The sequence below is a fragment of the Etheostoma spectabile genome, chromosome 18 (assembly GCF_008692095.1).
Source record: "Etheostoma spectabile isolate EspeVRDwgs_2016 chromosome 18, UIUC_Espe_1.0, whole genome shotgun sequence".
NCBI classification, from domain to species: domain Eukaryota; kingdom Metazoa; phylum Chordata; class Actinopteri; order Perciformes; family Percidae; genus Etheostoma; species Etheostoma spectabile.
Window position 1 is genome coordinate 3,934,740 of NC_045750.1, and position 144,179 is coordinate 4,078,918.

The window sequence follows — 144,179 nt, forward strand, 5'->3', positions numbered from 1 at the left end:
TGTCGCCCACAATAACCTTTTGGGGATTAGGCGCAACTAAAAATTTCTTCATTGTGGATTATTTTCCCGATTGTTTGATTAGTTTTTTGGTCTATAAAATGTTTTAAATTAATGGGATTAAATAAAATTTGTATAAGGTTGGGTCGAATCTTACTGTAAAGTGTCTTGAGATAATTTTTTTTTAAAATTTTTTGAACTGAAAATGGTGAAAGAGTGGACATTTTTTTTTCAAAGTTTTTGATTACTCCGAAAATGTCTCGTTTAGCCCAAAACTAAAAGTATTCTGTTTGCGTCCTTTTAAACCCCTTGGGCGGGGCGTCACGTCGACCTGAAACTTTTTGTTTTCGGGTAAAAATTTAAAACCTTTAAATTTTAACATTTTGGTATTTTTTTTAAAAACCAAAAATTTTTTTTTGTATTTTTTCCCAATTTTTCTTCCTTTTTCAAAAAGTTATTTTAAAAGCTATAACTGAATAAACTTAAAATTTAAAGAAATTGGGCTGACATTTATTTTACTTGGGAGGGTGTGCGGAACTCCACTTTATTTTTCTGAAGATTTTGGTTAAAGAAATCCACTTTCTTTTCTTTTTTAAAGAAATCTTTATTTAAAAACGTCCTCCACAGCGGTGCGGAGGAGGCCCACACGGTATTCTGGATGGGGAAAAACATGCCCTGGTTTATTGCATTTCTTTAAACCAATCACAATCGTCATTGGCAACGCAAAGCCCGGACGACCACGTGCCGCTGCTGAATAGTCTCGGGAGGAGCCTGTTAGTGGAACGTGTGTCTGGAAAAGTAGTTTCGTCGGCAACAGCAAACCAGATGGACAGATATCTACTGCTGTGGATTACCCTGCAGACTGAGGACCGTTAACCATAGTCACTCAATAGGACAGATAGTCTAGCTAGCTGTCTGGATTACCGCAGAGATCTGAGGACCAGGTACCATAGTCCTCAGATTGGACAGATAGTCTAGCTAGCGTCTGATTTACCTGCAGAGACCTGAGACAGGTAACCATAGTCCTCAGATGTGACAGATAGTCTAGCTAGCTGTCTGGATTTACCCTGCAGAGACCTGAGGACCAGGTAACCATAGTCCTCAATGGACAGATAGTCTAGCTAGCTGTCTGGATTTACCCTGCAGAGACCTGAGGACCAGGTAACCATAGTCCTCAGATGTGACAGATAGTCTAGCTAGCTGTCTGGATTTACCCTGCAGAGACCTGAGGACCAGGTAACCTCAGAAATCAGCCGGGGGTTAGAGCGCCAACACAGAGGAAGAGGAAGGGGACGGACATCCGGCTGAAAAAGAGTGACATCAGAGGGATTTCCGGCGGCAGCGGAGCAATCCTGGAGGTGGATCGTCGTGGATGTAGACTACTGCAGCGGGGAGAGAGTGGCGTGTTATTAATCGATGTGGGAGCCTCAGATATGACTGTTAACCCTTGTTTTGTCTTCCCATCCACCATGAATTTGATGGAATAGCGTAACCAATCATTTTAATTAGAGTAGACTGATTATTGTATGTGATCTGTGATTTTCTGATTTAGGAAGGCTCTTGAACCTTGGATGATTTGTGTTAAATGTTATTGTCTTTGTCCTGCAATAGGTCGTTTTTACGTGTAAAGTGTTTTTAACACCAAAGGACCATGTTGGACATAAGTGTTCACACTTTAACATGTTATCCTTTAGATTATGTTTTCTGTTAAAGCCAAAATAAATCAAATAAAATAAAAAAATATAATTTTTTAGTCAGGAAACTGTTTTGAAATCATTTAAATATTTTTTTCAAATGCTTTAAAATAGACTAAAACACAAAAGTAATCATTCCTTTTACCTGCTAAGACTCCATGCATCCATGTTATTTTTTGGGGTAATTTCTTTGAAACAAACCCTTATTTCTGATAGAGAAATTTGACCCACTCAAGGTTAAAATAAAACCCTCACATGGCCGATCCTTTATCCGCTGTATGAATCCGAGGATCACAAACAGATGTCTCGGATCAATATTTCACGTAACGTACCGGCTGCTCGTCCATCAGCTGCTCTTTTCTGTGAAAAGCTTTGTTCCTAAGGAGATTGAGGACCCGGGTACGTTAGTAAATCAATTACCGCAGATACACGCGGGCATTTGGGTGAAGTTTATCTGTTGTTATTTTTAAAAACGCAAATGGTTCAATACTGAAAACATATTGTTTTTTGTCCAACAGCGCTGTTAGGATGACTCATGACATAAAAAACAAGCAATCATTTCGTTCTGAGTGGGAGTCAATTTTGTGAAAATGGACGTTTGTAAAGTTCTCATTCGGGCTTTTTCTATAATTGTCATAAAATGTTTGTGATACTGTAAATTGTACAAAAATGTGCGAGGCAGTGATGAGGCTTTTGGTTGCCATGGCAGCTGACCATCAATTCAAGCTGAAATGAGACCTAACTCAACACGGCAGACATTTGTGCTCAGCATTTACGTCACATCAGATATTTATTCAGTAAAAAGAATATCTTAACTGAGAACATCTGACAACTATTTTAACTTTGCTAAGCAAACAATGTGATCATCTCCTCCAATTTGCTCCGGTTGTTTTCTGAAGTGAGTTTCAGAACAGCAACACAAATGTATAGGTTCAACATTGCGGCGGGGGTTGGAGGGGGGGGGGGTTTGAGATCTTCATTTTGAGCATATCCAACACTTGATTTCCTGCATTCTTGATTTCCTTTTGAGGACTTTGGGACATAGACAGTTAAAGAAATGGACCAACATGTCCCGTTACTCTGGATGGAGACCAGTGAAGGAAAATAGAAGCACTTTTCTGGTGATGGCTAGGCGTTACTGCGCAGCCTCAAACTGAGGTTGATGACGTAGATGGACATGGGCAACCTGTCTGAAAGTTGTCAGTCTTCTGGTAGCGGTGCTCAATCGTTCCCAGTCAGCAGAGACGGAGAGGTAGGTATATGTTAGGAGATAACATAGGCACAGGTTAATTACTACTTACTAACATGCTAGTTAACATTAGTAATTAAACCTAAACAGCTGATGTAAGTCCAAACTGTCTGCGTGCTTCTCCTTACAATACGGTGATTTGTCGACAATATGACAGTAAGTTGCGTGGTTATGACACAATCATTAGCCCATTTTTACAAAAACGTCTCCCACAGAGCCATAACGTGAGCTACAAGGTGACGGAGCCTTTTATACATTGTCGTGTTTCTTTACAAATTAACAACGGACAAATACAGTCTTTAAACACTTCAGATGCAAAGTTATTCACAGTCAAAGTGGCGTCAAGATGAATGGCAGTCAATGGAATGCTAACAGCGGGTGATGGCTTTGTAGCATTAAAATGGCGCCATTGCCAATGGCACTCTTATACTTTATCCACTTACTTCCTGCTTTGCTTCTGTCATAACTCCTACGGCCACTAGAGGGCACTGGCACTATGAACGAAAAGATGAGTCTAAATTGCTGCTTGAACAAACGACCTACGGTCTAAAAAAGTCAAATTTTTCCCATAAAGAAAGGATTTCAGGAGAGTATTTGGGTCATTAATGTTAAAGTGTCTTTCTGTCTGCTTTTGTCTGTTTGGTTTCTCTGCCACAGGACCTCTGGACCCCTCCCTCCTTCCAACCCCCGCCTCAGCTCAGGGCTCAGGTGTTGCGCCCAGGTTTCTTTCAGTCATTCGTTATGCCTCGGCCGGGCTGCTGCTGCTGGGCCGGCGCGTGCCAGCTCGCTGAGGAGGGCCGCGCCTGCTCGCCAGACCGCCTGCCGCTGTCAGCCAGGGGCCCTGTAGTCACCATCGGCCCTGGCAACCGGCCCCCTGCCCCGCCTCATCATCCAGGGACAAGAATAGGCAGTATGCACACGCACGCACACACACACACACACACACACACACACACACACACACACACACACACCACTTTGTGAGGACTCCTTCCTTAGCCCCTTACCCTAACCTTGACTAAACATTAACCCTAACCCTCACCCTAACCATAACCTAATTCTAACCAAGTCTCAACCCTCAAACAGCCCTTTAAAGTTGTGGTGTCCAGTATTTTGGCCCCACAAAGCTGTCGGGACCCACAAGTTTACTGGACTCCTGGTTTTGGACCCCACAAATTTAGGTAAACAAGAACACACACACACACACACACACACACACACACACACACACACACACACACACAACAACACTATAAATATAGTAAATATATGGTGTATATATATATAATAAAATAAAAATGATTTTAGCTATATAGTGAAAAAAAGGAGACAGCATGAATATCCGTCAACTGTCATCGTTAAAAGGACGTGACATGGGATGGCGCTGTTCTGTAATTGCTTCATTTCGGACAATAAGGTAGCACAAAGATTAAACATCATGGCTAACTAAAACTTAACCTTTCTGAAAAACTAGCAAACGCACACTGAAACCTAACTCCAGAGTGCTTGTCTGAGAGTAAATGTGCAATAAAAGCCATACGGATATCGTATTCTAACAATTCATTTGCATGACTATGCTCTGGCTTCATTCAGCGGTGAATGCGTCTTTCTTCGGCTGCTCTGGGACTCAAACACCTCCTCAAACCCGGACCAGAGGCCCGACAGGGCTGGACTACATGCTGCCTCCTTTCCTGTGAATGTGTCGTGAGTCCTGAGAGGGAGTGGAGGACCCGACTACTGCAGCTGCTGCTTCACATAAAAAACCAGGGACACGCAGGGCGGCTTTTATTGTGAAGAAGCCAGAGAAAATGAAATGTACATGTCCATGACCGACTTCTTTATATTATTATTATTATTATTATTTATTTATTCTTTATAAGACTCTGAGACACCACATTACTGCACCACAATACTGCACTAAGTGCAACTTGCACATTTGGTTTATCATACTATTTAAGCAGTTGCACATTTTTGTATTCGCAACTTGTATGTATTCAAATATTTGTTCTTGCATTTCTTGTATTATTGTTTAATGTATATTGCATGTATGTATATTGTATGCTAGTATTTCATTCATATTTATATTCTGTGCCGTGTGACTGATTTTGCTGCTGTAACACTGTAATTTCCCCTTTTAATGGGATCAATACATCTCTATCTATCTATCTATCTATCTATCTATCTATCTATCTATCTATCTATCTATCTATCTATCTATCTATCTTAAAATAACATGAGTTTGTTTGGTTGCACTGTAGTCTCGCTTTGCCAGACCGTCCTCCACAGCGCTACCGAGGAGGGTCTGGCTAGTCCAGGCAGAATTCCAGGATGGGATGAAAACGTACTTTTGTTTATTTCTTTAAACCAATCACAATCATCTTGGGCGGTGCTAAGTGCGGACGGAGCCACGGTTCCGCTGCTAAACAGCCTCGGGAAGGAACTTGTTTAGGTGGAACATGTGCACCCTGCAGAGATCTGAGGAGCAGTTAACCATAGTCCTCATAAATCCACCGGCGGTTAGAACAGCAACACAAAGAAAGAGGAAGGGGACGGACATCCGGCCGAAAAGCGTAACACCTTGCGCAATTTCAGAGCAATCCCGGAAGTGGAACGTCGTGGATATAAACTATCTGCACTGTAAACTGCTGTATTTCTTACAAAGCAGCTGCCCAACAAGTGTTTGCTGTAGTATTACATCAACACTTGGTGTTCCCATGGTAACCACAGGTTACATCAACCAGAAATTAATATTTAAACATGACTGCTGGAGCTTTGACCCCTGAAGTCCATATTTACAGTGATTTGGGAATTCTAAATCAAAAATATTCTGCACTCGTAGAAACTCCCTTTGTGCCGACAATCAACCAAATTAAAAAAGAAACTGAAGTCTGTGTGTTGTCACCTCTCAGATTCCTTTATAGGAAGGCCGTCCGTCTGTCTGTAGCTGTTGGGTGGTATGTACACATCTCTGCGTCGATGCTAAACAGGCGTTGGTTTCACGTCCGATTGTGTGAAGCAGGATTTCTGCAGAGACAGAGACAGAGAAGGAGAGACAGGCTTCAGTCTGCTCATTAGAAATTCATTCTGAACAGCTTGTTATTATCTTTGGCCTCTGGATGTGTGAATAGATTTACAAGCATTAGGGCCGGGGCATTGTGCGGGGCATGTGTGGAGGAGGTCCTGGCCCCCTTTGTGTTTGCCCTGGCTCTCAAATCAGCTGCATCCCTCCTCCGCATACCCTCCCCACGCCCCCCCACCCTCTCCTGCCCCACCCATTACCTCAACCCTCTGAACAAAAGCTTACAGAACACACTGTTTTGCAGGATTTTAAGAATTACAGAACAGACGTGTGCTTTCAACCCCGGCAGATGCAAGAAGCTGCTCCCTAATTTCCACAACAACATGGGCAGTATCAAACCTGTCAGTACAGACCCAGTTTAAACCTAATAACTTTGTAATAACAATAATACTCTAATATAAACCTAACTTTACTGTTTAAAGTCACTTTTCACTTAGCCGAAAGATTCTTTAGACAGATGACAGAGATTATTTCCACCACGTTCTCAAACCATACAATGATATAGTGATTCTCTAGCATGTCTGGCTATAGTGAGAGGCGGCTATCCTGAGTTTTTAAACCCTCTATCCAATTCATCAAATAAGTGGGATTTCTCTAATGTAGGTCTATGATAATACAGGTTCAATAGGATCTTATACGACCCACATCATAAATGATCTAAACCAGAGAGCTAAAGAAATTTCCTTATTACAGCAGCAGCATTTTCTTCAATAACAGCAAAAACAAAAACACACAAACAAGTAAACACAAGAAATAAAGGCAAACAATAGACAATGATAGACAATGATTATATGGTATTATATGGTCATATATTTTACTATGTTTTTACAACTGTATTCTACTATTCTTGTATGGATGTGATATTATTATATGATTGTTGCACGGTCTGGCTCAGGTTAAACTCTTTACTACTTTAAAGTAGATTTTCTTCAGGGCTAAATTACGTGGTATCAGATTGGTGATTGGTACTCCAGTACTTTCTGTTACTGATACCAGTAATTATGCAGTCTCTGAAGCTTTTTCGATACCGGTATCGGTATCAGAACGTCTCTACAGAGAGCGTACAGAGAGATTCAATCACATCGTTAACGCTGTGGAACAGTCGCAGTTTGGTTATGTTAAAGGACAATTTCGGGGCAAAATGAACATAGGGGTTAATAACACATCAGTACAGAGTCAACAGTTATGGGATATGTTCTGGGATATGTTCTCATGCTAATCGAATGTGACCAGTTTTTGTGCAAACCGCTAGCTTAGCTTATATCAGCTTACAACGCTAGTCGTCGGGGCACAACAAAGTAAATAGAAATCGCTATTTCTCTACCACTAACAAGGCTCTTAAGCAAACCGTACGACTCAATACTTTCCCATTCTAAGGAAAGCCTTTCTGGAAATGAACGAGGGTAAAACCTTTTTACGACGTGACTAAATGAAATTTAAGACCTCGGATGAAAATGTGGCTGTTTGTAAGACGTTTTAAGGCCTTAGATTTAAAGTTCAGACATTTTAAGACCCAGCGGAAACGCTGTGGAAGCTGGGTGTGAATCTGCTTTGTTTCTTGTCTTGTTTGCATTGTTTGCATATAGTTTGTGATTTAAGTTTTTGTTTTTGAAGTTAAAACAATCAAACAAGGATGCATTCAGGGAGTTTAAAGGTCCCATGGCATGAAAATTTAACTTTATGAGTTTTTTTTAACATTAACAAGAGTTCTCCCAGCTTGCCTATGGTCCCCCAGTGGCTAGAAATGATGATAGGTGTCAACCGAGCCCTGGGTATCCTGCTCTGCCTTTTGAGAAAATGAAAGCTCAGATGGGCCGATCTGGAATCTTGCACCTTATGAGATCATAAGAAAGAAATTCCAACATTTCACATTACGGCACTAATCTGAGGCGTCTCTGTGTAACTTAGAGTTTTTCCTGCTCACATGGTAGAGTCCATATACAATGGCCTCAAAATTCCACAACAAATCTTTAAAAAATATAAAATAAAGATTGTTCCTGCTCAATGTAGCCGCTGACACTCGAGTTAAGTTGTCTATAACTTCACTGAGACATATCTCTATACAACACAACGCACACATGAACCAAACTAATTCATGCTGTGTACAGGCAATCAGACAAACAGTTACACCTGTGTGTGTGTGTGTGTGTGTGTGGAGAGAAAACTGTTCCTCTAAATAAAGATACATTTACCAGATATGTGCATTTGCCAGATCTAATTAAAGAAAGGCTTTAAAATAAATCCAACTTTCAAAACTGTTTGTGTCTGAAGAAGGAAAAACGTTGACAATAAAATGTGTAGTTTTTGACACTTGAAACTAAAACAACTATGCTACATTTCATCAGCTGCAACTCCTGTACAGAAAGTCCTCTGTGTCTCTGTGCTGAGTTAATTAGCTTTCCCACTCAGAGATCCTTTCAAGTCAACAAGGCGATTAAGGTTTTACTTGAGCCCTGCTAATTAGCGGGGAGATGGGTATCACAACCAGCTGCATCCTGCTCTGTGGAGATCAGCTGCACACTCTGACCTTGGATGTGATGTCGCAGGTCCAGGATGGAGCTACACGATGCATTTTTGTTTACTTACTTGATAAATTCTCAAGCTTCGGTTTTGACAGAACAGTTGCTGTTGCAACATGAGATCCTGACTTCACGTAAACAAGTGGCGCGTTATCTGTGCGCATTTTGAGTGACTGTCTAAGCACCATTCAGCAGGTATAAACATACGTCCAACTTACCGTGTTATCACGAGAAAAAAGCAACGCTTGGGTTAAGGAAACGTGAAACGCGGGTTGGGTTCAGGAAAAGAAGAACGGGGTTGGCTTTAGTAAAAAAAACAAAAAAAACGACGAGTTGAGTTTAGGAAACGTGACACGTGGGACACAATCCCCGGTCTCCTAGGTAAAAGTCCAGAAAAACGTGCTCTGGTTTATTGGTAGCCAAGGAATCACCAAGGAGGACAAGAAGGATAAAAAAAAGCACAATGGACTCTTCAAACAGGTAGTTCTCCCCAATCGAGACTCTGCACGTTAAACGTTGCCAAACGATACCATTTCGTAAACATGGGGTTGGGGGTTGAAATTAACTTTTGGGCTCAACAGCACACATGACTAGTAGATATTTAAAGTTACCAGTAAGTCAGATCTTCCTCTAGCCAAATGGTTAGTAATTTAAACAAATGGTAAATAACTTTACTGCTTGATTTCAGCTCCTCTGGTTTGTTTCTCGCTGTTTGTTAATGAACGTCCGTTACATTAAGCCATCGCCAAATTAGTTTTTCCAACGCTATTTAAGACTATCAGCTCCACACACCTCTCTCTGGATTTCTCAGTATGACTATGTTTACAAAATTGTGACGTCTGGTGACTTTTCCAGAAATTCAAGTGAAGACAATGACCTCTTCTGAAGAGTCTATCATGTTTTCTTAATCCTCCATGTCTTCCATGGCTACTAGCAAATGCTTGGAAGAGGGATGGGATTGTTGCGTGACCAAGGAAGACTTGTATCATGTGGACGCGCCGACAATGTTGTTGTCAGTGCTTAGAATTCCTCATGGGGAAGACAGAAAACTACGCACTATAGCTTTAATATAAAAAAGTTACATATCAAAGCTTTAACTCCAGCACCCGCATGTCAAATGAACAAAGGTCACAACCACTCTACAAGTAGCAACAGCTAAAGCTTAATCTGCACTTAAACCACACTGTTCCTGTGTTTGTGTTGGCTTGTGTCACTTGTTGACTCTCGACGCCACGCTCGCCTGCCTCTGACACCAACACCTGCCGGCCTGGAAAATGCCCCCGAGGTTTGTTTAACTTCCCTCAGCCTTACGGAGCAAGGTCGGTGTTTACTCTGTCTGCTCATGCCTTTTTCTTCTTTTTCTTTTTTTGTCTCTTTTGTTTGAGCGTGTTGAAGATAAGAGGAGGCGCGTGCAGGGCGACAGCAGCTGGGAGAGAGAGAGAGAGAGAGAGAGAGAGAGAGAGAGAGAGAGAGAGAGAGAGAGAGAGAGAGAGAGAGGCCATGATGGAGGGCAGAGCGGAGGAGGAGGAGGTGAAAAGATGCAAGGATATGTTAGAGATGACTGAGATGAGGAAGCTGGTGTGATGTAACTAAGCCTCTACTCATCGCTAATTTATATTCTCCAAACAGTCTGGAAACTGTGTTGTATATTTTTAATGTGTCTTTATGGTTAAATAATGTGCTTATAAGACAATTGCATAATTACAATTGTTCAAAAACAGTCCATACCGGCCAGGTATGGACTGGGGCCCATTATTATTTTTTTACCTAATTGGATGTCCATATAATATCAATATATTGCCCGGCCCTAATTGGACAATTTCAATTTGAAATCTAGATGAATAAACAAGTCCTTCAAAACACAGAGCAAATTTAGGTTGTAAATTCCTAGCTCCACAGGAGCGTTTTCCATCCTCATATCTAAACCACAGCACGTAACGGTTTGGTTAGGTTTACACACAAAAAAGACTTTGTTAAGTTTAAAAAAAGATGGTGGTTTGGGTTTAAATGAGACGTGACTTCCCTCCCGGTTACACATGTGACGCTGAACGTGACGTAGCTCCGTTTGTTCCGTAAAGTAAAAAAATAATAATCGCTGTTTAATAATAATCTTTTATTTACAAAACAGGACACAAACCCCGGTCTCGCCACTATAAACGTAGTCTATATCCACGACCTTCCACTTTCAGTATTGCTCCAGTGCTGCGGGAAATTCTGCCTCATGTCTCAGATGAATGGATGAATAGTTTGTTGGTTGGTTATTTGTATAAATCAGTGGACTGATTGGTGATGAAAGAATTGGTGATGATTGGTGAATGATTGGACGGTTGGAAGGATGGAATGGTGAATGATTGGTTGGAGGGATAGGGAAAAAGAATGGATGGATGGGGCTGATGGGAAATGCAGTCTTAATGCTGAGAAACATGAGCATCGTTAAAGGCACTTTTCCATCCGAGTAACACTAAAAAACAAAAATAGAAGCTTTAAATTCAACAAATGATGCTGTTTATCTTGAATAAGTGCGTCCACACGCTGGAGGTAAACAAAAACAGAGTCATTTATCCACACAAACACACACACACACACACACACACACTCACACAAACACACACACAGTGTAATATGTCCTGGACTAACAGCATTAGAGAGCAGTGATTTCTGATTAAACCAGACAAATTGAATCACATTGTGTCGCTTTCATGTCTGATAACAAGTGAAGACAACACACAACAGCAGCAGAACGAAGCGAAACCGCCAACAACAGATCTGATGAGGTAACAGCAGAGCAGCTGTGATACGAGGACACATTAGAGGAATCATCTGTAACCCCTAATTTCCACACGACGCGTCTGCGCTGCGTTCCGGGTGCATCGTGTGCCCTGCGAGCAATCGCGGCTATTCAAGTCAATGCTTGATATTCCACCATCTAATATCTCTTAGCTCTTCTGCTAAACCGGACGTTGTTCGGTCCCTCCTGTGTGAAGGCCGTCTCAAAGCTCTTATTCCTGCCCTGAGGACGGAGGAGCAAGGATGGAGGAGGGAGGAGCGAGGATAGAGGAGCTAGGATAGAGGATGGAGGAGGGATCTCTGAGGAGCTATGATCGAGGACACATTAGAGCAGCCTTCCTGGAAGTTGTGCTGCTGAAAGCCATTTGCTAACTCCGCTCAAAAAGCTGACGAATTTCCACATTTCCATGTTTCCTCTCTCCTCGCATGATTTCATTGCTTCTGTAAAGGGAAAAGTGGGACGGTCTAAGATGTAAGGAAGGGAAGCAAGGGATGCAATTGAACACATTGGACGTACCCCTGGACTAGAGGCTAAACCTGCAACTCCTCCACAACTGGGCAACAGGTTCTATCGAACTAAAAGTCTTTCATCGCCGTGGAAAAGAACAATTTTGATTTTGATGTCCTGATAAAGAAACGGTTTCCCCAGTTTGGTGTGGAAGAGTTTGACATGTCTGCACAGAGCCCTGAACCTCAATCACATCCAACAGCTTTGGGAGAACAAGTCCTCCAAGCATACAAGGAACTGCTAATTAGCAGTAAATGCAAAGCACATAACAGCTGAGGCTGATGGGAATATCTTTAGTTTTGCAGGTATTTGGTTTTAAAATAAAGTATGAAACAAAATGTTTGACCTGATGATGGCGCCTGATGAAAATGTTGCAGGTTCACCAAAGTTGTTAAAGTTCAACCTGAGAGGTAGCCTAGAAATCTAGACGCAACCTAGCAGCAGCAAATATAATTTGCAGCTAGTGTCAGTCTAGTAACTCTCCGTTGGCTTGCGAGTTGGAAAAACCAAATTCTGGTCAGGCCAATCACATCGTGTATAGAGTCGGTGGGCGGGCTTAACATAATGACGGCAGAGTTGCGACGGTTCTGCGTGAATTCCCTGCTACTAAAGCAAAGAAGATGGCCGCTGCTGCTAGCGCACAGCAGTTTTTTGCATCGGCTTTGGTCGTGATTCTGGAAGACTTGGAGTTAAACTCTGAAGTCATTCTTAAAAACGGAAGATTTGTTCGGAGTTTTGCTGACAAAAGTTTGCATACAGCAAAAGTTTAATCTATCAGCGTTGGTCTGATTGGTTGTAGCGTGATTCTATTTGAAAGACAACTGTTTATCCCGCCCCTCGGATTGAGCCCTGCCAATGGTGAGGTTCTCAGACCCAACACCTTGAGGATGTGGGTCTGGCTTGTCAGGCTACCTGAGGGAGCATGAATGTGTCAATTCATCCGACAGTTGTTAAGATATTTCACTAAAAAAACGAAGTGTGAAACCTAATGGTGGTAAATCAGAGGAAAGTACTTTTTAGGATTCATCCTGTGGGAAACATGAATCTCTGAACAAAATGTCATGCCAATACGTCTAAAAAGACATAAGAAACATGTAATGTTGAATACTTAAACATTTACTGTTGTAGCTCGGCTGTTAAACATGTTCAGTTTAAAGCACTCCGACAGCTGCTGCTTTCAGCTCTGACTCTTTATTTCTGTGGAAACACTGCTGTGGTCCATTATAGAGACAGAGTGTGTGTGTGTGTGTGTGTGTGTGTGTGTGTGTGTGTGTGTGTGTTTTATCTATGCTCTTATCTGCAGTCTGCTGCCCAGCTGGCTTACACCTGCCAGAGCCACACAACGAGGGAGACACAGACTGATGGCCTGCCTCTGAGTGTTTGTGTGTGTGTGTGTGTGTGTGTGTGTGTGTGTGTGTGTGTGTGTGTTACGAGCTAGAGACGGGGAGAAAGTGAGTAGGGGTTAACGTGAAAGTGTGAGACAAAAGGTTTCCATCCAGATTTAAGAAAGATGAGATGTTTCAATCAACCTTCGTTCTGTCTCTAAATGTTTTACAACTTCTAACAAATTAATTAAATGCATTATTTATTTTATAATTGAACATCTACGTTTTCATGGTAAGTTGTCAAACTCCATCTGCTGCTAAAGCTCTCGATTCGAAGGAAGAATATTGGCATAAAAACGACAAGTGTTCATTGTCAGAGTTGGAAGTCCCCAAATGTTGCAGCGGGAGACGATCAGAGATTTGATCTGAGAGGTGACATTAGGAAATGGAACAGATAAAAGTAAAAAGCCTTTTAAGAGTCAGCGTAACAGGGGACCCCTTAAAAGCTCATTCATTTATTCAGGACAAAAAGATGAAATGGAATTATTAATTGACATTTAAAATTCATGTAAATGCAAATAATCAATTAACAATCTCAGAAGACGTTTTCAATTTAAATCAGCAAGCGATTAAATTAAAGGAAGGCCATGAAGTTTGTACTGAGTTTTGGGAAATTGCAGTTAATAATGTTCAGTGTCGTAGAACTGAAAATGTTTATTAGTGCTCAAAACTTGCACTTTCAATGTAAGTGAACGTTTCGATGTCGAGAGTCAAGGGTTGTTACTTACAAACCTGAACGGCTGAGTCAATTTCCTTCATGCTTGTTGCCATTTTTTGACACAGTCTTTAATAAATAGCCATTTTTTCGGGGTGTTTGGTGCAGCGCTGCCTGGAAGGCACTAGGATTAGGCAATGACTAGGGCTGGGTTAGGTGCCTTTATGTCAACTAAACATAGCGCTACTTGGAAGTCGGCACTAGGGACGTAAAACACCCGTGACATTTTCCTTAACCTAACTGGTTCAAAAGTGACGCCAATAGTCCCGACCAAGCGCGTTTAGATATGACGCTAAAGGAGACTTTTGGCGTCAATAACAACGCCAAATGCACCCGACCAAGTGTTTAACTTGCCTCGGGCCATTGGACAATCCTAAGTGTTGAACCCTACTCCATCAAACTGAGATTTTCTTTCACTGCAAAATAATGTTTTAAATTGACAAACGTGTAATCCATGGCTCAATTCAAACAGGATCAAAGATGATTTGTCTCTCACAGTTCCCTAACATATATAGTTTTTCCAAAACAGGGCCCCATGGGACTTTTCCTCTCTATGGAACCAACAACAGACCAGTTTGTATCAGTGAAGAAACCACCGATGTGGCGGTGAGTCAGGTTACTTACAAGTTCTTTCCAAGTTACTGGGGAAATTGAAGCCGAACACGATGGGCTGTGAAGTTGCCGCTACAGAAGAACATCTCTGATGAAGGCAGCCTTATATCTTTAGTTAGTTTTAGTTTTTTTTTACTTTTAGAAAGGCTGAAAGAGAGAGAGAAGAAAGAGGAACTGCAGGAATGTCTTTCAGATGCAGAAATGTGTGTGTTGAACCTCTGACCTGACTTCTGACCTCCGGTAAACACACCGCTCACTCTACAGTGTGTAGGAAACAAACTATCCTCTCTACATGTAACGTTTACACATAGCTACAAACACAACACGATGAGAAAACTAAACCAGTTCACTGTCACTTACCTCTGATGTCATGTTTAACTTATCCATACATACCTGCGTAGTTTTAGCTTATGTTAGCTACTCTTCCTCCAGTTAAGTTTCCGTGAGTCACAGAATGCCTCTTTACTTAGATACAGTTTACAATGTGATATTCTTCCACCACTGTGTACAGTATACAGTATGCATGTTTCATATTTATAAGCTTAACTCAATATATTTCCAATTCAAACATAAAAAATGGACGTGATGTGGGCGTGGAATGGACAAAACAGAATTAGTAAGTTAACAGTTAGTTGTGTTTTCTAGTTATGTTCATTATGTGCTGTAACGCTCTTAGTTTCTACTTTAATGTTGTATATTTTGCTCAATAAGCAAACGTTCCTCCGGGCTGCTGTGTGTTTCAACATGTTTTACTTGTCTTCTTATTTTTTTTACCAACATCACATTTGTTGGGGCATCAATACGGTATATGATGTAAAACGTGATATTGTACTTATCTTACGTTGTGTGGGATAACCAAGCGAGTCATCTATCAGAATAAACGGAAAGTCTTGGACATCAGAAACGTCTGGATGTAACGTTATCTGTCCAAATACCTTCACACGTGCTGCTTTCAGGGACCTAACTGTCATTCAGGACACCATGGGGTATTCGGTGGGAGTTCAGCAATTTAATAACCCTAAAACAGAACTTTACTCAAGTACAAGTTACCTACCACTCTGTAGAAATACTCTGTTACAAGTAAAAGCCCTGTTCTGTAAAAGTACACAAGTGTTATTAGCAAAAGGTTGTTGAAAAGTAAAAGTACTTTGCAGATAATGTGCGTGTGTTTTAGAGTAACTAGCAACTATCGATGAAATGGTGTAAAATGTAAAGTATTTCCTTCTGAGATGTTAAGATGAAGTACAGTATGAAGAGGCATACAATGGAAATACTCCTGTAAAGTACAAGTACTTTTGATTGGTAAAAGGACAATTCCAGCGCAAAATGAAAAAAGTAAAACGTTTAAAGCATCAAAAATGTAAAAATAAATATATAAAACCCTATTTCTTGATCAGGCAACGGCAAATGAGTTTATCAAAAAGATAGTTTATTAAGACATTGTCGTTCAGTATACAGGCAGACGCCATCTTGGGAAAACAGTTATGACCAGTTGAACTACGAACGCCGTGCTTGAGCTATGTTACTTGTTGCTCGGCGTTCTCAACGCTTCGGTTTACATGCAGGGACCCTCGTTATGCTACCGTGGAAGTGTGGTGCTATTTTGAGGCTTGTTAGTAGGTAGTATAGATATAGCGATTTCTTTTTACTTTTGCGTGCCCCAACGACTAGCGTTATAAGCTAATCAGCGATTTGTGTTAAAACCAGTCACATTGGATTAGCATGAGAACATATCCCAGAGAACGGTCGACTCGGCGGTACACGTGTTATTAACGCCTAGGTTCATTTGGTGCTGGAATTGTCCTTTAAGTCCAGTCCTTGAGTTACATTCCACCACTTGCAACACATTGTTTTAAATGCTTATTCTGATATTTTTAGACTATTTTAAGTTTCAGGCCCCCCCAAAAAATTCATTAATAAAGATAAAAAATAAAGGAGTTTTGTATAATCTGTACGGAGATGGAATATTTGGTTGTTTTTAAGAAGCCTTTAAGTGGATTTGGGGTTTTGAATCCAACTGTAAAATACATTTATGTATGTACATGTATGTTTAAAACCTGCAAAAGACAAATAAGACAGAACAAAAACTGTTTCTCAGTTTGGTTTTTATTATTTTTGGACATTTAGCAAAATACTGCAGAAACATCCAAAGCAGTATAAGAGCTACAAACAAACCAACAAAATAAATAAATAAAATCAATGATTGCAATTCAGTTATTTAGTCATTCAGGAGCGGCTGATAAAACTCGCTGATTGCTGAGATGTCACTTGAGCACACTGCCCTCCGTTTCTTTCTTCTTCCTTTTTTTTTTTTTAAAATATAAGTTAAAGAAAATAAATTTGGCTACATCATGAAAACACACGGCAACAGATCACAGAACACACAGAGCAATAATTTACACAAATAACTTAATAAATACATAAATAAATAGAAAGAAAGCAGTTAGATATACTGTATAGTGGTTATACAGAAGGCTTTGTAAAAAATAGGAATCATATCGTACCCAGCCAGTGATAAATAAGTGATCAAAAGACAATCAGATCAGTTTAAGGCAGTTTTACAGCAGGAGTTTCTAATCCAAAAGGCATTACTGGCTACACTAGTTTGTACTCTTTTTGTTTCCAGGCAACAGCTACTGATCCACGGATCCACAAGCTATGTTAAAGCTAATCAGAGTGATGAGATTTAAGGTCTTCTCCGGCCTGTGAGTTCTGTTTCGGCTACAGGTCGTCCCCTCTCTTAGGTCTAGAAGCTAATAGCACTTGTGCGGATGCTACAAAAATAAATTAACAGTCTAACGCTTTAAGTGTTTGTAGTAAAGGGGGGGTGGGAGGTGTGGGGGGGGGGGGGGGGGCTAAAGGCCAGGGTTCAAACACACACCCAGAACCTGCTGAAGTGTCCTTAAGCAAGGCACTGACTCCCTGCCAGCTGCAGGTGAGCGGCTGACCTCTAAACCTCTACAACTGTGGTGCATGTGAGTCACATAGTTTGCTGTAGGAGTTGCATTGCAAACAAATATCCTTTCAGTTCTTCTTCTACTTCAATGAGTTGTCAAAACATGCCTAAAAATGTGGATGCCAGGAACCATTCCTCTTTATCTTTTGTGATTTGTGCATTTGCTGGAATCAACGTCCCAAAAAGAAAACAAAAAACTGAATTTAGTGTTTTTTTCTTCTACCAAATAATTGAAACTAGAGAGAAAATAAATCACTCCCATCGACAGTGAAGTCAACCAGAGTTTCAGCTTCTCACCAAAGTGCCATGTATTTTTCCTTTGATTCAAAAAATAAATGAACAAAATTAGGATTTTAGGAGCCCAAGCTTTTTTTTTAAACGGATATGTTTGCAGTGTGACCCTAAAATCCTCTCAGGAACAAGGCTTTAATCTGACAGTGAAAGCAGCCTTTATTCCCGGATCAGCAGGCGGGGCGGAGCGGCATCTGCAGCAGGATCACCTGCCGGTTCTCGGACGGGTGGCATTTGTTGATGTGTCTGGTGAGTCCCGGGGAGCTGTAAAACACGGCAGGGCAGTATTTGCACGGGTAGACCTGCGAGGAGTGCAGCAGGCGGATGTGCCGCTCCTGGCTGCCTCTGTTGGAAAAGTTCTCCCCGCAGACCGGACACATGTGGCAGGCGGAGGCACTCAGGTTCAGCGGCGCCGCGCTCTGCTCGCAGGCGGACGCGTCCTCGTCCTCTGCCGGCTTGGGGGAGCCGTGCTGGGACGCAAGGTGCTTCCGCAGGTACGCTTGGCGCTTGAACTTTTTCCCACAGTGATTGCAATCATACAGCCCTTCTTCTGAGCCGGACTCGGACGGCCCGGGGCTGGGTGTGTCCCTGTCACTAGAATCCTTCGCATCATCCGGCGCTGTTTTACCGGAGGCAGCCGCCTTGTCGCTCTCCAAGTGTTGCCCACCGGAGGATGCGCTCTGCGGCTTCGGTTTGTGCCACCGCCGGTGCGAGGCGAGGTTAGCCGGGCAGCTGAACACCTTGTCACATTCAGGACACCTGTACTCAACCCGGACTATCCTGGAGCACTTGTGCTGGGCCAGAGCCAACGGGTCCGCGTACGCCTCGCGGCACAGCTGGCACACGAACTCCCCCAGCGGGACGTTGTCCCCTCCGAGCAGCTGCGGTCTGGGGGGCTTCTGGTCCACCGGAGCCTCTTTAATCTTGAGTCCGAGGACCGGAGACGTGGTGACATCATCCTCAAAGTGCAGTTTCCGGATAGCTTTGGTTTTCTTGGATGGCGGTTTGCCTTTGCGCTCGGTGTCGCTGGACGGACGTTTGGTACGGGCGGTGGGCAGCGTCGCGGTGGATGTGGCGCTGGCTTCAGTGCGGTTGCTGTTGCTGGAGCCAATTTTCAGGTCCACCGGGGCATAGAGGTGGTCCAATGCGGGGAGCGCCGCTGGTGCGGGGAAAGACTCCGCGGAAACCGGTGATCCGAGGTTGAAGCGTCTCTCAAAGTAGGAGCGGTCGTAGTCCTGGCTCACGGGGCGGGTGGGGCTGTAGAGCGCCTGGTACACCGCCTCCGGGTTCCCGAATTGCACCGGTCTAGCTACATGCTCCGGTGCCGTGGCAGCAGCCCCGCAGGTGGGCGTCGGCGTCTTTGCGCGCACCGGGATGGAGGCGAGAGGCGCGCAGGAGGGCGGCAGCGCCAGCGCATTAGCCGCTGTTTGCTGCGCTACCTCTTCGTCTGAGCGAACCCGGTAGGACACCGGGTTTGGTTTCTTGTTCCTTTTCACCAAAAATCCTCTCGGCATGATAACGCTGGACGGAGAGCTGAAGGCACTTGGGACGCTGCTGCGGGGAGAAGAAATCCACTTTCAGCCGCGCGCGGACAGAAACATCTGATGCGTCTTTTTGTTGTCGTTTCCTGCTGCTATTGATCCTCTGTTCTCCTCCCGAGGTGCTTTCACCACAACATAGCTGCACTCTTTTTAAAGCGACATGATGACATTGTTCCCGTCCCCCCTCGTTGACTCATCCCCGACCAATCAGGAGGAGCTGAGTTCTCCCAGTGGATTTGGGGAGTGGGTGTGGGAGGATGGAGAGGCTGATGCATGAGGAGTGGGGGTTTGCAGATTGCAAAGTAGATGTACCTGAGGGTTTTATTGTAGCGCATGCACACACACACGCACGCACACACACACACACACACACACACACACACACACACACACACACACACACACACACACACACACACACAAACACCTTCTCGACCAGGGCACACGCCAGAAGCCTCCTGCTTTTACGGTCTGATGCGTTTCTAAAGAAATCTACACGTGCCCCGGCTTTGTGGGTCTCTGTTGGGGTGGTGGGGGCTCTGATTTGTTCAAGAAGGAGACATCCGTCCACATAAACGATGTCAAGAAGAAGTGATTAGGAAAAACAATGAGCAAATGTGGAAAATGTAACTGCAAGTTGGAAATTCAGCTCCGGAGAGGGAATGCGCAGATAAAGTTACACCGAGCACCAATTTTCTAAATTAAAGTTAAAATGTATGAGTTCGGGTTTAAGACAGATTTTTAGAACACATAATTGAACCGTTTTAAGGACTGTGAAAGGACTTGGGACTCAGATTTGAGAATTTAAGACATTTAAAGACTTTACAGGACAACTATCCCCCAAAAAGATTTGAAACGCTCTTTTACGCACTGAACTAAATTCGACCAACTTCGTAATATATCTAAACGGCAAACCCCTGTGGCCCGGCAGCATGTGCGCTGGCGTGACAGTTAACTCCGGACATATGAATCGGTCATTTTGCGCATACATAATTAATAGCGAGAGGAGGGTTTCCTGCTTTGCATCACAATGGCTGCGCCTGGGCAATCTGTGGACCCGCCGTGATTGAAAAGGAAATTGCACAGTTGAGAAAAAAAGTAGAAGTAGTGGGGGCCCCCAAAAGCAATCTGGCCCCCAGACACCGTCGGCGCGTGCTGTGAGTAATCAGCGCGCTCTTTCTGTGTCACCAAATGGGGCAAACCGAGATTATCTGCGAGGTAAAACACAGCAAACCCAATTCCTGCAGGTCATATATGACCCGGTCAGCCGGATATGAGTCTGTCCTCCACCGTGAGGGATGATGGGATGTGACCAGGGTCGGTGCTGAGCTCTAAAGGATTTAAAATTAAGTAAAGATTTGTGCGCACACAGAAATCAGCGTGTTGATGGAAAGTAGGTTTCAGTTGATGTCTCACCGCTCAGGATCAGTTGGACTGTTAGGGTGTTCAAACTCGGTACCACCCAGATGCTACTGTTATCTCATGATAATTGGTTCAATTTCTTGTTTTTTCCTCCATTTTTCATGGCTTTGTGCTTTCAAATTTCCTCTGAAGTAAAAAACTCTTACCAGACACATTTTGTCCATTATTGAGTCCTTCAAGACATATTTTCTTTAAAAAAGTCAACAAAAAGCCGGTGTGGTGGGATAATTTCAACCTGTTTCCAATATATAATGTAAGAATTTTCCTGAATTTAATTCCTGAACAGTCATTTTATTTAGTTCTAGTGCAGCAACCTGCCATATTCTGTCTTGTTTTACAAGCTTAGGATACTAATTTACACCAAATTCCAGAGACAATTTAATCTTTGATCCGTTTTGACTTTTAGGACTCAATAAGAGATGCAAAAATGCTTTAAAATATTTATTTGGCAGTACGTTTTGCTTAACATTTAATTTTGTTTGTGAAAACTAAGTTTAAAACTATAATTATATAGTTTTAACATAATGCTCAATATACCTGTTTTTAAAACCACATATAACGCAATTTGAACAGATAAAGTACTCAAAAGGAAAACTATCAGGTAACTTGTGACTAAAAACTCAAAGCTAAACATCACTAATGATATGAGTCCATTTTATCTCATGTTGGATTTATATAGTATCTCAAAAAAGATTCTAAATCCTTACACATGAGGAATTCAGGATAATCTGGTTATTTTTATCCTATAATGTGTGACGTTATATGTGGACACCAGCAGTGTGTGTGTGTGTGTGTGTGTGTGTGTGTGTGTTTCTCTCAGCCTGGGGGTTGTTTGTAGGTGCAGACATATGTTGTTGTGTGTGCGGTTATTTTCCGGACAGGCTTCAGCTCAGCCTCATTAGCATACAGCTGTAGAGTGACACCATCCACCCTCCCCCCTCCTTCTCCTCCTCCTCCCCCCAAAAGCTTTCATCTCCAGCCGCTATACGAGCCATGATTGGTCACACTGCTGCAGAGTCATACTCACAGTTACAGTTGGCACATTATGGAGGAGAGGTCTGTGGAAATACAAAACAGAGTCAAATTTTCTCATTTTACTTGTATAAAACTATTTTCTGTGCATCATGAGTTAGTTCTCATACTCAGATAAACACCAGAGTAGAGTGCTAAGACAACAGTATGTGTACATGAGGAAAAAAAGTCCTTAATTTGATCAAATTAAGGAACAAATCGAAAGAACTTATATCAAAGAATCTTTCAGTGACTTTAACAGCAGTGGAAGAAATATTCAGATCCTTTTCTGCAGTAGAAGCATAAACCTTGCTTGAGTAAACGTATTTTCAGCAAAATGCAGTGAAAGGTTATCGGTCAGTGTTTTCCTCTTCTATCGCATGTTTCTGGATTCATACCACTGCTGCATTAGTTGTTGCATTTTCCTGCTGTATATCTTTAAGGTTGTGCTCGTTTTAACTCCTTTATATACTGTTGGCAAAGTTTAGTCTGCAGCAATGCATCATATTCCAATACGATCCTCGTGTTTGATGCATTGCTGTCCTGTGAGAGCCATGTATGAATATTTTGACAATCTTGGAAAATAACAATAATAATAACAACAACAAATAACAATTTCCTTTCACTACAAAAGTTGGAGAAGAAGGATGTCAATCTGATGTCTGCATTTAAAAAGTAACCTGCTGATTTATATTACACTCCTCTAACATTGTCAAACTCATGACAGACAAAAAAATGATTAAAAATGACAAAGCCGAGATTATTTCTTTTTGATTCCACACATCCTTTTTCCATGTCAAAACATTGCGCCTATATTAACCACAATGCAACTTGACTGCTGACTGTTCAGTCAGGAGATTGTGGTGTGTTATGCTAGCAGCTGCTATGGTATCCTGAAACCTCCAGCCTGCAGCAGAGATCAGCAGCGGGCTACAGAGCAATGTTTCTAAGATAAACCTTCCTGATGATCGACAGTTGGTGAACATAACTAGAAACGCAGCAATGTGCCAGCAAAGAACTGGAGGAAGCAAACATGGATGTGAACAATGCCGGATTGAAAACATTCAAAAAAGAATTGGCTTTGGAAAAGTTTTATGAGAAATGAAATACATTTAGCATTTTTGGTAGACACGCACAGTGTGTTTTTACAAACGTGAGCAGAGTATTCGGATGATAATAATGATTTTAAAAAGCATTTTTTTGGGGTTAAAAAGCTTCATTAACTTGGCGAGGTCACGTGTGATGTCACAGCTGTCCGGGGTAGGCGAACATGGGCAGCAGGTTTCGGTTGTAGGTCAGATATTTCACAGCGCTGCTTCTCAGAGCCGCTTGACTCTGAGCATCTTGGAATCTGTCCTGAGGGGGGACGTCTGAGTCCATGGCCTGCTGGCTCCACTCCTCGTCCTGCAGCAACACAGAGTTGGACACAGAGAGATTAAAGTTACGTGATTCTGTGGGTTAAAATAACTATTCTTCACAACTGTTTCCACCTTCTTAGACTGTAAGGCAGACCTGCCATTTTACATTTTACATTTGTTACATCAATGTACTTTTGTTCCAGACATACTGTACATTAGGCCTGCATGATTCAGGGAAAAATATGAATCACGATTTTTTAGCTTAGAATTTATATCACGATTCTCTGCCACAATTTTTGAGACCAAATTGGCAGTACCAAACACTGATATTGTTGGCATCTATAGCACATTGTGCATCACCACATGCCTGTATTACAGGCTTCACTGAAGAAAAGGGAGAGCATCACAGCCCTTGGTAGTGCTTTAAAACCTATTTTATGCAGTCTAAATACAGTCTATTTAAAATTCACAGAAGAAAGTAGTAGCGTTTGTGATGCAGTCGGCTTGTAAAATTAAATGAGAATCAAAGTCATAAAAAAATAATAATTTAAAAATCAAAGTTATTTGAAGATTAAATCGTAAACAGGGTTAATAGAGATCGCAATTTTATAACGATTAATCATGCAGGCCTACTGTACATGTTACATTTTTGGAAGAAAGAAAGACAGAAAGATCAGACAGATCAAGCTTGATGATTTGAGATCAAAATAAAAGTACTAACTGCAGTTGAGGAGATCTGCTGAAGCTCCTGCTCAAAGTCGGAGAATCTGTCGTGAAAAATGGCCGAACACCAGCTCTGTCTGAAGAAACTGCAGGAGAGACAAACATCCATTTTTTCCTATACTTTTTTAAGACTTCAGTAAACCACAATCCTCTGTAGAAAGAACCTCTAAACATAAGTACATTCAAGTTCTGTACTTAGACACAATTTTGAGGTACAACACTTTGGTTATTCATATTTTAGGCTACTTTATAATTGTAATTGACTGCATGCAGGAAAAATATTGACCGTTTTACTACAATACATTTATTTGGCACCTTTAGTTACTTTTCAGATTAAGATTTTACATTTAAAATCCATATAGTAAATTGGGGATTCCTGAACTGTTTTGCTTTTGATTTTTTACAAAAAAGCATTTTGGGCTCCGTGTCATGTTTCAGATGTCTAGGAGTCGTTAACAGCTCCTCCATGGAAACAATTACGCTCTTAACTTCTCACATTGTTTCATTTGAAATAATGTTCAAGGTCCAAAGAGGTCAAACTCTCAAATATTTCACAAAAAAACTTCTTTCACCACTGTCTGTTTGCATAGATAGACACCATAAGAGGTGAGAGAGAAGCTAGCTGTGTAATTTGGGTGAACTGACCCTTTAATAACAGCAAAGGAACCAAACAGAAGCCACACTAACTGTATTGGCTGAAAGACCCCCCGCTGCCACACGGTCAATCAATGATTTTAACGGCTCATGATGCTCCGTCAGCCTCCACAATGACTTTACGAGTCAGCTGAGTGAGCAGCGTGATGAGGAATATGTCTCTGCAGAGGGCAGGCTGCGGCTTTGTCTCGTCCCGGACCGGCCACAAAGACAGATTGGGGAGCTGCATAAACAGATTAGGAGGCGGGGGACAATAGACGTCCATATCTGGGGGTCATTTGTGCTGAAACCTCAAAAGCAGGTCACCCGCTGTCTCACACACACACACACACCACACACACACACACACACACACACACACACACACACACACACACACACACACACACACACACACACACACACGCGTCATTTTGAAGTGTGAGGTCATCAGTCAGCAGATGAATAATGGGAGTAAGATGACTACCTGCAGCTTTCAAAAAACATAACATTTCCTTTCTCAGGCTGAAATTTGCTTCAGAAACAGTGAAAATGGCTCGTTTTCATACAGAAGTTAGGTAGGAAAATAGCTATTTAAAAAACAAAATCCTTACCAAATGCCATCAGTTACTTTGTGTACCAAAATCAGAGGAAAAAAACGCAGCATGTATTGTGCATAAGTGAATAAATGGAATTGTACTACTACAGAGGGCGGAAGAACTAGCAAGCACCGGACAAAACCAAATAACAGTGCGGAGAATATCAATTTGGTGAAGCTGTGTTGACAACAAAACATACCAATCATTCCTGCAGGTCTGTTGTATTACAAGTTGTTTACCTCCTGAGTTATTGAAGCTAATAAAAGACTTCTGTAAAAACATTAAATTGTTTTTGTAGTTTGTTCCATTATTCCTTTTGGTAACACGTTGTAAACAAACCCCCCAGGTTGGTCAAACAGTAGAATTATGACCAACACTACCTGCTGCAAACATCCATCACAGTCTACAGACTCTCCAGTGCAAAGCTTATTTTTTTTATTTTTTATTTTTTAAGATTTTTTGGGGCTTTTCCCTTTATTTTGTAGTGACAGTGGCTAGACATGAATGGGGGAGAGAGATGGGGGGATGACATGCAGCAAAGGGCCACAGGTCGGATTCAAAGGTGTTGAGATGTTATATACATGCTGTGAAAGAGAAATGCACACAGCCAGTATTCAGAAACTGACTTTAAATGAGCCGTCAAGATTTTTGTACTGTTGTGATGTCACAACTTTACTACAGTGGTGCTCATAAGTTTATGAACCCATGCTAAAGTTGACTATCGTCTTTTGGAAATTAATCAACATTTCTTAATAAAAGAAAATAGGAAAAATCCAACCTTTGAGGACATCAATTTTCTTTGTGAATGAATAATATATTGTGATTAAAGGAATGTTCTTCCTTAAAATACAGGGGGCATAAGTATACACCCCCCTATTATAAACCCATTATATTATATTATAAATTCCCATAGAGGCAGGCTGAGTTTTATTATTAAAGGCCAGTTATTTCATGGATCCAGGATAATATGCATCCTGATAAAGTTCCCTTGGCCTTTGGAATTAAAATACCCCCCCCATATCATCACGTACCCTTCACCATACTCAGAGATTGGCATGGTTTTATTTCAGTTAGCCTAATAGCTGGTTTGATTTGCATTGAGAGAAGATTTTATGGAAAGTACCCCATGCCTATTTCTAGGTATGGTGAAGGTTGAGTGATGATGTGGGGCTATTTTAATCCCAAAGGCCAAGGGAACTTTATCAGGATAAAAAGGATTTAATAATAAAAATCTGCCTGCCTCTGTGGGAATTTAACAACGGGGTGTGTGTACTTATATCCCCCTGTATTTACAATACATTATTTGTTTCCAAAGAAAATTTAAGGCATTAAGATCAATGTCCAAAAGATGATTTTTTTATTCCTGTTTTTAGCCATCTTTATGCATTCATTAACATATGAGCCCCACTGTATATGTAAATATTTGTAAATGGATAGTGTCCACTCTCCCACCTGTACAGGTCTGGGATCAGGCCCTGGTGGTAGAGGTTGTACAGCTGGCCCAGCAGCTGCTGGTGTTTCCCGTACAGACTCAGGTAATTGGAGACAGGGAAGGGCTTCAGGGAGAAACAGGTGAGCGCCTCCACCACCTCGTTGCAGTCGAGATGTATACAGAAGTAGTTCCCCGTCTCCACTCGTCCGGTCGTGATGCCGCTGTCCTGTAACTGTGTTATTGAAAGAACGGATTTGACTTGTATTAATAACGTGATACTGCCTGGGTTAGTGCCTACACCCATTATAAGGATAAGGATGCAATGATCTATTTTGTTTTTATCCTCAAATCACATTAAAACACAAAAAAGAGTTGGTGGCTCTGGTTCTCACTGAAGACATGCATCTTCAAAACTGTGTCACAGATTAGAGCTGCGACAGCAGAAAGCAGCAGAAAGGCAAAACTGAGAACTCTTTAAAATCTGATTATTTATTGCAAGCAATATACAGGAGCTATAACGGTATGACATCTTTTGCAGACTTACCACAAATATATAGTTTCATAAAAAAAAGTCCCAGTATTCAAGCTCAAACAGGAGGAAAAAGGCAGATCAATCCACATTTGGGGAAGCAGGATTGAGATATGTGGAATAGAGTCAGACTGTGTAAACCAGAGAAAATCTTACACCGACAGATTTGTTGGACAGTAACTACTTACAATTTTAACAGCAGGACCTGTCAGGTTGGTGGCGGATGGTTTTGTAACGTGCAGGTAGTTATATCCTCCAGGCAGTTTCCCACCTGAGGAGAGAGGGACGCACATGATGAGGGTTAAGGTGTGATGGGGTTCATATAATTCATGCTTTAATAAGATACAGGAATCCATCAAGATGTCAGAGTGGCTTTCCTCTTTATATCATGTCAATAAATGGAGGATCTTTGAATTTGAACTGTTGGTTGCACAAAAGAATTTTAAGATGCCACCTAGTATTTTGAATAGTTATGACAGGCATTTTTTATTGTTTTCTGATATTGTGTAAACTAAATGGATGTCAAAGGTCCCATGGCCCTGAGTAGCCAGCTGTGCCTTTGAGAAAATGAAAGCTCAGATGGGCCGATCTGGAAAAGGTTACCTCCCCTTTCATGAGAAGCAGAGAGAGACATCATGGCTTTCAAACGAGCAAAGTGACAGTTGGTCAAGGCCACACCCCCCCCCTTCACCTGGCCACCCCCTCTCCTCCTCAATAGCAACAGACTCAGAAATGGCACATCCTAATATGAGGAAAGCTCATTGTGGGACTGTCTCTAGTGGCTATAATTCTGCACCAAGGCTGAATTTTGGGAAAGAGACTTCAGAGACAGTATTAGGCACCACTAAGGTCTATATAAAAGAGACTTCAGATACAGTATTAGGGGACCACTAAGGTCTATATAAAAGAGACTTTAAGAAATATAACTAATGGTTGCAGACCTACTTTACAAAAAGAAAAAAGTAAGCACTTGAAATGTGAAAATTCTGAAAATATCTTCCTCAACGTGGTGTCCGTGTTAAAAGATGAGTTTCAGTGGAGAAACATTCACTGGCTTCAAAACTGGGACAACAGCAGATACATCATAACATGCATCTCACTGTTAACATCCACCCACTGAGGAAAACAGAGCTGAGGCAATGAACTCTGATAGCGGGCAATGATACGGCATCTCCGCTCTCCCTGAAAAGTTCATGTGTGTTTTATCTCTGTGAAAAGGGCGAAGCAGAGTGGCTGCTGTGTTTATGTAACCTGCGGAGTGGCCTTGGTTACTCCGTGAATACACGGCAGCACAATGCGGCATTGTTACGCCTAGCTATGGTTTGAGTGTCTGCCACAATAACATCGGCAGTGAGTGGGTGAAAGATTGGAAAATGTTTCACAAAAACATAATGAAAAAAAATGGCAGTGCAAATTCTCACAGATAAAAGCAGAAAATAACATGCAGAGAAGAGTATTGAGCTAAAATGACACACCCTGAAAACTTACACAAACCTTCTCATCTGCTAATGAATGTGAAGGAATTTCTTTTTATGTGAACCTACTAAATATCTAGTAATAGTTAACATGCTTGTTGAACATTCAACAAAATGTCAAGAAGGTAAGAGAAGTGTTTTTCGGTTGTCCAGGGTTTGAGAAGCCCTATTCATTCTCATTCATTCTCCTGGTTAAATTATCAATTCAAAAGATAAATAAGTGTGTCATCCACTGTGTGGGCGACAGTCTACCCTCTGGCCTCAGGGGGGTTAATTAATGTCCAATGGGCTCTGCGTTAAAACTACGCCGTGGGGACGTGTGTAGTTACATGGAGATATGCAGGAACCTCTAAAAAAATGTAACTACACGTTGCGACAAGGCAGACCGCACTAACTGGGATTGGTCGGCCTGGACGTGGATTGGTATCACCGCATTCCCTCCTACTCATTTCTGGGGGTCTCCTTCTCCATAAACAACATGAAATCGAGGAGAAGGTTCGACCGTGGTCAGAATGCACAGGAGAGATACTTTGTTTCTCTGTCTCTACTGCCAAAATCAGTACCAATCCAAAGCTAATCACCGCCACTCTCTCACTCGCACACTTTCCATGCACACCTGTTCTTGTATTCTCTTAAAGAGATACGCTAGAACGACGTTGACACATCAACACACAAGTATAAATGTTTATAACGGCGTAGGTTTCTTTTTCTCAGTCTGAAATCACGATTTAGAGCACCACAAAGTGGCGAAAAAGACGCTGCATTGGCAAACGTATTTAGACAATGGTGAGATTTGTGCATTATTAAAAGTGTTTTCAATCAGTATTTTTTGGTTTTCACGTTAGAAAAGTCTTCAAGGACAAAGACTAACTAGTTGGTTTGCAAATGGACGTCTGTGTAATCGCCTAAGCTCCGTTAAAGAGCAGCATGCAGCCGCTTCTCTGAGTTTTTCTATAGAACTTTACGGGACTGTCTCAACCACTGCAAGGCTGCAAGCGTCTTCAAATAATATCTGGTTCCTCAATAAACTCAAAAGTACAATAACAGAAGGGCAGAAGTCAAATACACTGATTCCAGATTTAACATAAAAACTACTCAACCCTTAAAACTCTTTAAGTATATTTTTTCAGACTTGAACTCTGACCTTGAATCTTGGGCTTTTTGTACAGTGGAACGAGGCGATCCTGTTCAGGTGGAGGCTCAACCACAGGCTCCAGCGTTGGATCGAAGAGGGGCAGCAATGCAGCCGCCAGGTCCCGACCCACTTCCTTGGAGTTGTAGTTGGCGTGTGACCACTCATCTGCGTAGTAGCAGCGGGAGAATTTGGTGAGAGGTCCAGCACCACAAATTGCTGAATCGCTGGTGTGGAATGTGGCGTTTATGACGAGTCTGCTGTCAAAGACCATGAAAGAGTTGTTGATGCTCTTGAAGGCGTCGTAGTCAACGCCTTTATTGGAGAGATTAATGAACACCTGAAAGGAGGAAATGAAGAAATCATTATGCCTGCTGTTTGCTTGTGATTTCATGATAAGTAATCACATTTCCCGCAAACTTCCTGTTGTTACTGTTGGTGTTCATCCTTAAACAGCTGGCTGTCCTTGTTAAAGGAATAGATACTTATTGACTTTCTTGTTGAGAGTTAGTTGAAAAACTACATACCACTTTCATATCAAGCTGCAGCAGCCAGTTAGCTTAGCTTAGCATAAAGACTACTACTAATTATCATGTTAAATCTTGTTTGTTTAGTCCGTTGCATTGAAAATGTAGACTACTAATGTAAAGTTGCCAGTTAGATTATTTGTTAGCCTTCGTGGCAACTGGATTGCTGATGTTTTCTTTTCTGAAAATCCAGATGATGAAATATAACCTTCAGAACAGACAATATGCTGTTTGAGCAAACTGAATATATAGTTCCATTCTCAAAAAAAACCATGTGCTAAGCCAAATTCTTTACTGTTTTAGAACCTGCATGGTTTAACAGCTCACACAGTACTTGCATAATACAAATAATACAACAAGACCTCATCTGCAGCATGCCTTTATTTTAGCCTAAAATAAAAAACAAAAACACATAACCACACAATAGAAACCTCTACTGTCTGAAACAATGCAAATGGCAAACACACCAAAATCATTTTGTGCTTGACAAACACAGTCTGCTTCCAGGAGGGAAATTAACATCCAACCAACATCCACGCGCTGGTGAATTCAACCAGTTGTTTGTGAGCTTTTCAGCTCCACCAGACATCCTGGCCCAGTTACCCACCATTATTTGGAGAACGTGTTCTTTTGTAAGAAATAATGACAGACTGGATAAGCAGTGAAATCAGAAACTTTGACTTACTCCACACTGCAGATGGAGGGGCTCTGCTTCGGTGGTGAAAGATACAGATGTGAGGGGATCTGGGTGAGCTCCGTCGTTCATCTGGGCCAGCAGGCAGTTATGGTGGACCTGGACTTTGGCCTTATTCATGGCCATTGCCACAGCCTTCTCCAAGGCAGAGTCGCTGAAGCACGAGTCGCCGGGCTTGAGAGGTGGAAGGACTAGATGGATACGATTCCCCTGGATGCCGAGGCAAAGCAAAGTCTCAATTGTGGTGAAGACATCGATGCTGTTTCCATAGACAACGGCATTATCTGGAGAGACATAAGGAAGAAACTTAGGAATTAGCAGCTTTTTTTCATAATCTTTCAGAGTGTCTACAATGTTTTTCAGTCACAGAGACACAAACGTCAAGGAATTGGCCATTTTTGTCAAATAGTTATACAGCTCTCTCTTTGACAGAGTTCTCAAAGGTAACAAATAACAATGAAGATTCTGTAGAGAGAGCTAATAACCTCTTTAAAGCCCTCTGATAAAGAACCAACACTAATTTATGACTATGTAATGTATGACTTCAGTGCTCTGTCTGAATGTGATGCTTCATATCTATACCCCTCTAAACTCTAACTTTTCGAGACATAAAGAGGTTAAATTATCAAATATTTCACAAAACGCAATGATTATCATCAAGTATTTTGAATGCAGGAGTATTATTTGTGGTGGATTATTTTTACATATGCTGCATTGGTACTTTTACTTCAGTGAATGACGACTGCAGTTTGAGTATTAGAGTTTTCCTGGCTGCCGTTCAGTGTCTCTGTCCGTGGTGCTGAACCAGAGGAGCACTGCTGCTACTGAACCATCAAGGCCAGCAGAACACAAAGCTTCTCACTAATAAATCCCTATTCCACCACTCACTTTATACATTTACTCTAATACCACTAGAACTACACAAGAAAACATGTTTTTTATTTCTACAATAAAAAATGTATAGGCACAGTTTTGTTAACGTACCCAAGCTTGAAAGTAAAAAGATACTACGAAGATACCAACTGGTCTTGTTTTTAATCATGTACACACTAAATAAAAAACCTTGCACCTGAATAAACCAGTGTGCCATGACTTTTTGGGGAAATCATTTCTTGTTTTGGGGGACATTGGATGCATCAGGAGTACATGAACAAAAATCTTTTCACATTAAAGAATACATCTGGTGATGCACTATATTTTTCTTATTGCCAACAAATCCCATAAAAGGACCAACAACAGTGACTGTATCTGCTAACAAGTCTTGCGTGTATCACAGCTTGATATTTCTTCTTCCTCTGTGCCAGTAAAACACATAATTGAGCTACACTGTTGCACTGGGTGACATTTTTCTTCATCACCATGAACACACACACTGTAATTTATTTACACTCAATCCTGCACACACCGTCCTGCTGCCACAAAAACTCACTACAGCACCAAATGGGGATTACTCCGCCACTGAAAATAGTCCCCAAGAAATGGGGACAACTTGCTCCTGTTTGTTTGATAAATTTACTACAGTGAGCAACTGTACGAAATTACTTACACATTTTTTAAATTTCATATCTGAAATTAATTAATTCATTTAATTTTTTTTAATTATTGTTTGGCAATTGTGGGCCTTTAATGATAGGGCAGCTAAAGAAGTGAAAGGGGAGAGAGAGGGAATGACACGCAGCACAGGGCCGCAGGTCGGAGTCAAACCTGGGCTTTGCGCCGAGTAGTAAACCTCGCAGCCGCTCCACCAACTGAGCTATCTGGGTGCCTTTTAATTTAGTAGATTGACATCTTCAGTAGGAACCAAACAGGCAGACAGGAATTAGAGACTATTTAGACAGACAGACATGTCTACAGACAATTTTCATGGGATTTGTAAATAGGAAAAATATATTTTAAAGCTTGTGCCAAGATAGAAAAGCTACATCTGCTTTAGGCTAATGCAAAACAGTTTGCATTTACTCTGTTTCTTTTTGTTATTATTCTTAAAATATGGAAATAAACATGGTATCTGCTGGAGTCTGCCATGTCAATTTGCATTTTTTAATGGTTTTCCTTTATGACTAGGATCACCTAATTAGTACATATAAAAGCTTCACTCTAGATCACTGCACAATTCCTTCAGAGAGCAGATTAATTTTGCTTAATGACAGTGTTTATTTTTTTTCCTGCTCTGAAAAGCCTGGCTCTCAGAAAGTGATCTGATCATGGAAAAGGGATGGAAGAGGCTGACCTGATTCACAGAGATGAAAGATTTCTCTGCAGCTAATTAGCTGCTAATTACACCGGGGCACTTCAGTGCTGACTGGCTGAGTAATGACATAGTACTACAGATTCATTTTAGGTTCTCTGTGTGTATGTGTGTGTTCACTTACCCTCCAGCTCCACAAAGTTGGCACACAGCCAGCGGCGAGCAGCTATGCAGTCGCTGAGGTCGTTGAGGGTGAAGAGGTTAGATGGGACGGGCCCCGTGTATCTGGACTGAGGCTGCAGCTGCTTGATTGTGACGGGCTGGCTCAGATCCACACCAGTAGGACAGGGAACCTACAGCATTGCATAAAACAGACACACATTGAATAATTATGTCAATTTTGATGAATAACGTACATTTCAACACCTCAAAGCGACTTACAAACAGTTGACACAGCTCAGGCCCCAGAGATTAATCATCAATCATAGAAGATAAGTAGTATTGTGAAAGGACAGATGAATGAGATCATATAATGTTGGCATATTTTTGGCAAATGTTGGCAAACGGACGGCTAACTAGCTAGGCATCTGTCTCAGGAGCTTCTGCGTTTGTGACTTGTGCGTTTAGAAAACAAACCTTAAAGGTATGTAGTTCCCTCAAACTGGTTTGTAACAGAGAATGTGAGTGGAGTGGTAAAAATCTAATTTATGCTCCTTGCTCAACTCAGATTCAAATCTTTCACTTCTTGCTCCCAAAAATTAAAAAACTGTGTTGTATTTATTGGATGAACAGTGCCGACTCTCCTTTTCTGCCAGCAAAAAGTTAGCCAGACGGGCACTTGCACAATGGGAGGGAGGGCAGGCCCCATTCACCTGCAAGTTCTGTGCTGCAGTAATGCAGAGACGGGCTCGGGCATGCTTTGAACTCATGGTGTGAGTGGTACAGGAGCAAAAGGAGAAAAATGAGCAGGGGAGATAAAGCAATGCTTACATTTTAAAAACCGTAAGCGCCTATTGTCTCACCTGGTACTGCAGGCCCGTGCAGAGGACGAGGTGATCGTAGGGCACCTTCCTGCCCCCGGACACACGGATGTGTTTGGACTTCCTGTTGATGCCCAACATCTTCCCAGTCACCACACTGACGTATGAATGCAGAGGTAGCTGGGCCAAGTCTCTGCTGCTGTATGCATGACTGCAGGAAGTGAAGAAACCTCTTAATGTGGTTAACTAATGTAGTTGTGAATGCTAACTTAACCTTTAAACTATACATAAAATGAAGGGATAATGTTTTTGGAACGTTCTCATGGTATGTTGAGATCCAATATAATTCATTCATTCATTCATTCAATGTAAGTTGCCGAACATTGCCATGCCTGACATTACATTCACTCACCTTGTGGACAGAAACCCAACGTCCTCGTGGTTGTAGTCGCTGGGAAAGCCGTGAGTTGAGACAAGGCTCAGGTTGTTGAACCTCAGGTGAGGGCTGTGAGTGAACAAACAACACTGAATAGCACTGAATAGCATGAGTGCTTTTCCACAGGATACAGTGAATACATATAGGAAACAGGGCAACACAGATGTTATCTGGGCAAGGACAACTGTAATTCAGTAACAACTACCTTCTTTTTACAGTTATGGGCAACAGCATTTAGAAAGCCTGGCTAATGTAAGCCATGCTTAGATGAAAATAAAGAATATTACATGAACATTTTTTAAACTTTGAGTCAGATACAACAGGAAGGTCTGTGCCATACATGAACACAGAGGTACATGTGTTTGTACAAGATGTTTGACCCTGGCACTCTTTAAATATTAGCTGCTGCTGCTGCTAATACTATTTGTGTTGAAAATTAAGGAGCTCAGACATCAAGTTTCACTTACTAGTTCCTCTTCCACTCAAATATTGCTTCAGTAAAACTTAAAGTGCTTGAAGACAGACATCTAAAAATCCTGAGCAACATTAAACAAATGGAACATCTCATAGTTGAACTAATGGTGCTCAGGTGGGAGTTCTCCAGCCAACTGATGCATGTGTGGTTCCTAAGCATCCTGAAAAATCCTACACTTCCCTCCTTCCTTGTGTGCGTTTAGTGTCCACAATATACAACATCTCTTGTGATGCAAATTACTTCTTCTGTGGTGTCCTACAGGACATTACACCGCAGATAACGGCAGCACCAGCTCCTTTGTCCAGTGAAAAGCAGAGTGTGTACCTTGCATTGTTCAGCCTTATCACACTGACGCCTCTGATCACCTCCTGCTCTGTTCTTATCTCAGCTTCCTGCTAAAAAAGACGCCTAGCGGCACAGATCTACAGCACCAGACACCAAAATGCTGCCGAACTGGCTGTTGTGCTACATTACTCACGAGTAGTAAGACTGGCGATATACACTGTGAGGGAGATGATACAAATTTGTCAACCATCAGAGACTTGGCAAACTTAAACTCTCGTGTTTTATAAGATCATTAGTGATACTTTTGATTGCATATGTCGTAATAAAAGACTGTGCCCCTATTTCCCTCCTTCTCGCTCTAGTAGAGTGAGAAACAACTTAGAAAGTTTGCAATAAACAATAGTTTTCATTACCAATTAACCTGTTGATATTTATTGATTTATATGTTTTATTCGTTCATATAAAATGTCAGAAAATGAAGAAAATCCAAAACTGACGTCCTCAAACCTTTTGTTTTATTGTCCGACTAACAGTCTAAACCCACACATATATATATATATATAATATATATATATTATATATATATATATATATATATATAATCAATTAACTTGATTATTGATTTATTAAAGGCAATGATGCAAGATTTAAAGGTAAACAAGGTAGGTAAACAAACTCGTAGTAGGACAAATCATCCCATAATCATGCCCCTTATGACCTCATAAGGAGCATGATTCTAGATCGGCCCATCTCAGCTTTCATTTTCTCAAAGCCAGAGCAGGATACCCAGGGCTCGGTTTACACCTATCACCATTTCTAGCCACTGGGGGGGCCATAGGCAGGCTGGGGGAATTATTTTTAATGTTAAAAAAACAAAAAACATAAAAGTGTGAATTTTCATGACATGGGACCTTAAAGTTTATATTAGGTTACAGTGCTCACTTGTACAGTGAGCAGAATGCATGAAAATGAAAGCTCAGCAATCAAAGATGAGAAAAAGTGAAGAATCCTTGAGTATCATTTCAAAGCTCTGTGTCATTAGTGGTTTGACCTTTGATTTAGAGGCAAGCATGAAAATAATAATAATAATAATCAGCAATCAGACAATGAGTGCAGTCAAACTTTCCATGTTAATCTGTGCCAGAAGGTGGATTTATGTCCATTATTGGTGTCTGGGTGTGAGTGAATAAGAAGCCATGGATTTGCTCTGTTATCAGCCGGTGACAGACGGCCGTGGTAACCCTGCAGCCTGACCGCGACGAGCAGAGGGCCGAGCTGCCGCAGAGCTCTTTATCTGTCTGACCCCGTCCCAGCCAGTAATGAAGTTGCGGGGGGGTGGGGGTGCGCTGCTGGGCTGCATTCAATAAGCACATGGAAGCTGTGTAGAGGTGGGGGGGTGGAAAAGGGGAATGGACGTTTGGGCAGGGCTGATAAGAGGGGCCCCAGCAGGCCGAAACTGACCCATCATTCACCCTCTCAATGCGTCGCCGCCTCACCATTAGTTCAGCGGACACTAACTGCCTCATTAGTCAACTCATTAGTGACAGCAAACACAGATCGCTGCAGCAGATCCCTGATGGAGGGGAGGGGACAGTGGAGTGGCTAATTAAAGGGGGCCAGCGCTGGTCCTGCTGAATGCCAGGCCTCACACAGCTGCGTGCCCTGCCATCATCGGCGTGCCAGCCTCGCCAGCTCTGAGATCTCGCTCGCGCACAACAACAAGCACGGTTGCCTGGCAGCTATCGTCTGGTTCTGAATCAGCAGCCCTGCGCTTCTTATTATCTGCCGGTGCAGTTAATCTCACAAAATGAGGACAAAGGCAACATGTAAGAAGTCCAATCTGGAGTCAAGTGACATTTCCAGAGATTGGATTCCTGGAATAAAAGATGACAAAAAAAATATGAAAGAAGCTTTGGTGAGAGCCTGCTCTCCTTGGGTTCAGGAGTATTTCTCTATAAATGCATCAGAATTTGTGAGGAACATGATGTGAATGCTTTAGAATAACAGCTGCCAGTTATATCATAACTCTTACATTTACTGCTCGTCTGTGTTTACTGGCACTAGATAAAAGTGTTGTCCTTCTTTTACACAAACACACACTAACTGACAGATTCAGACAGTTTTTTTGTTGCTCATAGTTCTGTTTGAGTACAATTTTGGATTTTGAATGTGTGTCTTGTCCTAATCTGTTTCTACTGCGGGCTGCAGCATACAATCATTCCCATGTAGTATGGTGAAAGCACTTGCAGCATCTTATTAGAAGGCATCACCTCCTTTTTCTGTGTTTTTTATATATTATATTGAAAAAAAACTGTAGTATCACATCCCATGAAGCTTGATGAAGTCCCTCTATGGTGAAAGAAGAGTGAGGGACAACACTTACACATTATTTTACATTTATCTACACTGTTATTCACATATTATACTACTTTTGTGAACATAAGACTTTGGTGAACTTATTTCAAGCACCAAAACAATTAGTCCACATGAGTAAAGGTATGTTTTCAAAAGAGATTTGAAGAATTTCAAAAAAGGGAACTTCTACTTTTCAGCTTTAGGGCCAAGTTATCTCTTTACACAAAACAGATATGGATATCAGGTTATGCAAATACCCCTAAAAGGTGAATTTAAGATGATAATTTAAAAGAATTTAGAAAACACCCTTAGACTTCAAAGGGGTTAATCCACATGTTGGTGCTCTAGTGAGTATTTGTGGCAGCAGGACGGGGTGTGGGGGATTGAGTCATAAAATATACAGTGTGTGTTTATACATACTGACCCGGTGCAACAGCGTTGCTCACTGAAGAGTTTTTATAGCATAGACAAAGATGAAATATCAGGCTGGGGATCTTACGTCGAATTACCACAAACTAACGGACACAAAGAACATTTGGAAGCAGGTTGTTTTATCCCAGCATAGGAGCACTGGAAGTTGGAGATGACAGAGTACATACGCCATGCACAGATGGTGAGGTGTGTGTGTGTGTGTGTGTGTGTGTGGTGTATGTGTGTGTGTGTGTGTGTGTGTGTGTGTGTGTGTGTGTGTTTGTGTGTGAGGGTTAATAGGGGTCTGAGAGAAACTTATTGCCCCAGGGCCCCTTAAAAGGTTAATCCAGTCATGGTTACAGAGGAAGAATTCTGACGTTATTTGTCACTGCCGCTACTAATTCAAACAAAGGAAAGTCATGTCATGTAGTAATGTCACTGAGGATCTAGTTCTAAAGCAGACTCACCATGAACAAAGCACCTCTAGGAGAGATAAACCTGTGTCTGACGCCCCCACCACCACAATCCTGGCGTTAATGGTGACCTTTGGCTCCATGGTTAACTTTCTGCTGATGAGATAGAGACCAAACGCTGTCTGAGAGGTACAGAGAGAGAGAGAGAGAGAGAGAGAGAGAGAGAAAAAGAAGACAAGTCGGTGAGACAAAATCTATCAAAATGACTGGTGACATTTGCACCTTGGTGTACTTTCCCCCCTGCTGTCTACACCCGCTTGAGTATTAATGTTTGCTCTTCATTCAGATGTTCTAAAAATCAATAAACACAGTAAGAAAAATAGGAGAATTGCAGTAAATGCAGCTTTAGATTGTAATGAGAAACAGAGAAACATAGAGATCAAGCGGGCAACCTGACAGTTAAGGCCGACTTTTCCACAATCATTACAAAACACTCCCACGGGAATTAGTAGACCACTGCATTCTAATTTACCGATGTCTCCACCACCAAGTGTGTCTGGTCCTTGCACTGTGAGCTGAGGCAGCTAATGGCTCCTTCATCATCTGTAATTAGGCAGATTGGCCCCACAATGCACCTTGTTGGATGAAAACAGCATTGAGCAAATAGGTGGGGGAAACCCGAGGGTGAAATTAACCTTTGTGTAATATTCAAATAATTTCCATGAGGGCATGTGTGGCACATCTGTCACATACTGAGAGAGGTTATGGGGTTTGATTAGCAGGGAAAAGAGCTTGTGGTTATTTAGTATGATAAATGTATGTGTGCACGTGTTGGACAAATAAATTAAATATTTCTAATTGTAGCAAAAAAACGAATGATGGTGCCTACTAATACTTTACAACACTATTACCCAGTTTAAAATTTCTTCTTTATAATACTTTCATTCAACTATCATTGTCATCAGGTCAAAAGTTACTTGTAAAAGGCGAGTTTTTGGGGATACTTTGGGAAGATATTTTACCAAGTTGCTGCATTAGAGTTGTGACAATGGAGATATTTTGGGAGCACAGGGTTGTGGCTGTTACATTAATTTTCAGAAAATAAATCTGTCCTGCTTGATTCATAAAAACTGTGTTGAGAAGTATTTGATTTTTTTATAAAAAGTTTAACCTTGAAGCCTGTGGCCTGTGAAAAACAAAAGGAGGGACGTTAACTACGACTCCCAAGGAGCAGCAACATATTTCGTTGCCAAATGTAACAATGATTTATATTTCATATACAACATTAAGTGGACTGGATCACTGCTGAATGGTCTCACATTGCCGGACCTCCACAGCACTGTGGAGGAGGGCCTGTCTAGTCCACACAGCATTCTGGGATAAGAGAAAAATGTGCTCTGGTCGATTGGCATTTCTTTAAACCAACCACAATCATCTTGGGTGGTGGTAAGCCCCGGACAGAGCCACGATGCCTCTGCAAAAAAGCCTCGGGAAGAAACTTGTTTTGGTGGAACATTTCTACGTTGAAAAGTTTAACAGAAATCTCAGATTGGACAGATAGTCTAGCTAGCTGTCTGGATTTACCCTGCAGAGATCTGAGGAGCAGTTAGCCATAGTCCTTGGAAATCCACCGGAGGTTAGAACGCCAACACAAAGAAAGCACAAGATGACGGAGGCCCGGCCGAAAAGAAGGACATCAAGTCAGAGACCAGATTAAATATTCATAGGAAAATGTTGCTGGCTACAATTTCCTGTGAAGTTAATCCATTAAAACACTTAAGATATACAAAACGTATCAGATACACAATGATTTTTAAGCCCTGTGTCATGTAGACGCTGTATTTTGGCATTTACTAAAAATGAGTATCACTTTATATGCAAAACCCCTGTATTTGTTATTTGTCTACGTGCATCAACCTGAATACTGCAGGAATTAACCAGATGAGGTAATCAGATGAACAAAGCTCCCGTCTCATCTACATGTGCGCTGGAGCAGGTGCAGCTGCTCTTATCACGCCGGAGATGCCTCACCTTCCCAAAACACAATGACTGCGGCTCTGTGTAATACAATCCTGTGTTGACAGAGAGGGAACAGGTGCTTTAAATGTGATTAATCGTCCCGAGGCCGACATCAGGAGGCAGAGATTCAGCTCGGAGGTGAAGCTCTTATCTGCACGGCAGCCTGGAAATCATGACTGCTGTGTAACAGAGGAGAATTGGGTTTGATGGAGTGTAATGAACGTGTGAGTGTACACGGTGTCGCCGCGGGTCTAAAGACAGCAGCTGTTGCACATGTGGTAAATATTTGAAGTGCACAACGTTAAAATAAATCACAGCCACATTAAGATGAGCCAGGCTCGACAGAACTCAGGACTCACGGTAGAATTTAAACAGAAGGAGAGCTTGTGACCGGAGGGATTTTTGCAGTACTTAGAACAAAACGTTCATAGAATTTTATTTTTTTTGTCGTGTTTGACTGGAGCAATTTGGGGATTATTAAGTTCATCTGACTGCAGTTCCTGTAACTCTTTCTGCTCCTACTCCAGAGAAGGGTCTTTTCCCTTTTGACCTAGGTTTACATTGATTGGTCCAAATTATAAGTCACGCCCCCACAGGGCGCCATCTGTAGAAGCCATGCCATCTGTTTTAGCAAAACATTGACTACTTCAATAATTACTTGACTACGTGAAGTGCTACTAGAATGGATGAAATGCTGAACTCTGAAAAGTGGACTAATGCGGAGGATTTTATTACGCTGGAGCCCTCGTCTTCTGTGTTTTTTCTGTTAAGTACTCCAGCCTGGTTACTCTGTTATGAGGATCCCAGCAAACTACAACAAGAACATTCTGATGACCTCCTCCATGCTGGTTTGTTGTTGTATGTGGCGCTAAAGTCAAGTGTCAACGCTATATTCAAACCGAAACCAGTTTTGGGGGAGAGTAGTTAGTAGAACTGTTTAGAAGTGTACTGTTCCTATAACTACGTTCCTGTAACTACTTGGTCAGAAAGAGGCTATCCATTGGTACTAAAAACCACTTTGAGAGAAAATAAGTGTCTTTAACGCTGGGGTATGCTTCTCATTCAAGTACTTTGGTTGAAAGATACTGACACATTACGGCTCCTACACTGCTCCAAATTCAAAAGGCTTTATGTTTCCAAGAACTTGTTGTTTAATAACAAAAAATCTCCCAACTATCTCATTACATTTCACAGTGAATATGTAAAGACTCATATTTTTAAAGTTGTTTTTTGTGTCATTTTAGGACTTTATTTGATAGGACAGCTTAGACGTAAAAGTGGAATGAGAAGAGGAATGACATGCAGTAAAGGGCCGGAGGTCAGAACCAAACCCGTATTGAGGACTGAGCCTCTGTATATGGGCGCACGCTCTACCAGGTGAGCTACCCAGGCGCCTGTGAAGACTCATATCAGAATAGGTCAGACATCAGTGGTTTAACGCTAGAGATCTTCCAAATATTTTCAGATAATCCCTCAGATTTTTATGTCTGAAAACCACACTAATTTTCTACACATAACATAACATTGGTTTTAGTTTGCCTTTTAACACAGAAATTAAATTAGAAATGAAGTTAACTGTTCAGGGGCAACAAAAAAACAACTTAGATGTGGTTTGTGGATACACTTTTTGAATTTAAATATAATAGAAAATCAAAGCATAAATGGACATTCCATAATCCTGTGTTTTCTACCCGTCTCTACTGGAAGTTCCCATTCATCCCTTTCCGTGAAACACACTGGGTGCCACTCTGTTCCCTTTTGAAACAGCACCGCCTAGTGGTCACACCAACACACTGCTGTGTTCCCTCTGTTAGCTGCCCCCCAGCTAATCTACATTCCCAGGCAGGCTGCGGCCCTGTCAGCCAGCTGCCGCTGGGCCCACCTGGTTTTCGGTGATCTGCCTGGAAGGGGCGTTGATGCCAAGTTCCTCCAGCGGGTAGATGATCTGGCGTCGTGGGCGGACAGGGACCGCACAGTTGAGGACAAAATCCAGATGGTGGACGCAGGAATTCTGTGTGCAGAAGAAGAGGGCACAATGTCAGTGAGCTCAGAAAGAGAAACTCTCCTATGAGGTTAAACAGCATCAGTGTGGGGACTTGGGAGGCAACTGGAATCGATAATGAGCTCAGGTGAAGAGGTTTGATGATGCAAGGTTTACATCACTGTTGTGAACTCGGTGGAAAACATCACCGGCTGCCTGAACAGAGATAATTCTCTGGTTATCTTCTGCCATTATTCTATTTGCACATCATCATCTCCCCAATCTGTTACTTGTTTGTGGAAGGTAATTAGCAGAGGAAGTGGAGGCCTCTACATGTCGAGGAAATGTCTTATTATGGTGTGGAGAGGTGGAGCTGGCAGCACTGTTGGCACCTGCTGCCCGACCCCGGAGACAGCAGCCTGCTGGAGGGCACACTCTGCAAGAAATGGTCCGCTTTCAACATTTTACATGAACAAATCCATCTGTCAGATCAGCCTGAACGGCTACAGAAGACAACTTGTGGTATCCGAGATGCTGTAGATTTCTTGTCTTCGTCCAAATTAAATTCTAGTGCCTCAGACACTTTTTCACTTTTGTCTAAATTTAAATTTTTGGTTTTTGGTTTTTATGACTGGTATGTTTAATTTTAGCTGTGAAGCACTTGGTGTTTGACAGGTTCTCTATTAAGATTATGATTAGAAAATAGCTACAAGGTACTTTAGCTACTAAACTAGACTAATGTAATCGGTCGTGTTGTCAGTGGTGTTTTAATGTGGAACGAATGACAGGGCAACAATTACTTTGGACAGATGCAAAACCAGATACAATTTTAAATAATGTGCTATTTCACATTTCCCACCCAGTGTAACAGGTGATCATCTGAGAGCACACAGCTGTTTCACTTTGACATTAATTGATGTTAAACTGCTTAATTCCCCGTAAGAATGCAGTTTAGGTGACATTAGCTATGTTCTGTAGAAGATAATTTTACACAATTTTACCTTGTTCTCCTTATGCTTTCATGTTTGATGATCCAACCAGAAAGATGCTCGAGATCCTGTTAGCTTGTTCTTGACCCCTCAAAATAATAACACCGACTGGAAGCCTAAAATAAGTATCTTCTCTAACAAGCTAATGTTAGCAGTTAGTTAATGTCAAAGTACTTTTTTACTCCTGATTTCTTGCAGTGTATGATCTGAGGGTGATTACACTATCTGAGCAGACATGCACAGAGGCTGGAAGCAGCCCAGTGTTGAGGGTCCCTGTGTGCACCCACCTCCTGGCTGTGGTCTGAGGCGTAGATTCTGTGGAACAGGCAGGACTTGTGAGCCAGCCGGAGGACCTCCTTAAACACTTGTTTGGTGAAGTGCTGGAAGAAAGGTTTGAGGACAAAGTGGCGTATCTGAGCGTGCTCCTCGTAGCGGTGATGGCTGAAATAGATGAAGTTCTCGATGTTGTAGTGGGCACGGATGTACTCGATGTCCTGACAAAGACAGATAAAATAATGAAGTTTCCTGTAGATAAACTCCATCACAAAGGAACATTTCCAGAGCAAATATTTGCATTTGATATATTTCTATAGCTGTCTTTTGTTTAATACAGTTCCCTTGTTTTTGTACAATTTACGTAGATCAGGGATCTTCAACAGGGGGGCTGGGACCCTAGGGGGTCCTCAGAGGCAATGCAGGGGGGCCTCTAAATTATTGTACATTTTTGAAAGTTTTTCTTTTTTTAAATGTAAAAGTCTTAACATGAACCCTACATATTATTAGCAAATAGAAAAATCACTAAGGCTATCCACCACAGTTAATACTAAGTGGTCACCCTGCCACATGTATGTTTAACATTAAAACATGATTTATAAAATCATGCCAACAATTAGTAGGCTATTTGAATACGGAATATGGAGTACTTATTGATCGTGAGAGACAGACGCAGAATTGTACTTTAAATAACCCCCAACCCTAACCCAAACCTCATCTTATAAACTGCACCTACCTGCTCGTCTCTGACGATCAGAATCCCCACAACCTGACTCTGTGCCTGGGCCACGAAGGCCTGCAGCGCCACGCCGTCCTAAACAAAACACGAAGTCTGTTAAATATACATGTGTGTGTTGAACTGAATGTGCCCCTTCTTGTATCCGTCCAGTGCCATGAATTCACATGAAGTGGCCGCAAAAGTAATTATCAGTTTTGGAGCTGCGGAGGAGACAGCTGGGGTGTCAGTCAGAGAGGGAAATCCGTTCAACTGAATTCTCACCAATCTGTTCCCTGGCACAAATGCAATATTCCTCGTTATTCCAAGACCATCATTACCAGCTTGTGTCACACTTGATCGTCCAAAACAATCAGAACATAATTTTCAATGTTAAAGGGGAGCGAATCACAATTTCAACATTGCTATTTTCTCTATGTACTGTTTATGCTAATAAATGATCTCAAAACAATGACCAAATTACAGGACAGCTGGTTTCATGTTAGATACGTTTTTTTGTTGCATACTTTAGCAGTGGTAGCTATATTAGCTTGAGAGTTTAGCTCTAGCAGCAGACTGCTACTCCTGCTATGATGGGAAAACAAGTAAAAGTACCTAATAGGTATATTCAAAGAGAAGCAGGTAGGTTTGGTTTCAGAGGTGAGGATTTTTCTGCATTGAGTACTTTTACTTGTAATACTTTAAGTACATTTTCCTGATAATACTTACAGACATTTACTTTTAAGTAACATTTCAGTGTAGGACTTTTACTTAACAGAGTATTTTTACAGTGGGGTATTAGTGCTTTTACTCAACTAAAGGATTTGAATAAAGTAACACTTTATAATAACGGTACATGGATTATCGGGAATTCACACATGACTTCATGTATGAAAAAGCGTAAATTCATTCATGTACTTCATGAACTTTCAGTAATGTACGAGGCAGAAAAACGAATTGTAGTGTTGTAATCGTGTTTAAGTAAACCTTACTTCTTCATTACTGCATCATTTGTTTGTGGCCCTTCAAATAAAGTGCTGAACTGGTCTATCTCTAACATTGATAATTAAGATATGACCACCGATCATAACTGCAGTCTGAACGTAGAGTGGTGCTTTGATAGGAGTGTGTGTTGCCTGACCGGGTCTCTGCGGGTCTCATAGAAGCAGTCCAGGTCCTGCAGCAGCAACTCGTTGAGTCTCAGACCCTTCACCAGATCAGAGACAGCAGGCCGGTCTGCAGCCACAGCCGGCCTCACCTTCACATTTCTGCAACCACACCATGGAACAGGAAGACGTTGTTATTATATAGTTATTACAATAAATAAACAGGCACATCACCAAGCAGGCTTTCTAGCAGCCTGTGTGCTGTGTTGTATTCTTCCAGTGATGAACAAGAGATGACTACCTATTGTAGATTAAATAAAATTGCAAGAAAGAAAGAACTGCATCTCTCTATTTCATCTCTATTTAATTTGTGAAATTTAATTATAATATATAGCTGATATAAGTGTACAAGGTTTGCAGGGAAAACATCATCTTCCTTCTTAGAGTACTTCAATTTCAAAACTTCCAAAAATAAATGTGAGCAAATCCAACAAGCTGAGAGCCTTAAATATGGTTCTGTCCATTTCATTTTCATTTACAGGTGGTGCCACAAATGTATGGGACCTCCTCCCTGAGCACAAACAATCTCAAAGCTGTGGACTTGGCAGCCTTACCAAGACAGCAACAGGGTTCTGGCATGCTGATGTGGACTGAAAAGAAACAGATTACAGATACAGGCTGACCCACCTGAGCCCGGCGCGGTGGAAGACGTAGAGTTCAAGGGGCAGCAAGCTGGTGACTCGGGGCGGCACTCTGAGGAAGCTCTGCAGCAACAAGAACTCTGGGGACAACGCTGGTACGGTGATGATGCAGAAGTCCGCATCCTGACAGATGGACACAAGGACAACTAATACAGACATACTAACCTGAGCAGATATGTTTGATTCATCATTAAAAAAGGTAATTTTCTTTAAGTATTCTATATCTTAAACTTCATAAACTTTCCTGGAAATCAATGTGAATGTTTGTTTATGTATGCATCTTTCACCAAAGCAAATTTCCACATAAGTGTAACTTATTAACTTATTGTGGCAATAAAGCCTTTTCTGTTTCTGATTCTGATTATTTTCTGATAAAACATCGGCCACATGCAAAAACCATACTTACAGGGAAATGGTTGAATATATATGGAATAAAGTCCACTGATCTGGAATAGAAGAGGGGGATGTTAAGTGAAAATATGTGTGAGCGCCAGACTTCAGAATACAAGCCAAGCTGGTTATCACTGTGGTGGAACAACTGGCCGCCCGGTCTGCCCGCTGCTTCCAGCTCAACTTTTTGCCTCCAACTCTGTCACGCTGTCACTTTAAGCATAGCTCTCATTAATAACATGCTCACTCTCGGCAGGACGCTACTCGGCTCCATATTCAGTAACAGCTGGGAGATAAGGTGGCGGTGAGAGGAGCTCAGCAGGAGCCAACTAACAGTCACTCTCCCTGCTTTAACACAGCATATGACTGATGTAACTCTGGACGACTGCCATCACTACTGCCAATGAAAATGCCTCCGAAAAGTATAAAAGTGGGAAAATGCAAACGCAACTTAAAAATGTTGGAATATTTTAAAATAAAGTACATTTGTGGGGTATCTTCCTTTCGATATCACTGAATTACAGACACCTAATTCTGTAAACTTGGTTGTTGCATGTTACCCTTAAGTACATGTTACTTATTTCCAAAGAGTCCTCTTACTACTTTGATATAAAGGGTTACGATTTCTAGAAGTAGGATCAAGTCTGCAGCTAACATTTTATCAAGCTCAAGCTTTTTTTTACAGTCAACAAAAGCCATGGAAAGCATTGTCTCAGAAATGTATGAAAGAAAAAATGCAAATGCATGTCAAAATATCAAATCATATGAAAATAAAATTAATTTTTTGTGGGGTAACTTACTTTCAATATATTTGAATTACAGAAACTTGCATGTTACCCTTATTACTATAACTACTGTAACTCGTTTCCCAAGAGTTCTCTACTTTGATATAAAGAACATATTCGTCAAGTTCCTCACAACAAGAAGGATCAAGTCTTAAGCAAACATATTCTAGAGCTAAAGACTATAGCATTTAAATGATTTAAAGTAGCCATTATTCTACTTTTTTTTACAGTCAACAAATGCCATGAAAAGACCAAAACCAACAATGTGTTAGCTTGTCTCTCAGTACTTTCTGACTTCCTGTCTGTGGCTCTCCCCTTAAGCAGCTGGTCACTATAGTTTTTTTTTTAACAAACAGGAGGAAACAGTGCATTTGTTTGGGACTCTTCAGCGGCGGATTAATCCACATTTGGTGCTCTAGTGAGTGTTTGTGGCAGCAGGAGGATGTTTGTGGGATTGAGTCAGAATAAACTAAAGTGTGTGTGTTCATGGTGATGAAGGAACATATCAGCCAGTGCAACAGTGTGGCTCACTGATGTGTATTTATGATATGACAGGCTGTGATACACACACAACACTTGTTAGGCGATACATTTGTTGGTCTTTTCATGGGATTTGAGGCAAAGATGAAACAGAGATGACTGACAGCTTTATCCTCATTAATATCCTCACACAAACTTCATCCTGACCGTACCTCATTTCATAATTCTTGTCAATAATGAAGAACTGAATACAGACAGTTTGGATTTGTCAGGGGAACGTGCCGCTCCAGTTGGCTGTGTCTCCTCCTCCTGAGATGAAAGTGACAATATTTAAATTTTCGTTACCATGTCTTTACTACAAATTGTACCTGTAAGATCCAATCTTTTTTATGTGATCAACACTCGTAACATGAATCAGTGAGTTTACAGATGGATTTACCTGCTGTGAGTCCGAGGTTTGGGTTTTTCTTGGTTCTTCATGTTCTTCTTTTGAGTTGGACTGAGCAGCAGGTTGATCCTGTTTTATCTGCTGCGGTTCGAACAAACCGTCTATCCCACTCAACTCAAAGCTGTCGTGCAGTCTTTTCAAATCAACATCAGAAGTGACCCTGATAAAGCCCGTGGCGACTCCGTCACCCTGTAGAGGAAACCCACAGACATCTTTAATGATATTTCCCTTGAACATCCGTCTATAACCCAGCCTTTATGGAGGTCTTTAACGTTAAACGTCTTTTGATAGGACAGCTGAAGGCACGAAAGGGGTGAGAGAGGGAGGAATGACATGCAGCAAAGGGCTGCAGGTTGGAGTCAAACCCCGTCCCGCTGTGTTGAGGAATAAACCTCTATGTATGGGCCCGCTCTACCAACCGGGCTATCCGGGCGCCCAACATTTCCTGTTTTGAACACTTGCTGTCTGGTAGCTGCATGATTTTGGCAAAACATTTTTTTTTTTTCATTCATAAGTACTTTTTTTTCAAATGTGGTCATTAATTTATCTTTCTGATTAGTTGAAATTTGGTTAACAAACGTCTATTCACTCTCATGCTGGTTTGAGTTGGGACTGAAATAATGCCATGTCTGTAACAGATCATCTACCAGAATAAGAAAACCACCAAAGAAATATTCAAACAACATATTCTGTAGCGTCACAAAAAGGTTGTGGCATTCATCAGAGTGAACAGCCCAACCCTCTGCGGCAACGTTTGATCGACTGTTTCTCTGGGTGCTGAACATATTCACACAAAAAGCCCAAAATGCTTCAGATGTCTGGACACAATATGTTCAGTGAGAGCATGTCTTGGCCAAGTACCAGCTCGTATCTGCCATATGCTGATGCCATGAACACATGTCAGCCCGACTGGCGGGGAGGGGAAGGGAAAGAAGATCTGTCGTCCTGAGGGAACGGACCCCAGCAGGCTTTCTGACAATCAGTCAGAGCATCTGACTGGGATCAAATGAAAACCTGTTCTCACTCCCAACTCGTAAAATACTGATGCTTGGTCAGTCGTTCTCAGCGTCTGATACCAACGCAAAAATCACCCTTTAGCATCTGTACGGAGCGCACCAGGCAGAGCAGCAGCTCGACCGCGGCGCTGTAAGATGACTTAGTATTAAGAGAGACAATGGTAGTAGTATGACAGACCGGAAACCCACATAACGAGGTTGGTTGGTTGGGGGGGGAGACATTGCCAAATCACATAACTCACGTAAGGTCTGACAAACCAGGAGGGTTAAACTAGTTTCTCAATGTAATAGCTTCTAGGTGTGATGTTTCAAAAATGACCCTGAACTAAAAACAAAGATGTTATTCTGTGTGTTTAAGTGAGGAAAAGGCTAAAAGTTGGAACAAACCTCACAAACAGCGCTGTGATTTTTCTCGTCCTCTGCCTCAATGAGCTCTGCCAGGAAGTACGGCTGGTTGACGACCGACAGAAGGTTTGTCTGCTCGGCAAACAAACGCATGATGTCATCATGATCTTCAACCCTGTAATGTACATAAAAAGTAGTAGCCTACATCTTTAAGCTCACCCAACCAATATAATTTATACAACATGAAAAGGCAGACAGTGCTTAACCCACTAATAATTATCACCAACTCTGCAGATCTTTAAAATCTAAACTTTTAGCCTCTTTTGGATCATAGTTTTGGTTTTGTACCATGTTTGTCAGCTTGTCCGTCTGCCCCCAAGTCGCCTAAAAAGAAATCCAAAAAATCCAAAAAAGATCCACATCCGCGAATTCTGCTGCAAATTAACTGTGAAAGGGCAATCCAGCCAGGTCATGGCATGCTCAAGATGAAGGCAAATGTTCACATACATCCCCAGCACCTTGTTCTCTACACCTTTTTCACTGCACTCCATGTATTTTATACAAAGGTTTCACTGTTTTGTGGAAAGAAGCTTTGTTAGTTGGGAGGAATCCGCTGAAATCACCTGGCGGGGCGGATATGAAGCCGTGGACAGTGCTTTTCTCTGTGGCAGATGAACGCTAAGCACTGAGGCGTGGGGCCAGTCCGGCTCTGCAGCTGCTCAAACATCTCATCCAGTGCCGGCTCTGCACAAACACCAATCACAAGACTCGGTCTCCACAAAGTTCATTTTTAACCCTCCAGTTGTCCTTGGCTCCAATTTAACCCGTTAACAAAGTTTCCTTATCAGACATTTAGGTTTCTTTCGACCAAACTGCTGCAAAATAACATGGATGGGTCCATAAAACGCTCTTCACGAGTGAAATTAAGAATCAGATCTTTACTTTCATTGATTTGTGGGTTTTATTCAATTGTATAACCTAACTAAACCTTTGACAGATCTATCCATTACCTTCATTCCTCTGATCTTAACTTTTAGTCAAAATTATTCATAATTTCTGTTTTCTTCTAACAGAAATATAGATAATTTCCTATAATTGAGGTTTATTGGCCAGGAACTCTGTAAATAACTGTAAAACTAGTGTTATCAAGTTATAGTATAAGTATCCTTCTAGTGGTGAAAATACTGGTGGTAATGGAGGAACAAAGTGCCAAAAATGTGGAACAAGCACCAAAAGAAATTAATTAATTTTTTTTTTTATATAAATTTTGACCCGGAAGGACAACACAAGGGTTAAATAATTGATGATGAGCTTAACTATACATTTGAAGCAGTTCTTCACCTAAACTGCCAACGTTCGGGCTAACCAAGCAGATGTATTCAAGCTCTGCGACGGCGTTAAAGACAGCCCTGTGAAGAAGAAGCATAGCAACAAGGGAATAAGAATTTGGCAGGCATTGCATCTTTTTTATACGCATGAAATTTGGGAGTTGAACTCTGACAATGTAACATTCAGAACTTTACAGTACAGCTGTTTATAACCACACAAAACAGCAAATGAAGTGACATTTGGGATATGGCTATATGTTACTCTCTTATATTTACTTTTTTAAATACCTCATTATTTCCTTGACACTAGCTGTTGCAAACTCCGGCTCTGCCACGAAAAGGTGGAGGAAGAGTGTGTTCAAAGGCTGTGGAGGTGAGAAGACTAAGTCAGTTTTTCTCCAGGTGTCAGTTAACTTTCATTCCACCTCATTTGAGAAGCACTTTACTTCAAACTTTAAATTGTGAAAAAGCGTTATTATGAGCAAATAGACACAGTAGTTCTGTTGGGACCAGAGATAACTCAGATCCTACGCAATTAGAAACTACAGTATGTATGGAGGACGGAAAATGCCAAAATAAAAAACATAATTGACTCAGTAAATAAATGATTATGCCATTATATGTACCAATAATTAAACCAAAAAACAATTATAGGGACTACTTTATTGATAAAATGTGACATAAATTGAGATTTCTACTCAGATAGAGATTTTTACCATTTTATTGTACAAAATACATATGTGGAAATAAGATATATTGGATCTTATTCACAGAAAGTATAAAATATGTTACCAGTAAATTGTGGTGGAAAACTATTTATTTTTTTATATTTAAGGTTTTTTGAAAAAAAACAGAAATTTACAAATGCAAAGCTAAATTAAAAAAAACAGAAACACCAAGTTATGTCACATTTTATCAATTAATTATTGCTGACATTTAAAAAAAGATATGTTTTGTTACATTTAAAGACAACATATTATTTTCATTATTTATTGAGTCATCTATTTATTTTAGATTTTGGCAGCTCCCGTCCTCCACAGGTATGATCATCCAATGAAAAACAACTCTACATAAGCAACCCTTTGCATTGAATGATACCAACTGTGCATTTTCCAGCCTTGAAGTGTTTCTGCAGGAAAGGTTTCCAGAGAGTAGGATCCACCAAGTCTCCAACAGGGTGGTCAAGGAAGGAAGCGTGGGCCAGGATGTCGTCCTTTTCGTTGACCAGGGTCACGGCCAGATTGGCTTTCTCTCTGGAGGGTCCAGGGGGGGCAGAGTGGAAACAAGAACCACAGAATGACGTTCAGATAACAGTGCAACAATAACCCAGTGACTTACAAGTACGTCAGCAGTAATTTGATTACTCGCAAGGCACATTTTTTTTTCATTTTGTCTTACAGAAGATGAATTGCATTGACCCTTCCAAAAACTGCCAGGGCTGAGGGGCTGATGAGGCGGTCGATCCCCTGAGCATCCGCTGATTCGCTTCTTCTGACGCTCACAGTTTCCTCTTGGCCACCGGCTGAACTTATGGTCCTCATCTTCACTTGGACTGATTAAAGCTGTGGTAAAAGTTAAGTATTATAGGCTAAATGTATTGAGAGTCTGAAAAGTGAAAGTACTTATTGTGCAGTAAAATGTTCAGTGTCAGTGTTTTCTAACTCTATCTGATGTTTGTGGTATTTTTCAACTGGTCCAATATGCTTTTTAAAGAGTTTATTTAGCTTAAGAAGTAGGATAAATTAAAACACATAAAGGAACACTTCATCCTTCAGTTTGTTGTTCAACATCAACACTAATGGAGATACATGGTTTTCACTGGACAGGAAAAAAGATGAAAAACTGTTATCTAAAAGTAACTAACCTAAAGCTGTCAAAAAAGTGTGGAGTAAAAATTAAGATATAGCTACACCTCTGAAATGTAGCTAATGTTTGAGGAGTAGTCTACAAGCATGTTGCATAAAATAGAAAATAGTACTTTGAATTTGTATTGAAATACCATACTTGAGAAAATGTATTTAGTTGCATTCCACCACTGGACAATACCAACAACACCAACAACAGACGTCCTATATTATCTTAACAATAACGTTAGCTTAACTAGCTAACTAGTTGCAGTCCTAACATTAGCCAGCCCGGGACGAACAACTCTTAAGTTATTTAGCTAGCTACTCACCTGCTGTCACACATTTATTTCCCCCCTAAACAACAAGCTGGTCTATTTAAATTTAAATTGCTCGTGGGTTAAAATTAGAAACAAAAATTATACGTAGCTAGCTTCCTTGAAAAAAACTGTCCGTTTGCAGTTCGTTACCGTCCCAGCCGTTGGCTAACGCAAGCCATGTAACCATAGTAACAGAGCGATATTTTTGCTGCATTCATGTGGTGCCGAAATATTCGGGAAATTTAGTTCCTCACCGGGAAAATACAGGTGAGTCAGGACAACATTTCGGAAATTTTTGCTAAACGATTTTCCAAATTTGCATCCATGGCGGACTAAAGTAAATCATGGGTTAGTGATAAGAATTGTTTTTATTAATTCACGTGTTGTATATCTTTTTCTTTTTTTTGTTCTTCTCATGTAATTGGTAATTACCAATTACATGAGAACGTGATATTAACGTGATATTAGGTTGTTCTGTTAGTTGTTGTCCACAACATCATTAGATTATTAGAAAATTATTAGATTGTTAGAAAAGTTATTTATTATGATTCTATGACTATGGCATGAACAAGTCAGGTAAAACAATATTTTAGTGGTTTTAGGAAATACAGGCCAACAAGTCTGGGACAAAACCACTAATTTAAAGCTTCAAACAGAAAATAAATACTGGAAATATATATTTTTAAACGTTCCAAGCAATTAAAATACAACTCATCTTCTTTGTAGCGTTCATGCTTTCTCACACATTATAAAACATAGGCCATGTATTTAATTTAAAGCTTGTGACCACCGAACTCGGAAAAACGACTTTTAAACTCGGCAAAAGCGACCATCCGAGGAGCACGTGAATGCAGCATTTTCCTTCCAACGATGGGCAAGGCATGACCCTACTCCGCCTCTGATTGGCTTGTACTCGTTGCTCGCAAGGCCTTCTGGGTACTGTCATGGTGGCTGGCGCTTGATGTTGCCAAAACGTTTGGGTACCTGATTTTAGTTTAGTTGTTTCGTAAACGTTTGAAGTGCGTTTGGTAGCTTAATTGTTCAGTGTTGTGGGGTTAAACTTGCCGTTAGACATGGCTTCCACCGCGGCGGGCAAACAGCGGATACCGAAGGTGGCGAAGGTAAGAAAACAAAGCTCAATTCAACAGCCATGAGCTCTTGACTTCGGCTAAGCTAATGCTAACAAATAGTTAGCGCTAAACTTTGAGTGAGCAAAGCGCCAGATAGTGCACACGGTTGCTTCAAACCACGACCATATGTAGCTGTCACCTCGGCTAAGAATATACATGAACTTATGCAATATATAATATGTACTGTATGTTTTGGAGTGGTAACGTTAGCCTGACGGAAACCGCATGAACTCGACAACCGCTAATATTAAGTTGTCTAACTATATATATACAACACACCGTTTAAAGGTTTGGGTCACTTACATATTTCTATACCAGTTGACCTGGGGGGGCTGATCTTTAATGCAATATTTGCGTTTCCCATTATCAGCAACAATTCATCCAATGGTCCAAAGGCAAGGCAAGGCAGCTTTATTTGTATAGCACATTTCAGCAACAGGGCAATTCAAAGTGCTTTACACAAAATCATTAAAACAGATAAAACACAAGTACAAACAGTTAAAAGTCATAAGCATTAAAAATCAATAAGACACATGAATAGACAGTTAAAACAAAATAGAAACATTAGGACACATAAAACACAAATAAAAGTTACAGTGCAGCATAAGAAAGAAATGAGCATTCATTTAAAGAAAGGCAGCATCAAAAAGGAAGGTCTTCAGCCTTGATTTAAAAGAACTGAGAGTAGCAGCGGATCTACAGGTTTCTGGGAGTTTATTCCAGATATGAGGAGCATAGAAACTGAAAGCTGCTTCACCCTGTTTAGTTCTGACTCTGGGGACAGAAAGTAGACCTGTCCCAGATGACCTGAGAGGTCTGGGGGGGTCATAGTGTAGTAGCAGATCAGAAATGTATTTTGGACCTAAACCGTTAAGGGATTTATAAACTAGCAAGAGTACTTTGAAATCAATTCTTTGGGACACAGGAAGCCAGTGTAAAGACTTCAGAACTGGAGTGATGTGATCCAGTCTCCTGGTCTTAGTGAGGACTCGAGCAGCAGCGTTCTGAATCAGCTGCAGCTGTCTGATTGATTTTTTAGGGAGACCTGTAAAGACCCCGTTACAGTAGTCAAGTCTACTGAAGATGAAAGCATGGACCAGTTTTTCCAAGTCCTGTTGACACATAAGTCTTTTAACCCTTGATATATTCTTAAGGTGATAGTAGGCTGACTTTGTAATTGTCTTAATGTGGCTGTTAAAGTTCAGGTCTGAGTCCATGACTACACCAAGATTTCTGGCTTTGTCTGTTGTTTTTAACATTGTTGTTTGAAGCTGAGCGCAGACTTTTAATCGTTCCTCTTTTTTTCCAAAAACAACTACCTCAGTTTTTCCTTCATTAATTTCAGAAAGTTCTGGCACATCCAGTCGTTAATTTGTTTGATGCAGTTAGTCAGTTTTTGTATTTGACTATAGTCCCCTGGCGATAAGGTTATGTAATTTTTTTCATGTAAAAGGCTCATTCTGTTCACTAATCTGTTGTCATTTTTAAAACTAATTGAGATAACATTGGAGAGTCCTTTTGCATTTATGGAAGCACATGGTTAAAAAACAATGCACGTGATCTCAGCTGGTATTCTGTCTGTAATGGCCTGCAATAGAAATTTGTAAGTGACCCCAAATATATATATATACACACACACACACACACACACACACACACACACACACTAACAACTAATCAACAACTAAAAAGATACAGATCTAAGACTTTTGCCCCGTTACCTCTTAAATACTTCCAGTTTACTTAGTGGAACATTCTGTCAATTTCCTGTTTAGTGTTGACTTGAACTTTCAACCTGATAAGCTAGATGATTATGTCATGGGATGAAAGAAATAAGACAGTTTAACAGGTTACGGGTATTTAGCATTGAGACATGAACAACATTGGGACATTTTGCTCACAACTGCAGTCACGCCATTTTTAACAACTTCTCCTTGTGTTCCAGGTGAAGAATAAAGCCCCCGCAGAGGTTCAGATCACTGCTGAGCAGCTGCTGAGGGAAGCCAAAGAGAGGGAGCTCGAACTTCTGCCGCCGCCACCCAAACAGAAGATCACTGATGAGGAGGAGCTGAACGATTACAAACTCAGGAAGAGGAAGGTAAGTGCTCAGCTTTTTAGTCTCTCCACTGACACGGCATGTTCGGTGTGCGGCAAGTGTCAAATCTGCCCAAATAAGATGAGATTGGACATAGGAGTGGGCAATATGTCGATATTATATTGATATTGAGGTATGAGACTAGATATGGTCTTAGATTTTGGATATCGTAATATGAGTGTTTTCTTTTCTTGGTTTTAAAGGCTGCATTACAGTAAAGTGATGTCATTTTGTGAACTTACCAGACTGTTGTAACTGTTCTATTATTTGCCTTTACCCACTTAGTCATTATAGCCACATTACTGGTGATTATTTATCAAAAATCTCATTGTGTAAATATTTTGTGAAATCACCGATAGTCAACGCTACAATATCGTTGCCGTATTGATATTGAGGTATTAGGTCAAAAGTGTTGTGATATTCGATTTTCTCCATATCGGCCAGCCCTAATTAGACCTTTTTAAAATCCCTTTTTCAATGCAATATGTATTGCTCATTTAATAGTGTGAGATAACGTTGTTGTATGTCTGCTCAGACACCCACCAGAAAGACTATTGGACAACTTCATTGTATTTTTGACTGTTGTCAAACCACTGCCTGTTTCTTTCAGGGGTTTGAGGACAACATCAGAAAGAATCGCACTGTCATCAGTAACTGGATCAAATACGCACAATGGGAGGAAAGCCTGAAGGAGATCCAGAGGTAGTGTGCTGTAGCCATGAAAGTATCAGTCTTCCATTTTCCCCCTCAACAGTCCCACACATGTCTCTGCTGTACAGTTTTCCCTCACCGCTGCTTCCTCCGGTTTCAGGGCTCGGTCCATTTACGAGCGAGCGCTGGACGTCGACCACCGCAACATTACTCTGTGGCTGAAGTACGCCGAGATGGAGATGAAGAGCCGGCAGGTGAACCACGCCCGCAACATCTGGGACAGAGCCATCACCATCCTCCCGCGAGTCAGCCAGTTCTGGTACGAATGAAGTTTGTAGCTGACAGTTTGTTTTTGTTTGTGGAATGGACTCCTTAATTGTAGAGGTTCTTTTTCAATTGGATTGCTTTGCTAGGGAACAAGTGATTGGCTACTTCCATTAGAAAATCCAGGAAAAGAAACGCTTGAATCTATTTAGAATGTATGGTTGAAGCTCTGAAAAGCTTCATCTGCCTGTAAAATGCTGATGGAGAATCTCTGGTGTGTGTTTTACTTTTTGTTTTTCTACATGGCTTTCCAAACATGTACCTCTGCTTTAAATTCCCCTTGACGTTTTGTCCTGCCAAAGGTACAAGTACACCTACATGGAGGAGATGCTGGGGAACGTCGCCGGCTGCAGGCAGGTGTTTGAGCGCTGGATGGAGTGGGAGCCCGATGAGCAGGCCTGGCACTCCTACATCAACTTTGAGCTGCGCTACAAGGAAGTGGACAAAGCTCGCACCATTTATGAGAGATATATCCTTTCTGTTGGTGTTTCCTGTGTTGTGTTCTAAGTATTAATCTGCTGAGAGAAGGCTGTGTTATGCCAAATTTGAACTGAAGGGTTTTAAGCAGCAATGAGGACTTTACAGGAAGAGTGAGTGTTCAAAACAACGAGCACAAAAACTTTAAGATAAGAAAACTGAATATGCACGGAGGCAAATCATGGTCTTCCCCTCAAATAATGTTCAAAGATAAGTTATGTCACTCAGCCAAAAGCATAAACAAAGTTCAAGTTTATTATCATTAGGCTAGCTGTTATTTGAATATGACCATGTTTTTTACAGTGTGTTCAGGGGACAGGCAGCTAGCAGATAGTGAGAAGATGTTTTTGGTGGAGGGTGTGGATGTTTCCTTGACCAACTGCCACTTTGCTCATTTGAAAGCCATGATGTCTCTTTAATGGGTGGGCCAAATTCTCTGGGCAGGCAAAGCAGAGAAATGGGAGGTAACCTTTCCCTTTATGACCTCATAAGGAGCAAGATTCCAGATCGGCCCATCTTTCATTGTCTCAAAGGCAGAGCAGGATACCCAGGGCTCGGTTTACACCCATCACCATTTCTAGCCACTGGGGGACCACAGGCAGGCTGGGGGAACTCATATTATGTTAAAAAACCTCGAAGTGAAATCTTTATGCAATGGAACTTTTAACTTTATTAGTTTTCATGCAAATAAAACACTTATACAGAGATGGGCCGATAATCTGTCTATCCCTATTACAAACGCTAAAACCAGAGAAGATTTTGTGTTTTTGCCTGAAAAATGATTATAGAATTTGTAAGTTTGTGTAAAAACTCCTTCACTCCGCTGCACTCGTCATCGTTCATCCCGAAGTGAAGAACTGGATCAAGTATGGTCGTTTTGAAGAGAGGCACGGCTACATCGCCCACAGCCGGAAGGTGTACGAGAGGGCGGTGGAGTTCTTCGGTGAGGTTCATGTGGACGAAAACCTCTTCGTGGCCTTCGCCAAGTTCGAGGAGACACAGAAAGAGGTTTGTGGAGAACACAACCAACCTGTAGCAGACTCAATGAATTCAAATTAGAGCCTTTGGTTTCTTGTTATGCTGGAGACTCATTAAAACCGTTGCTATCCTTGTCTTTAGATTGTGGAACTAATTACTAACTAACTGTGTGTTGGCTGTCATTGCTTCTTACCTAATCTTGTTGAATGACTGATTGTGTGAAACGTCCCGTTGCTTTGACAGTTTGAACGCGTTCGGGTGATCTATAAGTACGCTCTGGACAGAATCCCCAAACACCAGGCCCAGGAGCTCTTCAAGTTCTACACGATGTTCGAGAAGAAGTTCGGAGACCGGAGGGGAATCGAGGACGTCATCGTCAACAAACGGCGGTTCCAGTATGAGGAGGAAGTCAAGGTAGTTACCATGGAAAATGAATGTTGCACGTTCAGGCACGTGCACGTTTAGGGTTGTTTCAATTCACATGTCAATTGAACATCTGAAGTTTCGCTAAAAACATATATAACAAATAAATGCGGTGAAAGTGTGTTTCCATCCAACAGTTTCAAAGCAAATAAAAAAATGTGTGCGTAATGACGTCACATGCTGTTTCGCAGTAAACCTGGTGTATCGAATAGATTTGAGATTTTAAGGTGTTTCCATTCATTTTCGCAGTGAATCGCACAACGTTCAAGCTTCCATTTGCGAACAAAGTCTGCGGGCCTAAAAGGATTGCGCCGTCTGCGTACAAATGATTCATATTGCACAAGTTGTAATATAAGTTGTAATAGTTGTGCTCATGTGCCAGCTGATTACGACAACGACGTCATCAAAACATCGCTATGATGATGCAGATGGACGTAAATGCCAGACGAGAACGCTAAAATAGCCGTTATATTTTTCTTGTAAATTAAATTTAAAAAATCTCTCGTCCACTTGTAAAAATGAATAATGAAATGAATAAAACTTTGAAAACACATTGATTCACATTTATGAATTGATTCAAGCTCTAATGAATCGATTTTGAATCGTTAAATTCCAAAAATCGATTCATATAATTTTTATTTTATACTATTGCATGGGAAAAGTAAAATAACCTGAATCCATTTTGAATCAAATTGTCAACCTAAAAATCAATATTGAATCGTGACATTTTCTGAACCGTGCACCCCTAGCGGCTTGAAACCATAAAACGTAAACAGCGTTTATTGATTAAGAGAAAATCTGGTGAGATTGAGCGTACAAACTTTGTGTCGATAGACATGGAATTTAATAAAATTTGACTGTTTCCATAAGAACTTAATCCGCATAAAAACGTAAACTTAAAAAAAACGCCAAAAAGGATTATGGAAGCAACATATTGAAAAAGTTACTTCCTGTTCTCATCACTGACATGTTTCCACCAGGCGAACCCACACAACTACGACGCGTGGTTCGACTACCTGCGTCTGGTGGAGAACGACGCCGACCCCGACACGGTGCGAGACGTTTATGAGAGGGCCATCGCCAACATCCCCCCCATCCAGGAGAAGAGACACTGGAAGCGCTACATCTACCTGTGGATCAACTACGCGCTGTACGAAGAGCTGGAGGTCAAGGTCCGTTAACACGCTTTTCTTCATCATCCACCTTCACTTTTACTTCAACAGACCACTGGGAAAGGACCCCTACATACAGAAAAAATCATAAGAAAAAGAAATTGAATGTTGACTGAATAGAAGTTTCCTAACAAGCTCTGTCCGTCAGTCAGCTTAAATTTCTAATTCATTAGGATTTCATCTCAGTAAACAACGGACCACAAGCTGAATATGCTGAAAACATACTACATACATTTTCTTTTTCATTTTCTAGGATCCTGAGAAAACGAGGCAGGTGTACCAGGCCTCTCTAGACCTCATCCCGCATAAAAAGGTAATTCAGATATTGGCTTTTACTTGTATGTCTCAGATCATCTGTTTTTTCTCTTATAATAAAGACAATAGTAGTCAGAATGCTGCCCTTAGTGTTGATATATACAGTCAAAGTCTCTCTACTGTTGTTACCAGGTTGGGATAACCTTATTTTTTGGTTTTAGTTCACGTTCGCTAAGATTTGGCTGCTCTACGCTCAGTTTGAGATCCGGCAGAAGAACCTGCAGGGAGCCCGAAAGGTTATGGTAAGATTTACTCATCAACTGATGAGTTTTTAAAATATATATTACTGTTGTTTAGATCAACATTAGGATACTGTACTGTTCACATTTAAACAGAAGCAGTCCCTTTTCCATTTTCTTTTCTCTGTAAAGGCAAAGCTGCGATTTCAGTTGTATGCAAGCGCAAGTTTATAATAGCTAGAGCACATATACAAATGCATCCAGACGCACGCACGCACGCACGCACGCACGCACGCACACACACACACACACACACACGCACACACACGCCACACACACACACACACACACACACACACACACACACACACACACACACACACACAAACTCACTAAGTTCACTCTCTTTCACTCACTCACTAACTTACTCATTCACCACCCGCCAAGATTCAGCTTCCTTGGGCAAAAAACTGTGTTCGCCAAACGGAGGGAGAATTTTTTGTCGACCGCCAAAGCCAGCTATAGCTAAGTCAAAACTTTTCAGTTTTAAAATTGCTTTTTATTTAGACCATTTCTCACCCAAAATAAAAATGAGGGCTGCATAAGAGATTGTTTTTTATTGTCATCGTGATAAACAGATTGTGAAAGGCTGCGATATATCGCTAGAAACACTCAGAGTTTTTTTGTGTTAGTTAGCAGCAGAACTGAGTACACTTTAATATCTGTTTATTTACCACAAGTAATGTAGATATCGCGGTATTTATTATTTTCGCATATTTTTTTCACATTCCTTTCATAAAAATATAACAAATAGCACACTCACACTAAGAAAACCGCATAATCGATAAAAACAAATATCTGATATGATGCACAAAAAAAATATCTAAAGTCAGGGAAAGCTAGGACATTTCAAAGCAAACACTCCACTTCTTTAACACTACTCTTTACCATCGCTACCCGCAGAGGAACTCAGTGTGACTGTATCTGTGATTGTCCTTCAGGGTACAGCGATCGGCAAATGCCCGAAGAACAAACTGCTGAAGGGCTACATCGAGCTGGAGCTGCAGCTGCGGGAGTTCGACCGCTGCAGGAAGCTGTACGAGAAATACCTGGAGTTCAGCCCGGAGAACTGCACCACCTGGATCAAGTTCTCCGAGCTGGAGACCATCCTGGGAGACGTCGAGAGAGCCCGCGCCATCTTTGAACTCGCCATCGGACAGCCGCGGCTGGACATGCCTGAGGTATTGCTTGCCGTTTTGTTTATCCATTTCTTCATCCTTTTTTTCATTTGTCAGAGCCGGGGAATGTGGATGACCTTGCACCAGGGCTGGGCAATTAGAAAATCAGATATCACGATAATCTTGATCCATTGGTACATTGATATCATATTGCGTTGACATTTTTGACAAGTGCTTTCACAGAACAGTTTAGAGCAGGGCTGGGCGATATGGAAAAAAACCAAATACCTTGATATCAATTCCACAACGATATTGTATTGTTGACTTTATGCTTTCACAAATATCACACATGAGTTTTGATAAATATCATCAGTAAGTGGCTGAATGACTAAGTGGGTAAAAGCAAATATACAACAGTTACAACAGCGGGCAGTCTGGTAATATATGCCGTTCTAGTTTCAAGTGCAATTATAGAGCAAACATTTTTTTGTTTTTAATCTAGTTACATACTGACTGTGCACATGCATGCACAAAAATAGTGTGGTTAAAACAAATCTGCAATTCCTTCAATGATATTCCAATAAAAATGTTTCACAACAGACTTTCTGAGAAAGTTGAGTATGTGCTTGTTATCATTTTTGACAAAATTGGCTATCATGATATCTCAATATATGATTTCATCACAATATCATTCCATTGGAAGATAAATTATGAAATTGAATTATTGCCATGCCTATCTTGCACGCCTCCTGTATTTTTGCAAGATTGTGTGAGAATCCGTCTCGTCTGACGTAATATAATGCGTTTGTATGTGAGGAGCTACTGGCAGCTGCGGGGGTGGTTTAGGTGTGTTTGTGAAGGATGCAATTGTTTGTTCAAAAAGGCTAAATTTGACAAGAAGTTCTTCATAAGGAAACCAAAACTACATCTAAAAATGACTAAACTATTTCCAATTTGTATTATATTACACTGACTCACTTTCCGTTTCCAGATGTTTGATATCAGGGCGATGAGCTGTAGAACGTTGCCCTGTAAATTGTAATGTGAGCAGCAGCCAACAGGGCGTGCATTGTGTCGGCAGGATCATTTAAAAGTCAGCCGCAACTACGTTGTGCGTCTTGCCCTATTTCTGATACTGTGCCGGCAGAAATTTTGCCGTGGAGGGCCGCCACTGCAAAATCAACATGGGAAACACTGCAATATCCATCCTTGCCTTTGTGACTAAAATGCATTCACTGCATGAGGGCCTTCAAAGCATCTGTCTGTTGTGTTTTCAGGTGCTGTGGAAGTCCTATATTGACTTTGAGATTGAGCAAGAGGAGTTTGGAAACACCCGGAACCTTTACAAAAGGCTGCTGCAGCGCACCCAGCACGTCAAGGTAAGAGCTGTATCGTAGCCTCCCATGCTCATTGAAGATCTGGATTCGGACTGATCCATTTGTCTTTCTTTTTTTCAACCAACCAACAACTCTGAGATGACTGACTCTGACTTATTTTTCTTCTTCTCCCGTGCAGGTTTGGATCAGCTACGCCAAGTTTGAGCTGTCGATCGACAGCAGCGATCGGCTCCAGAAGTGCCGGCAGATCTACGAGGAGGCCAACAAGGGCATGAGGAACTGCGAGGAGAAGGAGGAGCGGCTGATGCTGCTCGAGTCCTGGAGGGACTTTGAGAGGGAGTTTGGAGACGACAGCACCATGGACAGAGTCCGGAAGCTGCTGCCAGAGAAGGTGAAGAAGAGGAGGAAGCTGACGGCCGAGGATGGGGTAAGACCTTCACGTCAACCGCTGAACTGGTTTGGCTAACTTAGCTGTGGTGTTGTATTGAAGATAAGACAGCAGTGTGGAGTTCTTGTTCAACCAAAAGTTCCAAAATTGTATTTTTTTTTTAGCATTACAGACCTTCTGCTCCATATTATTAACAGTATATCTTTAGGGCTTTAAGACATTTCTGTTTTGCACTGGCAAATTCAAATGATGATGTTGAAATGTTGATTTTAAAATAATTCTTTGCAGCCAATCACAGGAATTAATCTCCATCTCTCGTCTCTGTTGGTTCTTTCAGTCGGACGCAGGCTGGGAGGAGTACTACGACTACATCTTCCCAGAGGACGCGGCCAACCAGCCCAACCTCAAGCTGCTGGCCATGGCAAAGATGTGGAAGAGGCAGCAGATTCAGGAGGATGATAATCAAGAAAAGTCTCCCGAAGCGGCTGAAGAGACATCGCCGCCCTCCGGCGAGCTTGCAGCTGCTCCCGAGAACCTGCCGGAAGACGACTCGGACAAAAACACAGCGACGGAAACGGAACAGGAGAAGACGTGCGATGACCGAGACGACAGCAGCAGCAGTAGTGAGAGTGACAGTAGTAATGATGATGATGATGATGATGATAAGGATGATGGGAAGAAAAAGGGGGAAGAGAATGGAAAGAAAGAGGATGGCGGAAATGAAGATAAAGAGTAAATTCATGTTCCCTCGCTCAAATGTCCAGGATGACGTTGTTCCTGGATTCATTTTTCTACTGAATGTTTTCAAAACCAGCTTGTGAGTAGTCTTTATTGTACGACCATGTTTTCTGCATTATACAAACGTCAAATCAATCCCACTTTGTTGTCTTATTTCTTAAGAAAATGTTCATTCAGAATTTACAGGAAATGGGAATTCGATCCTTTTGGGAAATTAAAAGGTGTACATTGTGGCTCTCTGACTATGACTGAAGTGGTAAGCAGCTTCTGGGACAGTTTAACTATGTACAACGTAACTGAGCGGGGTCAGTCATTACATATTATTCACATGTGATTATCAGGACAAAGAGGTAAAGATGCGTCAGAGAGCCACAGTCTGTTATTCGATGTCTTCTGGTCGGACTGGGTGTGGCAGCGGGATGATGGACTTCTTCTCCGTGTCTCTGGACAGCGCTTTCCTCATGTCTGCAACATGAAAGACCAAATATAAAATGTCAGTTTTTCAAACTTAAAGGTCTCTGCTTGTTCTATGGGAAACAGCTCCCTCTCCTGTTGGGTCGTATAAAGACAGATTTTCTTAACAGGAAAATGTGCAGAACAGAGGCTTTTTTGTTTCATACTACAGTTGGTGTGCTAATTGAAAGTCATTAAATAGGGCCAGGTCATCAAAAATACATGAAAAAGAATTGTTACTTCTAGTGGTATCCATCCACACAGATGGGTCTGGTGTCATTTCTCCAGGTTTTCAGGTGAATAAAATGTCAGCTGCTGCTCAAGACTTAAAAAATAAATGTGTCTTTCACAGATGTTTTGTTATAATCTGCAGAATACTGTTTCTTACCACTAAAAGTGAAATTTTATAATTTGAGTGAACTGACCCTTTAAATGGTAAATTTGTCATTTAAGATATCTATTTAAGGTGCTACAAGACTCATCCACTGTTTCCACTGTATGCATGCACACTAAGCCAGCCATATCCGAAAAGACAATTTATCATAGTTTTTACCTGCCTGCTTTTTTTACACATGAAAGCAAAGCCTGGAAATCCAGACCCAAATCTGAAAGATTAAGGGAAGTCGCCCATCTCGAGGGGCGGCACCAAGCGTGCATTTGAAAATCTCACTGCACGCAATTGGATAACACTACGACCAATCACAACCACACACAGGGTGACGTATCCAGAGTCCAATACGCTTAGCTACCAGCGGAGCTAACTGGTAGATTAAACTGTTCAGCTCGCCTCTGGCCCCGCCCACATCAGATACACAGATGTGATTGGTGCAGCTTGGCTACATGGGCATAGTTAATGAGCTGTATTACCCAATGCCAGAGTGACTCATAGTCTAGTGTGTCAGTCTGCAGTCAGCAGCTTTTTATTTTATTTTGAAAGATGCCATTCACTATTATATCTTTGGATTAGTTTTTGATCCTTTGGCTTTCGGTTTTGACAGTTACTGGATGCAACGCAGCTTTTGGTAGTTTTGCAGACAGGTGCTTACCTGAACTAAACACACCACAGTGGCAGAAGGCTCTCTATGTTACCACTCATAAGGTAAGTAAGGTTGTAAGATCTTTCAAAATAAAATCAAACTTAGCTCAGTGTTTTGACTAAATTGAGCCAGTCTCAGTGTACTGAAATAAATAAATGCAACAGCTGCCTGAAAAGGCCTTAAATGTACCTGTTGTGCCCCTTTCAAGTTTGTCTTTAAAAAGGGACTCATTTCATTTGCTTGACAAATCCTGTTAATTATCTGTTTGCAGTTTTGGTAACTCATCCTACCGTAGGCGTCTTCGTCCGGTTCTCCGTTGCTGGCTGAGTAATACTCGATCACCGTCCTGTAGACGCTGTAGCCCAGACGTTTGTACATGTTCACCGCCACCTGGTTGGAGACTCGCACAAAGAGATCCACGAAGAATCCGCCCTTCCTACAAGACAACGTTAAAAAGGTAACGCCATAGACCGTTAATATTAAAGGACACAGCATGTGGGACGTCACCCATTGGTTTGTGGAGAACTGCTATGAGTCATCAAGTTTGACGTGCCGATTTTAGACGTGGGGGAGGAGCCATCTAGACCGTTGGGCGGTATCTGACTTTTGACCTTAGCTGAGAGTTGGAAACGCTGCTTACACTCTACGTTATGTTACGTTACACACTTTCACTGGCAATCTGGATGCAACTGCTGCTGAAAGCTAGCCTACATAAGTCGTGATAATATTTAGCTTTGCTAGGTTTAAGATATATCTTTGTCCCATAGTTATTTAGATGTAAGACAGGCCGCAAACTGCCAATCGCATCATGTATCTCCTGTCAGCAGACACAGACTTCACTGTCCAGTACGCGTTGTGTACTTCAGGGTGAGACGCGTGTACAAACCTCTCCGAGATCTCCTCCAGCATCTCCATGAGTTTGGCTGCGAGGCCGAGTCTTCTGAACTCGGGGGCGACAGACAGAGCGGTGACGTGACCGTGCCACTCCTCCCGCGCCACAGATCCCTCCGCCTTCCCCATGACTGCACACGAGCGACAAGTCAGCCATGAGAAGAAGAGAGAGGAAAAAAAGGGTCACTGAGTTGAATTTACTACCAAAAACACAAAACTGTATGCATCTTAAACACAGCACACACTGTATAAATATTATATTATTAGGTTATTGACTGTATAAAAATGGGTTTTTTACTTTTTTTAAATGTTACAGAACAATTGATAAAAACAGAACCATATATTTCAAGGGCCAGATTGTTAAATGTTATTGGTAAAGTCCTTATGATGCGTTTGAGATACTACTTATTTTGAGGGGGTGTTTAGATATGTTTTCATTGATGCAAATGACTGTATAGGTACAGACGTGACATTTATTTTCCTTTCACAGACAACCAAGCCTCCCACACCAACAGACTACACAGATTGTCAGCCAAAATAAAAAATGAGGGAAATATTTTGAAAGCAGTAAATGTAATGTGATGAGACACTCTCTCTGTGTGTGTGTGTGTGTGTGTGTGTGTGTGTGTGTGTGTGTGTGTGTGTGTGTGTGTGTGTGTGTGTGCGCGCGCGCGCGCACTTACTGTAGCCCATCAGTTCACCACCAGGAGCCTCAGCAACGATAAAGTACTCCGGCCAGTGAGCCAGGTACTGGAGGTAAAACGGGATCCCATACTGAAGGTCAAAGGTTAAAGAAAACTACACACTTACACAAAAAAGTAAGTCTTTTGTTATGTATTACATGGTAATAACTACATGTGAAATGACAGATGGCTAATATTTCACCTAAAATAAAAGGATACTGTTTCTGTCAATGGGTCCAGGTTGCTGTTGAACAAAACACAAATAGTACGTCATGTAATCCATTTTAATTATCATTTATCTGTTTCAATAACAATTCGATTACGAGAATGTTAATGTTTTTGAATACACACATAAACCAAACTCAATCGAACAATTTGACATTTTAAAATTTGACTTAATTTATGGATATTAACCTAAATGACTAAAAGTTATGATATATTTTTTTTTTGTAAATACGGAATACCCGTGCACGGCTAAACGCCATGATTTTCATATTACGTTATTCGCTAACTTCATAGCTAGGCTAGCTAACAAACGTGAACGTCAGCTAGCGTAACTAGCAGAACAATTACATTTTTTACCGAAAAGGCAGACAGCTGACTGATTAAATGTTTGCCGATTCCTTCAGAAGACACTATTGATTTACAATATGTTTCAGTCAAGCAATAAAAAGTATCCATATTGCCGCTGACAGTGGGATTACTAATTTCTCGATTCTTTTGAACGGAGTTTGGCACAGCTTTCCCCCCTCCAGTCAGCAGTCCATCTGCTGTCACACGAGTTAGCCTGCTAAATCTGCTGAACTCCAAAAAACAGGCTGTGCAGATGACATAGCCACATGAACACAAGACAGCTGGATATTTGGAGAATCTGTATAATAAAACTGAGAAGACTTCACTCACATATTGTTAAATTTAAATAAATCATCGCAGGTAAACGGTCTTAATGTTGTCATCTTGACTTGCTGCTCTGTGTCCTTTCACCTCAGAACAAAACAGACATCGCCTTAAAAGGCATAAAGAAAAGTAGAAGCGCCCCCTATCGACACGGAGGTACAACATGCTAAAATCATTTTTAGGCACAAATACACTCAGTACAAACAGTATGTGTCTATTGATTTGGGCTTTTTTTGGTCATAAATCAAAGTATTGGACGATGACTAAGGTGCTGGAGAAAAAGTTTTAAAAAAATCACGAAAGTTATTACAAATCATCCTGAGGTGGAAATGGTGTAGCCTATGTATCTAATTTCATGGAAATCCATTCCACAATTGTTGAAATATTTCACCAAAACCCCTAAATGACACCTATATAATATAATATGTTATTGTATGGCCATGTAAGTATAAGCAGTAAGGCAAATGCAAAGCGCAGTATAGCCTGTAAAAATACCGTTTCCCCTGTTTTTCAAAAAAACAAATGTTTAGTATTCACCTCACATTGATCTATCTATTTATACCCTTTGTGGTTGAATATAATTGGATGCTTATACTTTTTTTAAGAAAAACATAAAAAGCGTTTTTTTCTCAGTTTGCCGTTTTTGCAGATACTCCTCTTTGGCTTTTTAGGGCAGTGCTGTCAGCTTCTGTTGAAATGTTAGAACACACACACACACACACACACACACACACACACACACACACACACACACACACACACACACACACACACACACACACAAGTTAATAATCAACATAACAATAAACTAACAGATGCCATGGATGGAAGAAGAATATTTCTTGAAATGTCAAATGTTTATTTGTACATTTTGAGTTTTATTCTTTCTCTGAGAAATAAAAATAAACAAAAAAGATGGGAAAATCTTTTATTCAAGTTTTTCATTTAATTGCACAATGATTCTGCACACAGATATTTTCCTGAGAAAGCCAAAATTCCCTTTCCCTTCGTTAAATATTCTGATTCGAGGTTTATTAACATTTCTGATTGACTAAGAGCAATGCAATATAATACAATAAAACCTTGCCTGATAATTTTGCACACAGTGTACTTCCGATCAATTTTCGATTCCCTTCAGTACTACGTCTTGGTTTGCGGTGTGTTCGCGGGTTTTCTCCAGCCAAATATTTGGCGATCCAATCAGCGAACACAGGCAAAACAGAGGAACATTGGGTAAGACATAGGCTACCAAATAAAGGCTGGTAAAAATGTACATCACCTATAACTCGACATGTGGCTAATGGCTCCATGAGGCAGGCCAGAATTTTTAAGAATACCAAAAATAAAGTCAGAGTGCTTGGCCTACACGACCTCATGTGAAAATACAGCTCAGTCATTTCAGTCCAACTTCACAAAAATGTAAGCTTGGCTATTGGACCCACTCACAAGGAAAATTGAAAGTAAAAAAAATAAAGTATAAATAGGAAACCTGTTAACTCCACAACAGAGGAAGCTGCAGCGAAACCATGCTAGTAAAAAAATAGAACTATGAAGACACTTAAGGACTAGACCTATGTGGCCTACTTATGATTGCATATGTAGCCTATTTGCCGACCCAGTTGACCAAAATATCTGTTGAAGCGCATCAGGAGAAGGTACTGAAGGCGTCCATTGTCAAGACGGTTGCGTTTTGGGGTGAGCATAAGACTCCTGAGACTGAAAGTATTTACTACTGGTGCACTGGATCTTTGTTTTAAGTAAATTCTTGGCCTACATTTTGAAATACATGCAGATATACATGCATGAGTAAATAAATGTTGTGTGTGTATATATATTTACATCCAATCATTTTGCTATAATCTTCATCCGTGGCTTGAGTCTTCTGTCATGATGAACTCAGCCGTTTTATAATGGTTACACACTGGCCCCTCCTTGGCCCTCCTTGTAACATTAGTCTCGAACCGCCACTGCTAAATGTCAACCTCATGGTGGCACTAAAAGGAAACGTTTGGCCATTAACAGAGTCAGTAGGATTTATCCTTTGGGGAATAAATGTTCAAAATGCAACACAATTGTTTCCCACCATGAAACTCTTGTATAGAAACTCTTTTGTCTTTGTCAAACTGACACTGGTCAGGCAGAGACATAACTGCTATATGTTATAGAAATAGATATATTATCCCATATTCTTTTGTGTAAACAGTGTTAATCTCATCAGGGTGGAAACACCCAGTCTCAGCCTCTTGACAAAGCCTCCCCGGGGGGTTCAGGTACACAGACACTGGTTCAGGTGATCGGAGGAGAAGGGAGGAGGAGGAGGAGGAGGAGGAGGAGGACACCACTATATGCAGGTATGAAGCCCATCGCAGACCTCCACCTGCTCCCAGCACTGAGTGAAGCCACTTGGAGTGAGGGTCATTCATGCAAATGGAGCGTCTCCAGGTGTGGCAATTCTTCGGTCTCATCGTCCTTGCCGGCGCCCAGAGCACCACGCACAGGTACGTATACACACACATACACACACACACACACACACACACACACACACACACACACACACACACACACACACACACACACACACACACACACACAACACAGGTAAACTTACAGGTGCAGAGCCAGGGAGATCTCTGGGATATCTGAGGTCTATTTTCTGTCAAAACCGATTTTTTTTCATATTATATAGAATGTTTACATGTTTAATGTATTTGTGGTAAACATTTTCTTAAAATATGAGTATAAGTGACAAAACATCACTCACATATTGTTTATTTGTGTGAATTTAGACAAGCCATCACATGTAAAATGTCCCGTCAATGTCAACAAAAAGGAGTTTGGTGTTAAATATGAACTAAAAGAGAAAGTAAATAACACCTTTTGATGCTTAGGATCTCAAAATTGTGCACAACAATATTCAACTACACAAGATCTAATAACAATCACAATGTATTTATTTCATGATTGTATCATTTAAAAGAAAAAGCAACAACTTATTTATAATTTCATAGAGGTTAGACACAGTCACAGTGTTTTTGGCACATGCTCTTGTCTGATTTAGAGTGGACTGTTGTGCACAAACATCCCTTGAGTCTTTTTTTGATGATTTTCCACTAAATATAATTTTTTGTAAGATGTAAGATGTTTATCATTAACATCTTTGGGCTCATCTTGACTTTTTTGACCATCTGTTTTTACTCAGCGTATCAGTGTTGTTCCTGTTCCAACCAAGAACCCTTTTTAATTAAACAGAAGGGAGGAAATTGTGCTTTTGTTTAGGACTATTTTTAGCATTAATGATTAATTAATGCATTAATCTGCATTTGGTGCTGTAGTGAGATCTTGTGGCAGCAGGACAGTGTGTGATTAAGTCAGAATAAACAGTTTTTTTTTGTTTTTTTATGACATTTTTTGGGAAGATGAAAAGATATACAATATCAGCAAACCTACACTCATAAGACAGTCCTTCAAGAAAAATGTGGAGTTTTTGTGATTGTTGCGTCATTGCATAAAATTGCATAAATATCCCGCAAATTCCATTGCATTTTTTAAGAAAACTTAGCCACATAAATCAAGGATTTTTGCCTGCAACAATCACAAAAAAACTGCATTTTTCTTGAAGGACTGTCTAATGAGTGTAGGTTTGCTAATATTGTATATTTTTTTCATCCTCCCAAAAAAATGTCATAAAAAAAAAAACGTTTTTTGTGACTTAATCACACACTGTCCTGCTGCCACAAGTTCTAGAGCACCAAATGTGGATTAATCCGCCGCTAAAAACAGTCCTAAACAAAAGCACAATTTCCTCCCATTTGTTTAATTAAAAAGGCTTCTTGGTTTGAACAACAGGTTTCTCTATAGAGCCCCTCTACAGGTTTCTCTATAAAGCCCCCCTACAGGTTTCTCTATAGAGCCCTCCTACAGATTTCTCTATAGAGCCCCCCTACAGGTTTCTCTATAGAGCCCTCCTACAGATTTCTCTATAGAGCCCTCCCTACAGGTTTCTCTATAGAGCCCCCCTACAGATTTCTTTACAGGTTTCTCTATAGCGCCTCCCCAACAGGTTTCTCTATAGAGCCCCCTTACAGGTTTTTCTATAGAGCCCCCTTACAAGTTTCTCTATAGCGCCCTCCTTGCAGGTTTCTCTATAGCGCCCTCCCAACATGTTTCTCTAAAGACCCCCCTACAGGTTTCTCTGTAGAGCCCCCTAACAGGTTTCTCTATAGACCCCCCTACAGGTTTCTCTATAGAGCCCCCTAACAGGTTTCTCTATAGCGCCCTCCCTGCAGGTTTCTCTATAGCGCCCTCCCAACAGGTTTCTCTATAGAGCCCCCCCTACAGGTTTCTCTATAGAGCCCCCCCTACAGGTTCTATGTTTACTTGTGTCTGACTCCTCCCTCGGTCAGTCTGCCGTTTTCTTGTTCTCTGTTCCTCCGACAATGCTTTCCTAGCTTTCTGCTTCTTTTTTTCCGGCTCAGCCATGACGACAGTGTGAAAACTTCCATTGCTACCCTGTTAGCCGGTTCCTGAATGTGTGTATGTGTGTAGTGCCGTGAAGCAATTCTTTACATTGTGAGACCTGATGTCGCGCCATACCTCACTTTGACGAGCCGGTGGCTCCCCGGCCCAAAGTTGCGGGGGTGGTGTTTCTGCTCACGGGCGCTAGGGGGGAGCGAGATCACCACCATTGAACTCTAAAAAAAGTAATATAACCATTCCATTGACTCAGAAGCTGTTCAGTTAAGGTATATTAAGCCAAAAAAAACTTTAATTAACAATTAAAAGCATTTATAAAAAGAAAAAAGGTCAAAATGTCTGCTGTGGAAAAGGGTCCATATCTCTGTTTGTTTTGCCCAGGGTTCTCTTAGTGTGGTTGTGTATTTAACCCAACGTGCTTGGTTTCCCAGCCCCGACCCTCAGCCCTCCTACCTGCTGCTGGCCCCCAGAGTCCTGCGCCCTGGAGTCCCAACATCAGTGTCCGTCACCATCCTGACCGCCTCCTCCGTCACTGTGTCCGCCCGCATCGTTCAGGGCAACCAGACTGTGGCCTCAGACTTCACCACTGTCCAAGGAGGTAAAACCTGTTTATGCATCATCAACCAAGGACTCTTCTGATATAAATTACAACCCCCCCCCACCCCCCAATTCAATAAAGTTGGGACATTGTGTAAATACCAACAGAATACAGTGATTTGAGAATCCTTTTCAACCTACATTCGATTGAATACACTACAAAGACAAGATATTCAATATCCAAACTGATAAACTTTATTGTTTTTTTTTGCTAACATTCACTCCTTTTGAATTTGATGCCTGTAACATGTTCCAAAAAAGCTGGGACATGGGCAACAAAAGACTGCGACTGTCGAGGAATGCTGAACACCTGTTTAGAGTATTCCACAGGTGAACTGGTTAATTGGTCATGATTGGGAATAAAAGTCGTTCACAAACAACGTTCACCTCTCTCTGAATTACTGCGTGAGTTAATAGTCCAACAGTGGTTTGTACTTTGCTATGTAATTCAAACTCTTTACTGTCAAACTCTTTTTTTCAAAGGTTCAACCAAGCTGCTGACTTTACCAGCTGTAAGTACAACATGTCTTTATATTTCCTTTATTAGCCTTGTTAGCGGTCAGTCATCAGTTTCAAACCAGGTATTTAGGAGTTGTCAATGTTCAAAAGATGATTGAGAAAGTGTAAGTAAATGATAACCAAATGTACATTTATGCATGTATTTACACCATGGATGGACGGACAGACAGACAGACAGACAGACAGGCAGACAGATAGATAGATAGATGGATAGTGGGACAGATCGATAGATATCTACATATATACATCGATAATATCAACATTGATGTATTGAGTCAAGAACAAAGCCCTTCAGCCCTAATTGAAGGAACTTTCTAAATAATCTGGTGATGTATTTTAAATCATCTATTGTTATTTATAAATATTTCAATATTTTATATTTATTTATATAGTTATTTATTGTCTGGCACTTTTACTTTTTTAAGCACTTTTAAACCTTAGCACTTAGTCCCTCACAATGCCCATCCCGGGTGTTTGTGTTGTAACCCAAATCTAACCCCTGCAGATCGGCGAGAGCGAGTCCAGCCACTGGCAGCCGTACTACCTGGAGGTTACAGGTCAAATGGGCAAGATCAAGGTATTCTCCAACTCAACACAGCTGCACTTTGATGCCAAAGGCCTGTCCACCTTCATTCAGACAGACAAACTGAACTACATGCCGGGGCAGGCGGTCAGGATCAGAGCGGTGTCCATTCACCCTGACGGGAAACCCTACGTCAGCCCTGTGAACATCATCATCAGAGTGGGTCAAACTTCAATACACAGCACAAAGTGACACACGTTAAAATGCTAGCTGCTAGCGTGGCACACCCTCATATTCTGCTTCTGACTGGCTAGTAGTCCTTACCTAGTTACTGTCAGGGCACGCCCTCATACCCTGCTTCTGACTGGCTAGTAGTCCTTACCTAGTTACTGTCAGGGCACGCCCTCATACTCTGCTTCTGACTGGCTAGTAGTCCTTACCTAGTTACTGTCAGGGCACGCCCTCATACTCTGCTTCTGACTGGCTAGTAGTCCTTACCTAGTTACTCTCAGGGCACGCCCTCATACTCTGCTTCTGACTGGCTAGTAGTCCTTACCTAGGTACTGCGCATGTGTGACTACAAATATGGAACAGAAGTGAGATGCCTCACTTTGTAGCTAAAACAGAGAGCTCAACACACAGGGTGAAAAGAGGAGCTGCAGTAATGTCTAGTACAACAAATATATGGTGTTTTTTGAAAATTAAACCATGTAAACCTATTCTAATATGACCTCTAAATATATTTATGAACCTGAAAATGAGCATAATATGAGCTCTTTAACTCAATTCAGTTTGTTAATGAAAGGTGACAGCATAAAGTAATAAAACACATGCTTTTACATGGGTTAAAATTGACAGAAAGGCCAAAAGGCTACTTTTCATCTGCAGTCCCCTGCCCTCGATTTTTAAAGGACAAAAACAAAAAGAAAGATGACATATGCAAAAAAGCAGATCAGCAACAAAACAAAGCAGAACGCAGAACTTAGCACAAAGCAAGACACAGCACCAAAGCAAAAAGACAAACAACAAAGCAAAGGATTTTTATTTAAAAGGATCTCCATAAGCTAATGCCTTAGCAGTCGGTTACCCTTCTTGGGGTCCACACTAGACACACAATACATACCCATTACATCACAAACAACCCATGACAAGAAAATATGTAAAATCCCATCAATAGGCAATACACACCCACATACAGTACATCAAATATACACGTACAAATGTACACACACGTACATTTCCCTTAAAGGTGCAGTAGGTAAGGATGCACCAATCAGGAACAGGGGGTGTGTCTAACTGCATGGGGGGAGGGTCATAGGAGACAGTATTGGGCTTTATCAGAAAGGGGGGAGGGACTGAGAAGTTCTCGATGTTCAAATATTTTGGCTAAGCCCTGGATCTTCACAATCCTACCTACAGCACCTTTAAAACGAGAGATCAAACTAACAGTCACTCAGTAACTATTACTTTACAAATAACCCACAAGCTAAAACCTTTTTGCATTAGACAAACATGTTCGTTTTAGATGAGCAAGTCCTGGGTACAACGATATGACCATCACTATCAAATGTTTTAGCGAATTATCAATGTTTTCATTTACTTGTTATTTAGGATCAAATTTCAGTTCCACTTTTGATAAGAGGACACATCTTTTGTTTTGCAGTTTATACGAATGAAGGAATATGTTTTCAGTCCTTTGTCTGCAGCTCATTCAGTTACAATACAAATCCTGAGAAAAACTTATCGTAAACTTAAAATCGTGAATGGTACGTTGAGCGTATCACTGACAGAACATCTTCCAACACAACATCGCAATGCAAAATGCTGAAATGATAAATGCTCGTTGCTTGTCTGCAGCTCTGTCCTCCAGGATAAAGCATCCTTTAATGTCTCTGTATTCATGTTGTACCTGATCCAGGATCCGAGGGGGGACTTGGTCAGACAGTGGCTGTCTCTGGACAGCGTCCTGGGGGTCGTGTCTCAAGAGTACCAGCTGTCTGAAAACCCGCCTCTGGGTGAATGGACCATCATTACTACAGTCGCTGTAAGTCTGCTACCTCTTACCCAGACCCAGCTGTTAGAAGGACTTCAGGGACTTGGCCTGTAACAACTATTACATAATTGTCTAATTGTGTTTTTTTATGTAATCCCGGTATCTTTGTTAAACCTCAAGTAATTGCTAACATTAGCTAAGGTCTTTAGGATGTGACGGCTGATGGTCGTTGATTTTAGGTATGCCAAATTAAGTGCATTAAGTGCATTAAGTCAGACTCATTGGTGAATAAAACCAAAGCAGAGGAACAGACACAGTGCTGTAGCTGAGCCAAGGTAGAACACGTTTTAATCCATTAACTTTATCGGTTATCAGGAAAATACAACATTGATACCAATCATCTGCAAACTGCTAAAAAAAAACAATAAATGCTAGGGTTGCTCACCAGGTACAGCACACGCCCATAAAGAGGTTTACTCCCCTGCGGGTTCGACTCCGACCTGCGGCCCTCTACTGCATGCCATTTCCTCTCTCTCTCTCTCTCTCTCTCTCTCGCTCGCCCCGTTTATGTATTCAACTGTCCTATAAAAAAAAAGCCCAAAATGCCCAAAAAACAATCTTTAAAAACCCACCCAATAATCAATATATCCCTAATTGTATTTATATAAGTGATTATTGGTTGGACTGTTGAGCTAAAGCTATGCTTTGGCACATGACCCTAAACACGTTCAAAACAAAAAAAATGTTTTATGATAACAAAGAGCCGTAGTTTACGTCATAGGCTGTGTGTTTGTGTTATTATAGTAAGCAGCTGTTCTGCACTCAGGCCCAGGAATATCATCTGGTGTGTGCCAGGTATGATATGGCCCCGAAAATACCCCTAATGGATATACCTTTAATCCTTTCAGGTACACGCAAAACATGGCGGCAAGTATATAAACAATGACGTTCGCGCGGCCGCCACTTGTCCAAACGTACGCAAGGTTAAAAAGCTAGGATATCTGGGCCTTTATGGTGACGCTCAAAAACCATCAAGACTGATCATGACTAAAAGTCTACAGATATATACAAATGCCCTTTTGAGAATGCTAACTCCGCACTAAAAAACAGATCTGTTAGATTAATGAAAGAAACTATATAAAGTTTGTCTTGGAGGGGGAACCAGAGCAACGGTCATGTTGTTACCTCTATGAAAAGGGTTTATTTTCTTTGTGTTTTGCAGAATTTTTCAACCGAGAAGCATTTCAACGTGGCTCGTTATGGTACGTACATTTTCTCTGACTTCACATCCTTATGTTAATATAACAAAATGTCTTGCAAAATACATTGCGATATTTGATTTTTTTTTTCATGCCTAAACCCCATTCATTGTGTGTGTTTGTTTGCAGTTCTGCCAAATTTTGAAGTTGTGATTAACGCTCCGGATGTCATGTATAAAGAGGACACTCTGTGGGGCTCCGTCACAGCAAAGTGAGAACCTTTGTTTCTAGGTTACATATTCTCAGTTTTAATACTTACTTCGTAATATTATAAATTTGTGTTTCTTGTTTGGAGAATTATTTAAGATTATTGTGTTTTCATCCTCAGGTACATGTACGGAAAGCCTGTTCAGGGACACATGAATATAACTTTCCTCCACAGTTTTTATGGTTATAACGAGGCATATAACGAAGATAGAGAGGTGTGTCATTTTTATTTAAAGCTCATAATGTGATTTGAAAGCAGACTGAGGAAAAAATGTATCCTAATCTGATTACAGCAAATATAAACATTATCTTGGGGTCATAGAACACAAACCTGGTAGATGAATAAAAGATTATCATATCATGGTAAATAGATGTTATATTATCACCTCACCTGCCCTTTTCTGTGTAAATACTTAAGGTTTTTGTCCAAAAGATTTGTAATCTACTGTATCTAGCGCTAACAAGTGTACATTTAAAGAAATTACAAATGTACAAAAAACTTTGCTGGTTATTTGACTATTTTGTTTTATCAAAAATACTTTGGAGTTTTTGGACTGTTAGACAAAAAAATAATTTTGAAGACTTGACATTTGAACTGGTTATTTATCATCACTGACTTTTTGCAGACCAATAATTAAACTAACAAATACTGTTCGGATAAAGAATGAATATGCTTAACGGCATCTGGCATCACTGTTGCTTTGATTTAGATCAGCGGCAGCACAGACTTCATGTTTGACATTCCCAGCTCCTACTTCCCCATGAGCAAACGAGCTCTCAAGATGTTCTCCTTGGACGGCTACATGGACGATCAGTATCTAATGATCGCTGTTAATGTGACTGAGCAGCTCACAGGTAATCCATTTCACCTCCAGGCTAAACTTATTCATGGCCCTTTGTATGGATAAATCGGCGAGGATAGGACACTGAGGTCCTGTCCTCAGTATTTTTTTTCTGGGAATTTTGGGTTGATTTCACACACAGAAACTTGAGTGAAAATAATTACAATCTTTTTTTTTTTCTTTCTTTTATCCTCCGTGTCCTCCTTGGCGACTAGTAGCTGTATGGAGGAAGGGTGGGGGTGGTACACATAGGGTGACACGGGAATCAATTGTCACTCAGATCCCATCCCAAGCCCACAAAAATACTCTTGGCATGTCTCGATCACGTGACTGCAAAATTAAACTGTGGATTGGACTGTGAATTTGAGCCGTTGACCAATAACACCCTATCATTGAATCTTTGAGGAAACCAGACCAAAATGAAGGAAGCTATCGAAACTTATCAGATGTGTTGCACCATCAGTTTTTATTTAACTTATTTTCTGAGTATAGACTGCTCTACAGATTAGTGATCTCATAGTTATGAGATGATGGAATCAATGTCCTTTGAATAAACAGTTTCAACAGTTCCACTGGTGACAGAGCTTGTTTATTAATGTGATAATACTGATGCTTCTCATATTTCAGGTCTCACATATAGCAGCACGGCAAAGGTGTTTTTGGCAAGGTACAGATATAAAGTTTCTTTTGATGGCTATTCCCAAATATTAAGGCCTTCTCTGAACTTCGTTGCCAGGGTAAGGAAAGCAAATATTTTTATAGTTTAATGTAATTTACGTATAATGTTTTTATGTGTTCATAATGTTTTTGTATCTTTTTTTTTTTTAATTACCGTTTTAAGTAAAATGTCTGTTTTTAGTTGTGTTGAGTGCAAATGACCTATTTGCTAACACCATCACATTAACATTACACATGAATGTAAATAACCAAACACATTTCTAACATTTATACAAACTGGTATTTCTGATAAAATGAGAAAAAATTGATTCACAATGACTAGTTCTATACAAAGTACAAAAAGTGTCATCAACATATTGAATATCGACATCTAAGGACAACGGCTTCTTATTTCAGATTCTGTACGCCACAGAATAGATTTTCCACACTGCTCTTTATTTTGACATAAGGTATTCAATTTAGAAAGCATCTTTTTAATAGTTTTCTTGTTTTTGTAGCTAAAAATATCTACATACAACGATAAGCCCCTGACACCAGAGGATCAACAGAAAACTGTTAAAGTGTCAGTGATGCAACAAAAGCAAACTCCGTGGAGTATGCAAAGGGATCAGGAGGAGGAAATGGGGCCTTGGCTGTTAAACATGTCGGACCCTTCGAAAGATGTGCATCCTGAGGAGATGCTTCCCAAAGAAATGGAATTTCTTGTCCCTGCAGATGGAGTCATACCCCTCAACATTCAGCTCATGAATGAAACAGAAACACTCACGATTGACGTAAGATGAGTTTTTTTTAATCTACTTAAAAACTTGCCCTATTCCAATTAACCAGACTGCAAACTATCTTCTGATTGCATAGTAAAAAATGACATGAGTAGGCTTAAACATGCAGAATTTAAGATAAAATTGTTAAATTTACAGCAGCGTGTCACAGTTTCATTGACATTTGTCGGTACATTTTGTAAATTTTCAATTGGTACAAACAGCAAAAGTACATTAATGTCTCGTGCAATAGTACACCACAGACATTACAATCTAGGGATGACTTTACTATTAATATTTAGCCTGGAATCTGAACACGTTAGTGTTTTTTTTTTGATAGGATTAATTTAAATGTAAAGTGGGGCATCAGCCACATAGAAGGATATTTCTGAAGCCTCCTGGAGCTAATTTTTAAATCCTCTCCAGGCATCAAAAAAGATATTCTGCTAGATTCTTTGGCACCAGGAGAGAAAACTATGGTCTTTTCACACATGTATGTTATTTCTTTTTTTCAGGCATATTTTGAGGACAGTCATAACACTCTACAAGTCTTTCGAAGCTACACATCCCCCAGTGACTCCTACCTGCAGATCCAGAAACCCTCCGAGCCTTTAGTGGTAAATATGAGGATCTTGGTTACATCTCTGTTATATTGTTCCATCTAGTAGCATTGTGGAAATACTTTTGGTCAACAGTATTAAAAACCAGATGTGCATTTACTCCATTTGTGTACTCACAATCATTTAACCTGTTATAACACAATCTTGTCTTCCTTCAGATAGGTTCACCCCTCCTGCTGCACATTGACAGGAATTTTAAAATGACTGAGATTCACTACATAGTGAGTACAATATTTTGACACTGAAAGATTCATTCATTTAATATACTGCATTTAATCAATCAATATTTGATTCAATTGTCTAATGCTTTAATTTAGAGGGACTTGCATGATGTGTAACTGTAGAATAAACTTAACTGTGTTTTTACAACTTAAGTAGCAGTTTAGCGGTATAAAACTAAAGTGCTTTATCAGTAGAGTTTGTTATTACACGTTAGTAAGTCACAATATGTCTGCCTGCTTGTTTTGGAGTTTGTCTGCCCCCTAGTGTCCAACATAAAACAAACAATAAATGCAGCTTTAAGTATACAATGTATAAAAACATTGAGAATACTTTTTTTTTTGTGTGTGAAGGTGAAGTCCAAAGGGCAGGTAGTTTCTTATGGGAAAAGCTCTGGTGTTGTAACTCTCGTCCCAGAAATCAGCTGGGCTCCTCTGGCCTGCGTCGTTGTCTACTGTGTATGTCCCCACGGAGAGATCGTCAACGACGCCATGCAGATACCCATCACCCAAACTTTAAAAAACCAGGTGATTTATTGTTTCACTTGTTTTCAATTTCTTTGCTTAATTAAAACAACAAAGTGATATTTTAATTTGAGTAATGCTGAGTATTGTGAGGATGATATGTTGCCAAGGTGGCAAAGCCAGCACACAGGAAGGTGGAGCTAATGCTAACTAGCTTTACAGTTGCAACTAGTTGATTTGCCTAAACCGTGACCCAATCAGAAGCCTGTGAAGGGTTTGGCTAGAGTGGAAGTTGGAGGTTATCTTTGAGTCTACTACCTGGACAGAGCAGGGACCGTTAGAGAGTCCATTCAATTTTATAATTATGAAATACACTTTTATCTGGTAACCAAACGTAATTCAACAAAAAAACATGCTATCAGAATCCGTCTGGGGTGAGATAGAAAAGTCACGTATGGGCAGCTGCAGTCCATAGTTGGAGTGTCCTTGGGCAAGACACGAAACCCCGAGTTGCGCCATCGGAGTGTAGATGTGTGTGAGTGTGTATCTGATGAGCAGGTGGCACCATGTACAGCAGCCTCAACCACAGTGTGTGGATGTGTGTGAATGGTTCCTGTACTATGTAAAAGTGCTTTGAGTAGTTGTTAAGATCAGAAAAGCGCTAAATACAAATATATAAAAAGAGTCCATTTACTTTAAGGTGGTTGGTAATTGACTTTTGAAGCGTTCCCATGCTTTTGTGTGGTTTTGCTGTTAGGTCTATCTAAACTTATTTGTCTTGAATAAAAAATGTATAGTTTGGACAAAAAATGAAATAATTCCAGAGACATAGAGACAGCATATTTATGTTAATCACCTGCAATCTTGTAACCAACTTCAATGCAAAAGAGATCATCCATCCATCCATCCATCCATGTTCATCCGCTTATCCGGTATTTGACAGCTCCTATGTTTACTTGTGTCTGATTCCTCGCCCAGTCAGTCTGCCGTTTCCTCTTTCTCTGTTCCCTTCGACAATGCTTTCCTAGCTTTCTGCTTCTTTTTTGCCGACTCAGCCATGCCGAGACAATAGCAACTCCATAGCTACCTTATTTTGGGCCAAAAATGAAACAATTCAATACTTGTGCAAGCCAGTTTCCTGTGAGAAAACCGGATGGCTACGTAGCTCAATTTAATGTCTCCTGGTGTACAGAGGTCTAAATTGATGTGATTTTGGTTCATGATTGGCAGGTGTCTCTGAGCTGGAGCGACACGACGCGGCGGCCAGCTGACGAGGTCACACTGAGGGTCGCAGTGTCGGAGCCCGCCTCTTTGGTCGGCATCCTGGTGGTCGACAAGGCGACCAAGTGGAAGAGCTCACACAATGACATCACCAAGGAAACGGTGAGAACAACGCCCGCGTCTTTGTTCACATCCTTCAACTTTTTCTCCTGTTTGATTTGATTTATCAATTTAACACATGTGAAACAACAACAGCCATAATACATACATTTACGAAACATAAGGCAAACAAATGTGCACAGGAAACCCAGAAAACCCTCAAAAGAGATTCATCTTCAAGCTTGTTTTCTACAGACAGTTAAGTGTCACATATTGGCTTTGTCATTTACACTCTATCGTGTGATGTATGAATAGGAAAAGCTCCCACATCTCCCCAGTGTCCTCTCCGGTTTAATCTTTTCCAACGGTTTTAAGGTTATATGTCCACCCATATTTTTCCCAACATCCTCAGCAGGTAATTCTATGAAACACAATCTGCTACCCCCGTCCCAGTATTGGTTTAATGCAAACTGAGGCGCTTATTTTTTTCTTTTCTTCTCTCGGTCAAACTGGTTTTAAACAATAAGTGCTCTTTTCTGTTTTGTCGCTCTGGGGATATGCTGGTGTTGCTTTCACAGGTGCTGAAAGAGATGATGGAGTATGACGTTTCCACAGCCGACGCCTACTCTCACACAATGACAATGGGAGATCCGTACTCCATCTTTGAGGTTAGCTTCCCCGGAGACACATCACATCTGACTATTCTATCACTAAATCATAATATCTGTCTGTTCGATCAGCAGAGCATTGTATTTACTCTAATCACACTCGATCATATTTCTGTCTCACCTAAAGTCAAACATTTTAAACTTCTTACCCTACTTTTATTTTGTCTTTTTGAGTACATTACCTTTAATCTTTAGTATATACATGCCCTGCCATACATGATTGTGTGTATGCTGGCACAGAGAAATGTTTGTAATGTCTTTGGGAATACAATACAATACAGACTTTATTCATTTAGCACTTTTCATACACATAAATATAGACACATAAAATTTTATATTCGGATGGTTTGTTCTTCAGTTGCATTAAATATTTTTTTAGTTTTACCTACCTGACCAGGGACTACCGGCGGAAAATAGCAATTGTACTACAACTGGTGCACTGCATCTCTCCTTGTTCCTATACAAGGTTAATGGTTAATTGTGCATTGTCCCTGTTTAAATAAAATGGCATTACATTACCACAGCACAGACTATAAATATGGCAATATGTCGATATTATATCAATATGGTGATATGAGACTAAATATTGTCTTAGATTTTGGATATTGTTATATCCTAATATTGCATGAGTGTCTTTTCCTGGTTTTAAAGGCTGCATTACAGTAAAGTGATGCCATTTTCTGAACTTACCAGACTGTTGAAACTGTGAGTCATTTATCCACATTACTGATGATTATTTATCAAAAATCTCATTGGGTAAATATTTTGGGAAAGCACTAATAGTCAACACTACAATATCGTAGCGATATTGAGGTATTTGGTCAAAAATATCATGATTTTTAATTTTTTCTCCCAGCCCAGCCCCTTGCCCAGCCCTAGATGGGGGTCGTGGTTAAAAATTGTAACCACCAGCTATCCCCAATATGTTCAAGAAAGTAATGATGATTTCATATGCACTTATCTCCACCATATTTACATGGCAATGAATCAAAAAACTCTAGTAGGTCAGAAAACGTGTTTAAGACAAACTATATTTTCCCCATCATCACACAAACCCTTGGTCTTATTGTGATAATATGGTTCATCATGTCAATTCTCTGCTGATGCATTTAATAAACTAATCTGGTATTTTTTTCTTGGTTTCTCCTACAATGTGGTGTGAAATTGGTATTTTTTTTGTGCAGAAATGCGATCTTGTTGTGCTGACTGACGCCAGTTTACACAGGATGAACCATCCCATGAGGCCTGAATTTTGTAAGTTTTAAAAATCAACAATAATCAAACGCTTGCCTTTTTCACTGTCACAGTTTTCACTATGTGATGCTAATACAGTTGACCCTTCTCTTGTTACACAGCAGGGGAGGGAATGCATCAATTGTTCCTGACAGACAAAATGGAGCAACAACAGGAGCCACGAGAGCGCTGGAACTTTCCAGAGACCTGGATATGGATGGACATGACCACAAGGTGAAGCCCCAGAAACATAGGTGTAATTTACTAGATGGATGGTGGAGGGGGTGGGGGGCTTAACCACCTCATTAATCAAAACTGGCAGGGTTAATGAAGTCAAAGCGTTTAAATGCTGTGGCAAATATTTGTTAAAATGGGATTCATCACTTAAGAAAACATCCCGAAACACGTATATAGTCTGCAGAAAGTTTTAAACAATGCATCAGATTAATTAATTAATAATATTGTCATAAAGAAAGACAATTACATGCAGGAAAGGGACAAAATGTTGCCGAAAAATTCCCCAGAATGCAGGAAATGAAGCGTCTGATGCTGAAAAAATCCAAGTGGACAACCCAGACACCCTGGTTAATGTTGGAACTAGTGTTTTTGCTACATAGGTGGAGAACATTTTGATATGGAACACATGGGGATCAGTTATATGTAAATACCCTTAAAGGGGAACTTAAGAAGAATCTAAAAAAAGGCCTTCCAACACACGATAGGCGTGAGGTAGGGCGCAGAACCAGGGAAAGTGGCGAGTAGGCCTGCACGATTAATCATCATAAAATCACGATCTCGATTCACCCTGTTCACCATTTAATTTTTGAATAACTTTGGTTATAAAAAAAGTATTAAATATACTGCAATTCTACATAATATGTAGATATATCTATATTTTTATGACTAGATTCTCATTTAATTTTTACAAACGCTGCTACTTTCTTCATTGAAGCCTTCTGTGTTTACAGGCTTGTGGTGATGTGCAATGTTCTACAGGACCCAAAAAAATCTGTTTGACAATGCCAATTTGTTCTGTTTTTGTTGGCAGAGAATCAGGATATCAATTCTAAGCTATAAAAGTCGTGATTCATATTTTCCCCAAACCGTGCAGGCCTGGTGGTGAGTGAAAGCGGAGCAGAGGGACAGACACAGAGCTGTAGCAGAGGCAAAGTAGCGCTCTTATAAAAAAAATGACCTTTTATCAGTTTTCTTTCAAATGAAACACTGATACAACTAATCGGCTAATTGCCAAATATCGGCGCCGATAATCGATTGGTTGGTTGATCCCTAGTTAATACAGTACTTGTTATTAATCATATTTTTTACCATTGTTTTTATTTTTAAATATTTTTTCTCTATCTTTTTTTTTGGCAGTAATTCAAAGTTATTGTCGATACCTCTGACTGTACCAGACAGCATCACAACCTGGACAGCCACCGCCTTCGTCATATCGGAGAACCTGGGCCTGGGCGTCGTAGAGAGGCCGGCAGAGGTATCAACCCTCACTTCAATAAGTTTTTCACCTGTAACATGCACAAAAAAAGATATATAACACAATAAAGGTAAGGAGAAAAGCATAATATGAGCATTGAGCAGTTAAAGTAAAAGTCTGTAAGTATCCTCAGGAACTAGAGTAAATGTACTTAGTTACAGTCCACCACTGCCCAAAAGCAAATGTAGTATTAGCATCCTAGAGTTTGGTCTAGATCTTGTTTGGTCTCTGTGAAGGGTCCTAAGGTACATTCTGTTAGGATTTGATGATTAATAATTTGAATGAAATTGACTTGTGCATGTTCTGTTAGTGAGTTAATGAGAAAGTATAAAGGGTCCGTGTAACCCCTCCTGCAGCTCACAGTGTTCCAGGATTTCTTCCTGTCCTTGAACCTGCCGGCCTACGTCATCCGAGGAGAGGAGCTGCTGCTGGAGATCATTCTGTTCAACTACCTCCCTCAGGACCTGGAGGTCAGTCTGCTGCTCCGTACCACCGTACACACTCTCGTTACAGGAACTCTCTTAAAGGACAACACAAAATGAACCTAGGGGTTAATAACACATGGGTACTGATGAGGCTGTCCTGTAAGCCTCTGCGTGGATGCCATGGTGTTCTCAATCCGCAGCAACAAGATTTTCCAGGCATTGATTGTCTCTCTTTGGGTGATGTTCCTGTTTATTATAAAAGTAGAAAAAATGGGTATTTCACATAAAATAGTACTTTACCCAGTGTGGCTGATTAATAATGTGCGGTGGCTTGCTGTCGGTGGAGTCGGCTACGGTAAGAACCGTGTGTTCCCCGCCATCCACACCTTCATTTCAGTGATTGCCACACCTGTAAATATACTGTACCTTATTCCCAGTGATGTGCCACACTTAGTGCAATACTCCCCCAGTGGCTAAATTAAATTATAACTAAATTAACCTAACTAAAAGGTGGCTACAAATGGCTCCTACAGGTACCAAGTCGACGTTCTCTGGGATATGTTCTCATGCTAATCAATGGGACCAGTTTTAGGGCAAACCCCTAATTAACTTATAACGCTAGTTGTCGGGGCACAAAAACTTAAAAATAAATCGCTATTTCTATACCACTAACAAAGCTCAAATTTCCACTGTAGCATAATGAGGGTCCCTACATGTAAAGTGAAGCACTGAGAACTTCGTAAGTGTACAGACAGTTTATTAAAGAGTACAGACAGTACCGTTCGGTATACAGGCAGGCGCCATCTTGGGAAAACAGTGGTGACCAGTTGAACTGCGTGCTTGTGCTATGTTACTGGTTACACGGCATTCACCGTGAATTATGTTAAAACTGTTTTTAAAGTAAACTTTTGAAGTATTTCAATTTTGACTTGTACAATTCAAAGATGTAAATATCTTAAACTCTAATTTACTACTAAGAATGTTATTGTGGATATCTTGAGTTACATTCTGACTAGTGAGGATATAATTTGAAGAGTTATTCATGTCTTGAATGTAGTTACAGATAGGAGTGTGGATTGATTAAATGTAATCACTCTGAGTCTGACCCTGGAGTATGTAGTTCACTCTGCACCATCAGTAGAATAGAGCAGGTGTTGGATTACAAGTGACTGTGGTTCCCAGGGTTGGTGCGGTTGTGTCGGATAATATAGCCAGGGTTGCTATAATCTCATATGGCATCAGTATCATCTTATCTGCAATCACGCCTGCAGACACATCAAAGACGGGACCCAGTTTCTCTTTAATCTGCAAATCCTACATCTTCTTTTGTTTGCTTGTTTTGCTCTCTGTTGTCAGGTCACGGTGATTGTTGCCGGGAGCAGCACCTTTGAGTTTGTCATCCCGGACATTGAGGGGATGTCCGTGGACATTGTTCGCGATGTGTCTGTGGGGAGTCAGAACGTAGCGTCCGTCCTCGTTCCCATCAAGCCACTGGTCCTCGGGATGATCCCCGTCTCTGTGAAAGCCAAATCGGCCGCGGCGTCCGATTTCATCCGCAGGATGGTGCTCGTCAAGGTGACAGTCATACCTGGGAAGTCATATCATTTAGAGCAATTGAAGTATTTGGTGGTACTATTACAGTATTAGAAAACATATGAAGATACATTTTTTTTCCAGAAAAAGGTCAGATTATTTTGTGTAGCAGTTATATGTTTCCTCTTCTTCTTTCCTAACCTGTTAATCTTCTAGAGCAGAATGTCCCTGGAAAAATAAATGTTGATGTTGATGAATACCGTACTTCTTGATATTCATCGTAGATAAAGCTTATGCATGTAATTTAATAGGGAAGTTTAACAGGAATTGTGCCTTGCATTGCGGAAAAAATCAGATGAACTACTTGTTGCACAAAATGGATGTTTCAGAGTCATCATGGTTAGTATTTTACAGCACTTTCAAAATAAGAGGAGGTTAAGCATGGGCCTGTCAAATACCATGGAGGGCCAAAACAAAACAAATGGGGCACAAATTTGGCCCCGCAGGCCCAAAATTGCCCAGCCTTGATCAAGAGACTCGTTAAGACTTATTTGGGGCGTAATGAAGTATGGAGTCAGAGGTTCAGCGTCAACAGAACATTATCGGCAGTGAGTGTTGAAGCTGTCATGTTGGGTTTGTACTTTTGTTTTATGTGTTGCTGTGTGCATCTGTTGCGCCACTGTAACCCACCAAAACCCTGAAGTGGTTTTACAGCTCGGCCTTTTCCCAGAAAAAGAACTCACCACGTTTGTTTGTGAGTTTATTTCTGACTGCTGTTGATTCTGCAGGCTGAAGGACTCGAGCAGTCGTTCTCCGCCTCGCTGCTGTTTGAGCATCCTCCATCGGGAAATTCATTTTCCAGTCAAGACGTCACGTTCAGCTTCCCGGCAGATGTCGTGGAGGGCAGCGAGAGAGCTTCAGTGGCGGTTGTCGGTATGTAAACACCCCCCCGAAAAACGTTGAGTCACGATCTTCCGTGAAACCCATTCAGACTCAGATCCCCTGATGTCTGATGCCTGTAAAACAGTCGATTCCTAACTAAGTTGGACAAAGCATCTCTGCAGAATCCAAATATTTATGTCACCACTCTGCTGCGACAGTGAAAAAAAATCTTCCTATTCACTGCCTGATGTGATATTTAGGCTCAGTACACACTAACCCTTCTCCCTCATCATGTCTGGTTTGTCCTGTTTCCATGGTGATGAAGGTGACATCCTGGGCCCGTCCATTAGCGGCCTGGGCTCTTTGATCCAGATGCCTTACGGCTGCGGGGAGCAGAACATGATCAACTTTGCACCAAACATCTACGTTCTGCAGTATCTGAGCGCTGTGGGACAAACGGACACAGAAACCACAGAAAGAGCAACAGGCTACATGAGGAACGGTAAACAGAGGACATTAAGTCACGTTGACATAATCATAGGCAGGGGAAATTCCAGGATTTTTTTTTTAAATGGGATGGCATAGGTAATTCTAGAAAATCTATTTAGAAATATAAGAAATGTTGGATTTTAGTCTGCTATGTTATACAAAAAACAGTTTCAGTGCTGGTTCCATGTATCAACATTTTGGATAGTGGTCATGGAAACATGAATTGGTCATGTGACAAGGTCTGGAAGCCAAGTGACAGTACTCCTTGGGCCCCTGTTCAAAGGGCTGGGTATCGTTCAAAACTTTTCGATACAGATAATAGTAGCAATACTACTAATTACAGAGTTCTTTTATCTTATAATTTGCTGCTAGAGCTAGGCAATATGGAGAAAATTTCACAATATTTTTGACCAAGTACATCAATGTTGATATTGTAGGTGCTTTCACAAAAATACACACAAACCACAAGAATGAGAGTTATGATAAATAATCATCAGTAATGTGGATATGACTTAGTGGGTAAAGGCGAACAATAGAATAGAAGTTCAGAAAATGACATCACTTTACTGTAATGCAGCCTTTAATACAAGAAAAAACAACACTGGTGTCATATCATATTACAATATCCAAAATGTAAGACTATATCTAGCCTCATATATCAATGTCAAAATATAATATTGATTTATTTCCCAGCCCTAATTTATACTGTAAAATTCTTTGATACTGGTTTCTAAATGATACCTTTTTTACACAAATTTGATAAAAATTCAATTTACTTGTAAAATGTAATGTCACTACCAAATGCAAGAAACATATATCCTCACCTGCAATTTTTTCCTTGTTTTTTCCCCTCCCTGTTAAAGGAGTTTCTGCCAATAATACGTGTGTTTCTACTTGCAAGAGTTAGCACGTCAAAAATGACACAGACTATCGCTGCACTCGTATCAAGTCTATTGAGTAAAATAATCAGCTTTCATGTTTATTTTCATTGTCTGTCTGTTTTTTATTTGACTTCTGTATCCATGTCTGGAACTTTTATGCACATACTTTGCGGATGACCTGACCGCTGTCTGTATAATCTTCGATGTTCTCGCCAGGTTATGAGCAGGAACTGTCCTTTCGGAGAGCAGACGGCTCCTTCAGTGCCTTCGGAGACCAGGACTCATCTGGAAGCACTTGGTGAGTTACCCATAGACAGTTAGGAGTTACCGGGCATTTACACCAAAAACAAAAAAAACAATCCGGCGATTTTCCGAAGGGTTGTGTGGTGTGTGGCGGCCCACTTGTGTGACATCCTGTTATGTTCCAGATCCTCCAACAAAGCACAAGTAGACTTTACATTTCTCAAGTACTGTTATCCGTCAGATCGTTTATAGATTTTGACGTTTCTGGCCACACTTGAGGGCATCTTCGTTTTACAGGAGAGAGAGAAAAGAGACAAGCGAGTGCTTTGTTGTTGCAGAAAACATTCCGCTATTAGACAAACTCCCGGGCAGTTTAAAACTTTGTTGTGACAGCGATAGAGGCAGTGATGTTTCCTGTACAGGACTCTCACACTCACCTCAAACCATAGCTCAAAACACACCATCAAGTCTATCTGGTTACATGATTGGCCACCGCAGGAAAAAAAAACGCTCTATATAAAAACAGTCCATTTACATTTACCCCCATTTAAATGAATGGAAAGACTTGCGTTTTTGCCGGACCGTTGGACGGCCGACGCAGGCTGTCCGAACGCGGCCTTATTGAGTAGTTCATTCTGTAAATGCAACAGGAACATGACTCCCCTTTAGAAACACTGACAAAAGAAATCTCTGCAGGCTCTCTGCGTTCGTGCTGAGGTGTTTCCTGCAGGCACGGCCGTTCATCAGCATCGACGACCAAGTGCTGCAGGGAGCGGCGGCCTGGTTAGGAGACCGGCAGGAGGCTGATGGGAGATACATGGAGCCCGGTCGCGTCATCCACACCGAGCTCCAGGGAGGCCTGGACGGCCCCGTCTCCCTCACGGCCTACGTCCTCATCGCCCTGCTGGAAGACAGCAACATCAGGGTGAGAGCAAGCGTCCAACTTCCGGGTGTGATAAGGGAAAGCCAATGAGGAAGCTCCTTAAACCTTTATTCTCTCTAATTTAACACAGGCGTGTATTTCAGGCCTGTGTGTAGTGATTACTAACAGAGTGTAAATTGTCATTTCCCCACTGGGGATCAATAAACGGTATATATAAAAAAAAAAGAAATTTAAAAAGAATTTCCAGCAGACGGCGACTCCACTGGCTCCAAAAGGAAGTCGGTTTCTCTAGAAGTCTATGAGAATATGAGCTTACGTCTCACTTGATTTGTTACCTCGGTAAACATTTTCACAATGAGGTCATGGTCTCAATCGCTAGTTTAAAAGTTTCTTCAATACAGCATGATGTTCATTTGATAAATGATGGTCCTATTTATTTTAAACAGACGATAAAGCAGGGGATGCTGTCAGGACAGAGACTTAGCGATGCTAACCATGCTAACGCTATGGACTTTAAAATAGACCTCAACTTGTTTTTTGCGGTTGTCTGTATTTTCATCTTTAAAAAACTCTGATCCTATCCACTGTGTGTTTTCATTTCAAAGATTTGGATGCTTAAAAATGTCTTGTTCAGCATAGTCAATCAACGCTAGCGTTAGCTGGTAACGTCAGGGATAATTTGCCGTTTATCAACAAGCTCTTTGTACTGCCATACTGCACAAGAACCCGGAGGTCTGTGTTCACCCGCCAGTAAAGCTCCGCTGCATGACTTACATCAGAAGGGTTGAAATTCGTCATTTTCCGCTCTTTAGCATTTAGCTTAGAGCAACGCCAGTGAAACCACAGAGACACTGGCTTGTCCAAATATGATCACTTCTGGCTCATAGCTCAAAAATGGCTCAAATAAAAGATTCAAACGTTAGCATGGATTCAAAACAGCAGTCCATAAACCAATGGGTGACATTTTTCTACAGTATGGGTTGAGTGAGAATCAATAAATCTCTAAATTAAAAACAAAAAATTGCGAGATGTGTCATCCTCCCCAGCTCCGCCCTTTTTCCCAAATAGGATCACTTCCGGCTCCCAAGTACCAAGATAGGAACCGCAAAAACAAATTACTGACTTAAAAATGGCAATCCACAAATCAATGGCTGACGTCACCGCTGCTACTTCCATCATGTTTACAGTCTATGGGTGTGAGTCAATGAATGTCTAAGTTCATGCTTCGTCTCGCTGCGTCTGTGTGAGACGCTGTTCCCCTCTGTCAGGCGAAGTACCACAGCCAGGTGTCTGCGGCCCTGATGTTCCTGGAGACCCGCCTGGCTCTCGGGGTGTCCAGTAACTATAGTCTCAGCCTAGTCACCTACGCTCTGGCTCTGTCCGGAAGCCCCAGCACCGACGCAGCAATCAGCCAGCTGATTGGACGAGCTGAGATGAGAGGTGCGATGGTGTGTGTGTGTGTGTGTGTGTGTGTGAACTGAGAAGATTTCTGAAATTTTCTGTAATGTACTTAAGTACAATTTTGAAATAATTTACTTTATTTTCCATTTTATGCTACTCCATACTTTACTGCACCATATGTATTTTCACATCTTTAGTTAATAGCTACTTTGAAGATTCACATTATTAAACAAAATATAATAAACTATAAATGTAATAAAGTACATTTTATGGATTAAGCTAGTCCAGCATTCAAAATTTAAAAAAAAGTATTAGCGTGAAAATGTACTTGAAGTACCAAAATTAAAAGTACTCTATATGCAATAGCAACCCATTTCAGAATAATATATATTAATGTATTTTAATTATTGATGCATTAATGTGTTGCTCACTATAATGTTGCAGCTGGCAAAGATCTAAGGAGCTAATTTATTACCTTTTATATTCAGTTGGGTAGCTTGTGGTCCCCCCCCCCCAGAAATCCCCAATAAATACTTAATAAATATTATTCCTAATTCATAAGTTATTGAATTAATGTAGTGGAGTAAAAACAACAGTATGTGCCTCTCTTTTTTTATATTCCATTAAAATCTCCTCGTACTCCTCTGCGAGTAGGTGGCGTGCCGATGTGGTCTTCCCCAGACGGTGGCCTGTCGTCGTCGTGGCAGCCGCGGTCTGCAGACATTGAGATGGTGTCGTACCTGCTGCTCGCCCAACACAAACGGGGCAACGTCACGCAGGCGCTCAGCCTCATGAAGTGGCTCAGCCAGCAGCGGAACCCAGACGGAGGATTCGGGAGCACTCAGGTGAGATTCTGATATTCAGATAAGCCCCATAAACAATGGGCCCATACAATGAATATTTCCACTAACAAAGTATTGTGTGTATCACAGTAAACCCATCAAGGAGCCACACTGTTGCACTGACCGTCATGTTCCAAATGTTATCGGACCAGAGGGATCAAATTCTGATAGTGGCACAACCCCCCCTCCTTTTGGAGGGGGGGTTGTGCCACTTGAAAAAATGTATCCACTGATTTACAGTTTTCACTGTATTAGTTAATGGGAAAAAGGATTTTTGGGCCTCATGGCATCACATTACGGACACAGAAGTTGTAATTTCACTGTTTGGATACTGTGTTCAGTTGCTCAAATTCAAAACCCAACCATTCACACATATAGCTATGAAAAGTAATGCACTGTAATTTGTATATATTCCACGTAATTATGACTGTTTGCACAACATTGACAGTTTCTGTGTAAGAGCATGAAGATCTGCGTAGGAAGGAGGTCGTGGTGGCTCACACAGGGCTTTCAAGCGGAATTTGCGTTGTAGAAGAAGTTATAAGACTTTCCCTCCTGAAACGGGTGTTTGTGTCCTGGGAATACTACTCAAACCTTGTGTTGTCTTCCCACCGACCTGGAAATTTAAAATTAAAAAACCTTTTATCAAGGTTATGGTCGTCTTTTTTGACACTTTTGTGGCTTTCCCCCAAAGACTTTGTCCACTTTTTTTTTAGCTTTTTGAAATTTTCTTGGGTTTTTCCCCAAATCTTAAAGCTTTTTTTTTTTTTTTTTTTTTTTTTGTCACTTTTTTGACCTTTTTGTTACTTTTTTCAACATCTTTTCCCATTTTTCTCTTTTTTTACACTTTTTTAAAAAGTTTTTTACCAATTGTTTTTTTTTTTCTGGTACCGGACTTATATTCACCTTCTGTCGGCTAAATCTTAACTGTAAAGACTGCTAAACTTAACTGTCACATGACTGGCCGGCAGTCACCTAATTCCGCATCACTTTTGGAACAATATTTTTTCTAGGGGAGAAACCACATTTCTCTTTTGGATCTTGAGCTGAAAATGTTGCTTTAAAGGCTTTAAGGCTCAGTCTGAAGTTGAAGACAATCATAAAGTGCATTAATGCAAAAAGAGAAATTCCCTTCAGCAGGAGTCTGTGGTTTGTGTCACATCGGCGGGAGACTGTGGCCGTCTGGGCATGTGGCGACGACAGGACAATTAACCCTGCAGCACGCATGGACACACACACACACACACACACACTGCATCAGTGGCTCCAAATACAGTATATTGAAAACAGCTTTTTCTCAGGCTTTGTCAGCCTCAGATGACTTTATTTGTTTACAAAAACAGATGTACAGACAGACATGAACACACTCGCAAAACGACACGTACACAGCTGTAAACAGGACGTCAGCGGCGACTATCAAAGCAAAAGTCTATCAGCAACAGGACTGTAACAGAATATTCCGGAGCAGATGTACAGTATGACTCCTGACTCGTGTTTCCTCTCTTAGGACACGGTCGTGGCTCTGCAGGCCTTGTCCACCTTCGCAGCCCACGGCGGCTCTCACGACTTCAACCTCACCATCAGAGTGAACGCCGACCCTTCGACCACCGTCGCCTTCTTCCACATCGTCCAGGACAACTACCTGCTGCACCAGAGCAAGCAGGTGCACAGAGACATGTCGCAATTATCAGAAACAAAAGCTGATTACAAGATGATCTGTTTTCAGTAATGATTCAGCACCCGTTGATTATCAGAAACTTTGAAGAACCAATGAGAGCTCAGGTCAAACAGAGGTGATGGAGAGCCCCTATTATACTCTTTTTTTTGTACTCCTAGAATAGGTTTACATGCTTTGATGTTCAAAAAACATGATGTTTCTCATACTGCCTATTGTTGTAGCGCCTCTGCCTGAAACACTTTAGCTGTGTTGGAAACCGTCCCCTCACTCACTCACTCACAATTCCCTATGTAATGTTTATTAAAGTGCTCATATTATGGGGGGAAAAAAATCATTTTTTTCTAGGATTTGGGGTGTTATTTTGTGTCTGTGGTGCTTCCACACGCATACATACTTGGGAAAAAAAACTACCCATGCCATTTTGGTACAAAGATTAAACAGAGCTCAACACACAGGGTGAAAAGAGGAGCTGCAGCAATGTGCAGTACAACAAAAAATATAGTGTTTTGGAAAATTAAACCTAAAATAAACTAAATACTATTATGAACCTAAAAATGAGCATAAAATGATCACTTTAAACTGTCCTTATTACTAAAAATAAGGACAGTTTAAAGTGATCATATTATTATATATATATCTATATATATATATAGATATATATATATTTATATATATATATATATATCTATATATATATCTATATATATAATAATATGATCACTGAAAGAAAGAAAGAAAGAAAGAAAGAAAGAAGAAAGAAGAAAGAAAGAAAAAGAGAAACATAACGGGGTCATTAAAATCAGTCAAACTTTTCACCCCTGCTCCGGTGTCATTTCACTTCATGTTGGAGCAGAAAATTAAACCCAAATTGATCTGCAGGTAATCTGTTGTATGTCGATCCGTTTCAGATTGAACCAAAGAAGGAGCTGAACCTGAGGGTGTCTGCAACCGGTCGTGGACTTGCCATGTTTCAGGTACCGCCACAGAAACAACAAGCAAACTTTATTCACATAAACAGCGGGGCTTCGAGTTGCCCACTCTTCAATTACATAAAGTTGAGTTTCAGGCTAATTTATGCAAATCAGGGGCGCGGCACTGCAGAGGAAGGTCTGGCTAGTCCACACAGCATTCCGGGATGGGAGAAATGTGCTCTGGTTTATCGGCATTTCTTTAAACCAATCACAAGCGTCATGGACGAAAACTCCATTGGACAGATAGTCTAGCTAGTTGTCTGGAGCTAACCTCCATTTTGTTTGACAATACAAGAACTGACGTCACCCAACGTCACTTAGAGTACCTTTAAGATGCTCAGTCCTTGTTGAAAACCATCAGATTTTTTTTTTCCTTCCGTGAACGCACCTCTTCCTCCGCCTCAGCTGAACGTGTTTTACAACATCAGGAACGAGGGGCTGATGAGGAGGCGCCGAGACGCCGGCGAGCGCGAGGCCTTTAATCTGGACGTCGAGCTGTTTGACACAGCGATGGTCTCACATCTGTACATCTGTAGCAGGTCAGCAGGTTTTTCTCTTCACATTACATCACAATAGCATGTCATACCATTTATTACGCCGCTTTACAAAACCATAAAACACAATGTGTCACATCTACTGCAGTCAGATTCATTGTGTTCACTCAGACGGCACATGGGTAGGCACTTTTAATGACATTTTGAACATGTTTAAAGTCTAAAAATAAGTTTAAAACTTGCCCTGTTTAGGCCTGTTGGGTGCTAACTCTAGCAGGAGGATAACTTGGTGTGGGCATCACCGATTGGTTTCATTTTTCTCTCTACTGGCAGGACTCCACATTTACAAACAGCAAAGCTACGTGTTGAAATTGACTTGAATTCTCCTTTAAATGTTCCTTATGTTGTTTTTTTTAACTGATGGAATTTGGTTTTGTAACGTTGTCCTGCAGTCTGTCAGAGGGTCTGGGTCTGACGGCGACGGGCATGGCCATCATGGAGGTGGGTCTGCTGAGCGGCTTCCACCTGCAGCCGAACGGCGTCCCGATCAACCAGGTCATCAAGAAAGTGGAGACGGTGCCGGGGAAAGTGGTCCTGTACCTGGACTCTGTAAGCTCGGCTGAAAACATCCTGGATCACAGACACACGGTCTGACCCGGGTCAAAGACTAAAACATGTGAATGTGTTTCCAGGTGACGACGGAGGAGATGTGTGTACGGATTCCTCTGGTCGTGGAGTTTAAAGTCGCCAAAGTCCAGGAGGCCAATGTTATCATCTATGATTATTATGAACCAAGTAAGAAGTTTCACAGTCATCTCCATTTGCACTTTTTACATGGTTTGATATACTACTAACAACACACACACACACACACACACACACACACACACACCACACACACACACACACACACACACACACACACACACACACACACACACACACACACACACACTACTACCACTTGTTTTTTAACTTCCATTTATTTACGTATGTAATACTACTACATAAAAAAACACAGCTTAGCTTTTTTTTCTTCTTCGTTTTGCAGCTTTTGTTTTATCACACACTTTTTTTAATTTTTTTTTAAGATATCTTTTGAGCATTTCGGCCTTTAATTAATAGGACAGATGTAGACAGGAAAGGGGGGGGGGAGACGGGGGTAAGAAATGCAGCAAAGGGGCACTGCGGGAAGGGATGAGGCTTAGTACATGGGGCGCACAGTCTACCAGGTGAGCCAGCAGTTAAGCATTGTCCAAAAGCTATTGTGCTTATTATAACAACCATTTCAAATTGTTTGTCATAGTATTTTTTTAATAACGATATTCAACAAATAACACCCGTAACACCATTGGTATGGTGTCGTAGAGTGAAGAAATGTTCAGATATGACACAAAGTGGTTATTAAGTGACAGGGACAAATCTAACAGAAAACGGAAGTTAAACGTAGAAAGACTCATGTTGAATGAATAAAGATATTTCATGTCAGATGCATCAAACGGGTGGTTCCATTTCAAATATAGGGGGGCCAGGTTGGGGCCACATGAGATTTTAGGGGTACCCAATATATTAGGCTTAGGTTTTACAAACCACAAACCCTTCGCAGGTTTGGATCTAAGACTAACTAACTACACACATAACAATAAACACAAGAACACTCATTCAGGGTTGACATATATATTGAAATATTAAAGTTTTATTGCCCCAGTAAGTATACTTAAATGTAAATTAAGAGACAGTGGGTGTCCGGGGCCTTGTTGGTGAGGCTGACTGCAGAGGGGAAGAAACAGTTTTATGGCGTGGGGGTTTTGGTCATGGTCCTGTATACACTTAATGATGTTGAACCGTTGACCTCTGACCTGTCCACCCTGTCTCGGTCAGGGCGGAGGACGGTGAGAACGTACACGTCGGAGTGGAGGAGCCAGATGTCCGCCTGCTCCTTCTGCGGCAGCGACTGCAGTCAGTGCAGACAAGTCGACTACGACTATTATGACACCAGCGTGATGTCACACAGCACCCAAAGCGTCCCAGTGCGTGGGTTAACCCCTGCTCTGTTCCTCCTCCTCATCATCATCGTTATGTAAATAAGTCCAACAGATGTTCAGCGTTTGCAGATGAAGTTTACATATATTGTGTGAAATGTTTTTTTTTTTCTTTTTCATATATCATTGTGTTGGTTGCATCAATTCTATAACTTGAATTATTCAGTGTGCATTTGAATACAGCTGCTAAATACTGCTGAGCTCAATGTTTTTGTCTCATGGGAACATTTATTATACATACATGCATATCAGGGAGATTCTCCTACATAAATAATCTTTTTATCATAAATGACATATATCTGGTTTTAACGGTTTATTCTGCCTGCCACCTTGCATTAATTAAAATAGGATGTGTGTTTTTAAGTGCACAACAATGTATTAAGAGATGTATAAAAGTAATTGGACACTTTAAGCAAACACTTTGTAGATTTCTGCCATAGATTAAATGGGACTGTTACATTTGTATATCCATAATCTTCTGTTAAGTTTCTTCTTTTTGTGTCTTCTGCCATGTTTTTAGGGAAAAAACAAGACAAAAAAAGTTGAAATTGGTTTAACGTTGGCTGCAACCCAATGCAACAACATCCAGCAATACACTGTGTTGGCCAATCAAATACGTGCAAGCATGCACTCCTGGTAGAGTATTCTGCAATGGGAAAGGGGGAAATCCAGAGTTGTATCGGCTGAGACCAAGTACCGATCCGATACCATTGTGTCATATTTTATTATGTTTTAACAGATGTGTACTACTGTATGGATGTGATATGATTTCTATCTTTGTTGTTCGGCCTAGCTCAGGATAAACCTTTTGTGAAACATGAACAAACAATAAATGCTGTAGAACTTTATTTTATTATCCAGTTTGACAGTCATAATGGTAAAAGAACATATAAATAAATTAAAATAGATTTTCTTTGGGGCTAAATTACGTGGTATCGGATCGTTGCATAAACTCCAGTACTTTCCGATACCGCTACCAGTATTTGAGGCAGTATAATCTTTTCTGATACTGGTATCGTAACATCTCTACTTCAAACTCCTAAATCTAATAATGACTCAAACAGGACTGCTTAAAAAACAAACAACACATGGAAACAGGACTGAAAACGTGACCTCCTTGGATTCAAAAGGCCTGTTTTTTGTGTATGCGACACATATTTCACGTAAATTCATCCTGTAATCCGCTTTGAGTCTCTCTGTGATCCTTGGCGGGGTCCTGACCCGGGAGGGGAACCAGCTGTGACGGAGAACAGTGGCCGCCTCACAGTGTAAAACATCCCCAAACAATCCATAGGAAAGATTTACTCAGTGTGTACAGTGACCTCGTAGTCACTTTACTCAAACTGTGACAAAATGAACGACCAAACATGAGCAGGAGATTCCGACAGGAACACCTCCTGTAAATCTTCACACTAAAGCAGGTATACTGCCTCGTGGTACCGAGGCCCAATAAATCCCTTTCGACAATCACAGCAATGCAGGCATTAACGCTAAAGACTACTTCAAAAGATCCCGCCATGATGGATAGCTTGAACTTTCCAGTTGAGAAAAACTGCAAGCTGAGACGAGAATATTTAACGCACATGTGGACGGGAGGAGCAGGTGGGATCGATACCGCCGGCATTTCTCTGCCTTCGGGCGTTTTACGGCCCTCAGATGTCTGCCTCATTACAGCTGACCTCCAGTTGTGGTGCACAACGCCCCGCAGCTTGCCTTTCACTCACAGTTCACACAGTTTGACATCATTCAACTGTATAACAGACTAGTAGATTGGAAATGGTGTGTACCTTTAACCCATGTTGTCCTCCCGGGTCAAAATAATTATTTTTGGCACTTGTTTCAAAATTGTCTGCACTTTTTTCCCATTACTACTAGTATAATCACCACTAGAACCAATGGATCAACACTAGTTTTTCAGGTATTTTTGGAATTCCTTGTCAATAAATCTCATTTATATGAAATTTTTGTGTTAAAAAAAGCAGATATTATGAAAGATTTTGACTAAAAGTTAAGATCAGAAGAATTACTCACAGATGTGTCAAAGTTTAGTTAGGATAATGCTATACAATTTAATAAAACACCTTAAATTCAGTGAAAGTATCCTTCATTTCACTTGTAAAGAGCCTTTTATGGAACCACCCACGTTATTTTGGGGCAACTTGATTGAAAGAAACCCCAAATGTCGGATTTAGAAACTTTTGAAAATGGGTCAAATTGGACTCGAGGACAACAGGAGGGTAAAAGCTGCATCTATTTTTTGTTTGCATTGTTCGAATCTTAAGCTCTTGGAGTTCTGAGGACTATGGTTAGCTGCTCCTCAGATCTCTGCAGGGTAAATCCAGACAGCCAGCTCTGTCCAATCTGAGTTTTCTGCACGACTAATTCCATCCTCCGCAGCGCGGTGAAGGAAGGTCTGGCAATGCGAGACTACACAGAACGTGACAAAGCATTTGTTTCGTTAATTTAAAGAAACAACTTGACCCATCCACCACTCCAACCTGCGTCCTAATTTGGCGTTTTTATATTTTTTTGCCTTACTTCCTGCTTTGCTCCCGTCATAATTACTACGGCCACGAGAGGGCGCCACCACTGTAAACATAAATATAGGTCATAATTGCTGCTTGAACAAACGTCTTATGTGGGCGTTTTTCGGAGGAGGAGTCACAGACTAACACAACCATCCGTATAGACCCAAACTGCAGCATGACAGGCTGCAAAAACAAAAATGTGAAACTCTCACTTGCTCTGTAAGAAAGAGTTTGGACTGCTTTGGATTCCAGAGGGAACAGAGATCAAAGCACCATGCCGGGGCAGCACGCTCATCATCGCTCAGCCCTGAGAGTGTATCAGATCCTGTCAGAATATGTACACAACCACAGAGGCAAAATATTTCCTCCACAGAGCTCCTAACTCCAAACACTGGCCCTTCAGTGCAGCATCTGTCAGCAGGCAAAGCTGCACCACATGTACAGTGCACTTAGTCAACACATGCACTACAGACAGCTCCACTCATTCTCATGGACATCAAACAGCGCATGCATGTCACAATTACACAACGCCGGCCGGGGCTACCATATTTCAAGACAAAGATGAGTCACTAGAATATGCAGCTGCCGACATCTGGGCTTAATCTGCAGCCGATTCTGGAACAGAGAGGTGGTTTCTATTGGATAAAAATCGGACAATAGACTCAAAAAACTCACATCCTCCTCCAAAGGACGTTTAGTCCCCAATCAGAGGAGAACAAAGGAAAGAAAGGTGGGAAGATGTGACTTTATTTTTTACTGATTGCATGATAGAAATGGGATGAGAAAATGGATGGATGGATGGATGATGTATGGATGGATGATAGGCGGATGGATGGACGGATGCATGGATGTATGGACGGATGGCTGTATGAATGGACAGATGGATGGATGGATGCCTGGATGTATGGACGGATGGCTGTATGAATGGACAGATGGATGGATGGATGGATGCCTGGATAAATGGATAGATGGATGATGCATGGATGTATGGATGGATGGTAGACGGATGGATTGACGGCGTGAAGGATGGACGGGTGGATGGATGATGCATGGGTGTATGGATGTGTGGATGTATTGATGGATAGTAGATGGATGGATTGACGGCGTGAAGGATGGACGGACGCATGGCTGCATGGATGGACGGATGGATGGATGGATGGACGCCTGGATGAATGGATGGACACATGGATGTATAGATGGATGGATGGATAGATGGATGGATAAAGGGACGGATGAATGGATGGACCGATGGACGCTTCAGAGGAAAGGACGTCTTATCCCTCTAAAAAACAAATGTCCTCTCATCTTGCATGATTTCCTCGCGTCTCTCCCATGCTCCTCGTTGGGACGGACTCATACTGTGTTCCAAACACAAGTAAATAACATAGTAGTACACAATTGTATGTGTATCGTTTTAATTACAATGTGCAGAATGACTTTACCTAGCCTATTCACCATTGTAGTTTATGTGTATGTGTGACGTCAAAAACTAGAACTGGGAATACAACAATCTGGTTCATGGGTGGTAAGTTATGGGTTTGACTGCCGTTCTAGGGCACTTTCATGGGTAGAAGGCTGTAAAAACACGGGTTACAAGTGTCCTGGATCGCAGCATAAGACGCGAGGAAGGGAAGTGCAGGAGCCGTGGAGGCAGTTTAAGTGAAGTGAGATGCTCCCAGAGACTCTTTGGTCATGTCTTGTTGGACTTCCTGCCTTGTGTGTTTTCCCGCCTTTGTGATTGTCTGATGTGTCTTGCCTGTTTTCAGTGACTAGTTTCCCACGTGGTTCAGTGTTCCTGCTTCTCTTTTGGATTTGCCTCAGTTCTCTGCCTGGATCTGGACTTTGTGCTAGTAAGTTTATTTTCTTAATCAAGTCATTTGAACTCCGCCTGCTTCATCCTATTCTGCATTTGGGTCCAAACCTGCATTCCTGAAATACTGACAGTTACGACATTAATAGTAGTTGTATTAAACATGAAAAAAATGTATAGGCTACAATACTAAACTAAACTATTAAAATAATTGCCAAAAAAGCTATACAATCGCATAATCTTTCAAATTATCCTCATTTAGAATGAAAGTAAGTAAATACTTGATATGCTTTTCCTAATTTCCTTTCCATCCTTTTAATGTGTGTTATTGATTTCCATATGTATTTCTTATTCAAAGTAAATAAACTAGACCCTCCTTTTCCCCCCCCCCAAAAAAAAACCACCTGCCATAACTTCATTTTCAAGCAGCAATTACAAGCCAAACTTACAATTTATAGTGTGCTCATTTCCAGTGGTGGAATGTAAGTACATGTAATCCAGTGAAGTACAAATATTGAGTTACTTGTACTTTCCCTGAGTTTTTCTTTTCATGCCACTTTCTACCTACTACTGCCACTTTACTCCACTACAGTCATCTGACAGTTTTAGTTACTAGAAACTTCTCACCCAAAACACATTTAGTTTATAAAATCTGTTTTATTATGAAGTAAACTAGCCAACAATGTACCGGCCTACAAGTCCAGCTGAAACGATTAGACCATTAACACACAACTGTTTGAATCCTCTACAATGGGAGGACATTTCTACACTGAGTACTTTACTTTTAATACTCAGTACATTTTCCAGATGATACTAACAGACTGTTACTTGTGTAACATTTTCAACGCAGTACTTTTACTTACAACAGAGCATTTTGTCAGTGTGGTATTAGTAATTTTACTGCACTAAAAGATCTGAATACTTCTTCCACCACTGTGGCGGCGGTTCCCAGCCCTGCCAGTAGGTGCCAGTCTTGCTCAGGGAAAGAAAATCCAGGACTCAACTCCTCCTAAGGAGAACTTTCCATGACACAAAGGTATCTACAGGAAACTTTTTATAGAGGCTGAGTAAGTTGAGTCTGAGAGAGTCGAGGCTCTCTGGCTGCCACTGTTAATGGGAGGCAGATGGACCTGGCCCGCACGCTGCAGACTAATGAGGGAAATCTGGAACCAGTGGAGGTTTCACACAAGCAGGCAGACTGGATGCTGATTGTATATTTTGCTCTGTCTCTGTCAAACTCAGAGGAGGAAGGTGGTGGTGGTGGGGGTACTCTTATTCTGCTCAGAGTAATGCAGTTTGACATCTAGAGACTATGAAAAAAGAAGCATTCATGTCGGATTATGACCCTTTAATATGTCCCAAAGCTACATCTCTAGAAATATTCCATCAGGTTTAAAGGTGATGATTGGATTATTAGATTATATTTTGTTAAAATATGTTTTATGATGCTTTCATTAAGCAGAATTTTCAAACGGGACACATGGAACATATTTTAGATGTTTTGCAGGTCAGTTTGACATATTTAATATCTCTGAGAACTTCTGGAAGCAAGATGTTGACTGTAAATCAAGCTGCTTTTTAACCTGCAGGAATTCCCAGATTTTGTTGGCCACTCATGGGCAGCAGAAACAAGTTGTGACAACCCTGTCACCTAAAAATGATTGTTCCGTGCAACTAAACTGCATTCTCAATTACGTTCCGAGGGAAACATATTTTGTACCGGATTACACTTGTCTTTGACGTAGGCTATCGTGCGTTCAATTTATCTCAGAATTTAGAAGCGTCACAACAGAGTTGAAGGGATTCCTGATTTCTTTTTTATTTTATTATGGGTATTGCTCTAGCCAGGTTAGCCACTATTAGCAATACCAGTTGATAACAACGTATTACACTGATTTAAAAAAAAAAAAAAATGATTATACAAACAGAGTAACAACCTGTCCACAGATAGAATATGGACCGGACTGTGTGTACGACTGATTTAGTCAGACACAAATAAGACCAAAGTGCTAAAAAAGTGTATGTTACTCTTGCATTCACTGTGGATACATGGGGCAGCCATGTTGGATTTTGAGCTTGGGTACTGTGAGGTTGTCAAACTTCCTAGTTTTGAAAGCTGAGGTCGGGGGGGGGCTTTCCGACTTTGTCCTCGGAAAAACCGACTTCTGAGTACAAATGGCATGCACTAGCATCCCAAACTTTAGTATCTTTATTAGTAGGCTCTGTGGGTTTAAACAGCTCTTGTCTGCACGGCACATGTTTGCGAAGAAGAAGCCGCAGGTTTCCTGCAGGAATGAAGACGTCAAATGACAGCCACTGGATGACTGATCAACACAGTGCTGCTGATTTTAAAAACTCATTTCTGTAATAAAACAGAACAAAAATGTAGGTTAACATTGACAATCAGTCCATTGGACAGTTTGGCATTTGAGTGTTGGCTTTAGGGTAAATTTGTAACCTCAGACCTCCCAAGTGGCTCTTTATTTTTAGTCTTGAACTCAGGCAGCCAACAGACACTGCAATCAGCCGGCTGTGATGTCATCTCTGAGGGACATCCAGGAGATCAGCGGTTTAAATCTGACCGTTGCGCTCAGATCATCTACACAGTTTGTTTTCTTTGGTCTCAATCAGACTGGAAAAGTTGGATTCTTTATATTTGGCTCTTTCAGCTTAGCACTGACCAACTAGGTGTGGACCATGGCTTTTAAATCAAAGTTATATTTTATTCATAGAGGAGAGAGTTTTGGGGTAATAAATCATCCTAAATGGTCGTGTTTTTAGTTGTTTTATGGAGTCCAAACCAATTTGTTTCCTGTCAAACTCAGGATGATCAGCCTGCATGTGTCCAGCGGAGAGTGTGAAGACACAGCTGGATGCTTTTGGTCTACTTGGCTTTCTAAGCATGATGAGCTGCCCTGTAAAATCCGTAGGGCCTTCATTTTGTTGAATCTGGATGGCTGGCTAAATGTAACGCCTACTTCTGGCTTTAAATGTAATACCCAATGGAAGTTCTGTGTTGGATTAACAAAGACAACCAATGTCAGGGAATTTCTCACATTTCGTGTTAGGAGTAGGTGATGTGAAAACCATTTCTGGCGAGGTTACTTAAAGTGCCCTTATTCTGCTCATTTTCAGGTTTGTAATTGTATTTTGAGGTTGTACCAGAATAGGTTTTCATTTTCTAAAAACACCATATTTTTGTTGTACTGCAGACACTGTTTCACCCTGTGTGTTGAGGTCTCTGTTTTAGCTCCAGAGTGAGACATCTCACTTCTATACTATCTTTTGTTGGGAGTTGCACATGCTCAGTAGCTAGGTAAGATCCCATCAGCTGATAACTCTTTCTCCACCTGGTCAGTCCAAGGCAGGATTAGCCGGGAGACTTCTTGTAGACGAGGGCCACTTGTGGAATACCTGCAGAACAGGGACAGGAAGTAGTTATTTTGGAGATTATGGTCAACTATTGTCTGTAGCAGTGTTTTGCCATTGGGAACAAGCTAACATGCTATGGTTAGCCAACTTGTCTCGGCTAGTGACGTAGAAAGCCGTGCAGATTTTGAACAGCTCACCCAGAGACTGAAGACAGAAGACATTGAGAAACCGTATAGCTCAAACAGCAGGTATAGTTGTTTTTTTCCCCCCCAAGTTTGTGTGTGTGTGGAAGCACCAGAGACACAATAACACCCCAAATCCCAGAAAGAGATATAGAAATAGCAGTTCTGCTTCAGGCTGTCCAGCAAATTAAATTCAAATCAGTGCACGTGAAATCCAGTCGACAGACACCAGGGTTATGGAAACTATAATCTCCATAACAGATGTCTGCATCAGAATGCAGACGCTGTAGGCAACAGGACAAGATGATTTCTTGTTTCTGTTTGTATTACTGACCGATTCTGTTGGCGCTTTGGTTGCATGCCGGTCAACAGTCCGTGTGGAGAGCAAAAGAGGCGGAACGCATTGGCTGAAATGCAATGTTGGAGCCAATCAGCTTTCATCTGACCAACAAGTCCTCAATACCCAAAATTTTTTGTTTATTCCTACCCTCTGATTTGACCCTAGGGAGAGTTTTTTTTTTTTTTTTAACGGCTTGTAGGTAACTTTATGAAATGGTTGCAGTTTATATAGGTTTAGGCACAAAAACTACTTGGTTTAGTTTTTTAAAACAATATCGATAAGTTTTTCCTCACGCACATAACTGGAATTGTTGGGACTTTATTAAATTTATAGAGTGTAGTCTAGACCTACTCTATCTGTAAAGTGTCTTGATAACTCTTATGATTTGATACTGAATCCTCGTGGTATAGATCTTTTTCACGGCAGACATGTTGACACGTCATAGTAGGAAGGTGGCTGCATTCCACGTAGAGGCCCTGGTGTTGTAAATGTTGACTCACTGAAATAGTTTACTGGGACACTTGATGGAATTAAACCATCATGAAAAAGGTCCATAGCTGCATGGCGGACGACAGAACAAAACCATAGCGCAGTTGGAACGCGGCGCATGCATGCCTGGTGGGATATAAGGGTCTGGGGTATGAGCTGATCAAATACTGGCAGGTGCCAAAGACGAGAAGAAGGATAATAAGCACTTTTGTTTTGTTCAATCATTTCAATGTTAGCTGTTTTTCTTGTAATAAATCTGATACAAAAGGTAAAAATAGGACAAAGATACTGATTCATTAGGGACAAGTGTTTGTGTGTGAACAGGACGGTTTGCGTAAATGAAAATTAACATAATTCTGGTTGAAGTAGTTTGTCAGACGTGAGTGATCATATGAACCTGGCTGATACCCGACAACACAGAAAACAGTCAGCATTACAGTAAATTACAGCTACATCTTAATCAACGCAGGCTTTCTGCTGTATGGTAGTTTGCACACACACACACACACACACACACACACACACACACACACACGTGTTAACTATTGGGAGGGATTTAATGATCAACACAAGTTTGCAGTGTGCAACTTTACAATTTTACAGTCCAGTGCTAGAGAGACCAAAATGAAGCTTTATCCCAAAATATAACTTGCAGGTAGCAGGCAGGCTGCATAGTCTTTTTATCTTTATGTATCCATGGAGCCTTTTGAAAGGATACAACCTTAAGAACAATGATGCAGCCTGCAGAAAGTCAACAGACCGAACCTCCGGTGGAGCAGCTGAGGAAAAAAGCAGCGTTGTGACTGTGCATTTCTGTTATGGGAGGGTCCACGAGTGTTGTTCAAAGACTTGCCTTAAAAAACAAACAAAAAAAAAAACAGCAAAAAACTTAAATATGACAATATTAATAATCAACTTTGCCTGCAAAAGAACAAAACATACTTCAAGTGTCAGATTATTACCAAATCCAAAGACTTGATATATAGCACTGCATGCTAACTGAAAACCATTTATCCTCTCGTGTGTAGTGCATGACAGGTTTCTTGGCATGTTAATGTTCATGAAGAAATTTTCCAAACCCAGATTGATATCAAACAATGGATCTTTATGTGTTACATGCCGTATTATTTTGTGTTGCAATCGTCTCCAGGTGCTCTGGAGACGTCCCTCCCGCTGCTGAAGCTCATCAGCGTTGGCGAGGGAGAAGCATCGAAGTTGTCAGTCCAAGCTAGAGAGTGTTTTTTTTTTTTTTATAGTATTAACCAAGGACAGTTACATTGCTAGTATGTAATGTATATATACAGAAAGCCTATACCAGAGGTGCATGTACAGAAGAAAAAACGTGCGGAAAATAAAGTAAAAAAAAAAAAAAAGTGTTGGGCAAAGGAAGTCAAATGTACCACCGGTGCATGAGAAATTTATCAAACCCAATTCCAGTCTTAATTGCCTTCTTATTCCTAATGTCTCTAATAGTGTTGCTGTATTGGTGCAGTTCTCGAAAAAAAAAATGTTCAAAGCATGGTTTGGAGTCCATCCATTTCTTCTTGTAAATGTGGAGTTGTCCCAATACCAACATTAATTGAATAAAATAAACATATTAATCCATCTCCTTTCCTAATATCTTTATCCTTACATTGAATTAATTGCCCAGCGTTCCGTCTGACAAGATGTTGAACCATCGATCCAAAATATTTTAGCATACATACAGTAAAAGAGCGAATGACAGATTGTTTCTTCGTCTAGGTCACAATGTGTACAAGAATAGTCAATATCAAGTTTGAATCTCTTTTAATGTCCATTTTGCTGGATATTTTTTTTTGTGCAAAATTTCAAAAGAAACCTCTTTTACTTTGTTATTAAGACAAAATTTGTCTCCAATTGACCAGATTTTCTTTGCCAGTTCGTTTCTTCAGAGATCGAAGTCCAAAAGAATCTACCTGAGGGCAGAGTTACCTTTTGTAAACAACTCCTGATGTGTTTATTTGAACATTTATTCTTGGTTATGTCAACTCCCCCAGGAATATACCACTACTGAGTGGATTAATCACTGTCATTACTGACCCTCTAACAAGTTGCAGCGCACATCTCGGCACAGCATCAACAACTAGTTCATTTTCTCTTGGCGTGACTGCTACCTGGAAGTTGGAGAGGAATTCATTATACGTAAGTAACTGCCCGACAGCATTAAGGAGTTGTTACCATTAGCAACTCATCTTCTATAATACAGAGATTTTTTTTTTTTTTAATCAAATATCCTTGTTATTCCAAATGTAGTAATTGGTTGGTGTAAAGTTATGCTTGCAAATTAATTTCCAGGCCAGCAGAGCTTGTTTCTGGAAATTTGATAGCTTTAAAGGTAATCTATCAATTTTATAATCACATGTTAACAGAAATTTTACTCTTCCAACTAATCCAAATACATATTTAGGTAAAGTATTCCAAATACAGTCCTTTTTCTTCAATCAAATAGGTTAACCAGTTCAGTTTGAAAGTATTAAGGTTTCAAAACCTAACCCTTCTAGACCACCCCTTCTTCTAATGTTGCGCAGGATGTCTTTTCTTAAATACTTGCATCTGTTCCTCCAAATGAAGTTGAATCAGATTTTTATCCAATTTTTTTGGGGACATTTCAGAAGGGACATTCAATGGTGATACATAGACAGACCTGGATATTCCTTCAGCTTTAGATGAAAAAACTCTACCATTCAACGACAGATCTCTCATCAACTGTGTATTGATTTTTTTTCGTTATTTGTTCAATTATAGAATTGAAATTTAGGTTATTGCAATGTTTTTCATTCTTGTCAATGATGACACCCAGGTTTGTAATTTTATTCTGCACAGAGATTCCCTTAACTTCGCATATGGTCACATTTCTCAAGTGGTAGTAAAACAGATCCATTCTCAAACCTGACACGTCAGAGAATTCCCTAATACAAATAATTGCTTTTATCACTTCATAACTGTTAGCTAGAAAAATTGTTGCATCATCTGCTAGTTGGGATAATTAAATTTCTCTACCTAAGGAAATTAAACCTTGGAAACTACCTTTTTTAAAGATGTATAGCCACAATTTGTCTAACAAGGAGGAAGAAGAATGGACAACCTTGTCTTATTTCAAAGTTCAATATCAAATCTAGGATTTGTACCATGAGCAAACTTAACTGAACTGTTGCAACCCTTACATAGCGTTCTGACAGCTTTCAAAAATTGGTTACCAAATCCAAGACACTTAACTTTAAACACACGGACGAACTAAGACCCAAGAAAGAGAAGCAAACGTGGATGCAACTTAAGAACCTGGGACGTACCCACAGTGATCTCGTACCATTAAACCTCCATGCCCTCACGCTGCAGGGTGAACAGTCAACATAACTACACCAACTTCCATTCCCCCGTTTAGACACAGTTACATCAGATCCTCCGCATCAGCAAAAAGCAGGACTGTGTTTATGACTCCACGTCAGGATGCATTATCTCTTCTATTTCTCAAAACATTGCTTGCAGCTCGACATCTGAAACGTCTGGAGAGCTCCGGTTTGAGCCAGATTCCCATGAGCGGAAGAGCTGGCGTTTGTATTCCATTTGAGCCCAGCATGGTGTTTATGTGTAGGCGGCTGCCATAGTCTTACTAGACTTACTAAATCACCAATTAGAGTAATGAGAAGCAGGCAGCGATGTTTATTCTCAGTCACGTGTCATCGGCGTACATGTTGAACGTGGAAACAAACTGGACAACGCGAAGGAATTGCAGTGAGCTCATCTCATCACGAGGAAAACGTAGAGATTTAAGAGAGTAAATCTCTTGTTGTCAGGGGGATTCAGCATCGGTACAAGCTGTACGGCTGCAGACAGGCCGGATTCAGAGGAAACATTAATAACCGGGACCAATAAACATGCAGGGTTTTGCCAAGTTGACACAATATTAGCTACTGGTTTCCCAGAATCAATGCTGAAAGATAATTGCTTCCATTTATCAGGACTGTCTCATGCAGCTCTATCAGTCACGTTGCATCATGTCGAACAAATGTCTGCACTCAAAGTGGATCGGTTTATTTCATATAACGAGTGACACAATGGGTAAATAAAGTGAAATAAAGATGTATCTTCAGCACAAATTACAGATCATGTATTTCTGACAGACTTAACCCTTGTTTTGTCTTTCTCTTGTCCATGCAATCTTCTATATCTGGGTCAAAATTTAACTTTTTTCTTTTTTCCAATGTTGTCACGTATTTTGATGTTTTGTCACTTTTCCACATTTTAAAAAAAAGCATAGTTTTTTTTTTTTTTTTGGAACGTAATTTCCCTTAAATTTCTTACGTAGTAATACAAACAAGTTCTTTTCAAGTAACATCGGTGCTGGGGTTTGCGTGAACATCCAATCCAAGGAATAGTTAAGTCAGTGCACATGAGATATCAGTTTTAATTCTATTCTTTTAGGTAAGTGAGCCCGCACGACCTCCAGACCGTCAGCAGCCAGGAACAGAAATCCACTCCTACTCGATGAGTTCACTCACTGTAAACAAGGTCAAGAGTTCTATAAATGTGGACACTAAATGATGAACCTAAGGCAATGATTGTTCTCCAAAACAAATACACATTGTTGTGGAAATGAGCTCCCCGTTTGAACAAACGAGCAGTAAAAACTTTCACTGGGTATGTGTGACCTTTTTAAAAAACTGTAATTGAAACAGAGCCGTCCACAAATGGAATCAATAAGCAGACACATGTTTCGGTTGTCGAGCGGAGGAGGAAGAAGAACCTCAAAACTTGTAAAGTATTTGCACCATGCAGGGTAGCAATACTCTATTACAAGTACAACACCTGCAGTATTTGTTTTTGAAGTAAAAGCACAGGGCTTTCATGCGGAGTTTGTTTCCCAGATGAAGCTTAAGGGAAAACACAAGACTTTCACCCAGGAAACGGGGGTTTGTGTCCTGAGAGTACTACTTAAAGGGGGCTGTTTTTTTGTTTTTTTAACCCAAGCCACAATCTTTTTTTTTCTAATCTGAAGTAGTTGTTTTGGTGCTTAAACTTGCAAATGTAAATCTTATTAATCTAATTATCAAAAGTCGATTTACAGCTCATTATTTGCCAGTGCTTGCTGTTGCTTTGGCGGATTCCAATGTCTACAAACCTCGCCGGCAGCAGGCGATTGGTTGACCAGTCCACAATTCATTTTATTTTTTATGTATTATTTTGATTTGAATTGTGCACTGTATTTTAACATGTATCATATGGTATGTTTCATGTAAAGCATTTAGTGATTTTTTTTTTTTTTTTTTTTTAAATCTGTGAAAACTTTACATTTTACTTTGCTTTGCGGATGATATCTGTATTTATGCTGAAATCCATCAGGTAGATCATGGTTTACTGAACTAGTGAAAGTGGTCTCCGGGTTGTGGTGAAGGAAAAGTCAGAATCATCAAAGCCAGTAGGATGAGGGGAACCTGAATGTCTGTAAGAAATGTCGTGTCAATCCATCCAATAGTTATTTCCATCTGGACTGACCAACCGTGCCATCCCTGAATATGCTTGTTGCTGGCGTGGCAATTTTTTTTTTTTAATATTTCCCCCCTTCCCCCGAAGTAGGGAAACTAGAAGGGGGGAAAAAATAGATTCCAAACATGGAAACAGTCAAACTGTACTGAAGTGCATCAGTGGAGGAAATCTGAAGTTACCTTGGCATTTTGTTCAGCTGTGAAAAGAGAAAAAACAATGCAGCGATGTGGATGTACCGCAAACATGTCGAGCCTTCTTCCGCCTCTGTTCCTTTTAAATTCAGAACATCTGTTGACTACATCTCACACTTCTCTGTCGATCTTTTAATCTGAGAGCACAGAGTTGCGAAATTACATCACTGCAGAGTTTCTCTTCTGTCTTTACTCAAACTGAAAAATGATCATCAGATCATCACAGTGCTGAGTGAGCTTCAGGACCGCTGGAGCCACGAAACTGCCCACATGCACGCTATGTGGAACAATCATATTACTTTAAACCTCTGAATATACTTGTCCTTTTCTTGAATATTTACCACCACCATCACTTCCAAGTATTCCTATTGGCTTTTGCATGAACTGGGGTAGATGCTCCATATTCATGCGCTATCGTAAAATACATTGTCCGCTAGGGGACATACTGCTCCACCTATCACGTTTTTGCTGTCGCATGATAAACTCCCAGGTGCGGCTAACGCTGCTAACGGGTAACATTGCTTCCCGGCCCCGGCAAGTTTGACGAAGGAAACGTGGAGGACCATACGTAATCAAAATCCAAATTTCAGGAACAGGACCTTTAGCTGTAATGCGTACTTTGAACTACATTGTGTGAGAGAGTTGATTGGGATATATGAACTCAACACTAGATGGGAGACATTCCCACACATTGGACCTTTTTTAAAGACCCCACGTTTAAATTTACAGATAGTAAAGTGACGTTCTCAGGCAGATTTACTGTATTTCACACAGGAGATGTGAGAATACAAATCCTTGTTTTGTTTTTTTCATCTTCATCATAAAGACGCTCATGTACTCTTCTCTGTCCGTGCAGCACAAGAAGCAAACCAGGAGAAATATGTCCTGTAAATCCAAAAAACAAATATCTTCATCTGTACGGCAGAAATAACTTTTCCTTTAGACACTTTTAGTTTTTCATTTGGTAAACTTGAAAGAGTTGCCCACATCTGTCCTGAGGTTATATTCAAACGTCTACAAATGTGAGCGAGGCGAGCAGTCAGGCTCACCTTGTATTTACTGGTGGTTCAGGATGATTTGTGACGTCTGGATGACTTCACGAACATCCTTTCAGCAGCTGGCCACTCAGACTCGGGGTGAGATTATCGTGTGTCAGAGATCTTTACAGACAGAAAATTGAACCCACTTATTTTCCGCGATGTTACATGAGGTGCCACATGGAGCCAGATGCCAGATTTGACAGAGTTATGTTGTCTGAGGAATTTACATTTGATGGCTTACTTCAAACATCTGAGCTCCATGTGAGAGCACTCTCTGCACAGATGAGACTGGGATTACAGTATCTTAATGCATGAAGCAAAAACTGAAGTATGGACAGTAACGGACAGAAGTGTCACATCCTGTCTCCCTGTGCCTCAAACTTCCCCGTCCCCTTTTAGTGACATTATCTTTGTTTGAGGTGAGCCAGATTGACGGGAACCTGCACAACTTCAATCGCTGTCTTGTGAGTGCATTGCATGGTTGGTAATTTTGTCTGAGTGTCGAGCTTGGATTACGTGATTTGTGAAAATCTAATGGGAGGAAGATGCCCTCAGTCTTAAGAGCAGGGATGTAGTGTTGCCGGAGCACACCGGAATGACGCTCTGCTATTTGTTTCTCCAAGTGAGGGAATAGAATATTCTCCGTTTGTATTAGCTGTTTTTTTTTTTTTTTAATAAATAAAAGAGCTTGAAGGTCAATTATACAACCAGACAATCTGATTGGTCAACTTGATATTAAGAGCATGCTCAAATCAACATAACACCCGGAGCCATCTGAGCACACCTGGTGCATGCTCATATTATGCTTTTTGGCTTTTTCCCTTTCCTTTTATTGTGTTTTATCTTATTTGTGCACGTTTATAGGTTTACAAAGTGAGGAAGCCCAAAGTACCCCCGCCCCCCCAACGGACTTACCATCTCCAACAGAAAACACCATTCACCAACTGCTCCAAACAGCTCTGTTGTAGTCCATCCTTTACTTCTGTGACATACGTGCGTCCCTTTGTAACACACGTTATAATGCTCGCCTAGCTGCTAGCGTGGCACGCCCTCATACTCTGCTGACAAGCAATACATACTTTTATAAAATAAAATTTACGAATCCTGCTATGGCCACGCCCAAGACCCGCCCTAAGAAGCAACTCGATCGGTTGGGGTTAGGCATTTGACCTTGAGTGGTTAAGATCAGGGTTAGGGGGTAAGTTGCTTCAGCTCACTGGAGACTTTTCTAACCTCCTACATGTCATTTTCTTTACAGAAAGACACACAATGCTGTTAAGTTACTAAAATGTCATTTTTTAAAAAACTAAATTAGACTTGTTGCATTCTGTTTCTTTTCTTTCACGCCGATGACTGAATCCTCGTTCTGTGGTTATGTTTAGTGGCTGTTGCATGTGTTCTGTAGATCCTGCTGTTTACACACAACACATGACTGTCAATGATCTACTCACGCATCAGTTATTCACAGATTACACAACCCAAATGTAGGTCTCTGGAAGGCTTCAATACCACCAGCCGATCCTGCAGCTCCCAGCTCTCCTCATTTCCTTGCTGGAGTGTAATGGTTGGGTGGATGTTTGTATGAAACATGCTATCCTTAAAATCTTTAAGACAAATACTACTAACCCTCATGTTTTCCATGGCACAAAAAATGGGCCGTCAAAATAAGCGCTGAAAATGTCAACATTAAAAATATCAAAAAACCTTGTCAAAAACATGAAAAAATGCACCCACAATATTGAAAAAGTGACAAAAATGTCGGAAGAAGCAACAATAATGTTGAAGAAAAAGTGACTCTTTTTTCATGGTTGACGTGAAGACAACAGAAGGGTTAACTAAGAGCAAGAAACATTCAGTGATGAAGACAGTGTGGGAAGGTGAAGAATACGTTAAAGAGGATGCTTTCAAAGTCTGGTGTGGTTTTAAGGTGATGGATGAGTCTACGTACTTTCCTCACTTTTATATAAACTGGTGTGCAAATTTCTCTTCTGACGTTTCATCTTTTTCCCCGCCAGGCAACTGAATCACCGATCTCACAGTCGGCTGAGACCAAAAATATATACACAAACCCCATAAAGTGCAGCGGGGACGTGATAAAGTATCGTCACCGTAACGGCAGAGGATGAAAAATCACAGGCCTGAGTTTTGAGATGGTTTGTGTAACCTCTCCTGTCAGCAGCAGACCTTGGAGCCACTGGCGGCTTTGCAGCTAATTTTAGTCTGCAGCAACTGTGCGTAAGGCCTCTGAACAAATGCAAAAAAGTGTCATCTCAAACTGTGAAGACCTGATGGTTATTAGAGGGAATCGGAACATTTTAGTACCCCAGGCATTGGTTTACTACATTTCTTCTCAGCAACCCATCAGGTGGAAAAGAGTAAATGTGATTGACTCCAAAGAGCGAGTAAGCCTGGTGACTGCAACAGCCTTTAAGTGTAGTTTAGTCAAGATTTCATCCAAATGTAGCACAAATTGTCACTGAACTTCCTAAGAATATTGGCAAAAAAGCATATTACTTGTTCTCTATCGTATCTAGACTATCTCTCCACTGTTACATTTTCCATATGTATGGGGGATGGTCCCCCTGAGGTCAGGTATTTGGATACTTGTTTAGGACACACCGGCTTCCTCGGCCACGCCCTATAAAGCACCTGTGCTTGCGTGGAATCACTGATTGTTTGATCGGGACCATCTTGGAGCGGCCTACAACTGGAGAGAGCCTCTTCACTCAGTTAAAACGTAACCAAGCGTTTCCATCCACTGCTACAAATATTAGGAGTTGGTTAATTCTCCAGTCACATTACAGCTTTAGTGCACAACATTTTGACATTGAATGTCTGTTACATTGACGCCATTGCCAAATGAGTTGCTACATCAGCTCCACACAACTCTCTCTCTGGATTTTCAGTATGACTACAGTATGTTCAGAAGATTGTGACTTTTGTGCCCAGAAACTCAAGTGAAGATTGTTTTTTAAATACTCCGTGTCATCCTTGGCTACTACTAACTGTGTAGAGGAGGGGTTGGGGTGGTGCGCATTCACGGAAGGCTTGTATCATGTAGATGCACAGACTGTTTTGTTATTACTTAGACTTTGTTATGGGGGAGACGGAAACTACGGACTTTAACTATAGCTATATACTATAAATTAATATCCTGGCAGTGAAGGTACGGTTAAAATTGTTTAACTGCAAACATAATAATTAGCTGGATACATGGTTAAACAGTGTTTGGTGTTATTTTTTATTTTTTATTTTTTGCCCCCAACGTCTCCTTCTAGGCAGCGCGGCAATGGTTATGTTAAGGGTTAAGGTTAGGGTTAACTGCCTGGAAGGCCACTTTGGAGGCAAAAAACACCACAGAGCTGGTTAATAAACGTAATTTGCTCTTACCATTGTATTGCCATGTGTACTTGTGCCACAGTTATCCAACCCAAAACGTCCCAGTTAGAGTAAATGCCATAAACACATTCTTTGTATATCATTCCCCGAAAGAACCAAGCAGGCCCACCTTGTTGCAGGATCCAAGTTTTCTTCAAAACTTGCCAAATTCAGCGTGGACGTTAGCTTGCAGCCTTGGAGGTTGTTCTTGTTATCCCCGTAGCAGGGATTTTGACAAAGAGATAGCAGCAGGGGAGGGGTAGAGTCTGGTTTATCCATTGAATCAAATCAAATTCAGGTATGCTGGAGATTTTGAACCTGTGGTCTTACAGGGTTAAATCCATGGATGTCATGCGGTTTTTAGATACTGCAAAACTCCAGGTTTCAAAGTTTGATAGAGTAATGAGATAATCCTCTATTTCCAACCGAGCAACAGAGATTACCTCATGCATCTGCCTGTTGAAAGGATTAAATGTGGTCATGTAGTCAGCCTGCCATGTGAACAGAGAATACCTGCTGCACATGTAAAACCAATCAATCATCATCATTTTAGTGTCATACTAGTCCATTTAGTTCAAACTCATTACAGACTGGCGGTTTGTGAACAGCGAGTAATACCACTCTGACATGAGGTCATTCATTTCATAAATGGATGTGAGTGATGGAGTCATTCTCTGAAATCTGTTCTCTGGACGTTCCTCACATAAATTCTTCACTTTATGGAGCGTCAACATGGAAAAATGTGTGAGAGAAGAATGACAAAAGCTTTTAGGAGAAAAGCCGCCTCCATCTCCCAACCCTGTCATTAGGACCGATGCAGCAACGTCGACACAGTGAAGCTCTGCGGAGACTACCAGACACTAGAAAAGAATAACACTGTTTTACATTGGTCATACTTACCAGTAGGGGTTGGTAGAAGTGGTGCCACTCTAGTTCTAAAGTAGTGGTGACTTTAATCTACAGAGCCCTAGTCTTGCATTGCCAGACCTTCCTCCACAGCGCTGCGGAGGAGGGTCTGGCTAGTCTACATAAAATTCCAGGATAGGAGAAAAACTCTGGTTTATTGGCATTTCTTTAAACCAAGCACAATCGTCTTGGGCTACGCTAAGCGCTGTACGGAGCCACGGTGCCTCTGCAAAATAGCCTCGGGAAAGAATGTTTTGTTGGAAGGTGTGTACGTTCAAAAGTTGTTTTAGTCAAGAAGAAATAATCACTCAATTGGCTACAGCCAACGTGACAGGGAGATTCAGTTTTATCCGCCAGTTTTATCACACTCATTTGGCACTGAGTCAGGTGTAGATTTCAGGCCCTGCCTCAGAACCTTTTTGTTTGACATGTTCTTGAACTCCACATTAAGGTTCTCTGATGAGCTCTCCCGGGTATTCTTACCCTAGTCTACATCGACAACTTTTTATTTCCAAGTTTGTTCAGCAGCCGCCGGATGTCCGTTTCCCTATCATTCCTATGTCTTGCCACTCTAACCTCCGGTGGATTTCTGAGGACTATGGTTACCTGGTCCTCAGATCTCTGCAGGGTAAATACAGAGAGCTAGCTAGACTATCTGTTCAATCTGAGTTTTCTGTTGCAGTCCAGCGCTTAGTGCTGCCCAAAACTATTGTGATTGGTTTAAAGAAATGCCAATAAACTACAGCCTGTTTTTGTCCCATTCCAAAAGACTGTGTGGACTAGCCAGTCCAAGGTCCGGCAATGCAAGACTATTCTCACCCTAACAATATTCAGTGTCACACCTCATGGATCTACTTATTATTACAATATTTTTGGTGCTTAAGAACCCGTATAGTAAAGTACTCTAGGCTCAATTGATCACCACAAAAGTGAACTCTTGGTACAGGTTTTTAAAGGCCCTTTCCTGCCGTGCGCATGTGGTACACATAGATCCTTCGTGATGCTGTAAAGAATCATTCAGGACTGCATGTTATTAGTAGAAATAATATAGAGCAGTTGGTCATTATATAATTATGGCATCAAAAACATCTGCATTCATGAGTCTTTTTGAACATTTCTTTTCGCAACATATTTTTGTCTCCCTACTCTCCTCGCAGTAAAATTCAAGTTATCACTTTGAAGTGAGTCGTACATCTCAATTACTGACTGAGAGACATGTCAGACATTCACTCCTCTGTGATCAGCACATCAACATGCGTGTTCACACACATACACGAGAGAGAGCAAATATTTATTTTGCTGCAACCCTGTTGAGTTTCGTGCCAGCTCTTTTTATGAAAACTGGGGTTTTTCCAATAGCCTGAGGTGTTGAAATACTTTCCAGTCGAGCTACATTAACCCTGTTCCTTTTTCGTTTAAAGGATTTGCACAAGTTAAATTTACTGTCACCTTTAATCCTCAGGTGACAAGCCTCTTCTGCTATTTAGGAATCACACTTACTTATACTGCATCACCTAATGTGAAGTTTAATGTCTTTACATTACCAAAAGAGGACATTCTTTTTAAATTACACATGTAATCAGTAACGAGCAGAACTGAGTGCCAAATTCCAAGGTTACATATCACAGATTGCTGATGTCCTGATGATGTTTTTCCATTGGTTCCTGTTGGTTTTTATATTTGTAACAGCTGTCAATTGAAGTTTTCAACAAATCTTAATCCTTTTTTGTAACACAGAAAAAACCCAGAACAACTTATAGGATGCCATATAACAAAGGGAAATGCTTATCTTCTCAGAATTTCATTTGTAAAGGACAACACACATTATGCGGTGGTGATGGAGCAGTGGATATGACACATGCCTTTGGTGTAGGAGACGTGGGTTCAATTTCCACATGCATACATTATCCAATGTGTCCCTGAGCAAGACGATTAACCCCTAGTGGCTCCAGAAGCATGTGACCTCTGACATAAATAGCAATTGTATGTTGCTTTGGATAAAAGTGTCAGCTAAATGACATGTATTTAATTGGCATTTCTGTAAATATGCCAGTGTTAGCCAGCTGGCTAATTTTCAACTGTAGTTTGTTGGTGAGATTTTTTTGAGAGCAGAGCAACAGAAACAGCAAGACATTGGTAATGGTTAAAATGTAAAGAGAGAAGTCAATTAAACACCATGAAGACAGCAAATGGTCTTTAAATGGTTGACATTTGTTTACATTCCTTTTTTATTTATTTTTTAAGTGAGAATTTAACTTTTTCCAATTGTAAAAGATTCATCACCTCTTAAAATAATGAGCCACAAAACGTATCATATTATATTGATTATTTAACAGAACTCTTGTGGTCTCTTTTACCCCAAACACAGCCCAAACTGGGTCTGGTTTGAGTAAGAATTTCAGACAGAGTTTGATGTTTTTATATTCTTAAACAAAAGAGAAAGCATGTGGAGAGCTTGCATGACACATCTTTGGGATAAGATGCAAACTGTCAACTACATAGTCGTATTTCCTGAACAACATAAACAACGAATGCCATAGAACTTTTTATCATCCACTTTGTCAGTCAGTCATAATGGAAAAAGAAAAAAGTGTTTTAAAGTAGATTTTCTTTGGTGCTTAATTATGAGGTATCGGATAGATACATCATTCCTACACTCACTGATGCAGACACCAGCATTATACTAGGGCAAGTATCAGAGTTTTTTTCCGATCGGAACATCTCTAGCTGTAACCAAGATGTCGTCATGGACTTCACAAATGTTGAAGTGCTTCTCAAGAAGCAAAAACACTTCTTTCTTGGCTCACAGATTTAATGCGGTCACCAACATTGTCCGTAATCCGGATTCATTTTAGCAGGAAACCATCCTTCATCATTCAGTCACGTCTGAGCCTGCAGTTGGTCTGACGCCTCCTCAACTCTCCGCACTCCGAATTCTCCTCGGAAAAGAGACTCCTACACATTTGGTAGCTGGATTCAAGTTGAGGTGAATTTATCTATGTCTCCTAATCCCTGATGAGTGTGTGCTTAACTGCAGTAATGACTTTTCAGTCTGCAAATCATACACACAAAGAACCATTCAGGCTGTGGATTCATATGTTGACATCATATTTTGAACAGGATGTGCACCTTTAATGCCACTTTGGGATTAGATCTAAGAAAACTTATACAAGTGAAATAATGTTCTGTCTTGTGAAACTTCTGCTGGACTCTGGGACTGTAAACGCCAGGGGAAGAAAAGAAAATATCGCTGCTTCAACATATTTGTCATGTTTTTGCAGATTTTATGGATTTGTGACTTCAGGGCTTGAAAGTTTGGTTCAAACTCCACGTTAGATAATGCAGCTGGAGGCTTTTTTTTTTTCTTCCTATATTTTGTCTAAAAACATTGAGGAGGAAGGCACTAAAGCTCCTATCTGTCCAAGACAAATTATATCTCACATTGATACAGCTGTCGAGTCACGCTGCAAAGAAATGCCAACGCGTCTTCCTAAAAAGGGAAAGTCCTGTAAAGAACAAGTACATTTTAGTTGTAATTATTGGGAACGTGGAAACTGTCTGCGTTTTAAATGGATCTCAAATAGTTTTTCCAGTTGTTAAGATTTTAAATGTTTTTCCTTTGGAAATCAACAGCTGCTTATGAACACATCTACCTTACTCAAATACCTGAAGAGCTTTATGTTCTCTGTCAGCCCTACATTGTTTTTTCCAGTTAAATTCCCAGGAAATTATGAGGAAATTACAGACTTGTAAATTAAAACTTTACCTTCCTCCTAAAGTATTTTTGTTTTGAATAGGAACCTTTTCTCCCCCACCCCCTGGTCTTCTCCTGCAAAATGTCACTCGAGAAGACACACTGCCCATAAAGAGATGCCAAACCACTGCAAAGGGACAAAAACTAACTTAAAGGGAAGAAACTACCAAGGACACTCAACGTGACTACAAAGAAACAGTACTACTGCAAAGAGACAAAAAAATGACCACAGAGACTGAAAAAGACCACAAAGAGACAAACAAATGACCACAGAGACTGAAAAAGACCACAAAGAGACAAACAAATGACCACAGAGACTGAAAAAGACCACAAAGAGACAAACAAATGACCACAGAGACTGAAAAAGACCACAAAGAGACAAAAACTACAGAGACAGAAAACAACAACAAAGAGACACAAAACAACAACCCCCAAAAAATGGGGCAAAAGCCTCACAAATAAGTGTCTTTCTCCTATGAAGGAAAGACCATGGGCCTTTCGAATGTCTTTGCCAAGGGAATCATGGTCTAGTAATCTGCCCATGGTCCTAATGTTGAACTGTTGAGGCAAGTAAATGGCAGTGAATTCAGATTGCCGTTGTCACAAACACACAATCTGTAGCAGCGGCGGTGGCTCAGGTGGTAGAGTGGTCGCCAACCAATCAGAAGGTTGGCGATTTCATTCCCTGGCCCTGCAGTCCCATGTCGAAGCGTCAAGACGCCAAACCCCGAATTGCTCCCAATCATTCCATCTGTGTGTGCTTGAGTGTGAGTGTTTATCTGATGAGCAGGTGTCACCTTTTGTGAGTGGTGAATTGTTCCTGATAAAGTCTGAGTTTGTGTATTTGAGAAATTCTGCCCTGCAGGCCTTTTACATAAGATAAATTAGAGCAGTTAAAGAGAATGGCTGAGAATGTCCTGCATCATTAATGAGCTGTATGTTGAAATATGTGGGGTCTCTGAGTGACATTTAAACCATTGAGGGCTCACAGTTTATTCACAGTGGGAGGTTTAAGTCTTAATTAACATAACCCTGATTTAGTTGTTTACTGGGAAAACCACAGCAGCTATTATGATGTTCCAAACTAGGAATATAAGAGTGCAAAAACATGTGCTTAACTAAGCTGTCGGGAAGTTGTTTAATTGAGGTGGTAAGCAACCGGCATCCAGATAAATCTCATCTTGTGACTAGTTCATGCAGCCACACAAAATATAATCATACATGTCTTGTGCAGGACAGAATACAAACCACAAACATGTGATGTCTGCAATATGACTGTATGTGAATTATCATCTCAATGCCGAGAAGTTTGATTCTGTGTCAGGTCTTATAGTAGTGTTACTCAAAACGTTTTCAGACCAAGGACTACTTATGAAAAAATAATCATGAACCACCTAACTGCAAAAATATTCCCCTAAACAACACAATTTTGTTTGAATATTTTTTTTTTTTAAACATAGCTTATTCATTCTTAGGGCCTATTTTAACGATCTAATTGCCCGGTGTGAAGCACCTGACACAGGTGTCAATGGCGCCATCCCTCAAGACAGCAATACGCCAAGAATGCACTTGAACACACCTCACTGTAAACCCCCTTCCCAGGTCCAATCATAGACACAGGTAACCTTCAAATGTAAAACATCAAAACTAAATGTTACTGACCGTTTCCTTTCAATCTTTAGGATTTGATATAAGTTTCTTTGTTTTATTCCTTTCTACAACAGTTTTATACTCCTATAGTTAAACAAATTCGTCCCCGTTTGCACCTGTTATTTCAAGAGTCTGTATCTGAATAAAATCCCGAGAAGATTTAAAACACATTTTATGGGATGCTTTGCCGATTTTAATCCAGCCCTGTGTCGTCTTTGTGTGGGCAGTGTTTGGCTTCCCCGCCAGTGCACGGAGGAGCGGAGGTCTGCTGTGATCCGGCGGATTACGCATCGCCCGGGGGGACCTCAGCAGACCTCCTCTGCTCTGCTCTGAAGGGAGCTCTGTGGACCGGTGCCAAGGAGGGAAGCCAAACCACATTCATCTGCACCCAATGCCATGACACAGAGCTGGATTTAAATCAGCGAAATATCTCTTTAAGTCGTCAGTGACCTTAGGAGACCCGCCCACCAGTAGATGTTCTCTCAGGGTAACGCAAACCCACTGAACCTGATAAGGAGGGGATTCCCCAATCGTCAACCTCATATTACAGTAGTGAGGAGGTCAAAGGGCGGAATCATTCTGCTCATAGAGATGATGATGATGATGATGATGATGATGATGATGATGATATGAAGGCAATTATGAAAAAAACATAAAAAAGAAAAGAGGTTTGGGAGGGTTTTCATTTGAGGCTGATGGGAACCGTTTGGTTTGTGGTTTTGTGATAAACTCAGCTGAGACTGATTCAGCAACGTGGCAAAGGAGAGATTTTACACACACACACACACACACACACACACACACACACACACACACACACACACACACACACACACACACACACACACAGGAATGTGGGGAATGCTGGGAAACAAAACTTTGAAATGAACTGGTGTTGTGAGTGCAGAGAGCAGCAGAGTGGAGGGAAACCTGTAGGCGAGATAACACATCTCTGTTTGTTAGAGCTCTGCGCCCTTTTAGGGTTTTGTTTTGGTGGAACAATTAAATTCTTCTCTTGTGTACATTTTCCCATGGCTTTGAAATAAGAGCAAGTGATGCGTTTTTTCTTTTCTTCCACCAACTGCTGTTCAGTTCAGCAATTTTTCAGTTGACTTGTATTCAACCTGCTAGTTTAAAAACATTTCTTAGCCCTTTGTAGCAAAGTTAAACTAAAAAGTTAATCTTTAACTCATGATGCAACTCCTTGTGCATCTGTCCACCTTGTTTATTCAGTTTCCTTTTTTAATGTGAGAAAAGGTTTGGGTAGAAGAGGCTTAAAAGCAAAGGAGCAGAGCCACATTGACTCAGGAAAAAGGGTGTGGGCAGATAAAGGTGGGAGTCAGGTAAAGGGACAGGTGGGAAAGTCTGAGAGAACCAGGTGGACGGATGGAGAATGACAGCAAAGCTTTATAGAGATGCAGGGTTCTGGGTAGAGTGGGAATGTGGCTGAATTTGTACTTTTCGTATGATTTCACTGTAAAAGTCAACAAACTTCTCCAACTCCACATTTGATTGTCTCAACATGTCTTCAGGGTCAAAGGTCAAAGTACTTTGTCAATACCTGGAGGTCACACAGATGCCTGAAACGTGTGTCTGGAGTTAAACACAAGGTGAAAGGTCCCTGATGCCAGTAACAGCCGTGCTGAGGAGCCTTTAGGCCACATAAGTGAAATCCAATACTAAAGCTTCTTAAACCTTCATTCTCTCTAATTTCTAGCCGGGGGCGACTCCACTGACTCCAAAAAGAAGTCTGTTTCTAAAGAAGTCTATGGGGAAAATGAGCCTATGTCTCACTTGATTTATTACCTCGGTAAACTATTTCATAATGAGGTCATGGTCTCCATCGCTAGTTTAAAGTCTTCATCATACAGCATGATGTTCATTAGGTAAATAACGGTCTTGTTTATTTTAAAATAGATGATAAAGCAGGGGATGTTTTAGGATCTGTCAATCAGTGCTGAGGGTTAGCGATGCTAACCATGCTAACACTTGACATTAAAATAACTGATAAACTGGTTTTTGGCTGTTGTCTGTTATCATCTTAATCTTTGACCCTCCCACTTTTTGTTTTAACTTTATTAAAGTTAATTTGAAAATTTTGGTCACCTAATAATGTCTTGTTTAGCGTTCTGCCAACCAAGCTAGCTAGCTAGCGGGGGACGGTTAAGGACACACGCGGTACATGAATCAATTCAAACAAACCTAGATGGCCAAATTTGAAGCTTTAAAATGGAAGTCCTCAAACCAATGGGTGATGTCACAGATGCTATGTTCGACTATTTTTACAGTCTGTGCTCTGTACTAGAGTGGAAAACTTGTTTACACTGTTTACGGCCTGTAATCCAGAGATGTTGGTAGTGTGTTGTATTGTTGCAACTATTTACATTTTTGACAATTTATCTGGAGGGTTGTATTGTACGTTTTTATTGTATATTTGTATTTGATTGTTTGCACGTGTATAGTTGCCCTATTAAGACCCTGAAACGTAGCCTTTTTAAGATCAGTACAGTTTGTGTGTAGCTACTACATTTTTTTTTTTTTTCCTCGAATGTAAAGACACCTCTTTCAAATTTTAAGTATTTGCTGTTTTGTTGTTTTGAATCATGTTGCACGAAATGAAGTTACTTTGTTAACTCAGGTTCGGGAGCAGGGCCACGCCTAAACCACACCTCTAATCACCAGATTAGCCTACAGAAACCGTGCTGCGCAGCCTGCCTTGTGTATCTCTGATTGCTAGACCCCCCCCCCCCCCCCTCATCCATCCATCTTCCCCTCATCCCTTCCTGTTCATACCAGTGCACACCTCTCCTGTTTCATCTAGGTACTGCCCGGGGGTCTGTAAACTATTTGGGTCAAATCTGCTTCCGAGACGTAACCCCCACTCTGAGTCTCCTCCACCCGGTCATCATCCGTCCTCCCAGACCAGCCATCAGGCGACATCCACAGCTATTCATCTATCTGCACATTCATGTTGTTCATTAAATCTTTAACACATGGTCCTTGCTAGTGAAGCAGCGTCAACATGGGTTGTTTTTTTTTTAGAAGAAAACTCCACAAAACATTTACCGTTATGTATGTTTTTTGCACTTTGTACAAAATCAATCAACTTGAAGTTCAAATGAACTTTTTTATGTAGAAATAAAGAGGTAATTATAAAATATGTGCACAATGAGACATCATTAAACTGTAACAACTTATACATATAGACATCAAAATGTTTTTCTTCTTGTAGAGCACGTGTCAAACTCAAGGTCAATTTGGGTTCTTAATACATCTTGGCCTCGCCTAGTTGTGCGCCGAACCAAAAAGACGGGAAACTGTTTTTCAAACTGTAATTGTGCGACACTCAAAGCAAAATTTTAGCAGATTTGCTGACTCCCAAAACTTTGCGTATTCAGGCTGTGAAACGGGTTGCTGTGTGGCAGCGTCTCTTAATAAATAAAAATGTAATCATTGTTTTGCTTGATTGCTAAGATGGCTAATGAACTTTTTTAGGGCTTTACGTCGACCAAACCGTAAGTGAGAAGACTGTACTAAACATCCAATAAGGTCACAAATAGGTAAATTCTTTTATTAAATAAAAGCTTAGTTATTGAACTATACACGTCTGGCCCTTGATGTGATTCTCAGTGGCTCTTAGTGAAGTTGAGTTTGACGCCCCTTTATCAGGGTTGGCCCGGGGTCTTATAACGTCTAACATTTCAAAATTAAGTCTAACATCAGCTGAAGTATTGTGTTCTAGGTCTTAAATTGTTTGAAACGGGTCTTAATTTCCCTATGTCCATGCAATGATACCTCTACTGCTTTTTTTTTGCTTAAAAAAAAAAAAAAAAATGATTCTGTTGTGTTTTAGTTCTTTCTTTTGTTAGTCCAAATATAATTTTGCTGTTTTTCGACTACAAATGAGACAAGCATGCAACTTATATTGCAGCCAACTAGCTTTAGCTTTGTCAAAGTCTCTTTCGGATTGTACCACAGACAACTGAATATAGGGCTTAGTTGATGTTGTGAACAAGGTCATGAATTTCAATCATAATGGTCTTATAGAGTCTTAAATTTCACTTAGTGAAACCTGCAGAAACTGGTTATAGAGACATAACTCTTTAATTCTACATTTACTGTTTCTTGCTCCTCCAGCTGCCTTTAGGGGTCAGCAGAGCTCTCTACGGAGCCTCCCCATGTGCAGAGGGGGAGTGGGGGGCAGTCAGTGTGTCGCTGGTGGTGGTGGTAATGGAGGGGCTGATGGGTAGTGGTCCACGGTGATATCATTTTCCATCAGTTCCTCTACCTCCTTGTTGCTCCGACAGGCAGCAGCAGAACAGATGAGGTGAGGTGGAGGAGGAGGTGGGGGAGGAGATTTTTCCACTACTACATTTCACCTCCGGGCGACCGCGTCTGGAAAGATAATATCTCCAGAAAGGAGGTCATCAGTCAGAGTGAGCAACATTTAACCCAACGACAGAGTGCAGTGAATCCTGTCTGAAGGAGGCTTACAGCATGCCGGGAGACGTTAAAGTGAAACTCATAAGCAGAAATTGTTGATGGGTGACGAAACTGTCGGCGACGTCCAAACATCTTTAAAGAAAAAACAACTTTCCATTTCCCCTAAAGGATAAATGTTTCTCCTGGTTGTCAGGATGAAGATTTAACTGCGTCACCGGTCTGTGGCTCAGAGCAGAACTGCCAAGCAGACGTCCCAACATTCACATCATCGGCACTGAGCTGCTGTAGGAGAGCTTAACGAAACGCTACAGTCTTCCATCATGACAAACATGACACTGAGGCAGATGTTATGTAACTGACAGGTGCAGAGGTTGGACATGTTGAAGCTTTAGGATCCTCCAGTAACATTTCACTTCAAGTTACTTTTACTGTTTAATATATGGGGTCTATACTTGTAAAAGACAAGGAACTGAATATGCTCTCTCAATCATATCTTCGACGACATTTATAGATATCTACTGAAGCTATTAAAACGAAGGTTAACAAGACCACGCCCCAAAAGACACTCCCATAGGTTGTTTGTGCCAGCAGTAGTCTGGATCAGCGGAAGTACATTTCCAAGATAAGAGCTTGTCATCGCTCTCTTTCCGTTCTCTGTGTGTTGCTGTTCTCAAATTCCCTTAGTTTGAATCGTGCAACAAGGCAGCCCTGCTTGGTTCTTTCAGTGAATGACTGTAAAAAAATTTCAAAGAACATTTTTACGGCATATCCATTCTAACTGTTGGACCTTTTGGGACTGATTGGTGGGATTGCTGTGGACAAAGTACACACAGATGCACTGGTAAGAGCTAATGAGATTTAACCATGTAGCCATCTCATTTAAATAGCTCACGTTACTGTATTGTGTCAATTAACCCCCGTGTTGTCCTCGGGTCAAGTTTGACCTGTTTTCAGAAATGCATGTAAATTAGGTTTGTTGACCATAAATTCCAAAAAGAAGTGTAACACTAGTGGTAATAATTATGAAGTTGGCTAAGAAGATGTATTGGTTGATAATTTGTAGGATACTTTATGCATTGTCAACAGGCAAACCAAATCAGAGGACAACAAGTGCATGGTTGACAGGAAGAATACGTGAGGGTTAATTTAAATTAATATTGCATGTGGCTTTTTCTTCTGCGGGGTGCAAATTTTACACCAAAACAAGTTCCTGAGACTATTTAGCAGAGCCCCCATCGCTGCGTCCAGAGCTTAGCCCAGCCCAAGACGATTCTGATTGGTTTAAAGAAATGCAAACAACCCTATCCCAGAATGCATCCTTGGTGTAGCCAGCCAAATTGTACTAGCAATGCGAAACAAGTGGACAACAAAAACAGCTAAGAAAAGAGAGAATATTGGACTGACGTTCATCAGGCGGACAGAGAGACAAAGACTGCTAATGAATCATTATGTCAGTCTCTGTAACTCTTCTGTCTTCTAAAACCATTCTTTGTAATTATTAGTATAGGCTGTATGGATTATCAGAATTAAGTGGTGTGTCAACACACTCATTCTTTATCAAAAACCAACATCTGTGCAACATGCACTTGTATTGTGTTGCATTACAACATCTTACAAGTTTATAATAAATCATGCGCCAAAATGAAAACAATAGTGCAACAAATGAAAGACATTCCAGCCGCTTATAATCAAGTGTTAATGATAAGTGAAGGACTCAGTATGACTCATAAAGTGTCTCTTTATATTCTACATATGCGTTGAATAATTTTTAACGTCAATTGTTACCACAAATAATTTATTTCGGTCTATGTGTGTCCCTGCTGGTCCTGTCCCCAAATCATTTGAATGTCTGTGCTTCCTGCATAGACATAGTATGTGTGGCCTGTTCTGAGGGTTTTTCCTCATCTTGTTTGTTTTGAATTAATAGAACAAAGGCAGATTAATGTCGATTGACAGATCATTCGCGGATGTAGTGTATGATATTTGTCTGCATCTTCATTTCGTTGTTGTTGTTTGATACTACCAACGATCATAACAACTTAAAGGGTAACTATGGTATTTTATAGTGGTGGGTGGCTCGATCCAAATATCGATTTAATATTCAACATTGGTATTGATCAATATCACTGTAATGAGATGGATACTTTCAGTTTCTCTCCAGTATGCACTGCTGCGGTTTCATCAAAGAGGCGACCTGGCTGTCTGTGTCTGTGTAAGTCCTGTCACAGCGCGGAGCAGGCCCACACTGCTCCTCAACCCCCCCTCATGTGATTTGATGTTGTATCGTTAGGTGACACACACATACACAAGCAGGACAGGTCCAGTATTTAGTAAGATCACTGCAGTCGGAAGCAGCAAAACAAGCGAAAACGTAATTTTAACGGGCAATTGTGCCCCTTCAATTTCCATCCACGAAAAGTGTTTTTTTTGCAGCTGACACGCCCAGATTATGGATTTTGTGGCGGTTTCATGTTGAACAAAAAGGATCTTACTTTTTAACCAAAAGCTCTATCTCGGTAGTGATCATTTCCAGAATATACAATTACGTAACAGAGTTAGAAAACCCATGAGGAAATGAAATGGGGGAGATCAAGGGGGAATGACACGCAGCGAAGGGCCACAGGTCTGATCCGAACCCGGGGCCCGATGCGCCGAAGAGCAAACCCATATGTGCACCCGCTCTACCAACTGAGCTTGCCGAGCGCCGAAACCTGTGAGTTTTTATTCCTAGTGACATGTCTCTGCTTAGGTCCCGCTCTCTATATATCAGAGGTGACGTCATTATTTCACTGCAGCTCGCTGCTCTGAGCCCCGCAGCAGTGGAAAACGAAGATAACAAGTTTCATTTGAGAACGCAGGTTAAACGGCAGCAGCCAACACTGATGGAGAGTTTGGAAGTCACAATGAATACAGTGAAGCACTCTGAGGTCAGAGCAGATGTGAGGTGTGTAGTGTCGGAAATTAAAACATAACACAGCTGAAGCATCTGTTAAGCAGTGAGTGGAAGAGATAAAGCATGAAACACTTCATATCGATCAACTTCATTTGACAGAATGTCAGCAGCCATTTTGCGAAAGTTATTGGAAGAGATTTTCTTTTGGGTGACAATGAACACATACACTAGTTATTTTGACTCAGTCCCACACACACACTGTCCTGCTGCCACAAATACTCACTAGGCAACCAAATGTGGATTATTATGCTGCTGATAGTCCCCAACAAATGCACTTCCTGTTTGATCAAAAAGCAGCTATTTTAGCAAATTATTGAGACTTTTAAAAATGAAACTACATACTTGCGTTTGAGAATGATCCAATGGGCTTGGAGCTCAGAGCCAGGCTAGCTGTTTCCAGACTTTATGCTAAGCTAACTGTCTTTAGAGTGGTACCAATCTTCTTATCTAACTCTGGGTCACCAGAGGGTGCTGCTACTTTAAACGTAAATATGAGTTGTAATTGTTGCTTCAATAGTCTTTTGCCGTCTTTTGCCGAGGACGGGGTACCGCGGTCGAACCAAGGCGAGTCGAGCAGGTACCATTAATAGAAAAATGCCATTTGTTGTTGTTGTTGTGTTGTTGTCTTGCGAAGCAAACAGAGTTTAAGAAGGCAACACACACAGAGCAGAAGGCAAAGTGAAGTCCTCCAAACCATACTACGGTAGGATTGTTCATTCCTCTACTCTATTACGACCGACAGGAGTGGTTCATAAATTGGAGCAGGAAATACAACCTCATATCTCAACCAGAGGACGTAGCAGTCACAGTTTTAAACACTTCGTAAATGTTGTGAAACGTCACAGTTTGGTTAGGTTTAGGTACCAAATCTACATAGTTAAGTTCAGAAAAATATCGTGGTTTGGGTTCAAATCAGACGTTACTTCACTTTTGGTTACGCATGTGGCGCAGAACGCGACGTAGCTCCATTTTTCTCCATAAGAAAAAAAACAAAAAACAACTTGCTGTTTACAATTACATTTGAACGGGACATGAAAGTCCTGTGTCTGTTTGACCCATGTACCACCTTCCCTAACCCCAGTAATCCTTAAGCCACCACCCTAACCTGCCTCCTTGTACTTCCTGCTTTGCTTCCATCATAACGGCCACTTGTAGTAAATAAGGTTGTAATTGCTGCTTGAACAAACAACTTATGTGGGTGTGTTTTTTTTAGGGGGGTAGGACAGTCTCTTTCGGAAAATTTATCAGACTTGAAAGACACTTTACGTTGCAGTGACGTGCGACAAAACTTGCAGTCTGAGCCGGTACAGACAGCCGTGCATGTTAAAATGAAAACTTATGTTTCAAAAGACATAGTCCGAGGACATTTTTGGGTCCCATTTTAGTTGAGACAAAGCTTCAGTCCTTTTGTGTTCAACCTCTAATTTCCTTTCAGTGGAATTCGAGGAATATTTTCTGCCCTAAAGGGTCTCTGGGGCAGCCTGATGTGGTGTCGGCCATGTTACGAAAGGCTTCGTGGTTGGAGTGTCTGGTGCAGAGAGACCTCCGCTGTGAATTCCCCACCAGGGGCTGTGTTCTCTGAAACAGCTGAGGCTTTATATCTTCCACCTTTTTCTTCACAAAATGTTCCTGCAGGCTGTTTTCTTCGCCCAGTCTGACTCCACTCCAAAACCTTCTTATCATCTCTTCCTGTTTCTCAGCCTTTACTGGAGCTGGCTACTGGGCTGTAATCGAAGCCGTAACTTTTGGGTTCAACATGGGGAGGGGGGGTGGGATCGGTGTTGAGATCTCCACTATTGAGCAAAATTGAAATTTTTAATGCCAAACACTTCATTTTCTGCATTCTGGTGAATTCCAATGCAACAATTTGTGCCTTTACTGCATCAATTTATGGTGCAAATGTCTTTGTTTACAAGTTTTTATGGTGGGTTGCACCGACCAGTTTTGTATTACCCCCCCCTCCTCCCTGTGAACTACACCTATGGCTGCAATAACCACCAAATTTGCCCTATATGACACCAAGGAATGCACTAAAGGAAAGCCAACCAACCCTAGCAAATAGGACTCTCTCTAGAAAAACATAATTTTATCATTATTAGCTCCCCAAATAGACTCTCCGCTGCTACTGTACCAGGGTACCCCTAACCCCACTCAAAACCTAACAGCTGCAGAAACATCTGCAGGTCGTAGCTGTTATTTGGATGATTATTCTACAGTAAAATACTTTAGGGAGAGCCTTTACTGAGCCCTGCTACAGCCCTATGCTATCTGATCAGGGCTCAAACTAACCATGATGGATCGGCTGACATAAGTACAAATTAGGGACGGGGCTCAGAACATTGCTATTGAATCCTTTTAAAAATCCCTTATTGAATGTGACAGATCGAATCAGGTGTGCTACAGCTGCAGAAGTCACAGAAGCTAAAGTAATAACAAAACAGTGGAAATATTATCATATGTAATTTAAACTAGGCAAGGCAGTCTTATTTGTATAGCACAGCAAAAACGCAATTTAAAGTGCTTTATATATAAAACATGAAAAACTGTTAAAAACTGTTTAAAAACATCCATTATGGAGAAACAGTAGTGTTGGTAAGTTTACTCATCTCTTTATAAAAAACGTATAGTGTAAGGTCTTTGATAAGCGGCAACTGGTAAGGGCACAAATGTTATGATTAGGACATGAAAAAAGTGAAGCAGACATAGTACAACATAGTACAATTATGTCACTATTACATCAACATCCATGAATGCAATTGTGACCAAAATGTGCATATTTTTCTGCCAATTTTCAAAGAACCCCACTCAATGAACTTTACAAAGTGCCATTACTATTTCGTTTTTTTTACTTTTCTCTTAGTGAAGCAGACATGGTAACAAAACGCATGCAAGCGCAACGTGATGTCACTATTTGGCATGTCATGTGCAAAATAGGCCCTTGCAGTTTGGTGTGTAGTTCATTCATTAGTGCAGTCACATCAACAGCAAAAGATCAGCCACCCAGTTTACATCTGAGAGCTCTGGGATGTCTTTGCCTTTCATATCACAAAACTCTGGAATCCCTGCTCTCAGGTCCCTTACTCTTTAGAGCACCTTGCCCAGGCTGAGCCACATCTCTGGTCTTGCTTTGCCAGACCCTCCTCCAAAGCGCGCTGAAGGTAATTCTGGCTATTCCACATGGAATACGGGGATGGGAGGAAAACCTCTCTGGTTTAATGGCATTTCTTTAAACCAATCACAATCGTCTTGGGCGGTGCTACACTCCGCACAGAGCCACTATGAAACAGTCATGTGAGAGAAAAGTCAGATTGGACAGATAGTCTAGCTAGCTGTCTGGATTTACCCTGCAGAGATCTGAGGACCAGGTAACCATAGTCCTCAGAAATCCACCGGAGGTTAGAACGCCAGCACAAAGTAAGAGGAAGGTAACACAAAATGCATGCAACTGGCGGAATTACCTGCAGCACCGGGGCAATCCCGGAAGTGTAACGTCGAGGATGTAGACTAAAACCTCTCCAGGAACATCGTGGCTGATGAATTCACCGCTGCATCGTATAATCAACACAACAAATAACGATGTTCTGAAGAAAATATGAAGGTTTGTCTCGCCCAAGTTAAGATGCAATTATCTCTCTTATACTGGTTTAGGAAGAAGTGATTTCATGTGCAATTTTGTTTATTTTAGACTTAAACGGCTCTTGTGAAAGTTTATGACGGCAGTATTTATTTTGATGATGCTGGGTTTAGTGTGTGCATCAGTTTTTTTTTTCAACAGGAAAAAATACTTTAGATGTTAAATTTTGATCCACTCCATCATTTATTTGTGTTTTTGTGCTTCGTTTGTTGCTTGTGTAAAACACATTGTGACAAACCAGCTGGATTAAATGTTCCTTTATGAATAGGATCTGTCAGTTATTATAAAAACTCATGCTTAGTTTGGGGAAAGATTACATCAAAACAACAGTTTGTAATTCAATTTTGTCTTGACAGAAGTCCTGAAGCAAAGCTCAGAAAATAGAAAATATCGAAAGGATGAGTTTCTTATTAAGAACAATAGACAAAAGTGTGTTTTGACTGTCTGTTGTTCAGATTGAACTCTCTGAAGAAGGGATACGGTCTGTTGGCGCTGTATATCTGTTATTCTAAAGTGCTCCTGCTCTCCTAAATAACTGAAATATTGGGTCCTCCTAAAGGTTCCCTGTGGAGGTTTGGACCATTAACAGCACAATGGTGCAATATTTTTTACAAGTGGATCCCTGTTGGGTTTGTGTTGTGCAGCCATTACAGTCCTGCTGATGGCTTCAAGCTGTTTAAAAAGCTAAAGTCAAGCTAAAGTTTCTTCCTCAGTGCCAAACTACATAAAAGTCTTTTTGCCGTCGGAAATTCCTCCGGATGTCCGTCCCCTTCCTCTGTCTTTATGTTGGCGTTCTAACCTCCGGTGGATTTCTGAGGACTATGGCTAACTGCTCCTCAGGTCTCTGCAGGGTAAATCCAGACAGCTAGCTAGACTATCTGTCCTATCTCAGTTTTCAGTCAAACATACACCACATGTTGCATGACTTGCACTTTACAGTTAAAACAACAAGCTCAGTTTTATGAATAATGTAATCCTGAGTGAGGTGAAGGTTTGGAGTGTGGTTCAATCCCTGGCCCTGCAGTCCCAAGTCGAAGTGACAAGACACTGAGCCTTGAGTGTAGAAGACTGTGAGATCTGATGAGCAGGTGGCACCATGTACGGCAGCCTCGGCCACACTGTATGAATGTGTGTGAATGGCAAATGGTTTCTGTACTATAAAAAAGCACTTTGAGTCGTTGTTAAGACTAGAAAAGATCTGTATGAATACAGTCCATTTAGTCCACCAAAACAAGTTCCTTCCCGAGGCTATTTTGCAGAGGCACCGTGGCTCTGTCTGTCTGTTAACGCCGCTCAAGACGATAAGGATTGGTTTAAAGAACTGCCAACAACCTAGAGCATGTTATTCTCCCATCCCGGAACGCGGTGTGGACCAGTCGGACCCTAATTTTATTTCAATGACAGTTGTGAACTGATCATTTATTTTCACTTGTGAAGAGCTTTGTATGGAACCATCCACGTTATTTTGCTGGACAATGTGTTGAAAGAAATTTCTGATATAGAAACTAGTTGAAAATGGGTCAAATTTGACCCAAGAACAACAGGAGTGTTGAGCGTTCGAGTGAGAATATATAAATTTATACTGTGTGTAAAAACAACAACAACAAAAACACTAAATTTCCAGTATGTTTTACACTATAGGAGGAAACCGCTTTTTTAACAGCCTTGAAATTCCCCAAATCCCGACATGAATACAGAAACAATCACTTCTATAAATGTTCCTTCTCTGATGTTCTCAGATCCAGACTGTCATCAACAGTAAGCCATTCCTCTGCTGAAGAAAGTCTGGCGAATGAGCACCTGAAAGCAGATGAGGGTGGAAGAGTTCACTCAGATAATAAATTATCCAATTTGGGAATTCCTTTCTTTCAGACAGAAGCACAGAGAAGTAAGTCCAACGTCACCGTATATTATCACGCCGGGAGAAAACAAAAGAGATTAATTGAGGCTTTTATGTTGGCCCTAGGGGAAGCCAGATAAAGTCCAAATACAAACTTAATGGAAGGTAATTATCCTGACAACTACCTCATTTCTCCTTTTATTATATTCCCCATATTCGTGGATCTTTGCCCAGATGAAACTGAATATCGCTGCACTGATCTTCAGGGATCTTTTGTGTTATTTCCTGTGTTAGTCAGTCAAATTATCTTAAAGGTTAATGATTGAAAGTTAAGTTCCTCACATACTTTGTAATATTATCTCTCCTTTTTAGACACGAAGCAGAACTTAAATAGAGACACAAGTTTCCCTTCATCAATCAAACCATTCTCATTACAATTATTTTGTTAAATTTACACTGGATAGCAGTTGGTTCAGAACTCTGTTAGAACAGTAGATGGCTCAATTTACCCAAAACTGTGAGTTGTGTGAGTGTGTCTCAAAGTGCAGCTGGGGAGATCCATCCTGCAAGATGTCGTCCTCAAAACCCTATCTTGTCTGAAAAAAAGAAAAAAAGACCTCTTGTGAAAACATTTATCATCGGGGTTGTCAGAAGTTTGGACGCGTCAGGTTAGATTTGTTGCAGTTTATGAAGCTGTCAGCTGTCAAGAACCGAGAGCAACAAGACGGAGGACTGTTTTTACAGGAGGTGAAGAAACCAACGACAAACACATACGTGACGTTACAAAAAACACTGAAACACCAGGAAACGGAGGAGCTCCTCACATCTGATGAGAATTTTAACTCAGCAACAGTGTCCAACCGCTGGCTGTGTGTAACTCTATGAACATCCTGGAAAACAAAAGAACTGAAATCCATTTTTGTTTAAGTCAAGAAGAATACAATGTTAAAAAGTTGGAAAAAAAGACATTTTAACAAGTTTTAACAGTCCATCCATCCATCCATCCATCCATCTTTGTCCGCTTATCCGGTATCGGGTCGGGGGGGCATCAGCTGCAGCAGGGGACCCCAAACTTCCCTTTCCCAAGCCCCATCAACCAGACCCGACTGGGGGATCCCAAGGCGTTCCCAGGCCAGGTTGGAGATATAATCTCTCCACCTAGTCCTGGGTCTTCCCCGAGGCCTCCTCCCAGCTGGACGTCCCTGGAACACCTCCCCAGGGGGCATTTTTTACATTTTTTATCAGATGTCCAAACCACCTCAACTGCAAAGGAGCAGCACCTCTACTCTGAGTTCTTCATGGATGACTGAGCTTCTCCCCCTTTCTCTAAGGGAGACGCCAGCCCCCCCTCCAGAGGAAACCCATTTTGGCTGCTTGTAACCTGGAATGATTCCATGGTCCATCGGTGGATGGCTTTTACACATTACACATTACATTACACTGTAAAATACCGTAGATTTACAACAATAAACTGGCTGCAGCTTCACCAGTAAACTACTGTTTACTCTGTTTGTTTTTAAAGTTTAAGATGTTTTACTGTAAATAGACATTTTTTATCTTTATTATTTGAATTCACAATAAGATACTAACTGCAGTGTAATTCCTGCCTTTTCCTTTATTTTCCCAAGATGCATTGGTATTAACAGTAAATACCTGTAATCTGTAACACTTGCAGGTAGTGGTGTAATATTAATTTCTCCCAGACTGCATTGCCCTTTACTGTATGATCCAGTATAACATTAAAACGGTAAGATACTGTGATGTTTAGCAGTAAGTTTACATCAAAGCTTTACAGTGAACATTAAAGCATACATATTCTTCAATATGCATCACTGTCAGCTAATCTCAATGTATTAGCCTTGAAATGCCAACTCAGACGCAGATTTGTGCAGTGTCTCTGATTCTGTTCCTCATTACGGTCTAAACAATATGCCATCAACTAAGGTGTAATAAACAGACTGTACTACCCGCTGAAAAGCACACAAACACAGTTGGAGAGCTGGTGAACATAGTGGAGCATTTAGAAGATAATGAGACAGATATTTCCCTCAGTGGTTAGAAGAGACTAAAAACACCCTCTAATCACTTCCCACATGCTTGAATAATCGACCAAACCAAAAGATTTATTATAGCATCTAATATTTGAGTGGTCACAGAACATTTCAATAATTAAAGGGTAACTTTGTTTTGTTTTTTAACCTTGTGTCTGTGACTAATGCGAACGCCAATCTTTGACATTGGTCCGGTATTAAGCAAGACCGCTGCAGTTGGGAGTCAACAAAACAAGCTAAGTTTACAAAAGTGCTTTATTATGCCACTGACAGGCTCAGATTATCATTCTAAGTGTCTGACAACATTATGGAAAAGATTTCTAAAGGAGGTCGACCTTTGACATCTGCGAAATTGCCACCAGACTCCATTTACATAAACAGTAATTTTAGGATCAGAAAATACACTTCATTCAAAGTCAACATAAACTATATTAAACTATCACAAGCTGTTTTGGGTTGTCTTTCCACTTTTCCAACAATCACAACTCTAGTTTTGGTTGAAATGAACACATAGTTGACCAATTTACAAATGAAAATATGTTGGCTCTGTACACACTAAAAGTATTATTTTAAATGGAGTCTGGTGGGTTTAGTGCTGGCGACGTCAGAGCTGTTTCTGGTTAAACCGAAAAGTCTTGAAGAGGTTTTTAAAAGATCTATCTCTGAGGGGATGTTGTCAGACACTTAAAACAACAATCTGAGCCTGTCAGGGGCCAAAAAAACAATGTACATTTGCCCCATATGGTTACATTGCAGCCAACATTTTCCTTCTATCCTGGTGTGTATTTGTACATTTATTTTGTGTCTGGACCTCCTGTTGCACTTTTAAGATGTTGTGCAGAGCAGATGCAATACGTACCAGGATGCAAAGTTGCTCAGTGTTAAAGAACAGATGGATGCAGCTCTCGACTGAGTTCGATTCATCTCCTGCCAAGTTGGCCATTAACCTCACAGTGTGACCTGTCAAGGTTGGTTTCTGCCCACATTTGGTTGGTGTGTTGGCAATTGTGCATTTAGACACTGCACACACACACATACACACAGATAGGTATACTGATGGCAGGAGGCCACATTATTTCATCTGAAATGCTATAGAAACACAATAGTTTACCATTAGCATGGAATGCTAAGATATCCTTAAACTTCAAGAACAGTAGGCTATGAGCATGCATAGTTTAAGTCCTGAATTAACCAATGAAGATAGAGTCTGAACATGTAGGAGAAATCCCTTTTTAAACCATGAGGGTTAGATGTTAGAGATTGGAAATATTCCTGTGTTTATGAATTGCAACTTGTCAAATCACGAGGGTTGTATGATTGTAGAGCTGGGGGTTAAAAATACTGTGCATCAACAATACATCATTTTGAAGTGGAGTTTTACTTAATATGAACATTAGATTTTGGTTAGGTGTTTGTTTGGTTTTCAAACTCTTTGTATTTCCGTATTAAAGATATAGTGCGTAGTTTCTGTCGCCTCACTGAGGAATTCTAAGTAATGACAACAACACTGTCACCGCATCCACATGATACAAGCCTTCTGTGCTCCCACACCGCCCGTAGCCAAGGAGGACACGGAGGATTAAAAAAGCAAAAATATGATGGACTCTTCAGAAGAGGTCATTATCTTCACTTGAGCTTCTGCGCGGGAAAGTAGCCGGACGCCACAGTCTTCGGAACATAGTCGTACTGAGAATCACAGAGAGAGCTGTGTGGAGCCGATAGTCTTAATTAGCTTTGTAGCAACTCGTTTGGCAGTAGCATCAATGTAGCGGATGTTCATTGATATCAAATAGTTACGCACTAAAGCTTTTTCCAACAAGTAAGAAAAATGTGAGTTTCCTTGGCTGTTTTACAAGTGTGAAACTGGTTATAACACTGACTCTTAATGAGATGAATATGTTGAGCGTTTTGGATATCTGTAGCTTCTACACCCTCCGGACAACCTTGTTCAAAGAACAGCAAAGTTGTCTCTCTATTTTTCATCAAGACAAGTTTTTGATTTTAGGCTAAAGAGCATTACAGCTCCATCAGGCATCTGGTGTGCATGGCTAAAGACACGCCAGAGTCTTTCTCAGTGTTTACTTCACTGTGATTTCTTATTTACCACCTTTATTTCCAGCTGTTTCCTTTCTAATGTGCAAGCAGACCTTTGATCTGAAATCTCTGAGTGGAAAAAGATGAATGTCTACTGTGGCTGCAAATACAATGTTGCACACAACTTACAGGGATAACACATGCGCACACACACACACACACACACACACACACACACACACACACACACACACACACACACACACACACACACACACAGTCGGTTTAAAGAGCAGAACATTTCTCAGAATTTGTTATTGTGGCAATTTATTTTACAGACATGTGATACAAGCAGGATTTCAGTGCGAAGGGACAGGTGTGCGATGACAGACAGTGACAGTTGCAGCTGGAACCATCACAGAGGCAAAAGTCCAATGGCTCCCAAATTCTTGGCCCAGAACATGTGCTACTGGTCTGCAAGGAAAGCACAATTTGTCCAACAACAAGAAAAGGGAAATAGAAAAAGGGATGTGTGTGTCTGCATAACACAAATAGAATCCATCATCTACTCGACCTGTGTTTCTGCTGCAACAGCACTAAATAATAATAACATGAGAAGAAAAAACAAAAATACCCAATTTATATAAGTTTTGATGCTTTTATCATAATTATTTTAGGGTTAGGGTTAGCTTAGGGACCGTCTACAAACTACAACAAACAAAAAATATATAGGCTATCAATTTAATGATTAAATAAGGTAGTGTCTCCAAAATTACCTCAATTATACCTTGTCTCCTGCTAGTTGTTTTTCAGTTGATACAAAAACGATCATTCCATCCAATATCGTGAATCATATCACAATATTAGTCAAAATAATCGCAATTAGATAATTTTCCTCATGTTGTGCAGCCCTAGTTCCCCTCAGTCCCTTAGACACAAAGACACGGGAAGGTCCAGGTTTAAAACAAAAATGCCAAAGTTACCCTAAACCCATAAAAGCTGCAAACAAAAAAATGACCCTTTAAGACTTATAAATAATAGTAAATAAAGTACTGAAACTCAAAAACAAGGTTTTCCAAGCTCCCAACTTAGAGAGCAACTAAATCCAAAGTTTTCAGTCTGTATGTTGTTCTGAACATGGATAAATATTTGATGGCTGCTCTGCTGTCGGGACTTTTGACGAGTTAATCTCTGATGATGAGAGCCTGGACACGTGACTGACAATCTATCAGATAAAATGTTTGAGGAGCTTACATTTATAATCCGTGTTGATTCAGGTTTGTCTGTTTGACTGACAGTTCACTTAAGACTTGACACAGAGAGCTCCAGGCCGGGTTGCCATTTTGCAGTGTTTTCTTCTCTTATCGCTTTACAGCAAAACTCATATGAAACCTGGATTGAGCCGTTGAGTATTTCCTCCGAGACGCAGGTGTGCGTGTTTGCAGACCCAACAACAACAACAACAACAGAAACAACAGGAAAAAAAGCCCAAAATGATCACAATTACAGCGTAATGATGGCAAGGTAAAACATCAATATTATGATGTATTTGTAATCCTTTAAATTACAGTTAAAAGCCTGTGATATTACTGAAGTTATGCATGTAGAAATATGACTCATTAGGCTCGTTGGAGTTGAGCCAGGTCTGCGTAGAATTGATCACCGGCGATCGCCGCCCAATGCATGCTGGTTAGATTTGTGTCCGACTTGATCTGATGTCATGCACACTTGGGCAACGATGACCTCACGAGATCTAGGCGGCCGCCGGTTTGAGATGCGGACCAGCTGCTTTTCACCAACAGCAAGACACACGCTGACCCAGATCCATTTCTTCATCATTTTTTCTGTCGGAAGTTGGTGTCACTGCCCGATGTAAGTCGAGTGCAGATTTGAGTTGCCCGTGCTCAGATTTAAACGGTTAACGTGTCATACCCGATGAGAGTCGAGTCAGACCGGCTCTGGTCTGACGTGTCATACTGAAATATAAGTATGGTCCTGAAAGGGGTTGTTTTGAGCTGTGATAAGCAATTTCCCGAAGATTTCCCTTTAAAGTCGGGGAGGAATTTTGGCGCCGTTTTGACAGATTTCATGAAAAACACACGGCCAATCTCTTAGAAAAGTCATAGCACACCATTCCCGATCATTACACACATGTTGATATATTCATGTGCATGTGTTGGCAACTCTCCGTGACTTGTAGCGGGACAAAAATATGGCAGAAGATGAAGAATAAGTGGGCAGGAAAACAGTCATTCTTCTCATATCTGCGATTGCATGATCAGAAAAAGTGTGACAGTGTTGACTGGTTTTTCAAACATGCATCGCTGTTTCAACATGTCAGATTCACGAAGAAGCCAAAACTCAATCAGACAGACAGAGGGCTACAGAGAAATGTTCTCTGGTCATGAAGAATGTCACAGATGAGGATGCTGGTCATTACATCTGCAGAAAGTGCAGATCAGGACAACTACACGTTGAAGACACTCAGGTTTTTCTGAATGTATTTACATAGTGATGTACTGTAACTGTTTTGTCAGAACAGTGTACTGAAGCATTGCAATAATTAGGAATAAGTACTTTAAAAAAAGCATCTCAAAATATCCTCATCTTCACCAGTGACTGAGCAAAGGAATAATGATGCCGTCACCTTGATCTGCTCCGTGTCACACTATTTTGGGTGTGGACACACAATGAGTTATGAGTTATTATGAGTTATTGAAATGTGAAGTGACAGATTACAACAGAAATGTTTAGCCCTCCTCAGTCCACATGTGAGAATATGACCTTTTTTCAGAGCAGAACTGCATTTACAGTCAGAAAAGACATGCAGGCAAAAGAGACTTTGTTCATTCAACACGCTAACAAGTAGCTCATCTTCTAAACAACACCTCTGACTATATTTAACACTTCTAACTTCCTGTTTCAGGCAGGTGGAGGATCATTGTCGTGT

The 144,179-nt window shown here is 40.9% G+C and overlaps 5 protein-coding genes and 1 long non-coding RNA gene across 6 annotated transcripts; 3 read left to right on the forward strand and 3 right to left on the reverse strand.

Annotated features, from left to right (window-relative positions):
* Positions 1-17,162: 17,162 nt before the first annotated feature.
* Positions 17,163-21,201, reverse strand: insm1a (insulinoma-associated 1a). Its single transcript, XM_032543816.1, has one exon. The coding sequence runs from the start codon at positions 19,304-19,306 to the stop codon at positions 17,963-17,965; it is 1,344 nt and encodes a 447-aa protein (XP_032399707.1). The 5' UTR covers positions 19,307-21,201; the 3' UTR covers positions 17,163-17,962.
* A 1,511-nt stretch (positions 21,202-22,712) lies between these two features.
* Positions 22,713-53,328, reverse strand: cfap61 (cilia and flagella associated protein 61). Its single transcript, XM_032543789.1, is given in 26 exon segments — positions 22,713-23,170; positions 23,846-23,933; positions 26,532-26,743; positions 27,229-27,311; positions 29,660-29,987; positions 30,860-31,152; positions 33,241-33,409; positions 34,079-34,247; positions 34,449-34,541; positions 38,466-38,593; positions 42,313-42,441; positions 43,688-43,894; positions 44,410-44,487; positions 45,530-45,656; positions 46,182-46,318; positions 46,602-46,641; positions 48,063-48,111; positions 48,114-48,159; positions 48,290-48,487; positions 49,702-49,834; positions 50,283-50,403; positions 51,001-51,068; positions 51,276-51,352; positions 52,090-52,240; positions 52,386-52,549; positions 53,164-53,328. Coding segments are annotated over 25 exon segments (3,426 nt in total). The 5' UTR covers positions 52,529-52,549; positions 53,164-53,328; the 3' UTR covers positions 22,713-23,011.
* Positions 53,329-54,038: 710 nt separating this feature from the next.
* Positions 54,039-64,606, forward strand: crnkl1 (crooked neck pre-mRNA splicing factor 1). The gene is made up of 14 exons (XM_032543803.1): positions 54,039-54,272; positions 56,227-56,379; positions 56,987-57,078; positions 57,188-57,346; positions 57,654-57,820; positions 58,658-58,836; positions 59,050-59,220; positions 60,210-60,401; positions 60,655-60,714; positions 60,878-60,958; positions 61,897-62,136; positions 63,351-63,452; positions 63,589-63,837; positions 64,136-64,606. The coding sequence occupies exons 1-14, from the start codon at positions 54,225-54,227 to the stop codon at positions 64,532-64,534; spliced, it is 2,292 nt and encodes a 763-aa protein (XP_032399694.1). The 5' UTR covers positions 54,039-54,224; the 3' UTR covers positions 64,535-64,606.
* Positions 64,607-64,617: 11 nt separating this feature from the next.
* On the reverse strand, positions 64,618-68,622 carry naa20 (N-alpha-acetyltransferase 20, NatB catalytic subunit). The gene is made up of 6 exons (XM_032543864.1): positions 68,504-68,622; positions 67,820-67,844; positions 67,601-67,691; positions 66,913-67,048; positions 66,317-66,462; positions 64,618-65,001 (listed from the first exon to the last, which is right to left on the reverse strand). Exons 1-6 carry the CDS (start codon positions 68,554-68,556, stop codon positions 64,916-64,918), a joined length of 537 nt encoding a protein of 178 aa, XP_032399755.1. The 5' UTR covers positions 68,557-68,622; the 3' UTR covers positions 64,618-64,915.
* Positions 68,623-70,824: 2,202 nt separating this feature from the next.
* Positions 70,825-99,592, forward strand: cd109 (CD109 molecule). The gene is made up of 33 exons (XM_032543778.1): positions 70,825-70,995; positions 73,405-73,571; positions 74,054-74,082; positions 74,595-74,831; positions 76,531-76,656; positions 77,828-77,867; positions 77,994-78,075; positions 78,193-78,286; positions 78,782-78,926; positions 79,541-79,650; positions 80,089-80,364; positions 80,865-80,966; positions 81,128-81,190; positions 81,542-81,715; positions 82,883-83,035; positions 83,551-83,640; positions 84,825-84,894; positions 84,996-85,107; positions 86,248-86,365; positions 86,722-86,835; positions 88,147-88,365; positions 89,112-89,256; positions 89,531-89,707; positions 90,792-90,873; positions 91,515-91,743; positions 92,970-93,141; positions 93,757-93,947; positions 95,452-95,607; positions 96,531-96,596; positions 96,999-97,132; positions 97,540-97,696; positions 97,780-97,882; positions 98,969-99,592. The coding sequence occupies exons 1-33, from the start codon at positions 70,919-70,921 to the stop codon at positions 99,169-99,171; spliced, it is 4,413 nt and encodes a 1,470-aa protein (XP_032399669.1). The 5' UTR covers positions 70,825-70,918; the 3' UTR covers positions 99,172-99,592.
* A 1,618-nt stretch (positions 99,593-101,210) lies between these two features.
* LOC116706850 (uncharacterized) lies at positions 101,211-111,061 on the forward strand. The gene is made up of 3 exons (XR_004336336.1): positions 101,211-101,388; positions 106,941-106,944; positions 111,051-111,061. It is a non-coding gene; the product is annotated as an uncharacterized LOC116706850 (long non-coding RNA).
* The last annotated feature ends 33,118 nt before the right edge of the window (positions 111,062-144,179 follow it).

Excerpts from the sequence above, each read along its gene's own strand:
- naa20 (XM_032543864.1), bottom strand. The coding sequence starts at position 68,556 with ATGACAACATTAAGACCGTTTACCTGCGATGATTTATTTAAATTTAAC. Across the intron at positions 67,845-68,503 it reads TTATTTAAATTTAACAATAT|CAACCTGGACCCATTGACAG; the intron begins GTGAGTGAAGTC and ends TTTGTTCAACAG. Across the intron at positions 66,463-66,912 it reads CTGGAGGAGATCTCGGAGAG|GAAGGGCGGATTCTTCGTGG; the intron begins GTTTGTACACGC and ends GTTGTCTTGTAG.
- crnkl1 (XM_032543803.1), top strand. The coding sequence starts at position 54,225 with ATGGCTTCCACCGCGGCGGGCAAACAGCGGATACCGAAGGTGGCGAAG. Across the intron at positions 59,221-60,209 it reads AGTATGAGGAGGAAGTCAAG|GCGAACCCACACAACTACGA; the intron begins GTAGTTACCATG and ends TGTTTCCACCAG. Across the intron at positions 63,838-64,135 it reads AGCTGACGGCCGAGGATGGG|TCGGACGCAGGCTGGGAGGA; the intron begins GTAAGACCTTCA and ends TGGTTCTTTCAG.
- insm1a (XM_032543816.1), bottom strand. The coding sequence starts at position 19,306 with ATGCCGAGAGGATTTTTGGTGAAAAGGAACAAGAAACCAAACCCGGTG.
- cd109 (XM_032543778.1), top strand. The coding sequence starts at position 70,919 with ATGCAAATGGAGCGTCTCCAGGTGTGGCAATTCTTCGGTCTCATCGTC. Across the intron at positions 76,657-77,827 it reads CCATCATTACTACAGTCGCT|AATTTTTCAACCGAGAAGCA; the intron begins GTAAGTCTGCTA and ends TGTGTTTTGCAG. Across the intron at positions 91,744-92,969 it reads TGGAAGACAGCAACATCAGG|GCGAAGTACCACAGCCAGGT; the intron begins GTGAGAGCAAGC and ends CCCCTCTGTCAG.